Raw genomic sequence first — 144,179 nt, forward strand, 5'->3', positions numbered from 1 at the left:
ATACACACACACACTATACATACACACACACTATACATACACACACATTATACACACTATACATACACACACACTATACATACACACACATTATACACACACACACACACTATACATACACACACACTATACATACACACACATTATACACACACACACTATACATACACACACACAGATGTGTGTGTGGGCAGGTGTGTGTGGGCTGGTGTGTGTGTGTGTGTGTGGGCAGGTGTGTGTGTGTGTGGGCAGGTGTGTGTGTGTGTGATGTCTGTTTGTGTGTGTGTGTGTGGGCAGATGTCATTGTGTGATGTCTGTCTGTATGTATTTTTGTGTTTCAAATGTGTTTATGCATGTCTGTATATGTTTGTGTGTGTGTATGACTGCACGCGGCCTCCTGCTGAGTATAGTTGGCGCCGTGCGGCCTCCTGATGTCTCTGGGGGGGCGCCGTGCAGCCTCCCGCTGTGTATAGATGGCTATGTGCGGCCCCCCGCTGTGTATAGATGGCTACGTGCGGCCCCCCGCTGAGTATAGAAGTCGCCGTGTGGCCTCCTGCTGTGTATAGATGGCTACGTGCGGTCTCCCGCTGAATATAGATGGCGCTGTGCGGCCTCCTGCTGTCTCTGAGGGGAACGCCGTGCGGCATCTATACTCAGCAGGAGGCCGCACGTAGCCATCTATACACATATACTCAGCAGGAGGCCGCACGTAGCCATCTATACGGTGCCATCTATACACAGCGGGAGGCCGCAAGGCGCCATCTATACACAGCGGGAGGCCGCACGGCGCCATCTATACACAGCGGGAGGCCGCACGGCGCCATCTATACACAGCGGGAGGCCGCACTGCTCCATCTATACACTGCGGGAGTCTCAGTGCTTTGCAACAGCAGTCAATAAATTCTGCTTGACTAATTCTGAGCACCATAAAGTCTAGTTCGCTTCTAACCTGCTGTCTTCATTTTCAGCTTGCTGAATTCTAACTCATTTACTGTCATTCGAGACGATGCCTTTGCTGGTCTCTTTCACCTTGAATACCTGTAAGTGCTCCACTTAATGTCATATTTTTGATTCTGTTCTTCTTCATCTTTTGGCATGTGCAATTGTATGAGCAAGTATTCATATGAATTTATGACCTACTTAAACCTTGGAGGACCTTAAATTTTATTCAATCAATTTTTTTTCCAGTTTAAAACTATGGGACATATATGTGCCTTGGTCCTCAAAGGGTTTTTAAAGGGGCTGCAAACATAAATACGAAAAAAATAATTCAATTAGTGCTTTTTGTGTTCATTAAATTTTTATTTGAAGTCCATTTTTTTATATACCTTGAAATTAAGCCCTACCCCATGGAATGAAGCCCTACCTACATGACATCTGAGAGCTACATGGATCCCGCTTGTGAGGTGCCTGTCCGTCACTACTATTCAGTTTTAGGGTCCACTCACTAAGCCATATATTCTCTCATGCAAGAGAATAGGGCCAATTATGCTAAAGACAATCGGCTCAAACTCTGTCAGAGCTTCAACTGAGTGTGATCCGATTCTCTCGCAGCACAGATATGGAGAAGATGGAGAACTTAATTTCTCCATCTTCTCCATAGTCTCTGTGAGTGTTCATCGGACTGCACTTGGATGACATCCGAGTGCAGTTCAATGTTTTACGTGCACCCGTAGACTTGTATGGGTGCACATGGTCCAAATATCGAATGAGATTATTTTCTCACGCCAATAATCGCAGATCTGCACTGTCCCACAGTATAACATAGGGCCGAGTCCTATCCGATAAAACATCACATAGCATTCGGCCGTGTTATACGACAGTGTGAGCGAGCCCTTAGAGTCAAGGAATATTTACATGCAGATGATGATATTACTCTCCAAGTGTATATTTTTTTAGGCGAGTTCATAGTAAATGCTTTGCCTTTTTGACATGTGATCAACTAAAGAACAAGAAAGATTTAGGACCTCCCCTATAGAGAAACTGAAAATAGTTTGGAGGACTTGCATGTCCTTTTTTATTTATTATGAGAAAATCATAAAAGATCCCATTTTTTAACCATGCTGTGACTTTCTGCTGAGGGAGAGGGAGAGAGCTGCCCTATTCAGAGTCTGTAATAAGACCTGCTGACAAAAGTGTTGAAGATACAGTCTAATGTGAATTAACAATGAAAAAAAGTTAATTTCACAAATGGCTTGTATTTTTTTTAATACAAACTTTTTTGTCTTTACAGCTCCTTTAAAGGGAATCTGTCATCAGGTTTTTGCCACCTAATCTGAGAGCAGCATAATGTAGGGTTAGAGGCACTGATTCCAGTAATGTGTCACTTACTGGGCTGCTTAGTGTTGTTTTGATAAAATCATTGATTTGTCAGAAGGTAATTGACTAGTAAGTTCTGTAGGACCCCACCCCCATCACTGATCAGTAGATTTCTGTGTACACTGAGCATGGGCAGAAAGCTGCCAATCAGTGGTGTGGGCGGGGCTATACAGAGCGCAGCATTCAGAGAGCTGCTAGATCTGCAGCAGATAAAACGGTGATTTTCTCAAAATGACAACAAGCAGCTGAAAAAGTGACACATCGCTGGAATCAGGGTATCTGCCCCTATATTGTGCTGCTCTCAGATGGGGCAGCACAATTAATATTGTGCCAAATTAATTTCCCGTGAACTATCACATGATCTATCACAGGGGATCATGTGACATGTCACGTGATAAATCAGGTGTGGGGGGGGCCCGCGCCTTCTAAACTGCCCGGTGCCCTTGCTACTCTTAATCCACCCCTGATGACAGCGACCCCGCCACAGCAGCACAGAGGAGCAGAGCAGCACAGAGTATGACAGCGACCCCGCCACAGCAACACAGAGGAGCAGAGCAGCACAGAGTATGACAGCGACCCCGCCACAGCAGCACAAAGGAGCAGAGGAGCACAGAGTATGTCAGTGACCCCGCCACAGCAGCACAGAGGAGCTGAGCAGCACAGAGTATGTCAGTGACCCCGCAACAGCAGCACAGAGGAGCAGAGCAGCACAGAGTATGACAGCGACCCCGCCACAGCAGCACAGAGGAGCAGAGCAGCACAGAGTATGACAGCGACCCCGCCACAGCAGCACAGAGGAGCAGAGCAGCACAGAGTATGACAGCGACCCCGCCACAGCAGCACAGAAGAGCAGAGCAGCACAGAGTATGACAGCGACCCCGCCACAGCAACACAGAGGAGCAGAGCAGCACAGAGTATGACAGCGACCCCGCCACAGCAGCACAAAGGAGCAGAGCAGCACAGAGTATGTCAGTGACCCCGCCACAGCAGCACAGAGGAGCAGAGCAGCACAGAGTATGTCAGTGACCCCGCCAGAGCAGCACAGAGTAAGTCAGTGACCCCGCCACAGCAGCACCGAGGAGCAGAACAGCACAGAGTATGACAGAGACCCCGCCACATCATCTTTCTGTCTGTCTGTCTGTCTAGCTCTCTATCTTTCTGTCTCTGTCTTTCTATCGCTGTCTGTCTCTATCTCTCTCTGTCTGCCTCTCTCTGTCTTTCTGTCTCTATCTTTCTGTCTCTGTCTTTCTATCTCTGTCTGTCTCTCTCTGTCTTTCTGTCTCTCTCTGTCTTTCTGTTTCTCTTTCTGGTCTTTCTGTCTCTCTGTCTTTCTGTCTCTCTCTCTGTCTTTCTGTTTCTCTTTCTGGTCTTTCTGTCTCTCTGTCTTTCTGTCTCTCTCTGACTTTCTGTTTCTCTTTCTGGTCTTTCTGTCTCTCTCTCTGTCTTTCTGTCACTGTCTTTCTGTTTCTCTTTCTGGTCTTTCTGTCTTTCTGTTTCTCTTTCTGGTCTTTCTGTCTCTCTCTGTCTTTCTGTTTCTCTTTCTGGTATTTCTGTCTCTCTCTGTCTTTCTGTTTCTCTCTCTGTCTTTCTGTTTCTCTTTCTGGTCTTTCTGTCTCTCTCTCTGTCTTTCTGTCTCTCTCTCTGTCTTTCTGTTTCTCTTTCTGGTCTTTCTGTCTCTCTCTCTGTCTTTCTGTCTCTCTCTCTGTCTTTCTGTTTCTCTTTCTGGTCTTTCTGTCTCTCTCTCTGTCTTTCTGTCTCTCTCTCTCTCTGTCTTTCTGTTTCTCTTTCTGGTATTTCTGTCTCTCTCTCTGTCTTTCTGTCTCTCTGTCTTTCTGTTTCTCTTTCTGGTCTTTCTGTCTCTCTCTCTGTCTTTCTGTTTCTCTTTCTGGTCTTTCTGTCTCTCTCTCTCTCTCTGTCTTTCTGTCTCTCTCTCTGTCTTTCTGTTTCTCTTTCTGGTCTTTCTGTCTCGCTCTCTGTCTTTCTGTCTCCCTGTCTTTCTGTTTCTCTTTCTGGTCTTTCTGTCTCTCTCTCTCTGTCTTTCTGTCTCTCTGTTTTTCTGTTTCTCTTTCTGGTCTTTCTGTCTCTCTCTCTGTCTTTCTGTTTCTCTTTCTGGTCTTTCTGTCTCGCTCTCTGTCTTTCTGTCTCTCTGTCTTTCTGTTTCTCTTTCTGGTATTTCTGTCTCTCTCTGACTTTCTGTCTCGCTCTCTGTCTTTCTGTCTCTCTGTCTTTCTGTTTCTCTTTCTGGTCTTTCTGTCTCTCTCTATCTTTCTGTCTCTCTTTCTGTCTATCTTTCTCTGTCTATGAAGATGAACATGCTTGAGCTTTGGGGCGGGCATGTGGGCAGGTCTTTTCTTGGTTTCTCTGGCCTGGAGCTGGGCAGCCACCATGAATTTCAGGGCCCCATACTGGCAAAATATTCGGGCCACTGCTCCGCCTCTACGACAAGTTAGACTCTTCTGGCCAGGCCCTACTCTACTCTAACCTATTAAACATTTCTTAAAATATTCTTTATAGGTATATTTTTCTTTATTTTTCTTTAAAGGAATGTGTCACATACATTTTTTAAAATGACCACTAATATCACATACAAGGAACAAATACTGCCACACCATGACCAGAGAAGAAAGAAAAAAGCGGGGGTAGCGGTATGGTCACCATCCCTATGACAACTCTCACAATGATTACCAGATTACCAGAGTATTCAGCAGGAGAGAATATGAAATATATAGATACAATAAAGTATAGCCTTTAATGATATGTATTCAAAGACAATACCTGAGAATCAATGACACACAAAAAAACTTAAAGTGTACGTGCTTAAATATACAACCAGTGCTCAGGAAAAAAATGGTTGGATCTCACCACATCAATGATTGTTTCCAAGAGCAGGAGACTGGTAAATCAGGAGCCGATAGTACCCATAGTGGGCACATAGAACTGGGAATGTATGCAACACGTCAAACTCCCCTGTTGTGCCCCTGTATTGCTTCTGCCCTAAGAAGGGCAGACCCCAAGTGTGAGCTAGTGTACATTTTATTTTTTCTATGTTGGCCGTTTGTAAAGTTCTTGCTAGGTGTTAGTATCAATTATATTTTATGGCCCAATTCTTGGATATTATTGGTGTATTTATTCAAATGTATAATAGAAACAAGTGCACCAATTGTGCATTTATCACCCACTCCTGAGAAAAAATACTGACCGAATACTGACCAAATACTGATAGTGGGGCTGTGGCCTTACACACTGACTTACCGGTGACGTCTCTAGTTGAAGTCCATCATCTTCGCTTTTCTCCTTCGCTCAGCGCAGACCTCCATCACTTCTTCCAGCCAGTACTTGTCCCTGCATAAAATAACACACAGTTATAGAGCACATTCCCCAACTTCTACACTACACAGATGAATACAGACGTGCACCCACCATTAATATATAATTGGTTGTTATGCAACCCACCATTTCAAATATAAATTGTACTTCACCACTGCGCCCCCACTAACTATAAATGGCTACTTTCCCCACCTAATAAATATATAAATTAATTAGAACCTGTACTCTTTCCCCCAATTCATTACCAGTTACACTCTGTCATCCTCAATGCCCCCCACTCTGTACCTCGCGCTCCCCGGATTCATTATATTTACATGCCCCTTCTGCCCCAATTCATTGTCATGTCCTCTCTCTCCCCCAGCCCCACCCTGTATTGATCATCATTTGCTCCCCCCACTCCCAATTCCTTATTTGCTCCCCCCACTTCCAATTCACCACGTGTTCACCCCACCCCCACTCCCAATTCATCATGTGCTCTCCCCACCCCCACTCTCAATTCATGTGCTTTCCCCACCCCCCACTCCCAGTTCATCATATGCTCTCCCTACCACCCACTCCCAGTTCATGTGCTCTCCTCACCCCCTACTCCCAGTTCATCATGTGCCCTACCCACCCCCCACTCCCAGTTCATCATGTGCTCTCCCCATCCCCAATTCTTCATGTGCTCTCCCCACCCCCCACTCCCAATTCATGTGCTCTCCCCACCCCCCACTCCCAATTCATCATGTGCTCTCCCTACCCCCAGTTCATCATGTGCTCTCCCCACCCCTAGTTAATCATGTGCTCTCCCCACCCCGCACTCCCAAATCATCAGGTGCTCTCCCCATCCCCAGTTCATCATGTGCTCTCCCCACCACCATTCATCATGTGCTCTCCCCACCCCCCACTCGCAGTTCATTATGTGCTCTCCCCACCCCCCAAGACCATTTGATTAATTCTATTAAAAAAAAAAGTTTTCATACTTGCCTCTCATACGATCCCCTGCAGCTCTACTTCTGAACTGGCTTCCTGGCGCTGGTACATGACGGCCGTACGCGATGGCGTCATCTCCAGCACGTCACTGAAGGGGAGGAGGAACTCCCTTGGAGCTGCACGGCAGTTCAGTTTTGACGGCTGTGATAGCTCCAAGGCTCCCTGAGTAGAGGACATGTACACCGCCAGAAGTAGCGCGCCGACACGTGAGAGACCCCGGTGAGCAAAAGCACAAGAGTGGGGGCCCCCGGCCAGGTCCCTGCTCTTTGCTTTGGGTCAACGGGCCCCATACAGCAGTAAGGGTAGTAATGCCCTGGTGGCGGCCCTGACCTAGAGCATCAAGATAAGACCCTGTCCACAGACATGCCCCAAAGCATGAGAATCTCATTGAATGAAAACTTCAAACAAAGATTACACAAGAACCACAAGATGGATTTCTTCATGTCAGATACAATTTTAATCAGTGCAACAGCCCCAACCTGACAATGCCTGTAGCTTACTTAGCAAAATCCTGCTGACAGATTCTCTTTAAGGCTATGTGCCCACGTTGCGGACCTGAAGCATATTTTTTACGCTTCTCCCTGGCGGGAAAATCGCATGCGGATATTACATGCGGTTTTCCCGCCAGGTAGAAGCGTTTGTGAGGCGTCTTTGCATGCATTTCCGCATGCGGGTTATCAAGCACTTCTCCAAGCATCACTTGGAAAAGTGCTTGACAACTTGTTCAGAATGGTAAAAAATAAAAAAATAAACTTTATACTCACCTTCCGATGCATTCTCTGCCCCGTCCGGAGTCTTGAGCGACTCACGCTGTTGTGTGCAGGACCTGCGGTGACGTCATTGAGTCATGTGGTGGGTCACATGACTCAATGACGTGGCAGGTCCTTCAGACAACAGCGCGACGGAGGGAAAACATCAGAAGATAAGTATAAACTTTATTTTATTCTTTTTTTTACAGGTTCTTTGGTACCCAGGTCTGGATGAGAGTCTCCTCTCCTCCAGACTTGGGTACCATCCGCACATTGATTCCGCAGCGCTTCCGCAAAATTAATGAACATGCTGCGGATTTTTGACTGCAGCATATACGCTGCGGAAAAATCCGCAGCATGGGCATTGACATTGCGGAATGCCATTGGGGACCATGGGGTGCGGATCTACATGCGTTTTTCAAGCGTTTACGCTGCGGAAATTCCGCAGCATATACGCTTGAAAAACGCTACGTGAGCACACAGCCTTAGTCCTTCTCCAACCCAATCATACCACACTGGGGACATCCATACATTGCACAAAAAGATTTTGGTAGAAAAGCAAAACCTCTGTTAACATTTTTAGATGCAGAAGTGCTCAATTTTGTGGTTTCTGTAGGAAAGTAATCTTTTAAAGTACTTGTCATTTTGCAAAGCCCTGATATATTTAAAGAATAAAAGTTTCATATTAAAAAAAAGTAAATCCCAGAAATTTTCTTTAAATATTTTCTAAAAGTTCAGTCCTTTCACCAAGACGTACTCGACCTTGTTCAATTCACTTGTATTAAAGCCAAGCATGTCTAGCTGACACATTACCACATGTATACAAATTGCATACTTGCGGTCAAGTGTCCGCCCGCTCTCACTGGCAACACTGGAGAATCCTGAAAGCGTGCAGTGTGCACAATGTAAGGAGTCAGGAGTCTGAACTCACATAGTAACTTTCACCCATTTAAAAATGCAGAAGAATAAAAAAATGATGTGCCATCTGTGTACAGAGATATGGGTGAGACTTTAGATAGATATACTTTAAAAGGAATCTGTCAGTAGGCTTTTGCTTTGTAATCTGAGAGCAGCATAATGTAGAGACAGAGACCCTGATTACAGTGAAGTGTCACTTAGTTTACTGGGTGCAGCAGTAATGATAGAGTCACAGTTTTCTCTGCTACAGATGCACCAGAGCTCAGATGTTGATCTGTGTATAACCCGCCCACACCACAGCTTTCTGTGTACATTGTATAGTGACAGAGCTGCTAATCACTGCTGGGGCGGGGTTGGACTAGGAGGCACAAGGCCAGTTGTCCTGTAGTGATAATCTCCGGCTGATAAAACACTGGTTCTATTGAAGCAGCAAAACACAGTCCAGTAAGTGACATCACTGGAATCAGGGTCTCTGCTCCTACATTATGGTGCTCTAATGAACAGATGAAAATTGGAGAACATCTATTAACAGCCAGGTGTTACCTTATATTACACCACTAACCATAGGGTGCAATCTACTGCTTACTCCACTCTACTAGAGGATACATAGTGGTTGAACACAGAATTTGTTAGGTTAACCCCTCATTGGCATCAGATACAGTTTAAGATTCTTTTTACAGTTTATCTTGTAAACAAGAGACAAAACTACACAAAGAATTAACAGGTTTTCTCCATTACTGGTGCTTAGCTACTTCATGTCATTATACCCTCCAGCAGCATTTATGTACACATGATAATAACAGACAAGAACGTCACATTCGGCATTTTAATGTTAACATTATGCAATTCGTTATCATTTCCATTATTTTATATCATATAATTAGAGATTATTTTGCATATAAAATGTCTAATTTGTAATTATGGTAAATGTATTTTCCTTGTAGCATTTACATCATATAATTAATAATGGCGCATCAAAAAGGTAATATGCGTAATAATGTATCCATTCCTTTAGAATGATTTGCATTCTATTTCTTTGTAGGAAACAAGACATGTTGGTCACAACTGGACTCCATCTTACCAAAATTAGAAAGCTTTTCAATATGTTATTTTAATATATTTATGTAATGTAATAATATACTATGATTAGTTGCAAAATATAATCGCTTTATCTATTTGACATCCACTTGAGTATGGAAATCTGCATTTAGTTGGTGTTTCTTTCTATTCTGAAAATTTTGTTCTGGGCCTCACATCTTGCTCCAAAATAAGAGAGAGATCATTAATAGGGAACCTGTCAAGTCGGATAATGCTATTAACCTGCAGATATAGGGTTAAGCTACAGGTTAATAACTTTATGAAAGTGCAGCAGCCGGGAGAAAATTATCTTTATTCCTCCTGGAAGCCACCGGCTTTCAGTTATTGAGGCGTGGACACAGTCACCGCTCACAGCACTGCCATTTTGACTGACAGCCGGCTCAGCAATGCATCAGTGCACAGTGAGCTGTCAAAGTGGCGAGGAGTGCTTACAGCCGCCACTCACAGTAGTCCAGCACTGTATGACTGAAAGCCAGTGGCTCAAGGGAGAAATAAAGTTAATTTTCTCCCAGGCGCTGCACTTTTAGTACGGCGGATGGCCACCTTTATTACTTTTAAAAAGTAGCATCTTAAGAAAAAAAATTGGTTTGTCTTACCATATTCTGAGACCCATACCTTTTTTTATTTTTATGGTGAGGAATCATTGTCAGGCTTGTGTTTTGCAGAGCAGGTGTAGTTCTTATTGGCACCATTTTGGGTCCATAAGATGTTTTGATTGCTATTTCATTATGTAAGGGTAAGGTGAACAGCAATTCTGACAATTGGACTTTTTTGTTGAAGTTGCAAGATAAATAGTGTAATATTTTAATAGTTCAGAATTTTACAGACATAGAAATACTAATTTTTTTTTTTTCATTTCCAAAGAATTGAAAATGGGTCTTTTTTTATCTTTTAAATTCGTACCACTAAGGCAGGGTTCCCCAACTCCAGTCCTCAAGGCCCATCAACAGGTCATGTTTTCAGGATTTCCTTAGTATTGCTCAGGTGATAACTGCATCACCTGCACAGGTAATAATTACACCACCTGTACAATACTAAGGAAATCCTGAAAACATGACCTGTTGGTGGGCCTTGAGGACCGGAGTTGGGGAACCCTGCTGTAACGGACTTGACGGTGTGATTTGGGGTAAAATACATTCTCTAGCAGGTCATAATAGGAGTAGTAATATGGCAGATAAGAGGGCTTTAGCTAGGATCTGATAAGAACCAATAGTGATCATTTGGTCCTATTCGGTGACAGAGAGCACTTATAGCGTACATACAGTAGTGTTCAAAATAATAGCAGTGTGTTCAAAAACATAAGTTAGGCACAAAATCTTTATATTAGTTTTTATTTCCGTGCATTGGGAACATTGCACACTGTTTTCTAATTCAAAACATGAAGAGAAATGTATATAATTTTTAACTACTTTACAGAAAATAACAAAAAATGAACATTGGGCTGTTCTAAAAAATAGCAGCGTCTGCATTTGTCTTTACAAACTCACAATATGTACTCTATTCTTTTTTTTGAGGATTTAGCATTCCTGTGAATCACTAACCTAATATTTAGTTGTATACCCAGTTTTTTAGAACTGCTTCACATATACAGTGGCGACCAAAAGTTTTGCATTTTTTTTTTAAAGTGTGAATACTTCTGTCTGGTTGTTGTGATGCCATTTTCCTGGTGTTTTTAATAAACCGGAAGCAAATGGCTGTCAGCTATAAAGAAGAAAATTGTGTTTGACATTGTTTTATCCCTTTATGTGTTAGTTTTCAACATTTGCTGGGCCAAATATTTTGCATATTTTGGCATGGGTAGTGTAATTTAGCCTAAAATATATATTTTTTATGTGTGTTTTTAGGTTAAAACATGGCAAAGACAAAGCCAAATTTATCACCAGATGTCAGTGAAGTCAGGCAAAAGCCAAAAAGAGGCAGCTATGGAATTCACCTGTTCTCAGAGTCAAGTGTCACGTATATTAAAGAAAGAAAAGGAAGGTTATGGAACAGCTGATAAACCTAGAAGTGGACGACCACGGAAAACTTCCTCCAGAGTTGATCACATTATTAAGAAAAAGTCAGTATCTGATGTCCATAAGTGCTGTACAGATTTCAAACGAAATGAACGAAGAATATGGGGTCAAAGTGAGTCACCAAACTGTGGTGCTACAGCTAAGAGCAGTAGGGTTGAATGCATGAGCTCCAGTCAAGAAGACTTCCATCTCTGCAAAGAACCACAAGGCCCGACTTGAGTTTGCCAAAGAACTCAGCCAATGGAAAGAGACAGATTGGTCTAAGATGTTGTGGATGAATGAATCCAAGTTCAATCTGTTTGGTAGTGATGGCAAGCACTAAATATACCGCCCAATTGGAAAACGTAATGATGCAAGGTACCACACACCTACAGTGAAACATGGTGGTGGCAATGTCATGGTTTGGGGCTGCTTTTTTGCATCTACCATTGGCCCGCTGCATAGAATTGATGGAAATATGAATACTACCATGTACAAGGATATACTGGAGAATGTAATGATGCCACATGGTAAAACCAAAGTAGGCAGGGGATGAAAATTCCCGCAAGACAATGATCCTAAGCACTCATCCAATTTAGTCAAAAATTAATTAGCAAAGAAAAATGTTCACCTGTTGCAATGGCCAAGCCAATCACCTGATTTACACCCTATAGAGCACCTATGGGATGAGTTAGGGTGACGAGTTGGGGCTCGTACCCATAGCAATAAAGATGAATTGTTTGCAGATTTGCAAATGGAATGGAGCAAGATCCCTCAAGATGTCTTGAATACCCGAGTGGCTTCAATGCCCCGTCGGTGTAGTGCAGTGATTAAAGCAAGAGGTTATGCTACAAAATACTAAGTTATGGCATTGTAAGCAATGCATTACTCTCTATGTTGTGATCAATAAATAGTAGATGCAAAACTTTTGACAGTCAGTTTTCTTTAATTAAATGACCATACCTACTGTATATTCAAAAGCCTTTTGGTTAAAATTCAGGTCTTGCATGATGACAACTTCATGCACTTTCAATTCATCACCAGGGAAATGGCATCACAACAACCAGACAGAAGTAATCACACATTTAACTTTTGGTCACAACTGTATGTTGCATAGAGTCAACCAACTTCTGGCACCTGTCAACTGTTACTCCAGCCCAAGATGCTTTGACTACATCAAACAATTTTTTTGCCATTTGTTGGCTTTGCCTCAGAAACGGCATTTTTGATGTCACCCCACAAGTGTTTTATTGGATTAAGGTCCGGGGATTGGGCTGGCCACTCCATAACCTCAATTTTGTTGGACTGGAACCAAGTCTAGGGCCCTTGGACCCAAAAAGAACAATTTTACTTTCATTATTTTGGACACACCCCCTTTCAATTAATCATTCATATACACAGACTCAAAAACATGCAGATCATGAATGCAGAGTCTGTTGGTTTTCTTAGAATCTACTGCACCAGCTGGTAAATTGTTTGACATGCGGTTAATATAATTTATACCAATAACAGTGATTAATCTGGTTAGTCATATTGGACTGCTATTATTTTGAACACTACTGTATGTCACTTGTTGCAAAGGCATTAAATATTTTTGACAATGACTTATCTTTTCTCTATAGAAGTGTCAGATGGCACAGTGCTGATTGGTCAGAGGCAGCTAATTGGCTGAATTGTAATGTGGTGCGGATTTCAATCTAGGAAAGAAGGAAATAGAGCTGCTTTGTTCAGTGTCTGGTCACTGTACTGTTCCTTGGCTGCTGTTCAGACCACAAGCAATAGTCAGTTTGTGACCTCTTACTGCTTGTGATATAACAGAACCTACACTAACTCCTTCATTTAATGGAATGGTGCAGGCAGGGCCAGCATCAGTACCCGGGCAAGTGCCAGGGCCCTGAGCAGGCATGGGGGGGCCCACTCGCTGTCGGGGACACCAGCGCGCTATGGAGCTTGTGAGCGGGGAAGTCCAGGGCCACCCCGGCACAATACTTACCTCTCCCCGTTCCTCCACAGGTCCTGTCTCTTCCACGTCTTGTGACTGTGACATCTCAGGTCATAGGGCGCAATGATGTCTTTCCAGCACGCCTTCTGCTGAGAAGTCACAGTGCAGAGAGTGGGATGATGGCAACGCGGAGGACTGAGTCTGGAGCAGATCAACAGCCTGTAAGGAGGTATTTGATTTTTTTTTTATGTAAGGAGGCATGGAGCATTATATGGGGCCCATACAGCATGGAGCATTATATGGGGTCCATACAGCATGGAGCATTATATAGGGCCCATACAGCATGTAGCATTATATGGGGTCCATACAGCATGGAGCATTATATGGGGTCCATACAGCATGGAGCATTATATAGGGCCCATACAGCATGGAGCATTATATGGGGTCCATACAGCAGAGCATTTATATGGGGCCCATACAGCATGGGGCATTTATATGGGGTCCATACAGAATGGAGAATTTATATGGGGTCCATACAGCACGGAGCATTTCTATGGGGTCCATACAGAATGGTGCATTTATATGGGGGTCCATACAGCATGGTGCATTTATATGGGGGTCCATACGGCATGGAGCATTTATATGGGGCCCATATAGCATGGAGCATTATATGGGGGCCAGTATCCTGTATGGAACATTATATGGGGGCCAGTATTCTGCATGGAGCATTATATGGGGCCAGTATCCTGTATGGAGCATTATATGGGGGTCAGTATTCTGCATGGAGCATTATATGGGGTCCATTATTCTGTATGGAGCATTATATGGGGTCCATTATTCTGCATGAAGCATTATATGGGGGCCAGTATTCTGCATGGAGCATTATATGGGGGCCAGTATCCTGAATGGAGCATTATATGGGGACCGGTATCCTGTATGGAGCATTATATAGGGGTCAGTATTCTGCATGGAGCATTATATGGGGGCCAGTATTCTGCATGAAGCATTATATGGGGGCCAGTATCCTACATGGAGCATTATATAGGGGCCAGTATTCTGTATGGAGCATTATATGGGGTCCATTATTCTGTATGGAGCATTATATGGGGTCCATTATTCTGCATGAAGCATTATATGGGGGCCAGTATTCTGTATGGAGCATTATATGGGGTCCATTATTCTGTATGAATCATTATATGAGCCCATTCTGTATGGAGCATTATACGAGTTCCATTATTCTGTATGGAGCATTATACGAGGTCCATTATTCTGTATGGAGCATTAAATGAGGTCCATTATTCCGTATGGAGCATTATATGGGCCCTAGTGATGAGTGAGTATGTTCAGTTAACCCTTTCGGTGAGTATGCTCGGGTGAGTATCTTCAGTGTTCTCGGTGATATGTTTGAATCACTCTCATGTGCATGATTTGCGACTGTTTGACAGCTTTAATACATGTGAGGAATGCGAAAGCAACAAGCATTCCTCACATGTATTAAAGCTGTCAAACAGTCACAAATCATGCACACTGGAGTGATTCACACATATCACCGAGTACGCTGAAGATACTTGGTACTCGCACGAGTATACTTGCCGAAAGGGTTAAACGAACATACTCGCTCATCACTAATGGACCCATTATTCTGTATGGAGTATTATATGGGGTCCATTATTCTGCATGGAGCATCATATGGGGCCCATTATTCTGTATGGAGCATTATATAGGGCATTATACGGGCCCATTATTCTATATGGAGCAATATATGGGGTCGATGATATTGTATGGAGGACTATGTGGTGCCCAAAATACTGTATGGAGGACTATGTGGTGCCCATAATACTGTATGGAGGACTATGTGGTGCCCATAATGCTGTATGGAGGACTATGTGGTGCCCATAATACTGTATGGAGGACTAAACTGTCCGGTCTGCACTGCACGCTGCGAGGATTCACCGGTTTCTGAGCTATAGTAGAATTTACTATAGATATCGCTCATGTAATGTAAGAAGTGAAATCTTTGGCATTGAACTATATATATATATTTCGATGCTGTATCTTTCCATCATGAATCGTGGCATGTGTTAAAGGGGCCCACTGAGACTCTTTCGCCCGGGGCACACGAAAACCTGGAGCCGGTCTTGGGTGCAGGTATCATCAGTCCCTCAGGTATGGTGATGATTACGCGATGATGCAATATTAAATCTTCACATTGTAAGGTATTGGAACAAATATAGAGAATCTGTTTAATAATAGTGTGCTGGGATCTGTTGTACCAGACTATGCCATAAGAAAATACTATTGCAAATATTGCACGGGGCTTAAAGAACTTTCCATACATTATAAGAGATTATTCAGTTAGGCAGTTCGTCTACATAATCTGACACCCCATTCAACTTATAATGTATTTATACATTTATTTTGCAGTAGGAGCCAGACAATAACCATCTTCCTAAACATACAATGAGGTTATAAATGGTTATCTGAGAAATGTTCTGCCCCGCTGAATGAACTTGGGCACAGAAATCATCAAGATCCACGGCTGGCAACTACTTTTGCCATTTACAAAATATGATGTCCCTGATGTGCACAATGGGGAGACAAGTCTGGAGACGCTGCCAACCATGGTGACACGTTTAGGCCACACAGGCTGCTCACAGTAGCACAAGCAATATGGGGCCTGGCACTGTCGTGTTGAAAAAGTGATAGCAGCCAACGCTGTGTGAGTGCATGTATATCTGCATGTGCTGTAATGGAATATTGAGTGTTTTTTCTGCACTGCTGATGGAGTTCCACAGGTAGGATCCAGGGCACATGAGAGCTGAAGTAATGCGGTAAAATCAAGATGTTTTGAAAAAATTTTGTCCATTTTTCCATTATTTACACATCACTAACATATTTATCCATTCTGTGATTCCAATGATTGCACAAGTTTTCCTTCTTGGTGTTGCCATGAAGTGTAAAAAGTGATTCTCCAGCTTCCAGCAGCTCTTTCTGACTGTTATATGCAAAAATTGAAAAAAATTCTAAGCACATAAAAGAAAATGCAGCAGACTCGTAGTGGTAACTTTGCTCTATGTAACTTGAGATAGTGCTGTACTACTATGGTGGCAGCATCTGCATCAAATCTATTAGTAATGACTTTAACCCAAAACTACCAAACATGTATATGATATATATGCATTGCTACCTTGTCAATATACTAAAGCTAACTTGTCCTGTAGTATATGTGCAGAAAAGCTTAGAAAAAAATATTTGTATTAGAAATGACTTTTGGATGTTTTTCTTCATGCAGAATAAACTTTAATTTTAATTTTATTGTCACTGAGTTTAGCAATGGTCTGAACTGTACAATATAACTAATGGTCTTCAGATCCAACAATATAGTAAAAAAAGTAAAGTCTGAAGCTATTTTAATTTAGATTTTATTTAAAAGCCACTGCATACAGTATAAAACATAGAAAAGCTAAAACCCTCTTCACTTGCTTATAACAAGAACCGCTAAAATATGAAATATATGATTTTCACAAACTACGGAAGATGTCTACATCATGGGAAGCATAAAATATAACGATACGTCTTTTATCAGGGAGACATTGAAAAATATACACATTCTTACACATGTAACTGTAATTAGGAACTTATGGAAAACCACAATCATTGAACGTTAACTTCACAGGAGGCATTGTTATACCAGAGGAATATAGAAATGGCAGTCTTCCATCTGTGACCTACACACAACGCTCCAGGAAACTTTAGGACCTGACTTTCTTTGTATCCTTCTTTACAGAGTCTGTATCAGCCTTTCTTTTACCCGACTGAAAGAAAAGAGAAACATAACCAATATGACTCCGGCAGGGATTTACAGAAGTGTCTCTTAACGTGTAAATGGTGGCTGCACTTACACTTTGATCTCATTACATAGAAAATGTGATGAATAGACAATTTTCTGATCATTTAATTTAAAAACTCTGTTGTATTACCCCTGAAAAATCACATCACTTCAAACTTCTGGATACTAGGTATCTCCCTCTCTGTCTAACCTGCCTGTTGTCAAGTGCAATCTGTCTCTAGCTGATGAGACACAGAGGTGGATTACATGGTGCAGCGACAGACCTTTGTCTGTCTCCTCTTGCTCTCCTGTCTGTCAGACTGCACACAGCCAGATCAGAGGTGGACTTTCATGTGAGCACCAGCCACTACTTGCTTTCCATGTGTCTTGCTTTTGATTTTTACAAGTGCAGTTTTTTCAGCCAATGCTTAGAAGAGATCGATGCAAATAACATGCATGTTTCTCCATTGTATGAAAGGGAACCTGTCACCACGTAAACTGCTATTTACCTGCAAATATAGGGTTAACTTGGAGATTAATAGCATTACAATGCTACTTGGCCACCTTAGTGAATGTGCCGCTGCTGGGAGAAAATGAACTTTATTCTTCCTGGGAACCACCGGCTTTCAGTCATGGAGGAGTGTACAAAGCGGATGCAGTCATCAGTCACTATACTGTTAGCGTCTGTAAGCACGCCACCACCTCTGCGGAGAATGAGCTGTCAATCAAAGTGCCATGGTGTGTTTACATCCGACGCTCACAGTATAGTGAGCGGTGCCGTGAGCAGCGATGACTGTAACTGCTCCATGACTGAAAGCCGGTGGCTCCAGAGACGAAACAAGTTCATTTCCTCCCAGTAGCCACACTTTCAGTAAGGCGATCTTGCAGCATTGTAACACTATACATCTGCAGGCTAATAGTGTTGTCAGATGTGACAGGTTCCCTTTAACTTCTGTTTGGCTAAAACAAAGCAAGTTTGAATCCAGCCCAAAGACTCAATCACGCACACGCAAGTGTTTCAGGCAGTTTAATGGCAGTTTTTTTTAAGCATTTTTGGTAGTATTTTTTTTATTCAGTGACATTTCGTACATGCCTTTTTTAAGTATGCAGAACAGATAAAAAATGCCATGTCAAGGGCATGCTGCCTTTTTACTTAAAACTTTATTGACCGGCCAAATGCTAAAAAAAAAAAAAAACTAAAGCAATTTGTAGCTAGATTTTTCATCATTTAACTAAAAAATTGAAAGTAGAGTTTGATCATTGCATTCCTGGAGAAAAATGTAAAAAATAAGACCAGGGAAAAAAAACACAGAAACCCAACAGAAATAATCTGTGTTTGAAATCAGCCTTGGGATGGATTTATGCATATAGTTTCCAATGCTTTATTTTTTTGCTTTTTTTCTAAAGCTTAAGCCAGTATTGGATAATGAAGAAAGAAAATGTTGGAAATGTATAAAGGTCAATTGTATATGTTGCCTCTACTTTGCATCCACTCCTGGCTGCGGGTTAAGAAATAAATAGAAAACTGTGACACTACTGAATGTCACTCCTTTCTATAAAAAACCTAATAAGCACGTTTTCTTTCTAAATCATCATCATTTAATGACAATTTTCATTTAGGCGATTAGCTCTCAGGTAGACAATATTTTTCTTTATACTTACCGATTGCTTGGGTGTCTTTTTCTTTTTCTCTGCTCTTTCTTTTTCTTCAATTTCCAGGTTTTCCTTTTCGATCAGTGATATAAGGGTATTGCACCGTCTTTGCAGCTCCTAACAAATGTAATAAAGGAATCAGAAATAGCAGAGATTAATAAAGGATATCGGCAATCTACAGAGAATAAGTGACCTAATGTGGAAATCCATGCTTTACTCTAGGCGCTATTAACTAAAGAGCATTATCTGAGATCTGGGGTTTGCAGCTTTACATCGTCTTGTTAGGAGGACAGTGTGGCACTTTTTTAAATGCCAACACGTGGAGATTAGGCCATAGATAGAAGTAAAAAAAGAAAATATCACCATACACTCAAAGATCACTGACTAGTTTTCCACAACTAAGATAGGCAAATGTTCTTAGTAATTTTCTCCTAGTGCCCAATGTTTAAAGAAGAATTACCATCATGGGGAAAAATGATCAATTGTAAGTACACAGCGCCATATAATATGATGACTGCAATATATTAAGAGGATAAACACTCTGATGGGAGGAGGAGGAGGAGGAGTGCTTCTTTAAGCTGGTGTTTCGATAGCTTGCGGCACAATTACAGGAATTCCAACCGTCTCATGGAGAAAAGCACTACGGTAAAGGTCTTTTTAGGGGCTGATAACCGGGTGAATAAGCGCCTGTTCATCTGCTATTCAATGGCTTAAGTGAACCAAAAATAAATCATGTGTTGGCAGCACATCTCCCCATGTAAATGGGATATGCTTTGAGAATATGCAAACTGTAGGGGTCAGAACAATCGTATTAACAATCGTTTAATCCCCCTACAATTCACACCGACCTTTGTAAAGAAGAGCCTTAACCCCTTCACCCCTGGGCAATTTTCTAATTTTTTTTCGTTCCCCTTCTTCCAAGAGCCCCATTCTTTTTATTTTTTCCATCGATATAGCAATATGAGGGCTTGATTTTTGCAGGACTTATTGTACTTTTTGAGTGACCTCATTTATTTTATCATATCATGTACTGGTATGTGGAATAAAATTCCAACTTTGCTTTTGTCGCCATTTTTGCTTTTCCGAGACAGGTAATGTTTTCATTTTTCGGGATCTGGTGCTGTGTGAGGGCTTATTTTTTGCACCCTAAGCAGACGCTTTTCCTGATACCCTTTTGGGGTAGATATGATGTTTTGATTGCCCTTTATTGCATTTTATTTCAATTTTGCAGCGGCAAAAAAAAATAAATTCTGGCATATTGATTTTTTTCTCGTTTAACGCTGTTTAACGATCAGATTAATTTACTTCATATTTTGATGGATCAAACTTTTACAAAGGCAGCGATACCAAATATAAGTATTCTTTTAATTGTTTTATTTTCAATGGGGCAAAAGGGGGGCGATTTGAGGTTTTGGGGGTTTTTTTTTCATATTTTTAAAAAACTTTTTTGCCACTTTTCATTGTACTTATTAGTCCCCTTAGGGAACTTAAAGCTGTGATCATCCAATTGTTTGTGCTATACATAATAATGCACCAGCACTGCTACTGTATGTATAGTTAAAATCCCGGTCTCCTATGAACGCCTTTCACAGGTGGATCATAATGACAGGCACGGGGGTCATCAGCAGACCCCAGCTGTCATGACAACCCATCGGTATTAAACCCATTGGGATTAAATCAGCCATCATGTGCGGGGAAAGATGCGGGCACAAAGTCAGGGACACGACTTTTGAGGTACAGTACATGTCAGTCAAAAGTCGTGAAGGGGTTAAAGTGTGTGTAGAGACTGTATTACATGAGGTCACTTTCTCAATGTAAGGGCTCATTTAGATGTCCGTTTTTCATAAACGGTCAGTGGTTTTGTTCAGAGTGTAATCAGATTTTCATCAGAGTGTCCTCCAAGTCTCACCCTAGTTTGATCAGTTTTATCAGTTTGTCTCGGATGAGAAACAAAAAAAATTTCTTTACTATCAACTAGCTAGAAATCTGTGAAAAACAGACGCCATCATTTGTGTGACCTTGTCATCCCGGTCCAGCAGAGGACGGTGAATAACTGAGGACTTAGAGGAGATGAAACCTTTCTTCCAGGGCACTGGTATCATTGAGCACCTTATCATTATTATTTATGTACATATTTTGTATGCCTATATGGTGTATGTCTTGAGCTCAGTTTCTTCTTAACCATTGCTAGTGATATTTTAACAATATCTATTAAAAGTGATATTCTCTTGATAATTAAGAGAGATCCTTCTGCTGTATATTTGTATCTGAAAGCTGACGGCACGCTTTCACCGTATATTGCAATAGCTATGTTACTGGGGAAAAATGTCTAAAATCAATACCTCTGTATGAGTTCATATTCTGGTACATTTTGTGAGCGGCTGCCGTCTAATGAAGATAGGCCTTTCATATAAATATGCATGTACGGGTGGTCGCAGAGGGACATAAACCTTTCCTGGTTCTCGTGCCGTGTGGCTGAGCAAGGACAGCGCTGCCCTGCAGGGCTCGGGGAACGCCGATTTTAACTTCTAAAATATGAGTAGGAATGTAACAGACTACACACTAAGGATTCGGAGACTGAGGTGAGCTATGTCCCCGTATTCTGGAAAGGGCACGAGACTAATCAAGATTTAGGATACACTCAGAAATAGGGCAAAGCCCAGCGAGCATTTCTTGCAGGTCTTCTGGATGTGTAGTACACAGATTCTCACCTTGTCGGATGCCATTTCATGCTTGTCAGGTCCCTCAGATCAGTACAACGCCAGACATGGACGGTTACTCCAGAACGGATGGATCAGTTACCTGGTTACCAATTAACCTACTAATCAGCACAGAACAATAGCCTATTGATCCAAGTGCTAATTCTGTAGCTAGAAGTGGAGCCAGTGTGCTACTAAAGCTGAACCATACACTATGTGAGAAAAGATTAATGATTTCTGCCAGGAAATGTTATAAACGTGTCCTCCAGAGATCTCAGCTACTGAATACAGATGATTAATAATGAGTATGCCAAAGCACCGCTGAATCAGATCATGACCCCCTACCCTTGGCACGGCAGAACATGGAAACACACCAAGAGCACGCGTCTATTCCTGAGCCACACTGATATATGTACAAATTGTGAAATAATATGGGACGTGGTGCTTATAATCCAAATATTCGTTACATTAGGTATCAGAAGAAGCAGAGCTGAGTTTGTTATTTAGCACAACTTCCATGTGTATTATCTCCACGTGTAACCAGCGCTCTTACTATAAACCTATTGTACTGTCTTACCCCAGTGCAGTAATGAAGCAGACATTAGCCAGCTAAACAGCAGTTGCACCACTGGGCTTAAAAGCTATAGACACCTTTGACATGGGAAAAAAATATTTTGCATATTTTAGTGGTTACCTGTAGGTAATAAAATTGCACTTAATTTCATATTTTCAAATTTAGGATCATCTCCCAGTAATATAGGCTGGATGTGAGCTCTGTGTGTATCCAGGATGCGACTATCTATTCTTGCTCCCTATTTTCTTTTCATGCTCTTTCCTCCTGCTTTTTGTGCTTTCTGAGATACTCTCTCCCCTGTACAACGCAGATCTGTGTACAATTCTCTCCTCGTTGATGTTCTCTCTAACAATGACAGAGTAGTTGGGAACTACTATGATGGATTTTTAAAGATTATTTAGAAAACTGCTTAAAGAGGACCTGTAACTTGCACCAAAAAAAATGAGTTAAACACCTTGTAAATATCCTTGAGCTCCCCTGATTCTGCCTCTTCTTTCTGTTTTGTGCTCCATTGCAGAGATAGTCCCATTTATTGTTTTTGGAGCATAGTATGTGAAATCTCTGCTTGTAGACCAACTGGAAGTGTCCTCAGGGTCCTGTCTGGGAGTGTGCGCTTTCACAAATCATTCCCAGAAACTTCCAATCAGAGCTAAGCCATAGCTGTGACTGCTAGATCTTCCGCTTGCTCTGATTGGCGGTGCATGAAAGTGCATGTCCCCAAAGAAGACTCTGAAGACACAGAGTGAAGAAATTTCACATACAGCGCTCCAAAAGCAACAAATGTTAATATCTCTGCAATGGATTGACGCAGCACAAAAAAAAAAAAGCAAAACCAAGGGAGCTCATGGATTTTTGCAAGGTATTTAACTACATTTTTTGAGCAAGTAACATGTCATCTTTAAAGGAAACCTGTCAGAATATCCTATCTATGTAAAGGCGTCGCACTCAGCCTGTGAATGTGTTGAAGGGGATGTTAATCAGCTGAACAATGGACATGATTGCAGAACGGCCATGACAGCTCAGCGTGGTGCTCCACCCTGAGGACTGAAGAGGAGTGACATTCTAATGTTTTCTTCTTTCACTGCTGAGTCTTACGTATGACATGGACATGATCTGAAGGCTAATTATAAGTAAAAGCAAGCCCAACCTGTACCTAGATTAGGAATCTGGAACTGATAGGTTCCCTTAAACTTTAAATTTGGTAGAATAAAAAATTCTCTGCAACGTTATGTATATTCTTGAAACAAGGGAGGAAGATCTAGACAGAAAGGTGTGAGACTGCATTACCTTTTGCATTAAACCTGCACAGAACAATGTCTGATGTTATAAAAGAATGTATATTCTATTCTACAATGTCCCCCCTCGTGTGAATGCAGCCAGTAATGGAGGGCATCACTGTAGCTCCCGCACCTACATCAACGAAGAGTATACACAATAGTCCAAGTTCTCCTTTGTAACATACAGACAAGATAGAATTCTCACCAAACGTATCCATGGCAACCAGTGATACAAGTTACTGGAGAGTGATAGTTAGATTACAAAGTGACCTTTTAAACTTTTTGCACATATATAGGACAAGATCCAGTGTCATTAAAGTGTGTATAAACGTCAGAGAAAAAACAGTGCTGTTCCCTTGGTAACTAGGAAAAGCAGACATTTTCCAAGAGAAGGAAGCTGGGGGGGCCACAAACACTGGGGGTCCCGCAGTTATCGCCCCCAGGTGGACTCATTCTTGCTGACAATCTCTAGGCTCTTTGTATCGTAGCTAAGCTTCTTATGATTTCTTACTAATCCTCATTGACGGACAGTCGGGAAATGTTGTGCTATGCAGGCAAGTCTATATTTCTGGTCTGTGCCAACTGCTCCTTATATACCTGCCGAACCCAAATCCACTTTATAACTAAACATGGCACAACTAAATCTACAATTATAATACAAATAAGATAATATCCTAATAATGTGGAAAATAATCCTTCCTGATAATAGAGGTGTACTGCATACTGAATACAAAGCAAGTATGATATAAAATAGATATGTACAAAATATATATCTGGATTTTCTCTATAAAAACATATATTTAGTTATACATATCCACAACTTTTTCTTTGATTCCCTACCCTGGAAAGAAACTGATTTTACTGAGTCTATTCACAGACTGTAGACAAAGACAAAGCCCTGGGTTTTTTACAAGCTGTGTCATGATTTAGTATACAGCGCCCTCTAGTGGCCACCCGGATACATAACGAGAGCAGCAGAATAAAATTGTTCTCATTTACATTATAAAGCCTAGGCTGGAATATTTATTAACACCCTGTATATATTAAGATATGCAGAGGAACTAATCATAATTCTGGCGCATATACAAAGGGACACCTACAGGATGGGAGCCGAAAACCCAAAAGGCGGAAGTAGGAGTAGCCTCCATAATGTCTTCCTCCAGCCAATCTGGGTTTACTATGTCTATAGTAAAGGAATAATGCAGCTAAAAGCAAGAACAAGGAAAGCTCCACGAGCATCACAAAATACATAAAAAAGAGGGAAGAAAGGTTTCTGGATATTCCCAAAACAGAAGACCTTTCACCGGCTAAAGACAAGTAGCTGCTTCTCACTGGCGTATTCCTAAGCTACCGTCCAAGGATGCCCCAGGGCTCAAATACATGGAGGTAGAATGGGTATAAGATGAATAATGCAAGGCCCACATATATCTGCTATATCAGGTGCAGTTTTTTGAGCCAGATCTCGAATGTTGGCAAAAATGCCTCAGCTGTCGTGGTCTGAGGCCGGACCCCAATGTTACATGAAACGTTATCATCAGGCCACCACATCAGCACCTGCAACTATCCAGCACAACAACTGATGCCACAGACATTGATAACAATTGGATGAGTTTCTCCATCAGTTTCTGCCTTGATGAAAATGGAAACACGGTGGCTCAGTGGTTAGCATTGTTGCTTTACAGCCCTGGGGGCCTGGGTTCAAAACCCACTAAGTTCTCCCTGTGTTTTTGTGGGTTTCCTCTGGTTTCCTCCCACACTCCATAGACATACTGATAGGGGATTTAGACTGTGAGCCCCAATGGGGACAGTGATGATAATGTATGTAAAGCGCTGTGGAATATGATGGCGCTATGTAAACAAAACAACATAATAAATAAATAAAGATATTTGTTGACTCAGCTTTATTAAACTAGGTTCTATGTGCCTACCCCCTTATCATAAGGAGAGGCTTCTCATAAGAGCACTGCATGTAAAAAGATCTTTGTGACACACAATGTGAACAGGCAGTGAACGAAAAGAATAAATCAAATGCTGCACTAAACTGATCGACATTACAAAGAGTTTAGCCTAGAACCCCGGCTAACACAGAGACGCGTGTGCTAGAATAACAGTGCATTCTGCCCTTCCGTGATCTCCAATTCTTTATGCCATAAATGTATATCATGGATGTAAAATCCCTCGTATTTTCCGTTATTTTCTGGTGCTTTGTGTTGCGCAGGACAAGTCCGTGCGATCAGCACTGCACAACATCTGGCTCTGTGCTGTCACCTCAACCCTCATTCTCCATGCCTACAGTGCATTGTGACACGTTCTCTTCCAGATTTCGGTGCCAGAAGCAGATGTGCTCTCAGACTGAGGGGCGGACAGGATACGCATGTAATACTATTAGCATACACCAGCCATTCGGATAACTGATGCATTTGCCATTTTCAGCTCTCTAAAGAACAGGGAAATGCAGCCGCGATATCAGACGGGCATTTTCATCCAGTAATTTCATTGTTCCTATTTGATTTTTAGGTAGAAAACACTCAGCCTCTCAGTAATGCATTAGTCTAAAACATAGAAAATTAAATTTTTCTGGATTTCTAAAACCTAATTCATACAATACGGCCCCAATTACATCAGCTAAATGCAGACCACTATCCATTATCTATCCTAGGCGCAAAGGCGCCGTTCTCTTAGATATAATTGTATTCTCTGCTCATCTTGGCCAATTTTTTTTTCTTTTAAGTTTTACTGCATTTACATAAGAAATAGGGTTATTCAAAATGTCTGTGGCCCCAAATAAGAAAGAAACTTCATATCAATTGGTTACTTTTAGACAAGATTTCTCAGCGCACATCTTATTATGGAAATTGAGAAAAACGTATGTAAAATTGTAAGAAATGGTTGGATGCAATTACCTCCACTGAATGTGGTGCAACCAGTTATTAAAAGGGGCATGTTGAAGAAGCACTCCTCCTCCTCCTCCTCCTCCCATCAAAGTTTTTATCCTCTTAATATATTACAATCATCATATTATATAGCGCTGTGTACTTACAATTGCTCATTTTGCCTTTCTACCCCGCTAATTCTTCTCTTTTCCATTAGGTCTATGACATCACGGTGACATATCACACGTTTTGATTGTGTAATTTTTTGTTCAAATTTTTATATGCACTTCTCAAAGTATGTTTTCTTTGACTCGCCACAATGTTTCAGAGTAAAAGAGACACTGCTGCAATATCGTAGGGCTCAGTGTAAAAGCTTTAAAGGCAACCTCTCGTGTGCGACAAACCTATTAACCTGTAGATATAGGGTTAATCTGTAGGCTAACAGCATTTAAAAGGTGCTTGGCCGTCCAACTGAAAGTGCGCATCCGGAACATAATGAACTTTATGCATCTCGGGAGCTGCCGGTTTTCAGTCATGCAGGTGTGTACGGAGCGGCTACAGTCACCACACAATATACTGAGCAGGGGCTGTATGCACGCCCTGGCACTCTGACAGCTTGCTCAGCAATGCATCAGTGTGGAGTTGGCTGTCAGTCAGTACTGGGGTGTGCTGGTGACAGTAGCGGCTCCCTGCATGACTGAAAGCCAGCGGTTCCCGGAAGGGATAAAATAAATTTTCTTCCGAGTGGTGCACTTTCAGTACAGCGGCTGGGCTCCTTTAATATGTTATTAACTTGCAAATTAACCCTATATCAGCAGGTTAATAGCATTATCAGACCGGACTGGTTCCCCTTAATCAGATCATTACTTCATAGACTAGAATTATATACTATATGAATCGAAGCATTCCTTGGTGTACTTACATGTAGTTTGACTATACAGATCTATATAAGTTAAGCCCCCTTCACACGTCCTGGTGATTCCTGTACAGGGAAAACCAGTACTGGTGAGATCCATGGTCCATGTCCGTGCGCCATCCGTATGTACGTATGTGACATCCGTGTATCAGTGTGTCCATGTGACACATCCGTGTGGCGTCTGAGTCACACATACCGGTGCCTGGGAAAAGCAGTATAGTTTGCGCTGATCCCAAGCTCCGGCTGCTGGAGGCAGCTCTCATCATTGCCGCTTGGTCTCCCTGAGATCAGCATTCTCAGATCAGATTGTCATGGTGCTAGCGGTGATCTCACTGAGGTGACCGCAGTTCATGGGCTGCTCGCAGCAGCTCATTCTCCCCTGGTTTCCAACATGAACAGTCGCATCATGCCACCGTTTATTTTGAAAACCACATGTCGCACAGATGGATTACAGCATGGGACAGTATGGTGTATCTTCACGTCGGACAAGTGACAGATATGGTTGTTTAATTTTTTTGTTTTTTACAGGGGACATTGGTTTCAGTGGATTAGGTGTAAAGGTGAGTATAATTGTGTTTTTTATTTTTTAATAAATGTGTAAAACAGGGTGTTGACTTTTCTTTCAAATAAAGGATTTTATTTTTCCTGCGTTTTTATTTAAAAACGTACTATCGGGTTAATAATGGGGGCGTCTTATAAACGGCTCTCCATTACTAATCCCTGGGCTTGATGTTAGCTGGCAATACAAAGTTGACATCAACCCCCACCCCATTATCCCACTTGCCACCGCATCAGGGCAAGTGGGAAGAGTGAGGCCAAGTACCAAAATTTGTGCATTTTATTGATGCGCCATTTCTGGCGCCACTGAAGGCTAATCATATTAGCCTCAGAAGGGGACCAATATCCATGGCTCCTTCCCTGGCTATTAATATCAGCCCACAACTGTCAGTTTAGCCTTAGCTGGTTAGAATTTTTAGGGGGACCCTATGTCAATTTTTTTCTGGGGTCCCCCTGTAAACTATCCAGTAAACGCTAATCAAACAGCTGTGAGCGCTTATTAATAGCCAGGGAACATTTTTAGCTAATGGCTCCTTTCCCTGGCTAGTAATATGAGCCCCCAGCGGGCGGATTTTCCTCTGCTGGTTATGAATAATCGGCAGAAGCCCACGCCATTTTTTTAATTTAATTATTCATTTTACACATGATGTACACAGCCGGTGCTGAATACAACTCCTATCATTGTCTCCTGGTTGCGCTGATCAGCATGAACTGTACCACTTTTCCCAGGTGCCAGTACGTGTCACGCTGATGACACACGGATATCATCCGTGTGTCATCAGTGTGCACGTGTGTGCCACTCATTTTGTCCGTGCTGCGCAAAAAAAAAAAGACTTGTCTGCAGGTTTTTTACATGGACACACGGTCAGTATGAAAAACCTGACGTGTGAGCACATCCATTGTATTCATGGTCCATAAAAAAAAACGGACCGCATACGGACATAAAAAACAGACGTGTGAAGGTGCCTTAATATGTCTTAATACTTCCCAGACATGGTACTATTGTTCACTAATACATTTTATGGTCCAGTAATTAACTTCTGCACTCCTGTAGCCACAGTACGCAGTAGATGTTATAACATTAGTTGTCCTAAGCATTTAGTGTGTTTCTGATCTTAATCTGTATAAGGCACTTTCTTGCATGCATTAATATTGTAAGGTGATTGCAGTACACATACCATTGCAGTCCTCGACTTGATGAACCAATCGAACCTAAACTGAGGGGCATTTCTGACACACTGGCGCAGCTCTTCATACACATTTTCCTTATCAAAGCCCATTTTATGGAGCATGCATATCAGGAACCGATCTTCTTCCTCTGTGTAGTTTTTGCCTTTATTGGTCCCATATTGTATCCGCAGCTGATGAAATGGAGCTTTGTACCTTGCAATCTGAATAAAGCAGAAACATTAGCTGACCAAGCATTCATTCCTTAGTCCCTTTTACTTATTATTTGCTTTAAAATAATATGATCTAAGTTTAGGATTCTTCCACTTTCCGGATTAAGTTTACACTTGCCCTGTCATCCTTATTTATTATAACACCAGATGGTGGCCCGATTCCAACGCATCGGGTATTCTAGAATATGTGTGCGGCCAACCGGGCACAATCAGCAGAGCGGTGTTTAAATTTGGCGCCAATATCGCTGATTGGTCGCGGCCGGCGGGAGATGACCGGCTGCTCGCAGCAGAAGTATCCCGACCGGCGGCGCCGCTCCCTGGTCCTCCCTTCACACTTGCCGCCAGGAGATCAGCGGCCCCAGCGAACCGTTAGTGAGGACCGGAGAGCGTGTTTAAATTTGGCGCCAAAATCAGCAAAGCGGTGTTTAAATTTGGCCCCAATATCTAGCGCCGGTCATCTCCCGGCTGCATCGCCGCTGACATCTGTGCAGAGCGGTGTTTAAATTTGGCGCCAATATCGCTGATTGGTCACGGCCGGCGGCCACGACCAATCAGCAGAGTGGTGTTTAAATTTGGCGCTAATATCGGCGAACCGTGTTAGTGAGGACCGGAGAGCGACCAATCAGCAGAGCGGTGTTTAAATTTGGAGCCAAGACCAATCAGTGAATCGTATTAGTGAGGACCGCGGAGCGGCGCTGCCTGTGCGGGTACTTCCGCTGCGAGCAGCCAGGAGATGACCGGCTGCTCGCAGCAGAGTATCCCGACCGGCGGCGACGCTCCCCGGTCCTTCCTTCACACTTGCCGTCGGGAGATCAGCGGCCCTAGCCGCTGATCTCCCGACGGTAGCCGCATGGAGGTCAGCGGCGCTGCCAGTCGGGCTAGTTCTGCTGCGAGCAGCCAGGAGATGACCGGCTAGCGCCGGTCATCTTCCGGCTGCATCGCTGCTGACCTAAGTGCGGCAGATGAGCCGCTAACGGACGCCATCTTTTTCTGAAATCCCGCGTCGCTGATTGGCCGCGGCCGGACCAATCAGCGACGCGGGATTTCCTGGACAGGAGGACAGACAGACAGATGGGATAAGGCGATTATATATATTAGATTCTGCACAATTAAAGTGGTTGTCCAAGACTGTGATATTGGAGACCAAATTGGTGGAAGGCAGACCCCCGCACCAGCAACGATCAGCTCCCTTGGCAATTGTATACCCGGGGCTCCATACATTGTGTAGTGGTCAATCTCAGGTACTGCAGCACAGATCCTAGACATAAACAGGAGCCGGTCTGCAGTACCCAGAAACAAACACTACACAGTGTATGGCGCTGTGCTGTCTCTGTACACTGTGTACCAGAAATGGTAACAGATGATCGGTGGGAGCACTGGGTGTTGGACCCCCACCGATCTCATATCCTAAGGCTAGGTCCTGGAAAATCTCACTTACGTGAGATGGTTCTACATTTTTTGTCTGCTTCTTAATATTACATCTTTCCCTTCTACAACTATCCCGAGAAACACTAGTTGTCCCCGTGGAGTTTCAGAAGCTGGACCTCTAGTGGTCGACTTGATTTGAATCCAATTTTTCTTGATAAATCGCAACATTTTAATATATATTCTGTACACAAATCGTGAAATGCCCCATATGTTTCCTGGCAGTACTTGTATATAACATGACTTCCTACTGGCAGTCTACATACATGAAAAACACTTGAATACCTTGACATCCAAGGCTTTCTTGATGCTGATCCTCCTCTGAATGCGCGCTTCACCTCGTTCAATTTGAGCCATGATTTTTTCGATATCTTGTAACTCATTGCAACGTTCCCAGAACACAGCTGAAAGCAGACATGTAACGTGTGACTGTGTGCACTTATACAAGGAAAACACTACAAGCACGGCATGGCGGGAGTTGCACTACTGCTAATGATCAATTGTCCCATCTACCAGACTGCGGGTTGTCACGTCTCAATAACAGATGACATATACGGGACATTAACATTATAAGCCTGGGAGTGACTTATGGGGCTTAGGCACTGACAAACCTGAGTATTCAATGACCTCTTCTGGAGTCTTCCCCTCCACTTCTCGAGCAATATCATCAATATCGTCACGGCCGTATTTCTCATTAGCTTTAATAAACTGGTTGAAGTCCCGTTTATTCCAATTTGTGAAACCCTATTGGTCAATGTAAGACAAAAATTTTAATATTTTATTTAAAAAAATGTTGTAAAATGAAAATACAAATCATTGTACAACAATGTTCTGAATGTGCATATATATATATATATATATATATATATATATATATATATATATATATATATATATATATATATATATTTTTTTTTTTTTTTGCTTTCCCCTGGATTTTGCGTCATGGAGCTCCAGACCCCCTTGCATGTAAATAGATTTAAAAGGATTGTCCAAACCCATTAACATTGACAAAAGCCATGATAGTGACCTTATTATCCCCCTGTGCATACAGAGATAATGGCTGCTGACAGATCCTTGCAGCTTGATTTATAGCCGATGGCTGGACTATTGTACCAGTCAAGCTCTACTATTTGTGCCACCCACCTTTATAGACTGTAAGCTCTGGAGACCAGGCCCTCACTCCTATTGTGTGAACTACTGATTACTTTGCCACTATGTAATATCTGAAAACTATTTTTTTATTACTCTGTAAAACGGAAATGTTTCCTTCCCACTGGTCGACTGACTCTACCTGGCAAAAACAGTGGGTCTTTATTAATTAGTTTATACCAGTGTTTCGACATAAACTGCGCCTTCAAAGGTGTGTAACAGAAAAACAAAAAGGCAATGTTTCCCAACTTTCAATGATTAAAAGGGCTGTCCGGGCAAATAGAAAACGTCTGCAGGGGATTAGATCTGTAAAAAATAGCAAGTTACCGATACTCACCTACCAGTGTTCACCTGGATCCAGCGCAGGCCGCTCCGTGGGTCTATGCTGACAAATTTAGAGGAGACGTCACTGTTCCAACAGCAGCAGGACCACTGCGGTCTGTGTTTGGCTACAGCGATCGGGTACATTTTCTTTTGCCCGGACAACGCCTTTAACAAACTTTGCATACATCAATAATAAAGGTGAACATAAGAAACTTTGCAATACATCTATCATATAAATATCTTTCTTTCAACAATTTTTAGCTACTTTTTTCCTTTAAACCTGTTTCTGAACTCATTATTAACTACTAACACTTGGTCAAAAGAAGACAGGCTACCACAGAACTATCAGATGAGACTGGGGAAGGAGCCAGGAGAGGCACAGACATACAGATCATGCTTCAACTTCTAGCAAGTAATGTTATGTCACTTCAGTGCAGGATTCACAGCTACACTGCTCAGTACTGCTGTATGATGCCCTTCATGCTGCTGTGTAATGTCTTCCTGATGCTGTTTTTAAACATGTGCTATGTAGCAACAGAAGAGCATAAATTCCTCATGTCTCTGTGTACTGTGTATTGGGGACATTCTAGTAGCTCAGAGACAACTGAAATTTAGTGATATAGCTTGCAGAGGGAAAAAAAATAAGAAAAGTCATATAATGCACAGAAATTGTGCCATTTCTCATGTACACGAATATGGCAGCTGTTTCTGAAAAGTCCCCCAAAATAACAGGTACGCTATAAAAAGGTCAGCGAAAACTGACTCTAAGAGCAGAGGGTGATGCTGGGAAAGGAGCCAGGAGAGGCACTGACAAAGGCACCGAGATACACATCATGATGCAACTTCTAGCAAGTAATGTTATGTCACTTCAGTGCAGGATTCACAGCTACACTGCTCAGTACTGCTGTATGATGCCCTTCATGCTGCTGTGTAATGTCTTCCTGATGCTGCTTTTAAACATGTGCTATGTAGTGACAGAAGAGCAGAAATTCCTCATGTCCCTGTGTACTGGGAAAATTCCACTAGCTCAGAGACAACAGAAAATTAGAGATACAGCTTGCAGAGGGGAAAAATGTAACAAAAAAGTAATATAATGAAGAGAAATATTGCTATTCCTCATGCATACAAACATGACAGCTGATTATGAAAAGTCACCCAAGATGGCAGGTATACTATAAAAAGGTCAGAGAAAACTGGATGGGGTTTCCAAATATTATTCTTCCCTAGAAAATGGATGCCCATTGGGTCACAGAAATAATGTTTTCTGTTGGGATCGCTATGTAGGACACAACAGAATCCAGAAAAATATTGTAAATGTTGCCTTTTTTCATGTTGTGAAATCTAGACTTTTAAGTTCCCAGTTATATGCATTGAAACACAAATTATCCCTCTCTAAAATGCACATTACAGAAAGTGTTATTATTATTATTATGTACGTGTCCTATTTAAGTGTTCTGTGAAATTAGGGTGAATCTTTTCATCTTAATACTGGAGTGAAATTAAAAAGGAAGTTCATCTTTATTAACATGCAGTTCTGAATGGTGATTGTCTTCAATCAGCAAATGCAATTTCTTGCTTCATTTTTTGATTAAAAAACAAACTTGAAATAGACTGGTCCTAAAGTTCAGCTCATAATTTGCAGATTTTTTTTAAAGCATTTGCTACACTGTTTCATAATGCTACTTTAGTTTGATATATTGTAAAAACAGATAATAATTGACATCATTATTACTGCATACAAAAAGCTTTAACAGCACAAATTATATTCCTTTACACATCTGCACGAATTGAAAAAAATAATAAATCTCTGTAGTAGTGTACATCATTACCTTAAAGGGAATCTGTCAGCAGGTTTTTTGCTATGAAATCTGAGAGCAGGATAATGTAGGAAAGGAGACCCTGATTCAAATGATGTGTCACTTAGTTTACTGGGTGCAGCAGTTGTGACAGAATCAATTCTCTCCGTTCGGAATGCTGAGCTGTGTATAGCCCCGCCCACACCACTGATTGGCAGCTCTGTGTACGCTGTATATTGACAGAAAGCCACAAATCAGTGCTGGTGGGTGTGGTTGGACCAGGAGACAGGAGACACCTAGTCCTTTAGTGATAATCTCATGCTGATAAAACACTGATTTTAATAAAACGGCAACACATAGCCTAGTAAGTTACACATCGCTGCAATCAGGGTCTCTGCCCCTACATCATGCAGCTCTCAGATTGTATAGTAATAAACTACTGACAGATTCCCTTTAACCATACTGATGCAAAAACCACGATGCTTGAGTGTAATTTTTACTGCTTTCAGTCTTTTCACTCATTCCTCTGCAATATTGGTCTCTTCTCTTCCTGTGGTTGGGAATATCTATCATCTACTGTACGTCATATCAATTTAGAATCTACTTCATTTCTATCTATCATCTACTGTACCTCATTTCTTCTAGATCTAAAATCAACTTTATCTATACCTATCATTCTATCACTAACTATCGATCTATCTATCTATCTATCTATCTATCTCATATCAGTCTAGAATCTACTTCATATCTTAATAGATTCAAGAGGTGCAAGGCCTCTTAGACACATACCCTACTGATCTAGTTCAACACAATAAAAAAATAATATATTAAGAAGATAAAAAATAAGTATAATTTCTGCTGCAGTTTTCTGGCCACAGTCTGCAGAAAAACAAGCATCAAAAAAGCTATGTGTGAAAATACCCTAAAAAAAAAGGTAGAAAATATTGCTTAAAAGTTATTGAAGAAGTTGTCCCCTACTTTGACATTGATGCCCTATCCATGGGATAGGGCATCAATGTATGATCGGCTGCAGTCTCGCACGTGGCACCCCCGCCGATCAGCTGTTATCTGTGCCGGCGGCCAGAGGTCATTACCTGCACTGCTTGGCCGTCAAGTTCCAGTGGGCACCGGCACCGGTAACAGCTGATTGGAGGGGGTGCCGCACGCGGGACCCCGGACGATCATACATTGATGCCCCACCCTACGGATAGGACATTAATATCAAAGTAGTGGACAACCCCTTTAACTAGCTAAAGTATGCTCACTGAGAGCCTGACTTCTGGGAACCCAACCGAACCTGATAAGGAGTGTTCACAAGGCTGTGGAGTCAGTAAGCTAAACCTCCGACTGGGACTCCTCAATTTCCCTGACACTGACTCCAATTCCGACTCCGTGACTCCGACTCCCTCATACATGGCTCATGTTTAAGTGATAAATTTACTGTAGCACAGATTCATCTCAGCTAAAAGTCTAGACCCTTAGATCAGGAATAGGACAGACATTTATAGGACATTTCATAACTTTCCCAAATTCTTATGAAAAAATATTCCCCACAAACTGCATTGAACTACTGTACCCAATTTATTATATATTTTAGGAGTTGGTCCATTTTATACCGACTCCACCAAAATGGACACCGACTCCGACTCCACAACGCTGAGTGTTAGTAGCGATATTTTGAAGCTTCATTTCTTTTACTATGTACCCAGCACATTGACGCCCCATGACTACAGGGAACTGCAGAAAGGTGGCCAAATTCGCTGCTGTGCAGGGAAAACTTAGAAGGGGATGCATAGCTAAATCATCTCTGCATCTATTTCATTCTCCGAAGTCGGGGTCTTAGAATTAGGACTCCCGAGGTCCTTAAAGCGATGGCATTTTCTAATGATACAGGATGGGAATAATATTTTAACTAACCAGCGAGATAATGTGCATATGTACACCTGCATTATGGCTAGCCAGCGTCCTTTTATCAGGAAGGTCAGTAAGAGCCGTTACGGGGAGATGAGATGTAGACATGTTTTGTATACCTGGGTAAGGAGTGTCTCCTTTTCTTCTGACTCTGCAGCACCAAGTGGCTCGGACTCATCAATCTTCCTCTGTTCTTCTTTTTGTACCTGAGATGCATTTGGGAGGTCTGAGTTCCTGGGGACCTGAAATCAGAAGTCAAGATGAGAATAAGCTGTGCGGCAACAATGTTATTATACATTCACACTCATATCAATCTTACTTTACAACACACGCTACAGAAATTGAGCCGGGTAAAACCGATAAGAGGATTGATGGACTTCAGCGCGCAGCATTTGTCACGCGGAATAACACTGCAGCCCTTCTAATAACTGGGCATTAGAAATAAGCACATTTTGGAACGGTAGCACTTTTGTCCCAGCATTGCTTACACATGGACTAGCCATAAATTACAAAATGTAACTCGGTGCGGGCAAAATCGTCAGTATGTTTTAGTCGTGGTAATTAATAGATAATGCAAGATATGGATATAGGCAGATACAAAACATGATAAAAAATTATAAAAGAAACAATATCTAGATAAAAATTGGATTAATGCAAATATAAACACAGGAAATAAAGAAGATTAAAGCATAAAGAGAAAGAGGTTCTGACATCACCCAATTCCTTCTCATAGTAAATTAATTTTTTTGTCAAATATTCATCTTTTCATTTCGGAGCCCAGCAGCCATGTTTTCCTTACCGGCTTTGTGCGGTATGAATAAATGAGAGATGCCGCAGAAGGAGTCCTCGTGGTGGAGGGAGCAGCGAGTACTACCTCTGCCTAGGTCGAGGCGTTACTGCTTTTCCTAATTGGGTGCCTACTACATTACACAGACACGGTGCTCCGCTGGCTGTCATGTTCTTTTTCTTTCACAGGTAATAGGAAAAACTATCCAATTACACGGGGAAAGTGTAACTTAATGTAGAGTTATACTTTTACAAAATGGTAATTTGTCATAGGTGGTAAAATATTACCTAGTTCTATAATGACTAGACTTCTATCAAGGTGAATTATTATACATGATCAGTCTGGGGAAATAGTACAATTCATTATTCAGCTTTTATTTTTTCCTTCTCCTTATTCCTTTTTCCTTATTCCGTCTTCATTTGTGCGTTATCACGACCCTATGGGGGTTTGTTTATTATGGGACGAGACGTCGTTTTGAAGGACAGCGTTCACGTTACCATATAATGTACTGAAAAATTAGAAAAAAAATTCCAAGTTCGATGAAATGGTGAAAAAAAAAACACAATTCTGCCATTGTTTATTGGGGTTCATTTTTATAGCAATTATTGCGTAATTTGAACTTGTATCACTTTTTTTAAAATATTATTTGATAGTTAAGAAAAATGTAAAATAAAAAAAATTGGCAAATAAAGAAAGATTTGGATTGTGTCACTGTTATCAGAGACCTGCAACTTTATTATTTTTCCATCAATGCAGCTGTATGAGGGCTCGGGCCTTTTGTATGAGGAGCTGATGTCTTTATTGATTCATGGGGTACATGTGATGTTTTGAGCCCTTTTTATTGTATTGTAAAACCAAAAAAAAAAAATCAGACGGCATTAGGACCAATGTTATTCAACGGGGCAGTGCAGATGAGTCATTTTTTTCAGTGACCGAATCTGCGCGTGGAAAAAAAAATATTATAAATTAATACCAAAAATAAAAGCCTGGTTTTAATGGAGGTTCGTGTTATCCCTCCAGTACTAAGATGTAGAATTAAGCTTTCACAGGCTAGAAGTGTTTGCTCCTCTCGGAGCGGTTTATTTAGCAAGTCTCCGCCATAAAACCAGTATATCAATATAAAACTGGAATCCTCACCTGTGCGTCTATCACAGAGAATATTGTTTTTTTGTGAGAGCTCCATAGAAAAAAGATCAGGTTTACTATTACAGAATAATATCTTTTATGGTACTTTATGTAAGATTAGCCGCCTTTATTAAATGTGTTCCCTCTAAAGGGAAAGGGCAAATAAAAATGTTATAACAAGTATATATATAAATGACTGCTACAATGTTGGGAGCGACGATACATCTGGGATTTGTAGAGATGAAACCTAATTACAAGCCTCACATCCTAAAAAAAAAAAGTCACTGCGTGTGTACAATCTACGTGAGTGAATAAATATATACCGCTTAACCCCTTGATGACGTACCCTAGTTTGGTGCCTAATGACGCAGCTTTTCTTTTAAAAGCCAGAACTGCTTTCATTTTCCTGACAATGCAGCCGCATCAGAGCTTGTTTTTTGCAGGATGAATTGTAGTTTTAATGGAAATATTCTGATTGACATGACCGACATGACTATACAGATCGCATAATAAAAAATTATCGTTGTGTTTATTATTTTTTTTAGAAAAAAAAATTGTCAAAGTAATATTACCGTATATACTCGAGAATAAGCCAACCCGAATATGAGCCGAAGCACCTAATTTTACCACATAAAACTGTAAAAACTTATTGACTCGAGTATAAGTCTAGGGAGGGAAATGCAGCAGCTACTGGTAAATTTCCCCATCCTGGTAAGAATGGCCCCCGCATCACTAATCCTGGTATGCATGGCCCCTCATCCCCCAATCCTGGTATGTACGGCCCTTCATCCCCCAATCCTGATATACATGGCCCCCTCATTCCCCAATCCCGGTATGCATGGCCCCCTCATCCCCCAATCCTGATATGCATGGCCCCATCATCCCCCAATCCTTGTATGTATGGCCCCTTCATCACCAATCCTGGTATGCATGGACCTCTCATCCCTGATCCTGGTATGCATGGCCCCTTCATCACCAGTTCTGGTATGCATGGCCCCCTCATCCCCCAATCCTGGTATGCATGGCCCCTTCATCCCCAATCCTGGTATGCATGGCCCCCTCATCCCCAATCCTGGTATGCATGGCCCCTTCCTCCCCAATCCTGGTATACATGGCCCCTTCATCCACAATCCTGGTATGCATGGACCCCTCATCCCCGATCCTGGTATGCATGGCCCCCTCATCCCCAATCCTGGTATGCATGGCCCCTTCATCCCCAATCCTGGTATGCATGGCTCCCTTCTCCCCAATCCTGGTATGCATGGACCCTTCATCGCAAATCCTGGTATGTATGGACCCTTCATCCCCAATCCTGGCATGCATGGCCCCTTCATCCCCAATCCTGGTATGTATGGCCTCCTCATCCCCAATCCTGGTATGAATGGCCCCTTCATCCCCAATCCTGGTATGTAAGGACCCTTCATCCCCAATCCTGGTATGTAAGGACCCTTCATCCCCAATCCTGGTATGTATGGCCTCCTCATCCCCAATCCTGGCATGAACGGCCCCTTCATCCCCAATCCTGGTATGTATGGCCCCTTCATCATCAATCCTGGTATGTATGGCCTCCTCATCCCCAATCCTGGTATGCATCCCCCCCCCATTCACAATCCTGGTATGCATGCCCCCTCATCCCCATTCCTGGTGTACAGTGCCACCCCCGCATCCCCAATCCTGGTATGCATGGAACCTCTCATCCCCAATCCTGGTATGCATGGCCCCCTCATCCCCAATCCTGGTATGCATGGAACCTCTCATCCCCAATCCTGGTATGCATGCCCCCCATTCCCAATCGTGGTATGCATGGCCCCCTCATCCCCAATCATGGTGTACAGGGCCTCCCCCCCCATTCCCAATCCTAGTATGCATGGCACCCCTCATCCCCAATCCTGGTATACATGGCCCCATCATCCCCAATCCTGGTATACATGGCCCCATCATCCACAATCCTGGTATGCATGGCCCCCTCACCCCAATCCTGGTATGTACGCCCCCCCCATTCCCAATCCTGGCATGCATGGCACCCCTCATCCCCAATCCTGGTATGCAGGGAATGGAGAAGAGTGAATATGCATTCTCTTTAGTAGCCGGCACAGAGGATCGCTGAGCTGCAGCGGGAGCTGCGGCGTTGCTGACACTGTGCGCACGCTATTAAAGCCCATGGGCGTGGAGAAGGATGAATATGCATTTCCCTTAAGCAGCGGGCACACCTGGTTGCTGCAGCAGCGGCTACTGCATGCGCCCCGCTCCACCGCAACCCCCCCTTCCCACCGGTATATACTGCATATATTATATATATACATATATAAATATATATACATATATATATATATATATATATATATATATATATATATATATTATATACCCGAGTATAAGCCGAGGGGGGCCTTTTCAGCCTAAAAAATGAGCTGAAAAAGTCAGCTTATACTCGAGTATATACGATAATAAATATTTATTTGTGTGGGTCACTGCATTTTAGATTCCATTACTTTTTTTGTCCCATCAAAAGAGTATTATGGGAGATATTACACACTTAATAATTAATCCATTTATATACAGTACTGTGAAAAAAGTTAGTGAACGAACCAAAGAGAAAAGTAAATCAAGCAATATTTGGTGTGACCGCGCTTTGCCTTCAAAACAGCATCAATTCTTCTAGATAGACTTGCACACTGTTTTAAAGGAACTCGGCAGGAAGATTGCTCCAAACATCTTGGAGAACTAACCAGGACCCTAATATATTTCTTTTGGGACTTTCTCCTCAGATGATATATTAATCTATTCATATGATGTGGACTTTCCTTTCAAACATGTTTTATAGATGGATTATTAATGGAATAAAGTTTGCATTTTCTTGAAGCGCTGGATCAACCTCCCCTTTTTTTGTGGACTGCCTTATCTTGGAGAACTAACCACAGATCTTCTGTGGAAATAAGCTTGTGCAAATCCTCCTGTCTCTTTGTATAATCCCAGGCATAGTAACATAGTAACATAGTTTTTAAGGTTTAAGGAAGACTAAGTCCATCTAGTTCAACCCATAGCCTAACATGTTGATCCAGAGGAAGGCAAAAAAAACCATGTGGCAAACACTAAGCTCCACATTGGGGAAAAAAATTCCTTCCCGACTCCATACGACAATCAGACTAGTTCCCTTGATCAACGCCCTATCAAGGAATCTAGTATATATAACCTGTAATATTATACTTTTCTAGAAAGGCATCCATGCCCTTCTTAAATTTTAACAGTGAATCACTCATTACAACATCATGCGGCAGAGAGTTCCATAGTCTCACTGCTCTTACAGTAAAGAATCCCCGTCTGTGATTATGATTAAACCTTCTTTCCTCCAGACGTAGAAGATGCCCCCTTGTCCCCGTCTCAGGCCTCAGGGTAAAAGGAGAAAGGTCTTTGTACTGTCCCCTCATATACTTGTACATAGTAATAAGATCACCCCTAAGCCTTCTTTTCTCCACAGAAAATAACCCCAAGTGTAATAACCTGTCTTGGTATTGCAGACCCCCCAGTCCTCTAATAACCTTGGTCGCTCTTCTCTGCACCCGCTCTAGTTCAGCTATGTCTTTCTTATACACCGGAGACCAGAACTGCACACAGTATTCTAAGTGTGGTCGCACTAATGACTTGTATAGAGGTAAATTATGGTCTCCTCATGAGCATGTATGCCTCTTTTAATGCATCCCATTATTTTATTTGCCTTTGCAGCAGCTGCCTGACACTGGCCACTAAACGTGAGCTTGTCGTCCACCAATACACCCAGGTCTTTTTCAGTTACAGTTTTGCCCAGTGTTTTACAATTAAGTATATAATTATACATTTTATTTCCTCTGCCCAAGTGCATTACCTTACATTTATCCCCATTAAAGCTCATTTGCCATTTATCAGCTCAAGCTTCTAGTTTACATAGATCCTCCTGTAATATAAAATTGTCCTCCTCTGTATTGATTACCCTGCAGAGTTTAGTGTCATCTGCAAATATTGAAATATTACTCTGTATGCTCCCTACAAGGTCATTAGTAAATATGTTAAAAAGAAGGGGGCCCAATACTGACCCCTGTGGTACCCCACTGTTAACTGAGACCCAGTCTGAGTGTTTTCCATTAATAACCACCCTTTGTTTCCTATCACTGAGCCAATTCTTAACCCACATACATATATTTTCCCCTATCCCCATTGTTCTTATTTTATGTATCAACCTTTTGTGTGGAACCGTATCAAAAGCTTTTGAAAAGTCCATATACACAACATCCACTGCATTTCCTTGGTCCAGTCCAGAACTTGCCTCCTCATAAAAACTGATCAGATTAGTTTGACAGGAAAGATCCCTCGTAAACCCATGTTGATATTGGGTCATGAGGTTATTCTTCTTCAGAGACTCTATCATAGCATCTCTTAGGAAACCCTCCAGGATTTTACCCACAGTAGAGGTTAAGCTTAGCGGCCTATAATTTCCAAGTTCAGTTTTTGTACCCTTTTTGAATATTAGCACCACATTTGCTATACGCCAGTCCTGTGGTACAGACCCTGTTATTATGGGATCTTTAAAGATTAAAAATAATGGTCTATCTATGACGTTACTTAATTCCTACAGTACTCGCGTGTGTATCCCACCCGGGCCCGGGATTTGTCAACTTTAGTGATTTTTAGACGCCGCCGTACTTCCTGCTGGGTTAAGCAAGTGACATTTAATGGAAAATTTTTGTTATCACTAATCATGTTTTCTGTCAGGCGATTTTCTATACGGTTGAAAAAAAATCATTTAGCATATTGGCTTTTTCCTCATCCTCATCCACCATTTCACCCAGACTATTTTTAAGGGGGCCAACACTATAATTTTTTACTATTTATGTAGTTAAAGAATATTTTGGGGTTATTTTTACTTTCTCTGGCAATGATTCTCTCTGCCTCAATCTTTGCTGCCTTGATTTGTTTTTTACATAATTTATTTAATTTTCTATATTTATTTAATGCCTCATCACTACCTACTTGCTTTAGTTCTCTAAATGCTTTCTTTTTGTCACTTATTGCGCCCCTTACAGCTCTATTTAGCCATAGTGGTTTCCTCCTATTTCTAGCATGTTTATTCCCAAGGGGTATATACAGTTATATGAAAAAGTTTGGGCACCCCTATTAATCTTAAGCTTAATGTTTTATAAAAATTGGTGTTTTTGCAACAGCTATTTCAGTTTGATATATGTAATAACTGTTGGACACAGTAATGTTTCTGCCTTGAAATGAGGTTTATTGTACTAACAGAAAATGTGCAATCTGCATTCAAACAAAATTTGACAGGTGCATAAGTATGGGCACCTCACCAGAAAAGTGACATTAATATTTAGTAGATCCTCCTTTTGCAAAAATAACAGCCTCTAGTCGCTTCCAGTAGCTTTTAATGACTTCCTGGATCTTGGATGAAGGTATTTTTGACCATTCCTCTTTACAAAACAATTCCAGTTCAGTTAAGTTTGATGGTCGCCAAGCATGGACAGCCCTCTTCAAATGATCCCACAGATGTTCAATGATATTCAGGTCTGGGGACTGGGATGGCCATTGCAGAACATTGTAATTGTTCCTCTGCATGAATTCCTGAGTACATTTGGAGCGGTGTTTTGGATCATTGTCTTGCTGAAAGATCCATCCCCTGCGTAACTTTAACTTTATCACTGATTCTTGAACATTATTGTCAAGAATCTGCTGATACTGAGTGGAATCCATGCGTCTGTTAGAACCTTGCTCTTAGGTCTTTTTTCCTTTGCTGGTCACATGACCTTGTTGGCCTATTTAATCCTGCTCCGCCCTTCTGGCTTTGCTGGACTTCATTGTATATCTACTTTCTAGCTAGCCTGTGCTCTGTGTCTTGCTCTGTTAGTTTGCTTGGTCTACTGACCTCTATGTTCTATGTATTTTGTTTGTTCGTCTGTCTGCTACTATTTCTGTTAGGAGGTGTCCCATATTCCTCCCAGTCCTTAGTACTTGTAGGGATTCCTTCCCCACATCTATAGGTCTCCGTACAGACTAGCTTAGGACTTTAGCAGGTCTGATCGCAGGATCAGGTCCCCTGTTACATCGTAGGGATTAAGCTGAGTTCTATCGTAGGGACAGATCTCCTCTCTTTCCTTAGCTCTGGTAGCAGAACATAACAGTAAGTCCAGCCAGCAAATTCTCTAAGGAAAGATTTTTCTGTTCCATCATGGTGTCGGTTCAGGATTTGGTTCATCGCCTGCAGGGACTCTCTCTGGAGGTGGCCGAGCTCCGTCAGCACGTGAGTAACTGTCCTGGAGCACATTTCTTGGAGCCTAAGGTATGTTTGCCGGATTTATTTTTTGGTGAACACCGAGAATTTTTTTCATTTAAAAATGCTTGCTTATTGTATTTTCGTTTGAGACCTAAGTCCTCTGGGGATGAATCTCAGCGCGTAGGGTTCATAATGTCACTTTTGCGCAAAGAGCCTCAGGAGTGGGCCTTTTCTTTGCAACCTAGTGATTCATGCTTCAGATCAGTGGATAGTTTTTTTTCTGCTTTGGGACTATTATATGATGATCCTGACCGTGTCGCATCAGCTGAGACTGAGTTGAGACGTTTAAAACAAGGATCAGGTAATGTGGAAAAATATTGTACTCATTTCCGTCGTTGGTCTACTCAAACAGGGTGGAACGATTCTGCTCTGAAAAGTCTATTTCTTGCTGGGCTCAGTGAAAGGGTTAAAGACCTGCTAATTGCTTATCCTACACCTGAAGATTTGCAACAGGCTATGCAATTAGCTATACGGGTGGATAGAAGACTGCGTGCAAGGGTTAATGAGAGCAAATCCTCTGCTATGTCAGTTTCTGGTTATGAGAATGTGTGTACTAACAGTGGTGAACCGATGGAGATTGGATCGGTGGCACCTCGCTCTCAAGAAAAAGATCGTCGATTTTCTGAAGGCTTGTGTTTCTATTGCGGAAAATCTGGTCATTTGATTAAAGGCTGTGAGCTTCGTATGAAGAAAGAAAAAAAAATGGTCAGTCACGCCCGTATTGCCTGTTTAAATTCCAAGGGTATATTTTTAGCTGCTTCCACGATTGCTCAGAAAAAATTAATGGAATTTCGGGTGTTTGTTGATTGCGGGTCTACTCTGAATGTAATTGATGGGGGATTCGTGGAAAGACTCAATTTAAAACCTGAACCTTTATCATCCCCCATTGCTGTGGTTTCTGTGGATGGTTCCCCTTTGAAGAATATTACTCTCAAGGTCTGTGAATTTCCTCTCACTATTAATGGTGTTCACCATGAGAAATTGGATTTGGTAGTGTTGAATAACTTGCCTTCTCCAGTAATATTGGGATTGCCCTGGTTAAAATTTCACAATCCTGTACTGGATTGGTCTACCAGTGAAATTAAATCCTGGAGCCATAAATGTTATGACAAGTGTTGTAACGGGCGTATTGCAGCTTTGGATAGGGGAGAATTGCCTGTTCCTATTCAGGATTTTTGGAGAGTTTTTTCTGAGAAGGAATCGCAGGTTTTGCCTACCCATAGAGACTATGATTGTTCTATTGAATTTGTCCCTGGAGCGACTCTTCCTAAAAGTCGTTTATTTAACCTTACTATTCCTGAGAGGAAGGCTTTGGAGGAATACATACAGACAAGTTTGGCCGCCGGTCACATTAGGCCCTCTAAGTCTCCTGTGGCGGTTGGATTTTTTTTTTGTAAAAAAAAAAAAAGGACGGCGGTTTACGTCCTTGTCTGGATTTTCGTGAGATTAACAAAATTACTGTACGCAATCCTTACCCACTGCCATTGATTCCTGATCTGTTTAACCAGTTAATGGGGGCCAAGTGGTTCTCTAAAATTGACCTTAAGGGGGCATACAATCTGTTGCGCATGAAGGAGGGTGATGAATGGAAGACTGCTTTTAACACTCCTGTGGGTCATTTTGAGAATCTGGTTATGCCTTTTGGTCTTACTAATGCTCCTGCATTTTTTCAGAATCTGATTAATGACATCCTTAGACCTTTGATCGGTAAAAATGTGGTTGTGTATTTGGATGACATTTTGATTTATTCGCCATATCTGGAGTCTCATTGGCGGAGCATACGTGAGGTATTACAGTTATTAATGGACAATTCGCTTTTTGCTAAGCTGGAGAAATGTGAGTTCGCTGTACAGAGAATTAGTTTTTTGGGTTACATTATCTCCAGCAAAGGTTTTGAGATGGATCCGGTTAAGGTTCAGGCTGTGCAGGAATGGCCTAGGCCTATTGGTTTGAAATCGATACAGAGGTTTTTGGGTTTCGCCAATTACTACAGAAAATTCATAAAAAAAATTTCTAGTATTGTCAAACCTCTGACTGATCTCACCAGGAAAGGTGCTGATGCGGTTCAGTGGTCTTCTGAGGCCATTGAAGCTTTTGTGTATCTCAAGGAGAGGTTCACCTCTGCTCCCATCCTTATGCAGCCTGATGTTACTAGGCCGTTTTTGGTTGAGGTTGATGCTTCCTCTGTGGGGGTTGGCGCAGTATTGTCTCAGGATAACGGGGATGGATTACATCCCTGTGCCTTTTTTTCAAAAAAATTTTCGGAGACTGAACTGAATTACGATATTGGTAATCGGGAATTATTGGCTATTAAACTCGCATTTGAACACTGGCGCCACTTCTTGGAAGGTGCGGAATTTCCCGTTCAGGTTCTTACGGATCATAAAAATCTGATATATCTTGATGCTGCCAAGCGCCTGAATGCCCGTCAGGCTAGGTGGGCACTGTTTTTCTCGCGGTTTAATTTCTCCGTTACTTACATCCCTGGTACTAAGAATGTTAAGGCGGATGCCTTGTCTCGCAGTTTTTCTCCCATAGTCGGTGCTGAGAAAGAGGAGAACATTTTACAAGAAGGTATTGTGATAGCTGCTTTGGACTCCGTTTTGGAAAATGAGATTCTTAAAGCACAGGAGAATGCCCCTTCTAACACTCCTCATGGGAGGTTGTTTGTGCCTGGGACCCTTAGGAGAGATTTGTTTGTTGAGTGTCACGAATCTCGGTTGGCAAGTCATCCCGGAATCTCTGAGACCAAGAGACTGGTGGGTCTTAGTTTTTGGTGGCCTGGATGGCAGAAGGAAGTCATTAAGTGGGTGCGTCAATGTACTATATGTGCTAGATCTAAGTCCTCACATACTCCTGCTGCGGGGTTGCTTTGTCCTTTGGAGGTTCCCAGTGCTCCTTGGACACATTTGGCTATGGACTTTATAACTGACCTTCCCCCCTCTGAGGGTTTTACTGTCATCTGGGTGGTCGTGGACCGTTTTAGCAAGATGTGTCACTTGGTTCCTTTCGTCAAACTGCCCTAAAACTCTCGCTAAGGCCTTTGTCAAGGAAATTGTCAGACTTCATGGCGTTCCTACTGACATTGTTTCTGATAGGGGTCCTCAGTTCGTGGCTCGTTTTTGGCGTGCCTTTTGTGATAGGTTGGGAGTTCATTTGTCGTTCTCGTCCGGATATCATCCTGAATCTAATGGCCAGACAGAAAGGAAAAACCAGGATGTTGAGCAGTTCTTGCGTTGTTTTGTGGCAGACAATCAAGAGGGGTGGTCTGAGTTTCTGCCACTTGCTGAATTTGCTCTGAACAATCATACATCTTCTTCTGCTGGTTGTTCGCCATTTTTTTGTTGTTCTGGGAGACATCCGTCGTTTGGGTCGTTCTCCAAGTTGGGATCTGCCGTGCCTGAGGAGGAGAATTTTTCCGGTGATTTGGAGAGAGTTTGGACGGATGTGCGTGGTAATCTTCAGGAGGCCAACAGAAAATCTAAAGACTACTTTGATAGGAAACGACAGGAGGTTTTGTTCGCTGTTGGTGACATGGTTTGGTTGTCCTCTAGGAATCTGCGGCTGAGGATTCCTTCAAAGAAATTGGGTCCCAAGTTTGTAGGGCCCTTTAAGGTGCTTCAGGTTGTCAACCAATCTGCTGTTAGGTTGGAGGTTCCTACCTCCTGGAGAATTAATCCGGTATTTCATGTCTCTCTGTTGAAAAAAGCTGTTGTATCGGATTGTGACGCCTCTGCCTCTGTTCCTCCGGTGGTGGAGGACGGGGAATATGAAATTTCTCGCATCCTTAACTCTAGACGGTATAGAGGTAGTTTGCAGTATCTTGTGGCCTGGAAAGGTTTCGGTCCCGAGGATAACTCTTGGGTGAGGTCGGATGATGTTTCCGCGTCCAGACTTATCAGAGCGTTTCACAGGAGATTTCCTGATAAGCCTGGTCCTACGGGATCCGGAGGATCCTCTTAGAAGGGGGGGTACTGTTAGAACCTTGCTCTTAGGTCTTTTTTCCTTTGCTGGTCACATGACCTTGTTGGCCTATTTAATCCTGCTCCGCCCTTCTGGCTTTGCTGGACTTCATTGTATATCTACTTTCTAGCTAGCCTGTGCTCTGTGTCTTGCTCTGTTAGTTTGCTTGGTCTACTGACCTCTATGTTCTATGTATTTTGTTTGTTCGTCTGTCTGCTACTATTTCTGTTAGGAGGTGTCCCATATTCCTCCCAGTCCTTAGTACTTGTAGGGATTCCTTCCCCACATCTATAGGTCTCCGTACAGACTAGCTTAGGACTTTAGCAGGTCTGATCGCAGGATCAGGTCCCCTGTTACATCGTAGGGATTAAGCTGAGTTCTATCGTAGGGACAGATCTCCTCTCTTTCCTTAGCTCTGGTAGCAGAACATAACAGCGTCCCTCAACTTTAACAAGATTCCCGGTGCCGGCATTGGCCACACAGCCTCAAAGCATGATGGAACCTCCACCAAATTTTACTGTGGGTAGCAAGTGTTTTTCTTGGAATGCTGTGTTTTTTTGCCGCCATGCATAACGCCTTTTTGTATGACCAAACAACTCAATCTTGGTGTCATCAGTCCACAGGACCTTCTTCCAAAAAGAAATTGGCTTCCCCAAATGTGCTTTTGCATACCTCAGCCGACTCTGTTTGTGGCGTGCTTGCAGAACCGGCTTCTTTAGCATCACTCTCCCATACAGCTTCTCCTTGTGCAAAGTGCGTTGTATAGTTGACCGATGCACAGTGACACCATCTGCAGCAAGTTGATGCTGCAGCTCTCTGGAGGTGGTCTGAGGATTGTCCTTGACTGATCTCACCATTCTTCTTCTCTGCCTTTCTGATGTTTTCCTTGGCCTGCCACTTCTGGCCTTAACAAGAACTGTCCCTGTGTTCTTCCATTTCCTTACTATGTTCCTCACAGTGGAAACTGACAGGTTAAATCTCTGAGACAGCTTTTTGTATCCTTCCCCTGAACAACTATGTTGAATAATCTTTGTTTTCAGATCATTTGACAGTTGTTTTGAGGAGCCCATGATGCCACTCTTCAGAGGAGATTCAAACAGGAGAACAACTTGCAAGTGGCCACTTTAAGTAGCTTTTCTCATGATTGCATACACCTGGCTATGAAGTTCAAAGCTCAATGAGGTTACAAAACCAAAAAAAGTGCTTTAGTGAGTCAGTAAAAAGTAGGTAGGAATATTTAAAACAAGAAAATGATAAGGGTGCCCATACTTATGCACCTGACAAATTTTGTTTGAATGCAGATTGCACATTTTCTGTTAGTACAATAAACCTCATTTCAAGGCAGAAACATTACTGTGTCCAACAGTTATTACATATATCAAACTGAAATAGCTGTTGCAAAAACACCAATTTTTATAAAACATTAAGCTTAAGATTAATAGGGGTGCCAAACTTTTTCATTTGACTGTGTATATATATATAGATATATATATATATATATATATTTATATATATATATATTTATATATATATATATATATATATATATACACACACACACACACACACACATATACATACATACATACTGTGGTAGATTGCTCACTCAGCTGCACACAGAGGTAGACTCAGGTACACTGTCTCTTTAAAACTTTTGTTGGTTTATTATAGTGTGGCTAAACCAACAGTTAGTCCATGAAAATGAACACAGCCCACTGGGCAAAACAGAAAGAGCAAAGCAAAAATGAGAGTTCAGCAACTCCATATGGTTCAGAAAGACAAACACAAGCTCCCTTGTGGAGCTACCTTTCCCAGACATTGAACTCTGAATGCCTCAGCTGGCAGAGTATTTAAACTCCCCTAGACCACACCCTGAGACGGAGATATGGTGAATGGCCTCCCACCATTCACAATGGTCATTCACAAAAAACACTCCCTTTTACTATATACTTAACCCCTCTCAACAAATTAAATGCTGGAGGAAATGTAATGGTTTTAGTTCACTGACGCCAACAGCCTCAGGGAAACATAGCTCCCCTTCAGCACTTTACCAGTGACTTTGTCACAATACATGCATATATATTATATATATATCTAGATCTATCTATCTATATTATCCATATATACAGCTCTGGCAAAAATTAAGAGACCACAGCACAGTTTTCTCTACATGTCTGACAGTCATTCCATTCCAGTGTCAGTTGAATTCCAACCAAAGTCCACCTCATTCTACTTAATGTGCTTCTGATTAGGTGATCACCTGAACCAAATCTTATGTAACGAGGGAAAGTGTAAAAAACACTGCTGTGGTCATCACAATCCTCTTGCAATAGGACAAGCTGGATGGCAAAACAAGTGCTAGGAATAGCCCAAAAGTAATTTGAATGAAAAAATAACTTTTAACCATGCCAAAGGAGTTGAAAAGAAAAGTCATGAGTGAGGAAAAGAAGGGCTCAATTCTGGCTTCACTAGCAGAGGGATAAAGTGAGCGTCATGTTGCCTCCATCCTTAAAATTTCGAAGACGGCAGTCTATTACAACAAGGTCAAGCAGCAGACATTGGGGACAGCAAAGCTACAGACCATAAGAGGGCGAAAGTGACTCTCCACTGACCGGGATGACCGTCATCTTATTCGAATGTCACTCAGCAACCGCAGGATGACATCAAGTGACCTACAAAAGGAATGGCAAATGGCAGCTGGGGTGAAGTGCACGGGAAGAACAGTTGGTACCAGGCTCCTAGAGGCAGGCCTCAAGTCATGTAAAGCTAGAAAAAAGCTTCAATGAGAAGCAAAGGAGAGCCAGGCTGAAGTTTGCCAAAGACCATAAGGATTGGACCATAGAGGACTGGAGTAAGGTAATCTTCTCTGATGAGTCTAATTTTCAGCTTTGCCCAACACCTGGTCATCTAATGGTTAGATGGAGACCTGGAGAGGCATACAAGCCACAGTGTCTTGCACCCACTGTGAAATTTGGTGGAGGATAGGTGATGATCTGGGGATGCTTCAGGCTGGAATTGGGCAGGTTAATCTTTGCGAAGGACGTATGAATCAAGCCGCATACAAGGTTATCCTAGAAAAACACTTGCTTCCTTCTGCTCAGGCAATGTTCCCCAACTCTGAGGACTGTTTTTTCCAGCAGGACAATGCCCCATGCCTCACAGCTAGGTCAATCAATGTGTGGATGAAGGAGCACCACATCAAGACCCTGTCATGGCCAGCCCAGTCTCCAGACCTGAACTCCATTGAAAACCTCTGGAATGTAATCAAGAGGAAGATGGATAGTCACAAGCCATCAAACAAAGAAGAACTGCTTAAATGTTTGTGCCAGGAGTGGCATAAGGTCACCCAAAAGCAGTGTGAAAGACTGGTGGAAAGCAGCCAAGACGCATGAAAGCTGTGATTAAAAATCATGGTTATTCCACCAAATATTGATTTCTGAACTCTTCTTGAGTTAAAACATGAGTATGGTTGTTTCTAAATTAATAAGAACTTGTTTTCTTTGCAGTATTTGAGGTCTGAAAGCACGGCTTCTGTTTTATTATTTTGACGATTTCTTATTTGCTGCAAATAAATACAAAAATGTTTAGATTTGAATTTTGGAGACATGTTGTCAGTAGTTTATAGAATAAAACAATAATGTACATTTTACTCAAAAATATACCTATAAAGAGAAAAATCAGAGAAAATGAACATTTTGCAGTGGTCTCTTATTTTTTGCCAGAGCTGTATATATGCATATGTATTACCTTTCATTGTAATCTCACCTGTGATAGTGATAATGATAATGAGACACTGAAAAGTCTTGTGTACAGAACACGCGGTACGAGTCTAATATCACTCCTAGTGGCCAGTGTGAAAATTGCAAAATTTCCGATTTTTTATATAATGATATAGAAATGTCAAAACACTAGCAAAAAAAAAGTTTTAAAAAATACAAACCTGATGTAAACAACAATTTGTAATGACACTTTCTTTTTAACGATCCCTAGGATGCTGTTTGCGCAGACCTTTACGCCCATAGCCAGGCTAGGTTTTGCCTGTATTACATTTATGTGAAACATTCATCAGTTTACAGACAGTAAAGTGGGTGAAATCCTCGGCAAAATCTTCTAAGTAAAAGATGTACAAGAGAATGGTCATATTCACCTTTGTCATATATGCATGTCATAAAACACAGGTTAGTTGCTCTGGGTCCCCCTTCTATGAGCTACAACGAGGAGCCGCTCTCTACAAGGGACTCGTTCTGATGGCCTTGTATTACAATGATGGCCATTCATTCATTTGTGTGGCTACTGTGTAATTTGCATGGCTGCAGTGAAAACATCTGGCTGGCCACAAGCTTCCCCAATACATAATCTTGCCATTACCTTATATCCAATAGTCTTTCTGTAATAAAGTATCTCTTTCTCCAGCAACTCAAACAATCTTGGAGGGAAAAACTGAAAATCTTGAATGTTGGGTTGTTTTGGTGGCCGTGGTGCCTGAATAAAAAAAAAATACATATATTTTAACACTGCTGTTCATATTAATCTACTGCAAAAGGAAACAATAATTATTCTCAATGTCAATATACATTCTTGCATTCATCACTGCTAGTGAGGAGGTGTACTTAATGTAAAAGTCTTGAAACAAAACAGACTTGTGTACATTGGCGGTATATGAAGCAATCACCTAATCTATTACTAATGGTGGGAACAATATAATCCAATACTGACACTTAGAAACCAGAGCTTCAATAACCTATTAAGGACCACCTATTAAGGACCACCTATTAAGGACCACCTGTCTAGCCTGAGCCTTTGTTTTTTCTTTTCCGCTTTGTATTTTGTAATAGCACACATCATTTATTGTTTTAGGAAATATATTACTTTCACACGTGCCCCTCAGAAAATGCATTCACTCCAATAAAGCAAATAGGAGTCCAAAACAGGAAACTTTGTACTCCACTTGACCTGTTTTTCAGCGGAGTCCACTTTATTACAGGACAAAGTGTCTCATGTTTTTGACTCGGTTTCTCTCACTAAAGTGAATAAATACAAGGTATGAATTGCACTAGACAAGAGAGGACAGAATGACAATCTCTCCATGTGGGTGGACCACATACACAATCTCTTCATATAGTAGGACCTTTAGACGGAAAGATGAAGGTCCTGGGTGTGGAATCCCTTCTCCTGGTGAAGGTTTACATACATGGATCGGGGGAAAACTGGACGCCACCTGGCACAAGACTGAGGTCATATGGGGGCAATAGTGGCCTGCTTGGATGAAACAGGTACACGACACTTTAGAAAAGGGTCTTGATATTGGACTAAGAGAATTAGGAATCTATCAGCTGTTTTTGCTATGTAATTTGAGAGCAACATGATGTAGGAGCAGAGACCCTGATTACAGTGATATGGCACTTATTGGGCTGTGTTTTGCTGTTACACATTGTAACATAGTAACGTAGGTTGAATAAAGACCTAAGTCCACCCAGTTCAACCTTTCTCCCCCAATTGTACCCCCTAAACTAACACTACACTAACTTACTAGGACTAGGCCTCACAAATGTATTATTACCATTTTTATTATTGCTGCACTATTACAATTAAAATACAATTATAATACAATCATCTGTTTATCAGCAGGAGATTATCACTACAGGACAACTGGCCTTGTGCCTCCTAGTCCAACCATGTCCCCAGCACTGATTAGCAGCTCTCTGTCACTATATATTATATACAGAAAGCTGTGGTGTGACCAGGGTTATACACAACTCAAATACTGAGCTCTGCAGCAGAGAAAACTGTGATTGTATCACAACTGCTGCACCCAGTAAACTAAGTGATACATCGCTGGAATCAGGGTCTCTATCCCTACATCATGCTGCTGTCATATTACATAGGAAACATCTGCTGACAGATTCACTTTAAAGCCATCTAAAAAGAGATACAAGGCAGAGATCTGACAATTTAGAGAACTAAAAGCAAGGCCATACTGGAGAAAAAAAGGGATAGTTGGGAGTAAAAAGACCAAGGGAGAGACCTGATTTTTCTCCCACCACCAAAAATAAGTCATCCAAGTACATTTGGAGATATAGGAGGGGCTGGCTTCCTAGCCATGATTGTCCGCCTTTGGGGGCATTTTTTTTACTTAAATATTTCTATTTTGGACTAAAAAGTAATTTACAAATTTTGCACTGTTAAGCCCTTATGGGCTCTCTTTTTCTCTGCACATTCAACTTTAAAGGAAACTTTATTCCCCTAGCAGTGTTTGGCTTCCAGTCATAGGGGTGGTGCCGGTACGGTTTCAGTCACCGCTCGGTGGGTAGAGAGTGGCAGCTGTAACCGCGCCTCGGCACTGACTGACAGTCAGTCTACATGATCTGGTCAGAAATCAACTGGCTTTTGAAAAGTCGGCTTGAACAGCCATGCCATTGAACTGTTCCACTTGATGAGAATGGCTTTCCGGAGAGGTCTGGAATTGCACTGGTAGAAATGGACTGCCTCCACTAATAGGCAGTGTAAACTTAGATTAGACAGTCTAAAGATGCACCAAATCTATCATCCAGTATAAGTCACTGTGAGCAAATCTGGTGAATTTTAAGACAGTCTAATCTAACTTAAACTGTCTAAAAAAGTTTTAATTAATGTGTTCCATTTTGTCTGTCTTTGGGCTCTTTATGGGAGTTTGCCGCCACAAAAGGGAATGTGACAACCTCTAAGTGGCAGCGGACTACACTGAAGTGTCCCCTCCTTGCATAATTGAGAAACACAAGTTGTCTCCATGTTGTATCAGATTTGCACTAGGCACTAGGTCATCACAATCCTGGATAAAGTTGGCACTTGCCACGGACTAGATTTATTGTCTTAGTCGCACTTAGTCATTATTTTGGCACAAAATGTTGGAGTAAAGTAAACAGCAGGGAGGTGGTGTAAAAAAATAGACAAGTGTCATAAATGTATAGAGTGATGATCCAAATGCCATTTCTAGTTTTATCCTGTGGAAATATAAGCCAGTATTCATACATCTCGCCCGTCATGTTATACCTAGTGCGGGACCTGAGGGGAGTTGCACGACTTTTATCTTTGGTGTTCTTTAAATCACTCGCTCCTCACCGTAACATAATGTATGTGTCCTTATAGAAGAACAGTTATGGCTGGATTTACAGAAGCGTTCTTGTGCGCTGTCTTTTTGTATAAAAAGAAAGAGATGAATAACCTTATTGAGTGCACAGCCATATTCAGAGACAGTAACCTTACATAAAGGGAACATGGGTATTAAGGGGGTTGCAAGCTTTAGACTGAGAAAATGTAAGTAATACTTTACCTTTGGTGCCCTTGGTTCACTAACACGCAGGGCATCTCTGAAATACGCATCCACAGCATAGTTGGCTTTGCGCTCCCGTTTGGGGGGCTCTATCCACTCCAACATGCTTAGCTAAATGTACAACCAAGAAAAAAAGCACTTTAGAAAAGTATCCACTTTATGGGAAATTACAAATCAACATGATGGCTGTAAGTGGCCAATTAGGATTGCATAGCAAGAAATTACATTAAGTTTCCTTCAAAACAATTACTTGATGACTCAGCTACAGCCAAGTAAGGAAACTTTCACTACCAATCCAGCATCTTCACAAAGTAGAGAAAGAGCAAGGTGCCAAAGCGTGTCCGTTGTTTTAACAGCACTAGGATGGAAATTATATACTTATATTTTAATATACATTTTGAAATGTTTTTTTATAGCTGCTAAACATGTTGCAGATTGTAGAAACATGTAAAAGGTTCCAATGTCTCAGTGAAAACATAGTTTGAAGAGCCGGCCGCCTTCTCCCTACTCCACTCTAGGTAACTGACAGGTCTTTCCCTGTGTACACACATAGTAGAGACCTGTCAATCACCAGGAGCTGGGCGGAGAGAAGCCAGCCAGGGTCCGTGCAGGTCTAGTCTTGTCTCTCCCTATAGTCTCCAACTGGCTCTTTAAATTATATTTTTTTCTGAAACACAGGAGCGATTCGTGCAGCCAGGCTGCGATCCATGCTGCCTCCGATTCAGGCAGAGTGAATCGACAGGTTCCCTTTAAAATTATAGGTGCACTTGAAGAAATTACAAAACATGCACCACTCATTGCCAGCAGCTATGGAGCTGCTATTTCTCTGCAATATGACATATTCCAAGTCCTATAAGAGATTTGTCAGCAAAATCACAGGCCAAAACAGTGAGCATGATTGGAAGTACAGACATGACAGATCAGTGCTGCGCCCCTGCACAGATGGCTAGAAAACAGCAGGTGTAGCCTGGACATCAATAAAACACAGTTTTAACAGCAGATTATCACTAAAAGACTTATAAACCTGCTGCCATGTAGTCCTCCATATTCATGAGCTCTGTATAACCGTGCCCCCCACCACTGATTGGCACGTTTATGCCTATGCACACAGAAATCTGCCAATCACTGCTGTGGGCGGGTTATACAGAGCTTAGCATTCAGAGAACTGCAAGATCTGCAGCAGAGAAAACAGGGATTGTATCAAAACTGCAGCAATCAGGGGTCTCTGCCCCTACATCATGCTGTAGCAAAACCTGGTGAAATTTTCCCTTTAATATGCACATTTCAGCAAATATTGGACTTCGGACTCACAGTCCGTAGACCTATAGCTAAGCAGTGGTTGACAGTGTACGTCGTGTTCTGATTAAAGCGGCCTGGTAAGTTCTATATAAACCACACAAGGGAATCAGGGCTGCTTGTGACCCATCTACAGTGAAATCATATATTGGCATAGCGGAGCTTAATTTGTCTCTTAATTCTCTCTTCGGTTTGACATAGTAACTTTTTGATGCAAGGTTAGATAGTTGGTACATATGTAGTAAGACGTAATAAATAGGTGATTTATAAAGCACGTGAAATGTTACCTTTTGTTTTTCTCGATAATCCTCTCCTTCAAAGTTATATAAACTTGTTTCTGACTCCATTGAGAAGTTTCTGAGCGAGCTTTCCCCCATGTTCTCCATGCGCTCGGCCATTTCAGCAGTCTGAAAAGAAGAGGTTTCCTTAGCTACAGCAGTAAGGCTGAAAGGGAGCTTTTAAAGATGGGTATAATGAATAATTCTACATCTGATCCACCCATATGAATGTGTAGGATTCCTGTATGTTCACCTTCTCTGCATAGCGGGAGACAGTATAGTTAATAAGTGCGCTTAATAATGGTGGGAGTACTGGTGATGGCTGGCACAAATGAATGGAACTGACAAATAAGCAGCAATTCTACCTTCTTCTCCCCTCTTTCCAAAATTGTAGTAATGTCCTCATCTGTCAGTTCACTGTCCTTTGATGCGAACACGTGGGTGGCTCCGTGGCGAATCATCTGAAGCATTTCATCCTTCCCAAGTTTGTTTGATTGCTGATCGATAAGTCGTCCTAAAGTTAGAAAGATTACATGGTTTTACCTATATAATATCCCTATTATCATTTCTTAGCGTGGAAAGCCCCTCTTACATAATAGGGTTTTGTTTTTTTTGTAATGTAAATGTGTTTTGTATGTATGTCAGCATTTTCTGAAACTATAAAGTAAACCATCGGATTATGAGAGTGAAAACAGGGATTTATATTGCTAATTTCCTCTCAATCTTTGCTTCTGTCTAACAGCTGAGACTTAGTGTCACGCAGGGTGTGGGAAAGACTTGGTGCAACACAGAGGGAAGAGGGAAAGGGAGCCCAGACTCTAGGGAAAGGGGGAAGTGGAGACCTCCTAGTCTGGTCTAGTGTCACCAATCGCAGTACGCGTGCCTCGCCCTGACTTTCCCTGGCATATGGCTAAGGTTAGGGAAGGAAGGAGATGAGCACTAGTCGATCTCCATTAAACTCTATAGACAACAAGGGTAGACAAACAGGGGGAGAATGCTTAGCTTTAGACGACTCCAGACAAATGTGCACACGGCCTCAAGCTCCAGAGAGGACGAAGTACTGCTCTTCCTAAAGCCTCACAAGTAGTAATGAATATGGCCGGCACCTCCCTCTCAGATACACCAGGTATATATACACCCAGGCCAGGGAGCTAATTAGCCAGAGGGAGGTAGCTGCTGGGTCCTAAACATAGCCTCTCATCTAAGATGATGTCTGTAATGCCAAACGCAGAGATCTGCTGCAACCAACTGCAGGGCGACTGTCACCTCTGATTCATAAGTTCCCACTATGAGTTTTTGGTGCATTTTTGACACTGTGTATTTTCAAAAACTCAGCGTCTTACAGTTCCAGCAGAGTGGATGGGATATATACAAATCTCCTGCCCACTGTGCTTCTTTTTACTCAGTGTAAACTGACCTGTGGTGTGATTTTGAAATACGCAACATGTCAATTTCTCTTGCGGGTACGCAGAGTTTTATGTGCAGATTTTCCACATAAAATTGCATTAGATGCGGAAAACCCACAGATAAAAAAGTATATACGTTTTAGTGCGCTTCCACTGCAGAAACTAACTAAAAACACATGTAATCTGCACATGACTATATCAATAAAGTTTTGTCAAAGTCAAATACCGGGAAGTATCAAAAACAAAGAAACTTTGTTTAAAGCATGTGTGAGGCAGTGACCAGGATTGCATACGAGGGACATTATATATCCCCCAGAATGTGTACAGAGACCTATTAAATCCATTGGAGTGCATTGCAGTCACAGACACAGCTGCGGCTGCAATGCAGGAATGAAGGTGAGCAATCACCTGGTCAGACTACCTGGCTAAGGCAGCTTAAGTAAAACCCGGCAGGGCCTTCATTTCTTGGGGGAGGCTACAGGAAGGCAGTGGGGCGGCCTCCTCCCTCCAACCCGGGTTTTCCAGTGGCTCTTGCCACAGGTCCTTTAAAAACCCTGCACTAAGGTTTAGTGTTGTTCAGTGTTGGGACCTGCTAGGAGGATAGCAGTAAAACTCGGCAGGGCTGTGAATAGCTGAACCCACGCCTGAGCGACCCGGCGCGGCCGTTGCCCACGGCAACCATTGTGTATGGACTTTCTGTTAACCCGTGAGTTGCTGAATAAAGCTGTTTATGTTGGACTTGCTTGGGTCACTGCCTCAGTTACTGCACGGTGTGAACACCGCCGCCTTACACATGAAACACCAAAAAAAAACAGCAGCGACAAAAACACGATAAAAAAGCATGGAAAAAAACGCAAAAAAAATACCACATGTAACCTCATTTACCTAATAGGTGCAAAAATGCTGCAAGAAATCTCCAACATCAAAAACTCACCATATATACATTGTGGAAACCGCCTTAGTCTATGTTCACATGGAGGTTTTTTGCTTAGCTTTCAGGGTAAAAATTGGCCGTGTAAATAAATGTGCACACTGAGTGTTTTTGGTAGTTTTTGGAGCAGAAACTAGGCAAAAAAGTAAGTGGAAACTCTCAAATCTTCCTCCAACTGTCAAAAGTTGTCAAAAACTTGATTCCGCTCAGATTCCTCTAAAAAAACTCACCTCGGACATACTCAATTGATTTACTCCACCACCATTGGCATGCTAACTGATTGATGATGGTGGGGTAATAAGTCGATGACACATGTCTGATCTCAGACTGCCGATCGGACTGTTCTCCCAGACATAAGCCGCAGGGATCAGCGGTTTTCTCATAGAGAACACAGGAGCACTCAGCCTAATGAGTGCTCCTGTTTCTGGAACAGTTGGCTGATATGGCTGACAGCTGAAGCATCACTTGGCCGACAGCCATCTAATGTGTAAAGTGGGCTCTAAACTTGTTTGGTCTCCAGCATGCTGCCCCTAGGCTGCAGACAGGATAGCCTAAGACCTTATTCACACAACACTTCTTCTAATCCATATGCTGCCTGTTTTAAAAATGGACAGCACACAAAACACAAAAAAATCAAGAGGGATATCCATATATTTGTTAATTTAAAGTGGTATTCCCATCTCAGGCTTTCTTTCCTGAAACAGGAATAACTGCTTTATGATCCCGGCCACCAATGGAGGGGTAAGGAAGAAAACATATATATATGAACTCTAGAGACTAAATTTCTCCAGGGCAATAAGAAAATCTCTCCAGGGCAATAGCTAATACTGGTAGGTACCTTGCTGGATGACTATAGAATCCAGTCGCAGTTTTAGCTCTGCTCTCTCCACGATCCTTTCTTCTACTGTATTGTCGGTAATGAGCCGAAATACCCGAACAGTCTTCGTCTGGCCTATGCGATGGGCTCGATCCTGTTGCAAATATAAACTTAATAAATGTATTGTGCAGAAACTTGATAACACTCCAAAGTTATGTACCGGAAATGCACAGATGCTGGACTGACTGAGGGGAGCTGAGGGGGTCTTTCTGGGAAGAATCAATTTCTAAAAAACCCATGGGGTGACATCTACTTATATCTTGGGGTGAAAAAATAAAAGAGAGAAAAATAACAACCATAAAAGCCCAAATCGATCAGAACCAGTGAATCAATTAGTATTTTATTGACAATCAGATGATAACAAAAAATGGATAACAAACCAATAACCATAAAAACAAGGGGCACACACCCAGGAAGATAAAAAACAATCTCCAGGTCCTCCTGCCGAAGGTGATAACCGAAACATGCGTCGGGGTGGAAATCTGTACTTTTATTTAAAAGTGTTACTTATATTTGCACATTATGTCAACGTGATGCTAATCACCGTATTAAACAGTAAATGGTTTTCCATATAGCTATATATATAATATGACAGCTTCATGATCTTGATTGGTATTGAATAAGTTTGTTGTTTGCATATATGTGACAGGAGCTAGTTACCCCATTCGCAGATGTCCAATCTTCTTCTGCAGGCCCCTGACATGGAAAGGCTTCTCTTACACTGGGATATCTAAAATATGACTATCGCACAGTGTCTCCAAGATGAACTTAACTTTTATTCTCACAAGCAGGTTTTATAGAGAATCACACAGGCTATTTTTAGCACCCATTGTTCTCACCAAATAATACCCACAGTAGGCTCCCAGACAGCAGTTATGCAACAACCCATTAATCAGCACATTGTCTGTTTGCCACTGCTAAGTGAGCACAGGAAGGTGGGGGCCAGGAGTGCTTCGGTCACATCACAGCATGTCCAACAATATGCGATCCACAATATTCACCCCACTTTATAACATTATGTCCCATTAGCTGCATAGGCGCTACGACAACCCCCATGTGGCAAAATCCTGGAGTAAGGGGTTGATCCATCACAATATACATGTGTGAAAATGTATAGTCACCATCATGATGTTATATGGTAGATTCAACCATGCACACTATCTAAGGCTATATTTGTGACTCTGCACTAGCACTTTATATAAATCCTGTATTCACATAGGATATCTGCGTGTCTATGCACTAGCACTTTAAATAGGTCTCAAACCTATATATAGGAGGAAATATTCCTGAAAATGCCCCGGTAATTATGTCTATTTAAATTACTCTGCAAGATGTGACTATGCACTGCCACTTTACTTTGATTTACATACAGAAGAACAACTGGACAATATTCTGGTATTCGTGTACTTAGTGTATATTTAATTAACTGCATATAATTTATTTACTCCCTTTCTACATTGTTTTTAATCTTCCTGGGTGTGCGCCCCTTGTTTTTATAGTTATTAGTTTGTTATCCATTTTTTGTTATCACATGATTGCTAATAAAATACAATTCTGATTCACAAGTTCTGATCGATTTGGGCTTTTATGATCGTTTTTTTTCTCTTTTCTTTTCTGCCAATTTCACCAACTACAGCTTCTTATATGGTCCGGGTTTTGGCATGTGGAGTAATTATATATACTAAATAAACAGCAAAATCAGGACTATACATAAAACCGACAACCAAATATTTTTCCCTTGCTCTACTTCTTATATCTCTTGGTGTAGTTTGTCTGCAGTTTACCCTATTAGTTACTGGGTGCTATACTGTCATCTGCTCAGACCTAAAATTGGTGATTTTTCCGCAGCATCTGACCCTAATTGTGGACAATAATGTCACACTAGTCACATGATTCGCCAGCAATTCTTATATATCGAATCTAATATCCAGGATATAAAGTATTCCCATTGTTAGATATTTATGAAATATTTTACTGAAATATAAAACAGAAAACAAAATGAAGCAACAAGTAAAACGACAAGCACAGAAGTTTATATTCCTAACCATTGCTTGTAAATCGACTTGAGGGTTCCAGTCTGAGTCGTATAAAATCACCACATCAGCAGTTGCCAAATTTATTCCTAGGCCTCCGGCGCGGGTACTCAGCATGAAGATGAATTTGCTGCTGTTAGGAGCATTAAATCTTTCTATGGCTATCTGGAGATTGGAGAAGTTATTACAGACAGGTTAGTTCTCATACACAGAACAAATAATCGACTACTGTACAACACAAGCCTCGCACACATGATGCCAAATCAACGTACCCCCACTATGATCCATACATTGAAGAAGCACTCCAGCTTTTTTGCACAAATAATTTTCATCTATACATTTCTCCACCTTCATTATAGGACGTTGGGTCACGTGATCACTAGTGTGACAACCAGCCCCCTACATGCGGTACTGTGTAGTCAGGAGGTTACTCTCTGACATTCTGTGACCCACAAATTCAGATCATTGTCACTCACATCCCTCCTGGCGGCTCTCGGACGCCTCCGTACATGTCAGGGGACAGCACCTCTAGGATGCTGATCTATTACTGCTGCCATTGGATGGGGGCAAGAGCAATGGGATGAGATTCTGGCATCATGGGAAATGTAGTCTGCATTATTGGACCCATATCAGATGGCAAGCATTAACCCCTTAAACAACTAATCACAGATATACTCATCCTGGAGGAGCAGGTCGGATTGTGTGGAGCAGGCTAGGGAGCTAAGCCCACTCCAACCGGGGATGATGCCGGCTGTGTTAAATAAAAAACAATTATCTTTTACATCGGTAGCAGGACCCAACAGAGGGTTAATCTGCAGGTTAATAGCATGCTGAAGCCGTGCCCAGAAACCTAAAGGAAATGAACTTTAATCCTCCCACCAGCCTCCGGCTTTCAGTCATGGAGGTTCACCTGGCGCTGCTTCAGTCACCGCTCAGTACATAGTGGCGGCTGTAAGCAGACCCCGGAACTGACTGACAGCCAGCTCAGCAGTACATCAGTACAGAGCTGGCTGTCAGTCAGCGTGGGGGCACGGATACAGCCACCACTATGTACTGAGCGGTGACTGAAGCAGCGCCTCTACAACTGAAGGCCAGAGGAATAAAGTCCATTTCCTTCAGGTAGCTGAGCTTTCAGTGCAGCAGCTACACTGCTTTAGAACACTATTATCCTGCAGATTAACTCCATATCTGCAGGTTTATAGTATTTGGGGACATGACAGGTTCCCTTTAAATAGTTGTAGGGGAAAAAATAAATTGTGTAAAAAAAAATAAAAAAAAAATCAGGACAGCAAAGATTTGAGACATAGAGACTCAATGCCAAAGACAGTAAACATAATCCAAAAATATTATTCAACTACATAAACAGTAAGAAACTCAAAAATAATAGTGTTGGCCCCTTCAAAAATAATCTGGGTGAAATGGTGGAAGAGAAAATCCCATGACAGATGACAAGATCAGGGGCACCAGAACTTCTAAAAAAAAATCACTAAAGTAGAGAAATCACCGGGCCCAGATGGCATACAGGCCCCATCAAAAACACAGGCAAAAAGAAGGCAAAGAACGCTTAAAAAAAGTATGCAATTTTCGCAATGTTTTTCCTGCCAACAGATCAGTATTTGTGTCAGATTTTTTTTGCTACACATACTGAACATTTGTACATATCCTCATTGCTATCAGCATCCTATATCTTCACATTACAATTACCCGGTGCACATTTGTTTCCCCTTCTACTCAATTGAAACCTATCTTATTGTGTTAAAGTGTATGTTCTCATTATTTGTTACTTGTTATTCATGTAGAAACTTCAATAAAAATTACAGCTTTTTTATAAAAAAAAAAAAAAAAAAAAAAAACAATCCCCCGATGCACATCATCTATTCTTATTTGTAATGGAAGACTGTGACTAGGGAGCAGGAGATGTGCTAGCTCTGGAGGTGGGTGCGGTTGTAGATGCCTTTATCTTGTGCTGCAGGTTTGGGTGCACCCTGATGGCAGCAATCACACTGCACCGACGTGATTTTTGCTGTGTTTTCCCGGTATATCATATTACTTTATATTTTGTCATACGGCGGCCTCAGAGTATTATGGGTTATGTACAGTGTACGCTTCTCCTGGATAATTAGTTATTTCCAGATATGTACTGTCCTCTGCATCGCCAGATCTGGTAAACAAGATGTTGTGTGGGAGAACATACGGCAGCACCGACGGCAGCCATTATACTAACAGTTCCAGGAAACATCCTTAGCTCTGATTGTAAAGAGAAGCGCTGGGGTTTACTGCATGTCTGTCACTTTCCAGATCTCTTTATTGAATGGAATAATAAAAGTAGCCATGAATACCCCATGCAAAGCTCGCAGAAATGTATACCGGTAATAGAAGCCTGAGAATGGAGCGTGATCACTTTATACTGTTCATCTAGATGCTAATGGACGCTGGGGCAGGGAAACGGATACAGGCCTACACTCCTGTGGATGAGGAGCAGTTCTCGTTCGTGAACACCACCTCCTATGTATTTTGGAAACAGATTATCCCTCTACGTAGCATGGGGTATTTTTTGCAGTAGCCATAAAGGAAAGAGCAGTCTGCTATGTTTTCCTATACAGTTAAATATATGGTGTGCAGATGCAGACAGACAGAAGCCCAAAACACACTCTTCTGTCCTCTGTCCAGTGAATGATGGTCTAATGCTGAAGTATACAGTGGGAGACACAGTGTGAACACAGCCCTTCTCTAAGGCCGGCTTCACTCATCTAACATTCTTGGATCGTGAACGAGCCATAATGTCAGGACTGGCCGGGGGTCTCCTGACCCAAACTTGACGGTCTCATATATGCCAATGAGACTGCCGAGTTCAGATCGGAAGGCCCGCAGCCACTCCGTACTCAGACCTAAGGCCCCTCCATAGACATTGGATTAACGTCGGTCAAACTAGCCAATAACGATGAGTTCGGCCGACAATCTAATGTGTATGGGAGCCTCAAACAGATGATTGGTAGGGGGTTTAAGGATGTCTGACAGCGTCTCGCTCACAGAGAACACAGACGTGCTTAGTAAAGTGACAGCTCCTGTGAGAGACAGTCAAAAGCCTGAACGAACGATTATCCGAAAGCCATAATAGCTTAACTCACTCATGGTTGTTGGCTATACTTGAAAACAACCACTTCCCATTATGATTGACCATGTGGTTAATCGGCTACAGAATGATTAAATAAAGGCTGTTCCATCTAAATGTCAGAGACAGCCATTCTGTTAACTAATGGGGGCTTCCTAAATCCTTATAGAATAGAGCACATTTTAATCAATAGATATTACAATAATTGGATATGTTAATAAAAATGTTGCTGTGCTGAAATAATCTTATAAATGTGCCGACCATGAACTGGAGCAGCTCTGTACGGTCAGACACAGCCATTACACAGTACACAGCAGGGGCACAATTATAACTTAGCACAGGAACATTTTTTTAACACATCCAATTGTGTAACATATTACTATGCCAAGATGTATTAATTAAAATGTACTTTGTGGGACAACCCCAAGTGAATTAAAAGAAGGCATAAAAAACAGTGCATAAAGAGTGGGATTTTGCTGGGCAAAGTTTGGCATTATTGAATATAAACTTGGTTATACGCATTTCTATTTCTAAGTAAGATCTAATAAAGAAATCTCCGCATCTTGGAAGCCTAGCTTTGCTGATAAGCAGGTCCATTAGGCCTCATGACCTACAAAGTCCTCAGCGGGAAGGATCCAGGACTGTAAAATCCTTCCAGTGAGCCCTGCATGTCTGCAGATGAAAGCGATCTGACATTACCTCTCTCTGTTCATGTGGTGTCTGTCCATCAAGGCGACAGTACTCATAGCCGCGCCACATGCAGTAATCTTCCAGAATGTCGAGAAGCCGGGTCATCTGACTGAATATCAGCACCCTAGATCCTACAGAAAGAAGGTATATTCACGGCTACAATCGTGCACTGTTCATCAGCATACAGAGTACATAAATACCAGGCAAGCTTTCTGCTCACAGAAGAAATCACATTACTGGATTCTGGTGTTAATGTATGCTTTATTCTCTAGAACATGATGGCATTGTTAAATGTAACATCAGACAAGAAATGCCTTCTTATATATTCTGTAATGTATAGAATAAATCAGCCTAACACGTGACACAGGCTGGAAGTCATTGTATCACCGCAAAATTCTCGAACAGATTGTGCTGCCACATCGCCACCTAGTGGAACTAAAATATCTAGCATTACAAAATCCTCTCATTTAGTTTTCGGAGGGTTTTTTCCACTTTGTTTTTTTCTTTTGCAAGTTAAAAAACCCAGCAGCAAGTAACTAGTAATTTTTGAATTCCATTTTCACATAATTTTATTTAACAATGTGATTTCGAGGACCTGCTGTGCTTTTATCATCAGCAGAGCACATCCTAAGCATTTTTGTGTTGTATTTCATTAAAGAGCAGAGTAGGAATAGCAGCCAGAACAGCTTTATTACAGAAATCACACACACACGTATACGGCCCCAGCAAATCCACATGTACTGCAGGAACAGGCCGCTGCTCTGTGATAATGGGGCTATTAAGGAATCCTGGGGCTTTATTCTCTCCTCCACACCACATAAGAACCTGTACAGTCATGGCCAAAAGTATTGAGAATGAGACAAATAGTAATTTTTCCAAAGTTTACTGCTTCATTTTTTGTAATGGCAATTTGCATATACTCCTGAATGTCAAAGAGTGATCAGCTTAACAGCAATTACTGTACTTGTAAAGTCAATATTTGCCCAAAAAATGAACTTTAACCCCCAAAACACATTTCAACATCATTGCAGTCCTGCCTTAAAAGGAGCAGCTAACATCGTTTTAGTGATTGATCCATTAACACAGGTGTGGGTGTTGATGAGGACAGGGCTGGCGATCAATCAGTCATGATTAAGTAAGAATGACATCACTGGACACTTTAAAAGGAGGCTGGTTCTTGGTATCATTGTTTCTCTTCAGTTAACCATGGTTATCTCTAAAGAAACACGTGCAGCCATCATTGCACTGCACAAAAATGGCCTAACAGGGAAGAGTATCGCAGCTACAAAGATTGCACCTCAGTCAACAATCTATCGCATCATCAAGAACTTCAAGGAGAGAGCTTCCATTGTTGTCAAAAAGGCTCCAGGGCGCCCAAGAAAGACCAGCAAGCGCCAGGACTGTATCTTAAAACTGTTTCAGCTGCGGGATCGGACTACCAGCAGTGCCGAGCTTGCTCAGGAATGGCAGCAGGCTGGTGTGAGTGCTTCTGCACGCACTGTGAGGCGGAGACTCTTTGAGCAAGGGCTGGTTTCAAGGAGGGCAGCAAAGAAGCCACTTCTCTCCAGAAAAAACATCAGGGACCGACTGATATTCTGCAAAAGGTACAGGGAGTGGACTGCTGAGGACTGGGGAAAAGTCATTTTCTCTGATGAATCCCCTTTTCGATTGTTTGGGACATCTGGAAAACAGCTTATTCGGAGAAGAAGAGGTGAGCGCTACCACCAGTCTTGTCTCATGCCAACTGTAAAGCATCCTGAAACATTCATGTGTGGGGTTGCTTCTCAGCCAAGGGAATCGGCTCACTCACAGTCTTGCCTAAAAACACAGCCATGAATAAAGAATGGTACCAGAATGTCCTCCAAGAGCAACTTCTCCCAACCGTCCAAGAGCAGTTTGGCGCCCAACAATGCCTTTTTCAGCATGATGGAGCACCTTGCTATAAAGCAAAGGTGATAACTAAATGGCTCATGGAACAAAACATAGAGATTTTGGGTCCATGGCCTGGAAACTCCCCAGATCTTAATCCGATTGAGAACTTGTGGTCAATCATCAAGAGATGGGTGGACAAACAAAAACCAACAAATTCTGGCAAAATGCAAGGATTGATTATGCAAGAATGGACTGCTATCAGTCAGGATTTGGTCCAAAAGTTGATTGAGAGCATGCCAGGGAGAATTACAGAGGTCTTGAAGAAGAAGGGGCAACACTGCAAATATTGACTTGCTGCATTAACTCATACTAACTGTCAATATAACCTATTGGTACTCATAATATGATTGCAATTATATTTCTGTATGTGATATAAACATCAGACAAACACTAATAAAAACCAGAGGCCAGCAGGTCATGTGAAAATATAATTTTGGTGTCATTCTCAAAACTTTTGGCCATGACTGTACTTTACACATCTTATTGTGTCGTTCTGCTTCAGCTTTTGCACAATTGAATCCATTTTTACAAAAACCTCTTAAGTCTAAAGAGCAAAAGTGCAACAAACTGTGAATCAGCTCTAGATTTCATTATCAATCATTCGATCCCGAGGAAGGCATCGAAGCGGCACGCTGCCTGATGTATCCCGCACACATTCTCTATTTCCCATACAGAGAGAGGCGGACATGTTGTCTCTGCCAGCAATAAAGACCACCTTTATGTGAAGATAATAGTGCATCCTACGATATTGGATCACTTCTAAGCAAGCTGGGAATTGGCACTACCTATACTGGTAATACACTGACGCCATGGGTTTATCCATGACTCTAAGGGTATGTGCACACCGTCAGGAATGGTAGCGCCTGGAACGCAGCATACTTGATGCTGCGTTCAAAGCGCTGCACGCAGGTGAAGCCGCATGTGTTTATTGAACACATGCGGCTTCACCGCATCCTATCCATTGCACTGGTAGAATTTCTCTTGCGGAGACGGGAGTCTCCGCAGCGTTTACTGATCGTCTGCCCATACCCTAACTGGTAGTGCCCGGTAACATGTAAAAGGTACTACAGCAGACCTGGGCACACTGCAGTCCTCAAGCAACATCCGGCCCTTTGGCCGATGGACAGGGCAAGCAAAAAGATGGAAACATTAGCCCACGGGCCACATCAGAGGAGGAGAGAGCCATTGCATCCCTTTTTCTCTGCTCCTCTTGTGCAGTGGATATTCAGTGCAGCAGATGCAATCACGTTATTACTGTAGATCATGCCAGTTGTGCCCAGCCTCAGTCTGCACAGACAGAGTTCAGAGCAGCAAAGGGGGAGGTAGGGCGCGAGATGAGGATTATTTGTTTTTGTTTCAATTATCATTGACTTATGGGAGAAACATGTGAGCTTCATCATACTGTGTGGGGACTATGCAGTCCATCATACTGAGTGGGGCGCTGTGGGGTCCATCATACTGTGTGGGGGGATGTGGGGTCCATCATACTGTGTGGGGGGCTGTGCGGTCCATCACACTGTGTGGGGGGATGTGGGGTCCATCATACTGTGTGGGGGGATGTGGGGTCCATCATACTGTGTGGGGGGATGTGGGGTCCATCATACTGTGTGGGGGGCTGTGCGGTCCATCATACTGTGTGGGGGGCTGTGTGGTCCATCATACTGTGTGGGGGGCTGTGGGGTCCATCATACTGAGTGGGGCGCTGTGGGGTCCATCATACTGTGTGGGGGGATGTGGGGTCCATCATACTGTGTGGGGGGCTGTGCGGTCCATCACACTGTGTGGGGGGCTGTGTGGTCCATCATACTGTGTGGGGGGATGTGGGGTCCATCATACTGTGTGGGGGGATGTGGGGTCCATCATACTGTGTGGGGGGCTGTGCGGTCCATCATACTGTGTGGGGGGCTGTGCGGTCCATCATACTGTGTGGGGGGCTGTGCGGTCCATCGTACTGTGTGGGGGGCTAAGGAGTCCATCATACTGTGTGGGGGGCTGTGCGGTCCATCATACTGTGTGGGGGGCTGTGGGGTCCATCATACTGTGTGGGGGACTGTGGGGTCCATCATACTGTGTGGGGGGCTGTGGGGTCCATCATACTGTGTGGGGGGCTGTGGGGTCCATCATACTGTGTGGGGGGCTGTGGGGTCCATCATACTGTGTGGGGGGCTGTGGGGTCCATCATACTGTGTGGGGGGCTGTGCGGTCCATCATACTGTGTGGGGGGCTGTGGGGTCCATCATACTGTGTGGGGGACTGTGGGGTCCATCATACTGTGTGGGGGGCTGTGGGGTCCATCATACTGTGTGGGGGGCTGTGGGGTCCATCATACTGTGTGGGGGGCTGTGGGGTCCATCACACTGTGTGGGGGGCTGTGGGGTCCATCATACTGTGTGAGGGGCTGTGTGGTCCATCATATTGTGTGGGGGGCTGTGCGGTCCATCATACTGTGTGGGGGGCTGTGGGGTCCATCATACTGTGTGGGGGGCTGTGGGGTCCATCATACTGTGTGGGGGGCTGTAGGGTCCATCATACTGTGTGGGGGCTGTGGGGTCCATCATACTGTGTGGATGTAATGTGGGGATATCTTACTGTTTGAGGGACTAAGGACACATCATACTATTTGGGTGATCACACAGTGTGGGGACTCTGCGGTCCATCATACTGTGTGGGGGCTGTGGGGTCCATCATCCTGTGTGGAAAGATTTTGGGATCATACACTGGGAGATTGTACATCATATAATGTGGGAAGCTAAGGGGGGGTTATCATACTGCGTGGAGGGACTGTGTTGGGAGCAGTAGAGGACACCATAAATACCTTGTGTGGAGGATTGCCAGTTCCATCATACTGTGTGGGGGGCTGTGGGGGCATCATACTGTGTGGTGTTGATCAATGTACAATGGCTGAATAACAAGAGCAGTATGATTTATAAACTTTATATCGTGTTGATTTGCTGCTACAGATAAGAATTCATGTTACAATAAGCCCTATCATAACATGTATTAGCGGTAGCAGTGAGTCAACATACTTAACTGTGCTCAATATTAAGCCTTAATATTAATCTACTATATAATCGGCTTATCCCGTCTGTCCGTCCAGGAAATCCCGCGTCGCTGATTGGTCCGGCCGCGGCCAATCAGCGACGCGGGATTTCAGATCAAGATGGTGGCCGTTAGCAGCTCATCTGCCGCACGGAGGTCAGCGGCGATGCAGCCGGGAGATGACCGGTGCTAGCCGGTCATCTCCCGGCTGCTCGCAGCAGAAGTACCCGGACCGGCGGCCTCGCTCCCCGGTCCTCCCTTCACACTTGCCGTCGGTAGATCAGCAGCCCTAGCCGCTGATCTCCCGACGGTAGCCGCATGGAGGTCAGCGGCGATGCAGCCAGATGACCGGCGCTAGCCGGTCATCTCCCGGCTGCTCGCAGCGGAAGTACCCGCACAGGCAGCGCCGCTCCCCAGTCCGCACTAACACGGTTCGCTATTTGTGGCTGCAGCCAAGAGGTCTCCTGTTTCGCGTTCCACGGTGAGTGATGGGCTGTGGGCGGGGTTATCCCCCATCCCGTCACACCCGGCATCCACCGCACGCGCATTCATTGACAGAGCGCGGGTTGGATGCTGGGTGTGACACGATGGGGGATAACCCCGCCCACAGCACGTCATTCACCGTGGTACGCGGAACAGGAGACCCCTGGCTGCAGCCGCAAATAGTCGTGATGTAAGCGGAAGCAAGAGCCAGCTGCAGCCGGGGGAATTACGTGCTGGCTGTGCGTGGTCAGCGATGTTGTCACAAGCAGTATTGACAACATGACGTAATTACAAAATTCATTAGGGGCCCCGGGGGGATACATTGGGGGGTTAATTTAAAGTAGTGCACAACCCATTTAAACACTGCTTCGCTGATTAGTCGCGCCCGGTCGGCCGCATTCATATTCTAGAATACCCGATGCGTTGGAATCGGGCCACCATCTAGTATAAAATAATATGCTAATATTAATATTGAGTAGGATTAATTTCAATCTATTGGTTCAGTCTTTCAAAACTGTTTCTCATGTGGTCCCTCAGGAATATTACCGTATTTTTCAGACTGTAAGACGCACCGGACCATAAGACCCACCCCATGGGGGTCTGTCTTATAGTCTGAATATGTATTTTACCTGGTGGGGACGGTGGAGAGGGAGTCACAGGAGGCAGGGTCCTTCAGTGGAGGAATGCTGTGGACCCTGGATGCGAGAAGCCGGTTCTCGAGCAGCGGGGAGTTGTGGTGGTGGTGGAGCAGGATCGCAGGGCCCTCCGTACGCTCCCTCAGGAACCCGGCGGCTGCAGCAGAAGAGGTGAGATGATGCAGGGCCGGTGCCTGGGACTGGGAGCCTGGTGCTGAGGGTCTGGGGCCTGCTGCTTGGGGGCCTGGAGCTTGGGGGCTGGGGGCCTGGTACCGGGGCCGGTGTCTTGCTGTAAGCGGCGTGAGCGGCTTCCGGTGCCCGCAGCCATCTTTCTGAAGCTGTGATCTACAGGAAAATGGCCGCCGCGGCGTGGCAGAGAGCATGTGCCGGTTCTGGCGGCCACTTTCCTGTAGATCACAGCTTCAGGAACATGGCCGCGAGCACTGGAAAGCCGCTCACAGCAAGACACCGGCCCCGGTACCTGGCCAGATACCGTCTTGCCTCACTTTTTCTCCTGCTGTTGCCGCCTTCCTGATGGAGGGATGGAACGGAGGGTCTTGCGATCCCGCTCCACCACAAACGGTAATTTACGTTTGGACCATAAGACGAACGCCCCATTTTCCTCCCAAATTTGGGGGAAAAAAACTGCGTCTTATGGTCCGAAAAATAAGGTAATTGTGCACCCCTGCACTAGAGTAATCCAAAAGTTACTCCTCTCCCCATAGCAAAGCAAATACATTACAACAATAAAGGTGCATTTATAAGTGAGGTGTGTTTGCAATACATACTTTTCTATGGTATTAACCATCCTTTGCATCTCAGTTTAGGATTGTACTCACATCTATAAGTGATATCCTGGTGAATACATACACTATGTACTATATAGGTAACAGCATCTATAATATAACCAGGGATGTGTCCTTCTGTTCGAAGCCTCTATAGGCGCCTGCGCAGTCTTGCCGCAGACAGAACGAAGCATCCACATCCCAGACAGGGATGAGAGTGTGGCACCGGAGATCGCAGTATGCATAGGCACTGAGCGCATACCGCGATCTACTGTGCCATAAGCACATACCTGCCAGGGGAGGAGTGCGGCGCCTCTGTTCAGGCCAGAGGCCGAGGAAGATGTGTGGCACTGGAATCTGCACCTGCACATAGCGTGATATCGGGCGGCATTTTAGTGAACACAAATGTGCAGAATGTCTTCAACAAAATGGCGCAGTACAGCGCGGTATGCGCATACGCGTATTCCGCCACTGTTTTGTTGAATACACTCTGCACATTTGTCTTCAATAAAATGGGGCCGGATATGGCGCTATGCAGGCGTGGATTCTGGCATCATTTTAGTAAAATAATCCAGATGAAGTGCTGCAGGGGAGCAATGGAAAGGTGAGTAGGAGTGTTTTTTGTTTATTATTTATGGATGGATGCATATACCAGGATGGGGGAGCATACAACAGAATCAGGGAGCAGGATGGGGGAGCATATACCAGCATGGGGGAGCACATAACAGGATGGGGGAGCACATAAAGGATGGGGGAGCATATACAAGGATAGGGGACCAGGATGGGGGAGCATACACTAGGATCAGGGACCAGGATGGGGGGCGCAAATACCAGGATGGGGGAGCACATAACAGGATAGGGGAGCACATAATAGGATGGGGGAGCATATACCAGGATGGGGGACCACGATGGTAGAGCATAGACCAGGATGGGGAAGCTTACACCAGAATGGGGGGCCAAGATGGGGGAGCATATACCAGGATGTGGGACAAGGATGGGGGAGTATAGACCTGGACGGGGGAGCAGAGACCAGGATGGGGGACCAGGATGGGAGAGCATATACTAGGATGGGGGAGCATAGACCAGGATGGGGGACCAGGATGTGGGAGCAAATACCAGGATGGGGGAGCATATACCAGGATGGGGGAGCACATAACATGATGAGGAAGCATATACCAGGATGGGGCGCAAATATCAGTCCCCATGGGGTACTTGAAACTGCAATCGCCTCACGGTTTATACAATTCTGTACAGTTGTATTGTAGTCTATTGTGAAATTTCCAATCTCTTATGAAGCTCAGCCACAGGCAGTGCTTCACAATCGTACAAACATGGCAGACACAGGGGCCTTTGGTAGGTTCTGCTATAACAATGCCAACAGCCTCTTGCGATTATTGTCATGGCAGTTGGCCGCTTCTAAGAGATTAAACAGAGCTGGCTCCAATGGCAACAGATAGTCACAAGTGCTGAAGATGTAACTCAGCTGGTACTTGCACGGTACAGAGCAGACTCAGCTACTGAGCCTGTTCCATACTGCGATAGTGACCATCTGCTGTATATGTACAACAGATGTCACCATGGGGTTAAAAATTTATCCTTTTCACTGTGCACTGAGCTTGCTTTATATTAAAGGTGCATTCCCTACACATAAAGTGACAGTACATAATTACCAAGGTTGGGTAATTTTATATGATTCTCCTACAGATTTATTGGGCTTTTCCATTTTGTTGCAGCAGCAGTACTTCACATGAAACAAATCATATCTAACAACTGGTGATCACTGGGGTAACGGGTGTGAGACCTCCCACCAATCTGATATTGATGACCTATTCTCAGGGCAGGTGAAGACTGCAGTATTATTGGTCAGAGTGTGATCTGAAACCACAATGGATCACAGCCTGACCAATGTTAGTCTATGTCCAATTTTTTACTTAAGAGTCTGAGCAAGGAAAAAAATCACTGCATGCCCGATTTACATCAAATATTTGGATTGCACTCAGCCACGTCACATGACTGCAGTCCGATTTTCAAGCACCGACACAATGGAGAAGATGGAGAAATTTTGTTCTCCATCTTCTCCTCAGTGTGCTCCGATTCGCTCATCCGAATCGGATCACACTATGCTGAAACTCTGATCAGGGTTTGATCAGTGTCATTTGCATAATAGGTCCAATTCTCTTGGATGTGAGAATCTATGGCCATCCGCATGAGCCCTAAGGATAGGTGATCAATGTTACATGGCCAGACAACCCCTTTAATAAGATGATCCAAGGACCATACTGGGTTTGTATCTGTGTGCTGAAGACTCCTATTTTCTAAAGAGTTAATGCCAAAGTTATTCTCTAGCAGTGCTTTGTGAATCTGCATTCTGTGTGACGCTGTACCAGCCTGATAGGTAAACCGTACAACAGAGCGGGTAATTACCTACCTTGTTCTTTGAGCTTTCGAAGCAGTTTATCCAAAGCCACCATCTTTCCACTGTTGAAGACAAGATGAGTGTCGGTGGTGTACGGGGGACCTGGCTCAGCCCCATCAAACAGGTAAGGATGGTTGCAACATTTGCGCAGCTGCATCAGTATGTTTAGCAGACGCATCTTGTCCATTTTCCCAGCAGAATTCAAAATGTCGATATCTTTCATTAAAATTTTTGTGTACCTAAAGAGTTGTAAAAATTCAGATTAGCACTTAAAGCACAAACAGCACAACAGTACAATCAGAATTTCTCTTAATAACCCACATAGGAGTTCAGTGTACTCTGGGCTGGTACCAGCTCCCCTCACCTGTAGGCATAAGGTACAGAGAACCAACTGCTGTGAAGCTAGTTAATGATGGCTTAATAGTAAAGCATTCCCAAATATTGTAATTCACAAATATATAACGTTAGGGGGCATTTGTTCATGAAAGTTTAGTGTTTGCTGTTTATTGTGGGCTTTTTGTATGTTTTTTTATTATTAATAATTTTAAGAAAAAACTGCATTTCATAAAAAGCAGCAAAAATCTTCCTCAATGATAACCCTGGGGACTGCTCCTAGTACTACAAGCACTGTTTATGGCAGCCTGTACCCTGAGCGCTATACTGCACAAGTTGTAATGCCCCTTAGCACAGCAGAAGTGTCAGCACTGTACGGGAAGAGGATAATGTTCTCAGCACCAACATTATCCTTAATGTCTGACTAAACACCAATGTGTGATCGGTAAGGTTCTGGCATGACAACAGTGTGTGATCGATAAGGGTTTGACATGACATCAATATGTGATAGGTATCAGTAAAGGTCTGACCCAATAGTAATGTGTGACGGGTAAGGGTCAGACCCAATACCAATGTGTGATGGTTAAGGGTCTGACCCAATACCAATGTGTGATGGCTAGGGGTCTGACCTGATAGCAATGTGTGACGGGTAAGGGGCTGACCCAATACCAATGTGTGATGGCTAAGGGTCTGACCCAATACCAATGTGTGATGGTTAAGGGTCTGACCTGATAGCAATGTGTGACGGGTAAGGGTCTGACCCGATACCAATGTGTGATGGTTAAGGGTCTGACCCAATACCAATGTGTGATGGTTAAGGGTCTGACCCAATACCAATTTGTGATGGGCAAGGGGCTGACCCGATACCAATGTGTGACGGGTAAGGGGCTGACCCGATACCAATGTGTGACGGGTAAGGGTCTGACTCGATACGAATGTGTGACGGGCAAGGGTCTGACCCGTTACCAATGTGTGACGGGAAAGGGTCTGACCCGATACCAATGTGTGACGGGTAAGGGTCTGACCCGATACCAATGTGTGACGGGTAAGGGGCTGACCCGATACCAATGTGTGACGGGTAAGGGGCTGACCCGATACCAATGTGTGACGGGTAAGGGTCTGACCCGATACCAATGTGTGACGGGTAAGGGGCTGACCCGATACCAATGTGTGACGGGTAAGGGGCTGACCCAATACCAATGTGTGACGGGTAAGGGTCTGACTCGATACGAATGTGTGACGGGTAAGGGTCTGACCCGTTACCAATGTGTGACGGGTAAGGGTCTGACCCGATACCAATGTGTGACGGGTAAGGGTCTGACCCGATACCAATGTGTGACGGATAAGGAGCTGACCCGATACCAATGTGTGATGGGTAAGGGGCTGACCCGATACCAATGTGTGATGGGTAAGGGGCTGACCCGATACCATACCTCTCCTGATCTGTAGAACAAAGACCCCTGCACTTGCTGGAGCTCTATAGCGTCTCCACTGTGGTGCTACTCCCAGATGTATTTCATATTATAGATTAGTGGCTTATCCTAAAGATATCAATGCTGGGAACCTCCAAGATCCATTACCATAAAAGTATCAAAGACCTTATCAAGTGGAAAACGTGCCGAACTGTCAGGGGCATCTTGACAAAGGCATGTAGCCAAAATACTACATCTACTGGAATCAAGACCCCAGGATTTTTGCATCTACTACATGAGAAAATGTGCAGCCATGAACAATAGGTAAGCCATCAGTAAGTAATATCTCATAATGCAGTGGCAAATGCTGCTGTGATATTTAGGAAGCATTTTATATATATATATATATAGTACAGACCAAAAGTTTGGACACACCTTCCCATTTAAAGATTTTTCTGTATTTTCTTGACTATGAAAATTGTACATTCACACTGAAGGCATCAAAACTATCAATTAACACATGTGGAATTATATACTTAACAAAAAAGTGTGAAACAGCTGAAAATATGTCTTATATTCTAGGTTCTTCAAAGTAGCCACCTTTTGCTTTGATGACTGCTTTGCACACTCTTGGCATTCTCTTGATGAGCTTCAAGAGGTAGTCACCGGAAATGGTCTTCCAACAATCTTGAAGGAGTTCCCAGAGATGCTTAGCACTTGTTGGCCCTTTTGCCTTCACTCTGCGGTCCAGCTCACCCCAAACCATCTCGATTGGGTTCAGGTCTGGTGACTGTGGAGGCCAGGTCATCTGGCGTAGCACCCCGTCACTCTCCTTCTTGGTCAAATAGCCCTTACACAGCCTGGAGGTGTGTTTGGGGTCATTGTCCTGTTGAAAAATAAATGATGGTCCAACTAAACGCAAACCGGATGGAATAGCATGCCGCTGCAAGATGCTGTGGTAGCCATGCTGGTTCAGTATGCCTTCAATTTTGAATAAATCCCCAACAGTGTCACCAGCAAAGCACCCCCACACCATCACACCTTCTCCTCCATGCTTCATGGTGGGAACCAGGCATGTAGAGTCCATCCGTTCACCTTTTCTGCGTCACACAAAGACACGGTGGTTGGAACCCAAGATCTCAAATTTGGACTCATCAGACCAAAGCACAGATTTCCACTGGTCTAATGTCCATTCCTTGTGTTCTTTAGCCCAAACAAGTCTCTTCTGCTTGTTGCCTGTCCTTAGCAGTGGTTTCCTAGCAGCTATTTTACCATGAAGGCCTGCTGCACAAAGTCTCCTCTTAACAGTTGTTGAAGAGATGTGTCTGCTGCTAGCACTCTGTCACGTCTGGAGATGCCGTGGAGAGCGATCTGCTGCCTGCAACATCCTTCAGCATGACCGGTTTGGCAGTAGATCAGTAATGGTGTGAGGTGGCATTTCTTTGTAGGGCCGCACAGCCCTCCATGTGCTCGCCAGAGGTAGCCTGACTGCCATTAGGTACCGAGATGAGATCCTCAGACCCCTTGTGAGACCATATGCTGGTTCGGTTGGCCCTGGGTTCCTCCTAATGCAGGACAATGCCAGACCTCATGTGGCTGGAGTGTGTCATCAGTCCCTGCAAGATGAAGGCATTGAAGCTATGGACTGGCCCGCCCGTTCCCCAGACCTGAATCCGATTGAGCACATCTGGGACATCATGTCGCTCCATCCACCAACCATCCATTGCACCACAGACTGTCCAGGAGTTGGCGGATGCTTTAGTCCAGGTCTTGGAGGAGATCTCACAGGAGACCATCCACAACCTCATCAGGAGCATGCCCAGGCGTTGTAGGGAGGTCATACAGGCACGTGGAGGCCACACACAATACTGAGACTCATTTTGACTTGTTTTAAGGACATCACATCAAAGTTGGATCAGCCTGTAGTGTGTTTTTCCACTTTAATTTTGGGGGTAACTCCAAATCAAGGCCTCCATTGGTTAATAAATTTGATTTCCATTGATGATTTTTGTGTGATTTTGTTGTCAGCACATTCAACTTTGTACAGAACAAAGTATTCAATGAGAATATTTCATTCATTCAGATCTAGGATGTGTTATCTCAGTGTTCCCTTTATTTTTTTGAGCAGTGTGTATATATATATATATATATATATATATATATATATATATATATATATATATATACTGAGCTCTATGTGTGACCACAGCCTCATTCATGAAAGCCTAGGAGCAGAGATAAGGTCCACCATCAATCATTATCCCATTTACACCTCCAAAACCATATTTGCTTGTAATCTGAAGGCAATACAGGGTCTTCAATAGGGCCATAGAGGGACTTCGATGGGGCCATACAAGGTCTTCAATGGGGCCATACATGGTGACAAGGAATGACTCCTGCTTCCTTTAATCTGCTGGACAAGGCTCCTGATGGACACGTGTCCAAAATGTTATCTAAACTCACATAATGAAGACGGACTGACAGATTCTATAAAATCCTGTTTCTATAAACTGCCTGGTGCGCAGACTTCACCATTAACAAGCAAATCCTCAGAGCAAGGTCTGTGCAGCTCTGCAGCGCTGTGAATGTCGCTCTGGATTATGAACAGGCTGTAAACCAGGATTATACAAGTACAGCAATGCATCTAAAAATGTACTCAACTTAAAAGTACTTCTAAAGTAATATCCAGAACTGATGATTCAGATTCCTGCCCTACATGAAGGCACCAGCAGAGCACTACACATAATGGCATTAATGGAGTGAAGCACACATGGCTCTCACCATTCTCTCTGCATCTTACTGAGCCCCAGATAAATTTTGACTTCCTTCTTTGGGGGGAGGCTTTTTTCAACTTCAGCTTTTATACGACGCAAAAGAAATGGCTTTAAAACCTGGTAAAATACAAAGAGACGGAGTTAAAATTATGTTCAAAATCAAGAAATAAAGTTGCCAGTTACAGCTAAAACCGTGCTTACTGCATGAAGTCTTTCCACAAGCTTCTGATCTCCAAGACAATTGTTGGTGTCAAACCAAGAGTCAAAATCCTGTAAAGTAAAATGCATCCCAATAAATGATGTGGACAGATATGACATAACATATGTAGCAACAAAAGGCATAAAGAAAATGTGATTTACAATAGCATTCATTGTACAGTGAAATATCGGTAAATTTCGGACATTCCCCTGGTGCTATCAGAGGAAAGCCTGACGTCATAGGCACTATACAGGGGAGGAGGTTGCAGTTGTACAAGGGGTCCATTAATTTGAGACCATCAGAGAGGTCCATTTGCCCCATACAATGACTGTAGTAATATAAATCACTGGTGTTAGCTGAGGGCGATGTTATAGATCTTACATGAAGGCCCCGTTATGTCTCTATAGTTAGACCTATATTTGCAAACTATTGGGAGAACATTTTGCAATGTATTTTGGGCCGGCACTGAATAGTTGCTGTGATTGTCTATACAGCAGCTGTACATTGTTGTGACTGGTGAGGATTGTATGATAGTAAGATATGACCACTTACATCTGCAGAGTTGAACACATCAGGTAGAAGGAAGTTGAGTAATGCCCACAATTCATGGAGGTTATTCTGAAGTGGCGTGCCCGTCAGCAGCAAACGGTTGGTGGTCTTGAACTCTCGGACAATCTCAGAAAGCTAAAGAACAGACCAAACAAACAGATATGACCAGACTGAGAGGTGGATCCTGGAGCCTTCATTATTATTTGCACTTTTATAGTACGAGATGCACAAATAAACCAATGTCCTGTGGCAGAGATTCACTCACGATCCAATGCTACATTCATCCTTTAGTTGTGTTTTAATTCCCTTGCTGGAATCCACAGATTCAAAAATACGGATAACACAATTTGTACTTACCAAGAAATATACATATCTACAAAACGATAAGAGAGACCTCCTCAGATATCTAGCTCTGTGAGTAATGTACAAATTCTACTGTCTGCTGATTTACTCACTTGCAGTAAGCACACACTATACCAACACTGGGAGGGAGTAGGAAGAGTCTAATTACTGCAGCCCTTTACTTCCTCCCTGCTGTCTAAGAGTCTGCAGAGAACTTGCTACATAATAAAGTCCTATTTTTACTATAGCATGGCATTGATTCAAGCAGTTTTTCCCTCTCTGCTAACCGATAGAGGGGGAAAGTGTGTGGAGAGTAAAGTACCGGTGACTGCAGCGCCAATATATCTGTAACATTGCATACAATGATAAAACATGTATGCTACTGAATTACGAAGAAGGAGAGGTCTGCAGCACAAAGAGTTACAATTAAAAGGGTGTTCTCAGGTTTGAAAGTTCATTCCTATCCCAAAGATAGGGAATAACTTTCTGATCGCTGGGGGTCAAACTGCTGTGGCCCTTACTGATCCTGAGAACCGGGAGTCTGAAGAGCACCTGCTGAATACAGCAAAGGTTGATCATAAGCACTGCTGGTCCATTCATTCTAATGGGAGTGTTGAAGATCAGCAGAGCGCTGCGCTCACTAATCTCTGCCACTCCCATTATAAATGAATGGAGCGGTGGTGTGCTCGATCGATCTCTGCTCCATTCACTTGAGATCGATGGGGACCGGAAAGTTATCCCTTAAGCATACCCTTTTAAAGGACACTTCTAGACAGTTACTGGAGGTACATTATAACTACATTGTGTGTATCACGAAACTGACCTTAGATTTTTCATTCTTTATTCTGTGAGCCTCATCAATAACAAGGTATCTCCAGTTGAACTTCTTAAAAACAGATTTTTCCCTTATGACCATTTCGTAGGAGGTAACACAAACATCCCACTCTCCCGGCATCATGACATCTCGTATGAAAGCCGCCTGGTTTACATATGAAATAAGAACACATTAAAAATGAACTGAGGAAACAACATGTTACAACAAAAAATATGCCTATTTAGGGATTTACTGTTATAATGAATCTGTCACCAGTGAAAGTACAGTACATACAGTGGGGAAAAAAAGTATTTGGTCAGCCACCAATTGTGCAAGTTCCCCCACTTAAAAAGATGAGAGAGGCTTGAAATTGACATCATAGGTAGACCTAGTTTGAGGTTGCGGACAGGTGTCTTTTATACTGATAACAAGTTCAAACAGGTGCCAGTACTACAGGTAATGAGTGCAGGACAGAGGAGCCTCTTAAAAAAGAAGTTACAGGTCTGTGAGAGCCAGAAATCCTGCTTGTTTGTAGGTGAACAAATACTTATTTTCCACCAAAATTTGAAAAAAATTTCTTTCCAAATCAGACAATGTGATTTCAGGATTTGTTTTCTCATTTTGTCTCTCATAGTTGAGGTCTACCTATGATGTCAATTACAGGCCTCTCTCATCTTTTTAAGTGGGAGAACTTTCACAATTGGTGGCTGAATAAATACTTTTTTCCCCACTGTATAGTGTGTAATCCACTGTCCATTAAAATAAAAACAAAGTGAGAAAGAGTAAAATGTTGCTTTAACCCCATTAGCGATGGCTGCCGTACATAGTGCAAGCTCAAGAGGGACCAGCACCCGAGAGTAACGACTGCGATCCAAGTTGGTACCAATCACATCAATTTAACTTTTTAAATGCTGCAGCCAAGTATACAGTATAGCAGTGTATTGTAGAGGCAAACAAGAGATCACAGATACAAGTCCACTTAGGGAACTAATAAAAAATGGAGAAAACATTACAAGGAGCCTGTTGGCGACAGCTGAGTAGAACACTATCACAGTCAGTCCCATAGACAGTCCTATCAGTCGGTTTCCCACCGATCTGCAAATTATTAATCAAGTGTGTAGGTGATAACGTTACATGATGACAATAACAATTTAACGGAGTCACAGGTCTGATTACATGAACATACCGGCAGCACGACACGACCGCCAACTGGAAACCTTTTCCCAATCGGCGGTCATTTAAATGGCTGTTTACACAAACAGACGATGCGCTCTGAGCAATCTACAGTGCTGGCCAAAAGTATTGGCACTCCTGCAATTCTGTCAGATAATACTCAGTTTCTTCCTGAAAATGATTGCAATCACAAATTCTTTGGTATTATTATCTTCATTTAATTTGCCTTCAATGAAAAAACACAAAAAGAATTGTCCTAAAGCCAAATTGGATATAATTCCACACCAAACCAAAAAAGGGGGTGGACAGAAGTATTGGCATTGTTTGAAAAATCATGTGATGCTTCTCTAATTCATATAATCAACAGCACCTGTAACTTACCTGTGGCACCTAACAGGTGTTGGCAATAACTAAATCACACTTGCAGCCAGTTAACATGGATTAAAGTTGACTCAACCTCTGTCCTGTGTGCTTGTGTGTACCACATTGAGCATTGAGAAAAGAAAGAAGACCAAGGAACTGTCTGAGGACTTGAGAAACCAAATTGTGAGGAAGCATGAGCAATCTCAAGGCTACAAGTCCATCTCCAAAGACCTGAATGTTCCTGTGTCTTCCGTGCGCAGTGTCATCAAGAAGTTTAAAGCCCATGGCACTGTGGCTAACCTCCCTAGATGTGGACGGAAAAGAAAAATTGACGAGAGATTTCAACGCAAGATTGCGCGGATGGTGGATAAAGAACCTCGACTAACATCCAAGTAAGTTCAAGCTGCCCTGCAGTCCGAGGGTACAACAGTGTCAACCCGTACTATCCGTCAGCGTCTGAATGAAAAGGGACTGTAAGGTAGGATACCCAGGAAGACCCCACTTCTTACCCCGAGACATAAAAAAGCCAGGCTGGAGTTTGCCAAAACTTACCTGAGAAAGCCTAAAACGTTTTGGAAGAATGTTCTCTGGTCAGATGAGACAAAAGTATCAACATAGAGTGTACAGAAAAAAAAAAGAGGCATTCAAAGAAAAGAACATGGTCCCTACAGTCAAACATGGCGGAGGTTCCCTGATGTTTTGGGGTTGCTTTGCTGCCTCTGGCACTGGACTGCTTGACCGTGTGCATGGCATTATGAAGTCTGAAGACTATCAACAAATTTTGCAGCATAATGTAGGGCCCAGTGTGAGAAAGCTGGATCTCCCTCAGAGGTCATGGGTCTTCCAGCAGGACAATGACCCAAAACACACTTCCAAAAGCACTATAAAATGGTTTGAGAGAAAGCACTGGAGACTTCTAAGGTGGCCAGCAATGAGTCCAGACCTGAATCCCATAGAACACCTGTGGAGAGATCTCAAAATGGCAGTTTGGAGAAGGCACCTTTCAAATATCAGGGACCTGGAGCAGTTTGCCAAAGAAGAATGGTCTACAATTCCAGCAGAGCATTGTAAGAAACTCATTGATGGTTACCAGAAGCGGTTGTTCACAGTTATTTTGGCTAAAGGTTGTGCAACCAAGCATTAGGCTGAGGGTGCCAATACTTTTGTCTGGCCCATTTTTGGAGTTTTGTGTGAAATGATCAATGATTTGATTTTTGCTTCATTCTGTTTTGTGTTTTTTCCTTGCAAGCAAATTAAATGAAGAGAATAAGACCAAAGAATTTGTGATTGCAATCATTTTCAGGAAGAAACTGAGTATTATCTGACAGAATTGCAGGGGTGCCAATACTTTTGGCCAGCACTGTATATTAGATCACTCTGCACATAGACTGTAATTTTTCTCGGCAGTGTGAGTGCTAATTATACAGGACGATGCACTGCCAAGGATGGTGATCTTTTGCGCTGCACCAAAGATCATTTCACCCAATGAACGAGCGTTTTGCTCATTCATCGGGTGATCGACAGCCTGTTTACATGGCAAGGTAATTGTGAAACAAGCATCTCTTAGCAACACTTGTTCACGATTATCTTGCAGTGTAAATGCCCCTTTACACATTTGTATAAAGTCTATGTGTGATTACCTGCTCTTACAATAGCAATTCTTACCCGTGCATCTTTGTCTCCAATAAGACAGACAGCACAAAGTGACGGGACCCATCGTTTAAATTCATTCATCCAGTTGTGTAGAGTGGATTTTGGTACCAACACCATGTGTGGACCTGGAGTGTTCCTGTAGTGCTTAAGGTAGCCCAACAAAGCAATTGTTTGCAATGTCTTGCCTAATCCCTAAAAATAAAGATAAAAATGCATGCAAGATAATACAGATTCTGCTCTGCAAATACATAACTATCAGTTATAAATAAATCGACTGCTAAATTGTAACGTAGCTCCTCGGACATCCAATAAATTGCCCCAATAACCACCGGAATACAATCTTCTATTATAAATGAAGTCGTCGTGGGAAATGTTCATATAGACAACTAAGTCATACAGTACGTCTAATCCTAAAGGCAATATAAGTGCATAGATCTATTTTATATATATATAAGATTTTTCTGTATTTTCATGACTATGAAAATTGTACATTCACACTGAAGGCATCAAAACTATGAATTAACACATGTGGAATTATATAGTTAACAAAAAAGTGTGAAACAACTGAAAATATGTCTTATATTCTAGGTTCTTCAAAGTAGCCACCTTTTGCTTTGATGACTGCTTTGCACACTCTTGGCATTCTCTTGATGAGCTTCAAGAGGTAGTCACCGGAAATGGTCTTCCAACAATCTTGAAGGAGTTCCCAGAGATGCTTAGCACTTGTTGACCCTTTTGCCTTCACTCTGCGGTCCAGCTCACCCCAAACCATCTCGATTGGGTTCAGGTCTGGTGACTGTGGAGGCCAGGTCATCTGGCGTAGCACCCCATCACTCTCCTTCTTGGTCAAATAGCCCTTACACAACCTGGAGGAGTGTTTGGGGTCATTGTCCTGTTGAAAAATAAATGATGGTCCAACTAAACGCAAACCGGATGGAATAGCATGCCGCTGCAAGATGCTATGGTAGCCATGCTGGTTCAGTATGCCTTCAATTTTGAATAAATCCCCAACAGTGTCACGAGCAAAGCACCCCCACACCATCACACCTCCTCCTCCATGCTTCACGGTGGGAACCAGGCATGTAGAGTCCATCCGTTCACCTTTTCTGCGTCACACAAAGACACGGTGGTTGGAACCAAAGATCTCAAATTTGGACTCATCAGACCAAAGCACAGATTTCCACTGGTCTAATGTCCATTCCTTGTGTTCTTTAGCCCAAACAAGTCTCTTCTGCTTGCTGCCTGTCCTTAGCAGTGGTTTCCTAGCAGCCATTTTACCATGAAGGCCTGCTGCACAAAGTCTCCTCTTAACAGTTGTTGTAGAGATGTGTCTGCTGCTAGAACTCTGTGTGGCATTGACCTGGTCTCTAATCTGAGCTGCTGTTAACCTGCGATTTCTGAGGCTGGTGACTCGGATAAACTTATCCTCAGAAGCAGAGGTGACTCTTGGTCTTCCTTTCCTGGGCGGTCCTCATGTGAGCCAGTTTCTTTGTAGCGCTTGATGGTTTTTTCAACTGCACTTGGGGACACATTCAAAGTTTTCCCAATTTTTCAGACTGACTGACCTTCATTTCTTAAAGTAATGATGGCCACTCGTTTTTCTTTACTTAGAATTTGTATTATGGCAAGAAAAAAGCAGCTAACAGTCTATTTAGTAGGACTATCAGCTGTGTATCCACCAGACTTCTGCACAACACAACTGATGGTCCCAACCCCATTTATAAGGCAAGAAATCCCACTTATTAAACCTGACAGGGCACACCTGTGAAGTGAAAACCATTTCCGGTGACTACCTCTTGAAGCTCATCAAGAGAATGCCAAGAGTGTGCAAAGCAGTCATCAAAGCAAAAGGTGGCTACTTTGAAGAACCTAGAATATAAGAGATATTTTCAGTTGTTTCACACTTTTTTGTTAAGTATATAATTCCACATGTGATAATTCATAGTTTTGATGCCTTCAGTGTGAATGTACAATTTTCATAGTCATGAAAATACAGAAAAATCTTTAAAAGAGGTGTGTCCAAACTTTTGGTCTATACTGTATGTATACACATATACATGTGTGTGTGTGTGTTTCTACATGTCTATAGTTGTTTCTAATGGGTACTTATGCAAAACAGAATAAATATCCTTTACCATTTCATCTGCCAATATTCCATTAATGCCATTTTCATACAAAGAGATCATCCAGTTGAGGCCTCGGACTTGATAATCGCGCAATTTTCCTGATTTCACATCTGCAAGACAAATATTTAAAAATTAGATATGATTAAAACCTAAAAAAGATACCGATGTAACAAGTGTTTTCCCATACAAAACCCATCTTTATAGCAGAAAGATTACAAAGGGGAGAATTGTGAACCCTTTTCTTCCACTGAGTTTTCCCTAATAAGATGCTGCAATTTTCTTTCCAATTGAACAAAGTAACCATCATATGTGTGATTTAATGGAAAACCATTGCTAACTTTATCTAAAAGGGGTTATCCAGGACAATATTGCAACAATATGAAATGGATTCCCATAATCCTTGCTGTTCATCTGACACAAGGTGTCCCAAGCACCGTATCCCCCCCACTAAGTACAAGGCTGTACTTCTGGTAGTGGCTGTGCCGAGTGCTGAAGGTTACAGCAGCTCAGTTCCATTAAGGTGCCTGTAAATAAATGAAGGGGACAGAGCAGGGGTCCCTTGGTCAGCTGATCTACAGGAGTAGGCATCATTGTGGTAGGATCAATATCCCAAGTATGTATCTAACACAAAGCTCATCCAACACTATAGGTCTCAGGCAGCCCACTCCAACAAATATAAGTTGCCGTTCATCCATGCGTTGGTTTGTGTATTAGCAGATTTATTGCTGAACATTTATTATGCAATTGAAGTCGATTAAAATAAAATATCCAATCTGAATAAAATAAAGATTAGTCTTAAAAGAATGTTGTCCCTTGAAAAACAATGGCCACCACCAAACAGCCAAATCTACCTGCTACACTAAGATCTGGTTCTGGAAATGAGGAGAACTGGGTGAAAAGTCACACAAGTACATATTAAGGCTTCATTCAGACGTTCGTGGGTCACATATGGCCTCTAACAGTGGTTTTCAAGAAGAGAACACGTACCCATTATAGTATAAGGGGCTGTTTAAATGTCAGTGTTTTTTTGTGGCCTGTGTCTATATAAAAAATCATGGCAATATGTCCATTTTTGATGTGAGTCACAGATCAAAATTCCAGACAGCACATGGGTGGTATCATTGTACAGTATGTGTGCTGTCCATTATTAAAGGGGCAGTCCGGTCTTCTGCTAAGAGTGTGCCTTCACTTTATGTGAAGTAATTATCCCCCTCTACTCCTCCTTGATCAGACCTCATCTGGAATACAGTGTCCAGTTCTGGGCACCACATCTTAAAAAAAGACATTGAAAAACTGGAGCAAGTTCAGAGAAGAGAGACCAGGATGGCGACCAGACTGCAAACTTTGTCCTACGAGGAAAGGTTAAAGGATCTGGGAATGTTTAGCTTGCAAAACAGAAGACTGAGAGGAGACTTAATAGCTGTCTACAAATATCTGAAGGGCTGTCACACTGTAGAGGGATCGTCCTTATTCTCATTTGCACATGGAAACACGAGAAGCAATGGGATGAAACTGAAAGGGAGGAGACACAGATTAGATATTGGAAAAAACTTTTTGACAGTGAGGGTGATCAATGAGTGGAACAGGCGGCCACAAGAGGTGGTGATTAGTGATGAGCGAGCGTGCTTGTTTGACCCTTTAAACGAGCACGCTCTGGCGCTCGCCGAGTATTTTCGGCGTGCTCAGCATCTAGGTTTGATGTGCCGCGGCTGCATGTGTTGCTGGACATGCAGCCGCGGCGGATCAAACCTAGATACTGAGCACGCCGAAAATACTCGGCGAGCGCCAGAGCGTGCTCGTTTAAAGGGTCAAACGAGCACGCTCGCTCATCACTAGTGGTGAGTTCTCCTTCAATGGAAGTCTTCAAACAGAGGCTGGACAGACATCTGTCTGAGATAGTTTAGTGAATCTGGCATTGAGCAGGGGGTTGGACACTATGACCCTGGAGGTCTCTTCCAACTCTAACATTCTATGATTCTATGAATGCTTACAGCACTCGCACTGCATGCTGTAGGGAATCACCAGTTTTGCCATATTTCAGAGCTGCAACATTACTGGAGTATCAAAAAGCACAAGGTGTGCGATACTCAGGGACATGGCCAAGGTAAGGAAGGCTGAAAAACGACCACCTCTGAACAAGAAGCATAAGAAAAAAAGTCAAGAATGGGCCAAGAAATATCTTAAGACTGATTTTTCAAAGGTTTTATTGACTGATGAAATGAGCGTGACTCTTGATGGGCCAGATGTATGGGCCAGAGGCTGGATCAGTAAAGGGCAGAGAGCTCCACTCCGACTCAGACGCCAGCAAGGTGGAGGTGGGGTACTGGTATGGGCTGGCATCATCAAAGATGAACTTGTGGGACCTTTTCGGGTTGAGGATGGAGTGAAGCTCAACTCCCAGACCTACTGCCAGTTTCTGGAAGACAACTTCTTCAAGCAGTGGTACAGGAAGAAGTTGGTATCGTTCAAGAAAAACATGATTTTCATGCAGGACAATGCTCCATCACATGCATCCAGCTACTCCACAGCGTGGCTGGCCAGTAAAGGTCTAAAAGAAGAAAAAATAATGACATGGCCCCCTTGTTCACCTGATCTGAACCCCATAGAGAACCTGTGGTCCATCATAAAATGTGAGATCTACAGGGAGGGAAAACAGTACACCTCTGGGAACAGTGTCTGGGAGGCTGTGGTGGCTGCTGTACGCAATGTTGATGGAAAACAGATCAAGCAACTGACAGAATCTATGGATGGAAGCTGCTGAGTGTCATCTTAAAGAAAGGTGGCTATATTGATCACTAATTTTGGAGGTTTTTGTTTTTGCATGTCAGAAATGTTTATTTCTAAATTTTGTGCACTGATATTGGTTTACCTGGTGAAAATAAACAAGTGAGATGGGATTATATTTGGTTTTTTATTAAGTTGCCTAATAATTCTGCACAGTAATAGTTACCTGCACAAACAGATATCCTCCTAAGATAGCCAAATCTAAAAAAAAACACTCCAACTTCCAAAAATATTAAGCTTGGATATTTATGAGTCTTTTGGGTTGATTGAGAACATAGTTGTTGATCAATAATAAAAAAATAATCCTCTAAAATACAACTTGCCTAATAATTCTGCACACAGTGTAGTTGGAACATGGAAAGAAGTATGTAATGCCGGAAAATCCTGACAGCGCAAAGTGCGAGTGCTGTAAGGATTCAGAAATCTGCAGTCACATAAAGAGGCTGCGGACTTTAGCAAAAGACCAGACAACCCATTTAACATTGTAATGGATAGGAGAACCTTTGTCATTTATTTATTTTTTATGATGAAATGCTGATGATAAAAACTGACACACTGACCAAACACTGATGAAAATCAGATGAAAAACATTGCTGAGTCCTATGTCTGATACCAGGTAACAGAGTGGCAAAGCTTGGTATGCTGCTGTTGCATTTCCTAATTTAGAAGTCTTGCTGGTGGAATTAAAGTGTATCCATTATTGGAAAAAATGATCACAATCCCTCCTAATGGGTCCTTACGTGTGCATGAGATGTAGCACAGATGAAAATGCAGAATGTCCACAATTTGGGTCTTCTGCTTGCTTTCTGTACATTTTCTTTCCTGGTGGGATGGCTTGTCCTATAACGCTGCATTCTTGGCCAACCTTACCTCTCTTCTGTCTCACACACAGTCACACGCAGCGCTGCGTCACACTCCACCCTATCTAGTATTTTACATAGACTGATTAATGAGTGTAAGGATGATGCTACATGTGTGATGGGGGAATCTCTAGAATGATTAACTTTCTGCCATAAGTCGATAGTATTAAAAAAATTAAAAAAAATTAGTATTGCTTACCCTCCCCAGATCTAGCACTTACTCTTCACCACTGCTGCGGTGTCTGTTCCAGACCTGCAGCCAATCACTGAGCTCAGCGGCTTGTACCATCTATATGGCTGGAGAGACACCAAGCTCCATGATTGGCTGCAGCGCTGTCAACGTGACATCAATGCTGACCTGAAATTTTTAGGTCTAAGAGATCTATTTATGCAGCTTCTATTGTGAACTCTGGTGACAGATCTGCTATAGGTTCTGGATACAAAAGAAGTGCTCCATCTGGCTTCTATGCAGAATGCAGAGGAAAACACTATTATAAGAGAAATTTTGGAATTGCTTGGGATCAAATTCTGATATGTTCTAAATTCCCATCAGACGTCACATTCAGGCTTCAGTCACTCATCCGTTTTCTTTCTCATCTGTTTAAAGCTGAAGCAATAGACTGAGCTTTTATTTATCCATTGACTCTTAAAAATGGATCACTTTAAAACAGATGAAACTCTGAAGTAGAAAGGATGTCTTCTATTTTTCATCTGTGTGTAAAGGATCCCCAAAAACTTTAATAATGGACGAGTCTGATATACAGAACGGATGAGAACAGGACCGGATCCGACTATCACGGGCAGGAGACACAAATCATTTTTTTTAATGTATAGGTGTATGAGTCAATGCGACTCTATGGGTCAGTGCAAGAAAAAACACCAAGAACACGGACGTCTACAAAGGATGTTTAAACTCAGCTATCATCGTATAAGGTATAACACGGGCATGTTACACAGTACATTAAAAGAACATTAGTGTAGCTTAACCTAAGTACATGATAAGTGAATCATTTAGAAGATAAAAGACAACATACAAGATGGTGATTCTTCGAATCGCACGCAGACATTGGAAGTTTTGCGGCTTTCAGACAGTAACTCTTCATCTTCTTCTTGCTCTGTCCGTCGGTGTCGATTGCTTCATTAAAAAAAAACATACAAAGAATACCTTTATCATTAATGATGCCAATCTGTGCCCCCGCATGCAGTGCATATAACCATACACACTGAATACCTAATATTGTGTTGTTATTCTTTCTGGAAATGTATGAAAAAAGTAACAAGAGGGTGTGTGCGACAACAGCGTGACATTGTCAACGATTCTGAAAGGTGAAAGTGATGACAAGAGGAATGGTAACATTTCCTAGAGGAATAACAGAGGGATTCAGATCTGTCAGAAATCACTGACAGATGGGAAAACCTCCTGGCACTACTGCCAAGACTGCAAGTCTGACCTGAAGCTCTGTGTCTGAAACAGTGTCAACATGTCCACGAAGAGTATAACTAGTGGGGACTTACTTAACCCTAGAACGCATGACCATAAAAATCTACTTTCACATACCTGGGGCCTTTTAGGCCCGTGTGCAAATAATAAATAAATGACCAACTGGAAATGAGAAACAACTATATACCTGAGGAATACCTAGAGTTTTAAAATTCTAACTAAAGTAATCTTGCAGAAAATAGAAAACAATTAACAGGGCGGGCCTGCGAGACCCCAGGTATGCGTTCTAGGGTTAAAAAGTATGCAAAAGAAAGGCTTCCTCCTTCCCTGTGACAATACATTTACCCCTGAAGCAATGCTTCAATGTCACGCCATTAATAAACAGCACTGATATTTGGGTTTTAAATTAGAAAATTGAGCACAGCCTGTTTAATTGCATTTGTGAAATGTGAAGGAGGCGAGAAGCGATTTACATACTCTCCAGCCGACAACAAACTTTGCTTTTCATCTTTCTTTATCCTGGGGCGTCCTAATTTCACTTTGAGAGGAGACGTTGGAGACTTTTGGGAAGCGGGCTGAATAAAATGTGCAAACAGCTCGGTCTGCTTCAGGAGAAACTCAAATCTTTTCGAACGATCTGTTTTCTGGAATAAGAAAAGAATACAAATGCATCAAAGTAACGCTCGTCCCCAACGTATGTACTTCTACATCTAGTGAACTACAGGCAGCTGCTGCTGCCCAATGTTCACATTATATATATGTATAGATAGAATTTAGCAGCTTTTTTTTTTTTTTTAAAGATCTTTCTTGAGACGATCCTGTTATTCCTCCTGGATATTTCTAAATAAATTGACAATCGGATGTTGCTTATCCATGAGCTGTGTCCATTATATCAGCAACAACTGAATGGACAGTCAGATTGTGCTGGGACGACCACCCACCCCCAATTGGTAACAGAACATTGCAGGGCCCTAAGAAAACATGGCCTAGAATTGTCATAGGACAAAGGATACAAGGATTTACTAAACTGGACAAGTCAGGAGAGATGAGAGATGTTTACACTGCATTTATGGTGTCCGCTTCACTGTGTGTTGGAAAACACTCCAAGTATACGAGTGGTGGATGTCTCCTAAGTGCACTACATGTCTTTTTTCGATCCATACAATGACCCCTATAAGAAAGAATACAGTAGAACGAATTGTCCTTGATGCAATGTCATTAGGACCAACTTTTGGGGGGCGTTGCCCCTTTGTTCGAGACATTGTTGAGGGTCCCCACCAGTTATATATTGATGACATATCTGCTAAACATGCCATCAATGCATAGAATTATGCAGGGTTTTTCGATCTACTTTTTGGAAGTTTTGCTTTGTACCACCAGAAGGCAGTACACACTACAGGTCGTCTCACCTGCTACAGAGTACGAGCATTGTTCCCCTTGTATTGGATTATAATGTAGTCCCCTTATTAGATGGCCATTATATACGGCGCTGGAGATCTGACTTTTAATCACCTTAATATGTTATTATTAATTATTATTATTATTATGCTTGCTTATACATAGCAGTGTAGTCAAAAACATCAGCTGTAGAAATCTACCTGATCTTAGACTCGGAAGTGATTTTTTTTTTCTAAATTTAGGTCCCATGTGGACATGTCCCTTTTGGCTCGTGTCATGAAGTCCAATTGCTGATCTATCACTCTCAGGCTGTGTTCACATGTTGCAGCCACAGTGCATCTTTTTGCCACGATTTGCAAATAATGGTTTTACAGCGATTGTGGCAAAAAAAAAAATGTTGTGGCTGCAAGGTGTGAACGCAGCCTTAGGTCTGTGGAGCTTTAAGTTATGGTAAACCAGATGTATACTTATTGGAAAGTTCCACTAAGCTCTACACGGGGGGGGTGTCCTAAGTTTTTGCTCTTTCTTAGGCCTCATTCACACGTCAGTATTTGTGTGCCTCGCCCCGGAGTGTCTCCAAAACACAGAACAGCTGTCAATCTTTCAATTATAGTTTTTCTCTGTAAGTTCCACTCCTGGTTTTGGAATAAAAACACTGATGCAGAATACTGAGGTGTGAATAAGGCCTTAAGCGTATGACCGGGGTGAGGAGGTTGAATGGTGCAGTGGTAGGACATGTGTATGGCCATAAAAAGTCACTGAAACTGAGGGTTCTCGTTGGAATACTTAGGATCCCTGGTAGAGGGATCAGGGGGGGCTCTTCAGGACCTTCTATAGGTACATTAGTACATGCACTTCATAAGAAAACTCACTTAAATGAAACCTGTCATGTAAAATAACGCTGTTAATCTGCAGGTTAATAGCATTCTGACATGGTGCGGCCGCCACAATGGGAAACCCACTGCCGGTAGGGCATGAACATCAGTCCAGTGTTTCAGTCACAGGGGTGGCACCGGCACGAGTTGAGTCCCCGCGCGGTGCATAAAGAGCAGCGGCTGTAACCGAGCCCCCAGCACTGACTGACAGCCAGGTCTAATGCTGAGCTGCTGTCAGTCAGTACCAGGGGAGTAGTTACAGACGCCGCTCTCTATGTACGGAGCGGTGACTGAAGCCGTGCCGGTGCCACCCCTGTGACTGACAGACTGGGCCTGCTGGGAGAATCAAGTGCACATCCTCCCGGCAGAGGGGCTCTCAGTCCGGAAATCACACGGTGTCAGAATGCTATTAACCTGCAGATTTTACATGACAGGTTCCCTTTAAGTAAAAGTAAGAAAAAAATAAGTAAAAATGAAAATAAACTAAAAGATGAATGATGGCCAAGCTTGCTGATTTTGGTAAGACAGATCAAATAACTAATGTGTCAGGAAAAAAAGGGGGTCACTGATATTTTTGTGCTTAAAAAGGTTGTTTGGTTGGAGCAACTTTTATACTTCTAAGGATCCGATCACTGAAACCCCCAACAGACGGCAGAACAGGACACTTTTATCCCTGTTATCATGGAGTGGCAGTGCACCTGCTCGACCGCCACTGCATTCATTCTCTATGGGGCTGACAGGCTGTACTCCGCTTTCTCCAGCAGTCCTCATAGAGAAAGAATGGAGGAGCGAGTGAGCATGGGCACTGCCACTCCATGATAATAGGGATAAAAGTGTCCTGTTGTCTGGATTTCTGGGGTCTCAGTGGTGGAACTCACACGGATCTAAAACTTATCACCCATCTGTTGGCTAGGGATAATAAAAGTGTTCCAGGTTAGTGATTTGTGAGGTCTCAGTGGTCGAACCCACACAGATACAGACTTTATCCTTAGGATATGTGAGAGCTTCTTCCAACCAGGATACCCCTGTGAGACAAGAAGCTGATAGAGGGGCCTGGCAGCGGCTTAGGGTGCTTTCACACTGCACCCCGGCACCCGTTCAGTGGCCCCACTGGGGCTTAAGTCTGGACCCCCCGCGAAACGGGATCTGGACATGCCATAGACTATAATGGTGCCGGCAGAGCGAACGTGCGCTGCCGTGCATCATTTTCAGGTGTATACGCCAACCTGAGGCGGACACTCAGACGCACTCTACTACTATTGAGGACATATACACGCAGTGGAGCTGAGCTTGTACGTATATTGGAGGGATCAGAAAGAAATGGCCGCAACAAGCTGCACCGAAGATACACAAAACCTCCATATCACCCTTCCCCCAGGATATCTGATTGACCCCAGATATCATAAATGAACCTAAAAACAATGAATGATTTTGAATGTTCATATTGTTGTTACAAGCAGTTGTCAGCTACAAAATTCTCTGCCCCAGAAAAGCAGGAAATAAAGTGTAAACTGTCTGAATATAGAAGCCAGCTTACATCATTGTCTACTAAAATCCTGACCCCTCATATGGACAAATAAAGATTACTGTAGGATTAAACCGTTCATTTATCATATGGGGAAATATTCAATGTTTTCCCTTCTGGTCAAACCTGACCTGCATTACTCATCATCTGACGAATGTCACTAACGGCTCTGACGTGTGTTATACCATAGAGCATTAATGGGACCTGTTTTTACATATTGAAGTAGTGTTATGACAGTGTAGGTTTTTATAACTATTTTGTAGAGATCCGACGTGCCAGTAATGAGAAATCTAGTGTGGAAGTCACATGCAGATCAGGCTGGAAGTGCACTAAGGGCGTGTCAACAAAAATGGAAGAAGCCGTCCCAGCGCACTGACACGCCCCCAGTGCACTTCTAGTCTGATTTGCATGTGGTTCCTAAGCTACATTTCTCATCACGGATACATCGAATCTCTACAAAACTGGTATAATTTTTATTAGGAAACAAGCGTCTATAGAGCCATACTACTTCTTCTATACGTAAAAATAGGTTCCCTTTAGTGACTGACACAGTCATTGAAGCATTGGTTACAATTTTGCATCTACTTTTAAGCCAAATCCAGGAGTGGCTCCTAAACAAGGAAAGTACAATGGAAACATTAATAATCTCTTCATTGGATCCATCCCTTATTTTGGCTCAAAAAAAAAAACACAATATAAAATACTGATCAAATCTGCAAGACATACATAGGAATGTGGAAGCCCAGTGGCTGAGTAGTTGGCACTGCCGTCATGGATCTCTGAGATTGAAACAAATACAAAACACTGACAAGTTTGTCATAGAAAGTTATTTAGGCTAAGATTGTGAGCTCCATTTATAGGACAGTGACTGATGCAAGTGAGGACAATCCCTGTACAGCGCTAAGGAGTATGTGAGCACTATATAAGCAGCAGGTGAGAACTAAACCAAAGAAGGCACATAGGCAGATTGGGGATCTGAGATTCTGAATACTATTGTATAGAGCAGAACTATGTAGGGTTCACCGGATGCAACACATGGAGGAGCCTAGGGGGCAGGATAAAGGGTGAGTAATGGCACCCAGTACAGCGCGGGGCAATACGGCTCCATATTACAGATCACACGTACAAGATATTAATCTGCCCTTTATGCATCTTTGTCCTGTGCTTTGGCAGCAATCATTCACTTGGTGTAAAAGTAGAATAACGTAAAATATATTGTGGGGTACGAGATCATTTTTAAACAGAAAGATAGAGTGATAAAGTATTTAAATTTGGGTTCTGTGTTTCTGTATGGTCATTTTTGTCACCAACAGCCGTGATTCACATCTGTACATCTGTATAGGACAAAACCATTAAGATCATATGCAAGTATACGACAAACTACTGAATTTCAAGTCATCAGAAACCTACTTCCAGATATTCTTTTTATTATTCTTTTCTGAATTAGCTTTTAATGGTACAAACAGGAAAACATGTTTTAGTTGTACTCAAGGGTACTACCATACGCTTCAGTCACCCACTAAGAATAATGGGAGAAAACCATGTACGTCTTACATACACTTTTTTGGGAACCAAAACAACCTAATATGATGTAAACCGGACAAAACATAGAAGAACTTTTGTTACATTTTGCCCCATTTTAGTCTATGGATACACTGCCATTCCCACAATGAGGATTTGGTGTTTTTGATGTTGCAGATTTTCTGGAGCATTTGTGGAACTATTACACACGTTCAGTATTTGACATCAGTATTTGTAAGCCAGGAGTGGAACAGAGGAAAAGTATAATAGAGACACGTCACCACTTCAGTATTTGTACACCAAAACCAGGAGTGGGTGATAAATACAGATGTAAAATACTGACCAAATACTGAACGTGTGAATGTGGCCTTAGGTAAATTAGGTTACTCGTGTTTTTGTCACTTGTTGGTGTGTCATGTTTTAAATAAAGCTGCTTTGTTTTTGATAATTCCTGTTATTTGGCTTTGATAAAACTATTGGTAGTCATGTGCGGATTCCATGTGCTTTTTAACCTGCAGACTTTCCACATCTTCCTGCTTCCAAGTCAACACAAAAGGTCCCTGGAAGGCCACGTCTTTATTCACATTTATCACCGTGAGATATTGATGCCAATGGAAGCAAATAGGAAGCATGCGGACATGTCACAGATGTGTGAATGCAGTCTTAGGTGTCTGTTTTTTTAAAGGTTTTTTAACTCTTACATGGAAAAAAAAATGGACTGATTTCCATTAGTGTGTTGGATCAGAACTTCTTGAGCTGATGGAAAATTAGGCACCATAGACAAAATTCTTCCCAATCGTTTTATTAAAGGAGTCGTCCACTACTCAGCCAACCCCTTCTGGATCCCTGTTTCCCCCAGTAAAATAATAGCACCTATACTCCCCTCTGGTGTCAGCACTGGCTCTACCAGAGCTTGTGAGACAATGTGACATGAGCTGTGATAGAGGCAGTTCTGCCAATGGAGGTGAGAACAGGTGCTATTATTTTACACCCCTGCAGCCAATCAGCGCTGCCTTCACTCTGTCCTCCTTGACATCTGGAGGAAACGAGCGCAGCATCAGCTCTCACTTCCTCTATGTCTGATTTGTCCAAAGGAAGAGACAGTGAAGTCAGCGCTGATTGTCACGCGATCCCTGCTGCCAATGTGACACGAGCCCCAGGAGAGCAAGTGCCGACACCGCTGGAACAGCACCGGCGATGGGTATAGGTGTTATTATTGTACTGGGGAGGAAACATAGGGATTCAGAAGGGGCAGTGGACAGGCCCTCTAATGTAGGAAAAGCATCAGTAAGGAAACAACTTATTATTTATCAATGGTCAGGAGGTTACTGCACAGTAGACGCAGTATTGGAGAGGAACTATGAATATCTGATTGTTGGAGACATCACAGATGTTACTGGAGCAAGGACTAAAAGATTTGGGTCTGTTTGGGGAAAGTCTGGAGCCATACAAAAGTGTTACCATACTAGAAGAGTGCGTGATAGTATATTACAGGAGTAGTCCTGGGTTATGCATTTCCCTTACACCACCCCCCACTCCCTCTCATTTTGGGACCTTCACTTGTAGAGAAACCAGGGCACTAAGAATTTGTTTGCCTATGGTCATGATATTTTCCCCCACACTTCACTGGAGAGATGGCTACACTTCTTGCTTGGTTCTTTTATACTTTCCTTTAAAGTCTATGATGTATTGTTAATCTTGGAAGGTAAAGGGGTTTTCCCAAGAACAAAAGTTCATTTTAATAATTGTCTGTGTCTGACTGTGTACGGAACATACCACATCTCCTGGGCATGGGAGGAAGCAAAAGAGTATACAGACTTCACAGCAGGGGATCGCAGAGGATTCATTTTCTGAGGTAAAATATTTCACTGCCTGTTTTTAAACAATATTTTACCTCACAAAATGAATCCTCTGCGATCCCCTGCCGTCCTGTCTGTATACTCTTTTGCTTCCTCCCCTGCCCAGGAGATGTGGTATGTTCCGTACACGGTCAGACACAGACAATTTTTAAAATGAACTTTTGTTCGTGGGAAAACCCCTTTAACCTCTCTCCCTGGGAAAGTAGAACTTCCCGATCGCCGAGGGACCTAGCGCTGGGACCCCCACCAATCCAAAGAACTGAGGCTCTGAATAGCCCAGTGTGTATTGAGCGGTGGTCGATCATGCACAATGCTGCTCCATTCATTCTTATGGAAGTGTCAAAAATCAGCTGAGTGCAGCACTTGCCCATCTCCAGTAGTTCCCCTAAAAATGAATAGAGTGGCAGTGCACATGATCGGACACCACTCAATACACACAATGCACACACGCTCAGGATCAGTTGCAATCCCAGCAGTCGGACCCCTAGTGATAAGGGATAACCTCCAAACTTAAAGAGTACCTGTCAGCAGGATTGTGCTTAGTGAACCACATACACTGTCAAGTGGGCGACATTACACTGAGTAAATGATACCTTTGTTGATGAAATCCGTCCAGTGGTTCTTTTATAATCTTTATTTTCAGTTCTGCACTAATGAGATGCTCGTGCTCTGGGGCGGGAGTTTAGGGAGGGGCTGTAGCTGGTGCTCTCATTATGTATGCCTATCTCTGGCTATTCTACTGCAAATGTGTGGGTGGCAGCAGCCCTTTTGGAGCATGTAAATTTCACTTTGGCACAGAAATTACAAAGGCAGTATTTAAAATAGTAGGCAGGTCACTGAAAGCACAGTGACCTGTCAGAGGCCAGAGATAGGCATACATAATGAGAGCACCAGCTACAGCCCCTCCCTAAAGTCCCTCCCCGAGACACAAGCATCTCATTATGGCAGAACTGAAAATAAATATTATAAAAGAACCACAAGATGGATTTCATCAACAAAGGTATCATTTACTCAGTGTAATGTCGCCCACCTGACAGTGTATGTGGCTTACTAAGCACAATCCTGCTGACAGGTGCGATTTAAGACTACCAGTTTAAAAGAGAGCTGCATGCAAGAGTGGCTACCTCACATCTCCAACTATGAGTATAGAGAACGCAGAGGAAAATGCCAACAGGGGTGGGGGGCAATGGACCCCTCTTCTCCTGCTAACTAAGTGCCCTAGAAATGTCTTAGATGAGGATTCTCATTTTTACTTAGAATACCAAGAAGGCGCCCTTTATATGTGTTGGCACGGACCACTTGGATCAGGGAAGATTTATCAATAATATGCTTAGATAGCCTTAACATTCAACAGATTTATCAGTGGTGCATGCTGTTTGATAAATCTAGTGTATTTCTAGTCTAAGCATACACCACCTGTTAGTTGGTTCACTTTGTGCCAAAAATTTGGGTCACAATCTTGGTACATGGTTTGGTGCAGTGTCATCTGTTAGGCCACTCCCCCATTTGGCTAAACCACTCCCTCTTACAGTGAGGACACACCCCCTCAGTGGGAAAGCATAAAATTGTCTAAAACACATAAGTATGCTGCACGTCAGGAACACTTTTCTTTTTCTTCCCCAATAAGTGAATATTGGCCACATATGATACCGACCAGCATATAAAAATAACACCATAGTAATAAAAGTGAGGACACACAGCGTTACAACAGCTTTATTTATACATAGGGCAACATTTTGGGGGGTTTCAAGCCCTTCATCCCAATAGTAAATGTCATCTGGATTGTCACACATTTAATATAAATGCACAAATGGAGAAAGTGACTGAACCAAATGTATAATATATAGCAATACACAACAACCGACCAGTTAGCACAATACAAGACACCGGCGCTTTGTACACAGCACTATTGAGCTTGGTCTAGTTTCAGGGTGATCCGTGTCATGCCTTCCTCCACGACGCCGTGCCACATTCTGCTCCGTGCATTACAGCATCTCGAATTAATGTTCTTCATTAACCTATAACCCCCCCAAGTCGCTCGACTCCCCCTCAAGCTTTAGCTCCCTGTTACAAGTCTACTTTTCCTATGTAACAACCCGCTTCCTACATCACAGTTGACTATAGTCTATGTAGGGTGTGGTGTGATTTACTGCTATTAGTATGGTATGCTGGGGTACTGGTGTCAGTCTTCAGACAAGATTGGCTTCTTTCTTAACGCTCTCCTCTAATATTCTTCACAATATTACCGGCCCAACATGTACCCTACAGACATGGTAGGAGGAGGGCCAGCCTGCACATGGAGGAGATGAGAAGCAGCAGGCACTGACAACCCCCTCACCCACTTTCCTGGTTACATCCTGCCAGTAAATGTGGCACTTCCTGCTATTGTGTGACTTTAGGCCTTTACTCAGCGGCGCACTACACGTCTGTCATCCTGGCAGCGCACTGCTTACCATCTTTTCTTCATACTCTGGATCCACTTCCTTTTCAGGACGCTGAGCCTTTGGAGGAAGCTTCAGTTGAAATGGAGGATCATTTTTCTAGGACAGAATAAATGGGACAAGTAATTACACACATCATGGTTACAATGCACTAAGACAAAACATTTCCCTATAAAGCGGGCCATGATGGAGTGGTGGATAGAAGAAACTAATTCTGATTCTGCATAATATCCCAAAATTCAGTGGTACCATACCTACCTGCCAGCCATGCACAGGCCAACACAACGTCATAAGCACCTCTCACAGTCTGACACAGCCATCTATTACAGGAGGCTGCAGGCGTCTGATTCAGTAGTGATCTCACCATACTGAAGAGAAGGCGTCCATACAAAGTACCGAATGTCCTGAAGTGCGGTATCTGTCCTCTGATAAATAGAGCAGGTCCCAAGAGGAGAACCTACCTCTGTAGCACCCAAGTTGCCCTTAAATGCATTCAATAAAGCTGTAGTTAAAACGTGTTAATACCAAGATAGTAAGTTATCTCCTATCCACAGTATGGGGGATAATTTTACTCATTGTTGGGGTCCAATCATTGGGACCCCCTGTGATCCTGAGAATGGGGATCTGGAGGTAGGTAATGGAGAGAATGTGCACATACTTGACTTTTATGCCATTCAATGTAGATGAAACTGCTAAAACTAGCCAAGTGCTGTAATCAGCCATCCCATACACACAGAATGGAGGGGAGGATGAGCATATGCGCAACTGCTCTACTCACGGCACAGCTGCTGAGGATCCCAGCGGTCAGACCCCCACTGATCAGCAAGTTATTCTCTAACTTTTTTTTTTTTCTTGGGAATAACCCAAGGGGTGAAAAACTATTTCCAGGACAAGGGCCACTGTCAGAGTCAACCTCAGGGGTTGCACGGTGTATGACCATCAGGGACAATTAGCATAATGTCCAAAGTCTATGCCATAAATGTGGATCGTGTACTGGATCCTCTACCTTTTCCAGTTTGAGGCAGGCTTGGCACTAGGAGAGGTAAATTTAAGGATCAAAGAAAGATTTAGGAAGTCTCTTTAATGGTATGAGCCTACGGCCCAGACGCTGTGGAACGGAAGTGCCGTCGGCAGACATGCAAATGAGTGGCATTTCATTTATTCCCCCCCCCCGCTCACCTGCGGACTTTCCCCATAGAGGTTAGGTCTATGGGGAAAGCCCGCATGCGGACCCGCAAGAGAAATTGACATGCTGCGGTCTGGGAAGACTTGCCACATGTCGGTTTCCGCGGGTGAGCCGCAGACACATAGTGGACATGGGATTTCTACAAATCCCACCCACTATGCTGTAACATCTGGCCGCTGTGGGTTTGACGCTGCGTAAGTCCACAGCGTCAAACCTGCAGCGGCTCCGGATAGTCTGCACACACACTTAGGCACCAGTGTGCGTTTTTGCAAGGTTCCAAACCAGCAACTGAACAGGACAGTCTTGGTGGTGCAAGTGCTAACAAAACGTATAGGCAATCATGAAGACAAGTAGAACAGTAGGACTCACCATATCTTTTTGGCTAAAAGTCCTTTATTTCATATAAACTTGGACATCCAATACAGCGGTAATCTGTAAAAGCAGGGGAGACATGCGTAAGGACACGAAACGGTCATCGTTCACCCACCTCTCCCCGCATGTCTCCCCTGCTTTTACAGATTACCGCTGTATTGGATGTCCAAGTTTATATGAAATAAAGGACTTTTAGCCAAAAGGATATGGGGAGTCCTACTGTTCTACTTGTCTTCATGATTGTAAATTAAAGGATTTTAGGCCGAACCATGTGGTACACTCTCATGGCTGGACGGCTTTTATGCTTTTCAATAAAAAAAAAAAAAATTATCGGCGTACATTAGGTTTGTATGTGAAGCAATAGTGAAATCCATTAATCACAGTGTGCTGACATGTAGTGTGTATACTGTATTTCTCCGAAAATAAGACCGGGTCTTATATTAATGTTTGCTCCAAAAGATATGTCGGGGCTTATTTTCAGGGGATGTCACCAAATGTCCTTAAACAGTCAACCTCAGAACAGAAATGATGGGAGGCCCTAAGAGTGGGAGCCCTGAGAAATTGCCCAGTGTGCCCCCCTCCCTCCACCTAACACTAGCCCTACATACCAGCCCGTCTCCTCTTTAGTTCCTGTAGACTCCTTCAGTTGAAGGACTTTTGGTGACATCTGGTCACATGACCGTCCCACCACACCCCCAGACCTAAGACTGCAGACACAGATATTAACAGGGGGCTGGTGTGACAGGAGCTGCTCCTCGCTGCTCACCCCTCCTTCTGGTACATAACAGCATGGAGCTGCACACTGCTGTAATCAGTCAGTCTCCTGATAATAGCTGTTTCTTTGTAGAGAACAGGGGTCATGGCCACAACCCCTCTCTTCTCAGGCTGGCTGTTACAGGGAGGAGCTGCACACTGATGTGTGTTGTAATGTCCTAGACAGGTGGGGGGGAGCAGTGAGGAGCAGCTCCTGTCGCACGGAATTACAAGTGTTCTAAAGATAATAAAACTGAACTGGACAGCTCATCTTATAGTTTATGCTGGCATGGACAGTACAATTTTTTTTTTAATCTCTCTGGAGTACTCCTTTAAGCAGTTTTAATCTCAGAATAGAAATGTTGGGAGACCCTATGAGAGTAGGGCCCCTGGGCAATTGAGCACTATTCCCAACCCCCTACACACCCACCCCTAACAACAGTCCTTACTATAACTAGGGCTTATTTTTGGAATAGGACTTCCAGCACATGAAATAAGTATTAAACATGTCACTAATTTTCTAAGTAAATATACACTGCTCAAAAAAATAAAGGGAACACTCAAATAACACATCCTAGATCTGAATGAATGAAATATTCTCATTGAATACTTTGTTCTGTACAAAATTGAATGTGCTGACAACAAAATCACACAGAAATCATCAATGGAAATCAAATTTATTAACCAATGGAGGCCTGGATTTGGAGTCACCCCCAAAATTAAAGTGGAAAAACACACTACAGGCTGATCCAACTTTGATGTGATGTCCTTAAAACAAGTCAAAATGAGGCTCAGTATTGTGTGTGGCCTCCACGTGCCTGTATGACCTCCCTACAACGCCTGGGCATGCTCCTGATGAGGTTGCGGATGGTCTCCTGTGGGATCTCCTCCCAGACCTGGACTAAAGCATCCGCCAACTCCTGGACAGTCTGTGGTGCAACGTGACATTGGTGGATGGAGCGAGACATGATGTCCCAGATGTGCTCAATCGGATTCAGGTCTGGGGAACGGGCGGGCCAGTCCATAGCTTCAATGCCTTCATTTTGCAGGAACTGCTGACACACTCCAGCCACATGAGGTCTGGCATTGTCCTGCATTAGGAGGAACCCAGGGCCAACCGCACTAGCATATGGTCTCACAAGGGGTCTGAGGATCTCATCTCGGTACCTAATGGCAGTCAGGCTACCTCTGGCGAGCATATGGAGGGCTGTGCGGCCCTCCAAAGAAATGCCACCCCACACCATTACTGACCCACTGCCAAACCGGTCATCGGTCATGCTGAAGAATGTTGCAGGCAGCAGATCACTCTCCACGGCGTCTCCAGACTCTGTCACGTCTGTCACATGTGCTCAGTGTGAACCTGCTTTCATCTGTGAAGAGCACAGGGCACCAGTGGCGACTTTGCCAATCCTGGTGTTCTGTGGCAAATGCCAAGCGTCCTGCACTGTGTTGGGCTGTAAGCACAACCCCCATCTGTGGACATCGGGCCCTCATACCACCCTCATGGAGTCGTTTCTAACAGTTTGTGCAGACACATGCACATTTGTGGCCTGCTGGAGGTCATTTTGCAGGGCTCTGGTAGTGCTCCTCCTGTTCCTCCGTGCACAAAGGCGGAGGTAGCTGTCCTGCTGCGGGGTTGTTGCCCTCCTACGGCCCCCTCCACGTCTACTGGTGTACTGGCCTGTTTCCTGGTAGCGCCTCCAGCCTCTGAACACTACGCTGACAGACACAGCAAACCTTCTTGCCACAGCTTGCATTGATGTGCCATCCTGGATGAGCTGCACTACCTGAGGAACTTCTGTGGGATGTAGAGTCCATCTCATGCTACCACGAGTGTGAAAGCACAACCAACATTCAAAAGAGACCAAATCATAGTTACATAGTTACATAGTTTATAAGGCCGAAAAAAGACAAGCGTCCATCCAGTTCAGCCTATTTCTTGTGCACTGCAGCTATTCCGCAGCGTTGATCCAGGGGAAGGCAACAAAAAACCATGAGGTATAGGCCAATTTACATCACTGAGGAAAAATTCACTTCCCGACACCAATCTGGCAGTAAGATTAAATCCCTGGATTAATTAACTAAGCATAAGATGTAATTTTATTGTTCTCAAGAAAGGCGTCCAAGCCTCTCTTGAACTCTTTAAGTGAGTTGGACATCACCACTTCCTCTCCCAGAGAGTTCCAGAGTCTCACGGCTCTGACCGTAAAGAATCCCCTTCTATGCTGGTGCAGGAACCTCCTTTCCTCCAGACGCATAGTGTGCCCCCTCGTCTTTGTCACCATCCTTGGTATAAACAGGTCATGGGAGAGATCTCTGTACTGCCCCCTGATGTATTTATACATGTTTATGAGGTCTCCCCTAAGCCTTCTCTTTTCCAATGTAAATAGGCCTAATTTTGACAACCTCTCTGGGTATTCTAGTCCCTCCATTCCCTTTATTACCTTAGTCGCCCTCCTTTGTACCCTCTCTAGCTCCAATGTCTTTCCTGAGCACCGGAGCCCAGAACTGTGCACAATATTCTAAGTGCGGCCTTACCAGCGCTTTATACAGAGGAAGAACAATGTTCTCATCATATGCCCCTATTCCTCTTCTGATGCATGCCATGACTCTATTTGCCTTCGCAGCTGCTGCCTGACACTGGGCACTCCAATTTAATTTGCTGTTAACCAAGACGCCCAGGTCCTTCTCCATGTCAGATTTCCCCAACGGTTTCCCATTTAATATGTATGGGTGACTGCTGTTTTTCTTTCCCATGTGCATGACCTTACATTTATCGGCATTGAACCCCATTTGCCATTTTTTGGCCCAACTCCCCAATTTATCTAAATCCTCCTGTAGCTGTGCCCTGTCCTCATCTGTATTAACTACTTTACAAAGTTTAGTATCATCTGCAAATATTGCTATTTTACTATGCAACCCTTCCACTAAATCATTAATAAATATATTAAATAATATAGGGCCCAAGACAGACCCTTGAGGCACCCCGCTAGTAACCCTGACACACCCTGAGCTTACTTCATTGATAACCACCCTCTGCTTTCTATCACTCAGCCAGCTATTTACCCACTTGCACACATTATCCCCCAGACCAAGCATTCTCATTTTATATACCAACCTTTTGTGTGGCACGGTATCAAACGCTTTGGAGAAGTCAAGGTATACAACATCCACTGACTCTCGCCGGTCCAGCTGTGAGCTCACCTCCTCGTAGAAGGCGATCAGGTTTGTTTGGCAGGAGCGATCCCTCATGAATCCATGTTGATATGGAGTTAGACAGTTATTATCATTAAGATATTCTACAATAGCATCTCTAAGAAATCCTTCAAACAATTTACCCACAACAGACGTTAAGCTGACTGGTCTATAGTTCCCAGGGTCACTTTTAGACCCCTCTTTGAATATTGGTACCACATTTGCTTGGCGCCAGTCTAGTGGGACAGTCCCTGTCCATAAAGAGTGCTTGAATATAAGATACAGCGGTCTGTCTATCACATTACTTAATTCTTTTAGTACCCGGGGGTGTATGCCATCTGGGCCTGGTGACTTGTCTATTTTGATATTATTTAGGCGTTTCTGAACTTCCTCCTGGGTTAGGTGGGTGATATTTAGCGGAGGGTTTACTTTATCACTCTGCATTTCCTCCGATAAATTGTTTTCTTTTGTGAAAACAGTGGAGAAGAAGCTATTGAGTAGGTTTGCTTTACCCTCATCACCCTCTATGATTTTACCCAGGTTATTTTTCAATGGGCCAACGCCATCAGTTTTAATCCTTTTACTGTTTATATAGTTAAAGAACAGTTTGAGATTCGTTTTACTTTCCTTGGCAATTAGTCTCTCTGTCTCCTCTTTTGCTATTCTTATTTGTTTCTTACAGATTTTGTTTTTTTCCCTATAAGATATTAGCGCTTCCTCGCTGCCTTCTTGTTTAAGTTTACCGAAAGCCCTTTTTTTGTTTTTCATTGCCCTCTTGACTTCCTTATTTAGCCACATTGGCTTCCTCCTATTCCTAGCCCTTTTATTCCCATAAGGTATGTACCTTCTACAGTGACTATGTAGGACTGTTTTGAAAATGTCCCATTTTCTATCCGTGCTCCTATTACTAAAGATACTATCCCAGTCATCAGCCAGAAAGCATTGGTACTGAGATGTGGTATGTGGTCCCCACCTGCAGAACCACTCCTTTATTGAGGGTGTCTTGATAATTGCCAATAATTTCCATCTATTGTCTTTTCCATTTGCACAACAGCATGTGAAATTGATTGTCAATCAGTGTTGCTTCCTAAGTGGACAGTTTGATTTCACAGAAGTTTGATTTGCTTGGAGTTATATTCTGTTGTTTAAGTGTTCCCTTTATTTTTTTGAGCAGTGTATATTGTGATACGGTGCAATTATGAGCTATATGCATATTCTGATGATTTGTGCACAGGATAGTATTAGGATGTTTGCATGACTGTATCAGTGGGTTGTTGGTGTTACAATAGTGTACTGGGATAAGGTGCAATTACACACAGTGGGACTAAGTGCAATATTTTTGTGTTCATTATATGAAGTCCTTCAACCCCACATGATGTGTAATTGGGTATAAAAACACATGGTGATTTTCTCGATGTGTTCACATTGTATTAACCCAATTTTGTCTTAATTTATTGCTGAACATACTTTTTTTGACAATTTACATCTGGATGAGTATGTGCACAAACACATGATGCACTGTTATATGGGATGGGGTATGCTGCTGACACTGGTATTGGGGTAATGTCCTCAATTCTGTTAATATCCCCCAATCCTGGTATGCATGGCACCCCTTGATTCCCCCCAATCCTGGTATGCATGGCACCCCTTGATTCCCCCAATCCTGGTATGCATGGCACCCCTTGATTCCCCCAATCCTGGTATGCATGGCACCCCTTGATTCCCCCAATCCTGGTATGCATGGCACCCCTTGATTCCCCCAATCCTGGTATGCATGGCACCCCTTGATCCCTGCCATGCGCCCTCAGACAGTGAAGTGCTGTGCCGGAATAGTCACTGCTCTCCACGCCGGGACTGTGTGCGTGGGAAGCAGGGACCATTCACTCTTCAATAGCGCGCACACTTTGTGCAACCCATGGAGTGGGTTGTAGCAAATATTCATGAGCTTTAATAGCGGGCACACAGACTGCTGGCCACAACAGGAGTCGCACTGCAGCTACAATGTGCACACTATTAAGGAAAATGAATATTCCCTGCTCCCCACGCCCATGGGCGTGGGGAGCAGTGAATATTCATTTTCTTTAGCAGCAGGCACAGCACAGGCTGCAGCAGGCAGATGCTACCTCCTGTGCTCTGCTCATCCTCTGCTGCTGCTCCCCTCCAGCCCACCCACCACCCACAGAACATATGTTCGGTCTGTAAGACGCGCCCCCCCACTTTCCTCAAATTTTGGAGGAAAAAAAGTGTGTCTTATAGTCCAAAAAATACAGTATATATTTTTTCTTGTACTTGTTGTTGCTCTTTTTTTCTGACCTTTCCTCCCTTTACAGGCAGGGCTGTGGAGTCGTGATTGGAGCCCATTTTGGTGGAGTCTGTATAAAATGGACAGACTCCAACTCCTAAAATATATAATAAATTGAGTACAGTAGTTCAATGCAGTTTGTGGGGAATATTTTTTCATAGGAATTTGGGAAAGTTATGAAATGTCCTATAAATGTCTGTCCTATTCCTGATCTAAGGGTCTAGACTTTTAGCTGAGATGAATCTGTGCTACAGTAAATTTATCACTTAAACATGAGCATTGTATGAGGGAGTCGGTGTCATGGAAATTGAGGAGTCGGAGGTATGGCTTACCGACTCAACAGCAGGGCCAGACAGGGAGAGTCGACGTTCAAGAGGGGGCACCATCGCACAGGTGTAGGGTGCCAACCTCTGAGGCAAGATAGGGTCACATTACACTCACCCTACAATTAGTGTGTACCTTCTATACTGTCATTTAGATGAGCGACTACTATTTGGTCATAATAATATATTGGTGCTATTTAAAAAAAAAAAAATTCTCTAATAAAAGTAATGTTTTATTTAAGTACTAGATGGTGACCCGATTCTAACGCATCGGGTATTCTAGAATATGTATGCGGCCAACCGGGCGCAATCAGCAGAGCGGTGTTCAAATTTGGCGCCAAAATCGCTGATTGGTCGCGGCCGGCAACCGCGACCAATCAGCAAAGTGGTGTTTAAGTTTGGCGGCAATATCGGTGATTGGTCGCGGCCGCCGTGAACCGTGTTAGAGAGGACTGGAGAGCGTGTTTAAATTTGGCGACAAAATCACTTATTAGTCGCGACCAATCAGCAGAGCGGTGTTTAAATTTGGTGCCAATACTGCTGATTGGTCGCGGCCGGCGGCCACGACCAGTCAGCGAGTCTTATTAGTGAGGACCGGGGAGCGGCGCTGCCTGTGCGGGTACTTCCGCTGCGAGCAGCCGGGAGATGAGCGGCTGCTCGCAGCAGAAGTATCCCGACCGGCGGCGCCGCTCCCCGGTCCTCCCTTCACACTTGCCGTCGGGAGATCAGCAGCCCTAGGCGCTGATCTCCTGACGGTAGCCGCATGGAGGGCAGCGGCGCCGCCGGTCGGGGTCCTTCTGCTGCTAGCAGCCGGGAGATGACCGGCTGGCGCTGCTCATCTCCCAGCTGCATCGCCGCTGACCTCCGTGCAGCAGATGAGCCGCTAACGGCCGCCATCTTTTTCTGAAATCCAGCGTCGCTGATTAGCCCGGCCGGACCAATCAGCGACTCGGGATTTCCTGGACAGGACAGACGGGATAAGACAATTATATATATTAGATTTGTGATATGTGATATTCAACTAAAATTTTTTCTAAAATGTAAACCCAGATTTCGAAAATAAAGGTCAGGATGTTATCAGCGTTACAGTGCCCTCACATGGATGGTAGTATTGTGGAATTCAAAAACCTGATGACAAGTTCCATTTAAAGAAAAAAAAAAAAAATTGCATTAAAGGGGATGTCCGGCTATAGGTCTGCAGTGGCTCTATGCGACTACAGACTTGTGAATCCTCGCAGTGCGCACACTGCTCGCTATCGTAGCGAAATGAGGAGGGCACCACTATCAAACCATGAAAGGATCAACCCACCACATACAGTTACAATTAATAACCAGAAAAAGAGAGAAAAGACTGTATGCAATGGCAGGGATCACTATGACTCAATATTAGACACAAAACATACAAACAACCCCACAATGTATTAAAAACATGAATGCTTCAATATCAAAAACCAAATCAAGTCATGATATGGCCAACCCTCATATGTGCAAGCCAAAAGAGTATGGAGTCCGTTATAACGACGACACCCTAAATTTACATATGTAGACAAAGGTAAGACAGCATGAAAAAACCTACATGAAGGTGTTAGTAAATGGTATAGAGCTAAGCTGCTGACACAAAAAAAAAAAAAATTTTAGAGCATTAGTGGTAGCTGGTCAGAAGATAATATGACTGAGCCAAAAGGTGAGCCATAAACGATACCTGAGAGGGTAAAAAAAGCAGCCCAAAACTCGCTGTGCTTTGCATACATGTGGTTAAGTGCAACTAGACGTGCGCAGCCTCACCCAATACAAGGGTACAAGCGTATTAAGCGAGGCCGGACACGTCTAGTCGTACTGTGGCCATGAGCTTACATATCGCCTACGTACGGTCACATGACCACCCGCTCCCTGAGAATTCGCACAGTGCGCATGATGTTAGTATTCAAAAGTCTACAGTCACATATGTAACTGCAGACTCGTAGCCGGAGGCCGTCAGAAGGCCCGGAGCCTGTGTGTTACCAGCAGCAGTGCACATTGACACTACAGGCGTAAGGTGCATAGTGTTGTGTGCAGCAGCCAATCACATCGCAGCTCTCAGTTTCCGGCGCTTGATAGGAAATGAAAGCCGACCTGTGATTGGTTGCTGCAGGCCATCGCCGGCCTCTGATTGTCAGGAGGTCGCAGTAGTCGGGACTTCAGCTTGTGCTATGGGCGTCGCTCCTGGTTCTTTTGCCGCCATTTTCTGTCACCGCAGGTCCGCGCCATTACGAAAATCGCGGCAAATTAGTCCAGAAATTGAGACCTCCCTCCCGCCGGGTCCCGTACCTCGTCGGCAGTGGTGTCTGCGTCCTCCCGAGATGTGGAGGGCACCTCCTCGTCAGTAAGCCCTTCCATCACTGCTCGCCGGCCAGTCGCTTTATTTTCCCGGGATGATAATCTATAAAAACGCCATAAAGTAAAACCGATAGCGTCACATCAGGTGGCGGGAAACACACCCCCTGCCGTGCGGTACCGACCGCCCAGACAGTGGCAGGCAGAGGGCGGGCATGTACACGGGGGCGCGCTTCTGAGCCCAACACTGCGCAGCACCAGACAGAGCCGCGCTGTACGGAAGCTGAGGAGGGACAGTGCAATGCGCGGCCCGCGTCTGGTCACGTGGTATGAGTAATGTGCTTCTATTGCCTAACTGTACGCTGAATGAGTGAGTGTGCGAGAGAGAGAGAGTGTGTGTGTGCTGTGCTGCAGTGTGTGTGCTGTGCTGCAGTGTGTGTGCTGTGCTGCAGTGAGTGTGCTGGAGAGAGAGTGTGTGTGCTGTGCTGCAGTGTGTGTGCTGGAGAGAGAGAGTGTGTGCTGTGCTGCAGTGAGTGTGCTGGAGAGAGAGAGTGTGTGTGCTGTGCTGCAGTGTGTGCTGTGCTGCAGTGTGTGTGCTGGAGAGAGAATGTGTGTGCTGGAGAGAGAGTGTGTGTGCTGTGCTGCAGTGAGTGTGCTGGAGAGAGAGAGAGAGTGTGTGTGTGTGCTGTGCTGCAGTGTGTGTGCTGTGCTGCAGTGAGTGTGCTGGAGAGAGAGAGAGAGTGTGTGTGCTGTGCTGCAGTATGTGTGCTGTGCTGCAGTGAGTGTGCTGGAGAGAGAGTGTTGTGTTGCAGTGAGTGTGCTGGAGAGAGAGTGTGTGTGTGCTGTGCTGCAGTGAGTGTGCTGGAGAGAGAGTGTGTGTGTGCTGTGCTGCAGTGAGTGTGCTGGAGAGAGAGTGTGTGTGTGCTGTGCTGCAGTGAGTGTGCTGGAGAGAGAGTGTGTGTGTGCTGTGCTGCAGTGAGTGTGCTGGAGAGAGAGTGTGTGTGCTGTGCTGCAGTGAGTGTGCTGGAGAGAGAGTGTGTGTGCTGTGCTGCAGTGAGTGTGCTGGAGAGAGAGTGTGTGTGCTGTGCTGCAGTGAGTGTGCTGGAGAGAGAGTGTGTGTGTGCTGTGCTGGAGAGTGTATGTGTGCTGTGCTGCAGTGAGTGTGCTGGAGAGTGTATGTGTGTGCTGTGCTGCAGTGAGTGTGCTGGAGAGAGAGTGTGTGTGCTGTGCTGCAGTGAGTGTGCTGGAGAGTGTGTGCTGTGCTGCAGTGAGTGTGCTGGAGAGTGTGTGCTGTGCTGCAGTGAGTGTGCTGGAGAGTGTGTGCTGTGCTGCAGTGAGTGTGCTGGAGAGTGTGTGCTGTGCTGCAGTGAGTGTGCTGGAGAGTGTGTGCTGTGCTGCAGTGAGTGTGCTGGAGAGTGTGCTGTGCTGCAGTGAGTGTGCTGGAGAGTGTGTGCTGTGCTGCAGTGAGTGTGCTGGAGAGTGTGTGCTGTGCTGCAGTGAGTGTGCTGGAGAGAGAGTGTGTGTGTGCTGTGCTGCAGTGAGTGTGCTGGAGAGAGAGAGTGTGTGTGTGCTGTGCTGCAGTGAGTGTGCTGGAGAGAGAGTGTGTGTGTGTGCTGGAGAGAGAGTGTGTGTGCTGTGCTGCAGTGTGTGTGCTGTGCTGCAGTGTGTGTGCTGTGCTGGAGAGAGTGTGCTGTGCTGGAGAGAGTGTGCTGTGCTGGAGAGAGTGTGTGTGCTGGAGAGAGTGTGTGTGCTGGAGAGAGTGTGTGTGCTGGAGAGAGTGTGTGTGCTGGAGAGAGTGTGTGTGCTGGAGAGAGTGTGTGTGCTGGAGAGAGTGTGTGTGCTGGAGAGAGTGTGTGTGCTGGAGAGAGTGTGTGTGCTGGAGAGAGTGTGTGTGCTGGAGAGAGTGTGTGTGCTGGAGAGAGTGTGTGCTGGAGAGAGTGTGTGTGCTGGAGAGAGTGTGTGTGCTGGAGAGAGTGTGTGTGCTGGAGAGAGTGTGTGCTGGAGAGAGTGTGTGTGCTGGAGAGAGTGTGTGTGCTGGAGAGAGTGTGTGTGCTGGAGAGAGTGTGTGTGCTGGAGAGAGTGTGTGTGCTGGAGAGAGTGTGTGTGCTGGAGAGAGTGTGTGTGCTGGAGAGAGTGTGTGTGCTGGAGAGAGTGTGTGTGCTGGAGAGAGAGAGTGTGCTGGAGAGAGAGAGTGTGCTGGAGAGAGAGAGTGTGCTGGAGAGAGAGAGTGTGCTGGAGAGAGAGAGTGTGCTGGAGAGAGAGAGTGTGCTGGAGAGAGAGAGTGTGCTGGAGAGAGAGAGTGTGCTGGAGAGAGAGAGTGTGCTGGAGAGAGAGAGTGTGTGTGTGCTGGAGAGAGAGAGTGTGCTGGAGAGAGAGAGTGTGCTGGAGAGAGTGTGTGTGCTGGAGAGAGTGTGTGTGCTGGAGAGAGTGTGTGTGCTGGAGAGAGTGTGTGTGCTGGAGAGAGTGTGTGTGCTGGAGAGAGTGTGTGTGCTGGAGAGAGTGTGTGTGCTGGAGAGAGTGTGTGTGCTGGAGAGAGTGTGTGTGCTGGAGAGAGTGTGTGTGCTGGAGAGAGTGTGTGTGCTGGAGAGAGTGTGTGTGCTGGAGAGAGTGTGTGTGCTGGAGAGAGTGTGTGTGCTGGAGAGAGTGTGTGTGCTGGAGAGAGTGTGTGTGCTGGAGAGAGTGTGTGTGCTGGAGAGAGTGTGTGTGCTGGAGAGAGTGTGTGTGCTGGAGAGAGTGTGTGTGCTGGAGAGAGAGAGTGTGCTGGAGAGAGAGAGTGTGTGTGTGCTGGAGAGAGTGTGTGTGCTGGAGTGTGTGTGTGCTGGAGAGAGTGTGTGTGCTGTGCTGCAGTGTGTGTGCTGGAGAGAGAGTGTGTGTGTGCTGGAGAGAGTGTGTGTGCTGGAGTGTGTGTGTGCTGGAGAGAGTGTGTGTGCTGTGCTGCAGTGTGTGTGCTGGAGAGAGAGAGTGTGTGTGTGCTGGAGAGAGTGTGTGTGCTGGAGTGTGTGTGTGCTGGAGAGAGTGTGTGTGCTGTGCTGCAGTGTGTGTGCTGGAGAGAGTGTGTGTGCTGTGCTGCAGTGTGTGTGCTGGAGAGTGTGTGTGTGCTGTGCTGCAGTGTGTGTGCTGGAGAGAGTGTGTGTGCTGGAGAGTGTGTGTGCTGGAGAGTGTGTGTGCTGGAGAGAGTGTGTGTGTGTGCTGGAGAGAGAGTGTGTGTGTGTGCTGGAGAGAGAGTGTGTGTGTGCTGGAGAGAGAGTGTGTGTGTGCTGGAGAGAGAGTGTGTGTGTGTGCTGGAGAGAGAGTGTGTGTGTGCTGGAGAGAGAGTGTGTGTGTGCTGGAGAGAGAGTGTGTGTGTGCTGGAGAGAGAGTGTGTGTGTGCTGGAGAGAGAGTGTGTGTGTGCTGGAGAGAGAGTGTGTGTGTGCTGGAGAGAGAGTGTGTGTGCTGTGCTGCAGTGTGTGTGTGCTGTGCTGCAGTGTGTGTGCTGGAGAGAGAGTGTGTGTGCTGTGCTGCAGTGAGTGTGCTGGAGAGAGAGTGTGTGTGCTGTGCTGCAGTGAGGGTGCTGTGCTGCAGTGAGTGTGCTGGAGAGAGAGTGTGTGTGTGTGTGCTGTGCTGCAGTGAGGGTGCTGGAGAGAGAGTGTGTGCTGCGCGCTGCATAGTGCTGCAGTGAGTGTGCTGCACGCTGCATAGTGCTGCAGTGAGTGTGCTGCGCGCTGCATAGTGCTGGAGAGCAAGTGTGCAACTCCCAGGCATCATTCAGCTTCTCTGTCTGTATAATGGACTCTTGTGCTCACAGCAAACTGACCTGCAGAGTAATCCACAGTTCAGATGTTGGTCCAGCGATGCTGCAGATTGAGCCATTGCTTTGTTTTTGCAGTGTTCACTCAAGTGTCTGCTCATCAGGACGATCACCGTCAGGCCACATCTATATAATTTAGGTCAGAGCTTAAAAGCTGAATGAAAAAATTCGGATTGTGCCACCATTTTTTTTAGATTCAAAACTCTACTGTTCCGTCAATCAAGGTTTTTTTTCGGCTTTTCTTTGTGGGATGAGCTGTAGTTTTTCGGCTTTTCTTTGTGGGATGAGCTGTAGTTTTTCGGCTTTTCTTTGTGGGATGAGCTGTAGTTTTTTGGCTTTTCTTTGTGGGATGAGCTGTAGTTTTTTGGCTTTTCTTTGTGGGATGAGCTGTAGTTTTTTGGCTTTTCTTTGTGGGATGAGCTGTAGTTTTTTGGCTTTTCTTTGTGGGATGAGCTGTAGTTTTTTGGCTTTTCTTTGTGGGATGAGCTGTAGTTTTTTGGCTTTTCTTTGTGGGATGAGCTGTAGTTTTTTGGCTTTTCTTTGTGGGATGAGCTGTAGTTTTTTGGCTTTTCTTTGTGGGATGAGCTGTAGTTTTTTGGCTTTTCTTTGTGGGATGAGCTGTAGTTTTTTGGCTTTTCTTTGTGGGATGAGCTGTAGTTTTTCGGCTTTTCTTTGTGGGATGAGCTGTAGTTTTTCGGCTTTTCTTTGTGGGATGAGCTGTAGTTTTTCGGCTTTTCTTTGTGGGATGAGCTGTAGTTTTTCGGCTTTTCTTTGTGGGATGAGCTGTAGTTTTTTGGCTTTTCTTTGTGGGATGAGCTGTATTTTTTCTTGCTGCTGTATTGGGAGGGACGTGTGAGATTTTAATGGCTTTTTGCGCTTATTTTGTGTGGCAGGTTAAATGACAGATGAATAGTGGTTCTGGTGATTATTTGTACATATTTATGTATTTCACCATGTGTGATACAGAACGTTGATTGTTAAAGGTTTTTCGGGATGTGGTGGTTGCCTGATATATAGTCTTTTTATGTGAAGAATTGGACAAGAGGTCCTCCCAAGCAGACTGATACTTCTGTATTGTGAATCTAGTGCTCTGTGAAGCCCGGCCCGGCCCAGCAATTTCCAGACAATGACATCCCAGATGTGTATGATTGGAAACAAGTCCAGAGACGCTGTAGGCCATGGTAGTACACTTACGCCATTCAGGCTGCTCACAGTAGCGCGGGCAATATGAGGCTTTGCCATGTTGACACTTTGGAGAAATGGCTGTACCGCGGTGACCCAGGAGCCGTTTTTCAACACAATGACAGGCCTTATGTTGCTTTATGCTACTGTGAGCATTCTACATGGTCTAAACCAGAGGTCTCAAACACGTGGGCCACATGCGGCCCCTCAGGCACCACAGACCCCTTGACGATCCCAACCTGGTCCAGGAGGAGCCCCCGACAGCAGTACTGCATTGCCGCGCAGAGACAGTCTCCCAACATAGCAATACCAGTATTAGCCAGCAGCTGACATCTGCGTCCCGGCGCAGCGGCGTATGACGTCACTTACATGTGCAGATGTCAGCTGCTGGCCTCTGATTGGCCGGCTGCTGGCATTGGTAATGCTGTGCTAGGAGACTGTCTCTGTGCGGCAATGCAGCGCTGATGTCGGTGGCTCCTCCTGGACCAGGCCGGGATCGTCAAGGACTCTGTGGTGCCTGCGGGCCACGTATGCACAAAGGACGCCGAGGGAACGGAGGACAGGTGAGAAGAATCTTTTTTTCTCTTTTATGTGTGTGTGAAGAACAGCACACTATGGGGACCTGGATGGGGCACATTACTCCCTGGATGGGGACCAGGATGGGGCACATTACTCCCTGGATGGGGCACATTACTCCCTGGATGGGGACCAGGATGGGGCACATTACTCCCTGGATGGGGACCAGGATGGGGCACATTACTCCCAAGATGTTTGCCAGAATTACCATATGGTGCTAATTGTAAGGCAATATTACTATATGTGGCCAACTGGGGTAAACAAAAACGTAAAACTTAAAAATAAGTAAAGCATGAGAAAAAATTTTGACACTAAAAATACTGTTTTATAAATAAACTAAAGTAAACACAAAAAAGTGCACGTTTATTATCGCCACATCCATAATGACCCAAGCTATAAAAAAATAAACACGGCAAAAATGTTCAAAGGGTGTATAGAAAAAAATGGTATCACTAAAAATGTCACTTTGACCTGCAACGAATGCGGCCCCCCAAATTCAATTTTATTCTGTGTGCGGCCCATATACCCATCTGTGTTTGAGGCCCCTGGTCTAAACACTCTACCATGGCCTGCAGAGTCTCTAGATTTTTCTTCCATCAAGCACATCTGGGATGTCATTGATCGGCAAAGGGAGCTGGCAGAAGCAGATCTTGATGATTTTCCCAAGTGATTATTCAGCATGGTGGAACGTGCCTAAGACAACCATTAATAACCTCATTGATAGCAGCCAAGGTGTGTAGGTGCAGGGATTTCTGTACTGATATTGAATTAATCAAGATATTTTGAAAATTTTGTTTCCAGTTTTTCATTATTTGCATATACCTGACCTGTCTATCTTGTGAATTCCATAATTCCTCGACTTTTTTTTTTCTGTGTGAATATACATATATTATTATTTTTATTTTTTGTCTTCCTGGCAAGTGAAAAAATACTGAATCCTCCATAGTGTTTGTTTATAATTACTCATTTCTAATAATTTTATATCTCTAATTCTACTTAGTGATTAGGGTAATGAACCATTTCATTGTCAGTGAAGTATATAATTATATTGACCATAAATTTGAGCTATTAAATATTTAGGAATTTCCCATCATGGTATTTGCCTGGTATCACATGTAAGGGTCTTGGTCACACATATACTTTCCCACTCTTCTAAACAGAACATTTGTTAACTCCTTACCCTGTATGTTTCCTGCATTAGTGATATTTGGATTCATATACTGTAGACATCAGAAATATGTACCGGGAAATGTTTTTAACTTTTATTTCCAGGTGCTTTGCTTGGTTCAGACTAATGGGCAAAAAATGTTCATTCTTAGATATTTTTTACAAAACCTTAAAACCCGTGAAAAGTTGGAGCCTATTGGTAGTCTAAAGTGCAGAATTTCTGCTAGGACCTGCATGACTATGTGGTGTGCAAATAGCCTCTGCAGAAAGAAAGAGGACAGTAACTGTACTGCCACCTATTGGATGTAGAAATTCTACAAGTTAATATCAATCCCCTGAATATGCGATTTAATTTAACTTTATTTTTATTTAAAAGTTTTGTTCTTGTGAAAACTTTCATGTCATGGCTCACCTGGTGATTCTGATCCTCTAAACTGTTGGTCTTGATGAGCACCATGAACCGGAGGCATTGGCGTAGCATTGAATATCCAAGCTAAATTTTGCTAAACAGCAGCTGGGGCTGCAAGGAATAGCAGAGCTGTATAAGTTGGATGGTACTTTAATGTGCAAACAGTGCGATGGATGTGGAATGGCAGAGCTGAGTATACGAGCCGGCACCATTGGAATAGCTGCATCGGGTATGTGGGCTGGCACTTTTGGAACAGCAGCGCTGGCTAGGCGGGCTGGCACCTTTTGGAGCAGCAGCAGAAGAGGGTATGCAGGCTGGCACCTTTTGGAACTGCAGCAGAAGAGGGTATGCAGGCTGGCACCTTTGGAACTGCAGCAGAAGAGGGTATGCAGGCTGGCACCTTTGGAACTGCAGCAGAAGAGGGTATGCAGGCTGGCACCTTTGGAACTGCAGCAGAAGAGGGTATGCAGGCTGGCACCTTTGGAATAGCAGAGATAAGTTTGTAATGAGAATCACTTTTAGGTATATGCAGCAGAGCCAGGTTTGACATGTTACAAACAGCAGAGTCCAGGAACGATAGTGGCAAGCATGCTGAACTACCTGAATACTAAAGCTGCACCCCCTATAACAAATAAGCATGGGACATAAGGGGTGCGTGCTAAATGAATTCTGATGCACAACAGCATTGTAGGATAAACAACCTAGAGTAAGAAAAACTATTAAATCATGGACTATTTATATATCGCAGAACATACTGCAAAAATGCATAAGATGGCGATGTTTCATGCACTTTCACATTCTTAAATGTGACATGAAGCAATAACGGCTCACTGTGAGTTGTGTAAAAAAAAAAAAAACGTGGTTTTTCCATGGGTTTTGCTATTCAAAATCAATGTCGTTATACAGTACCAGCAAAGTAGATGAGATCATGGCGTATAGAATTTCTATGCAGAAATTGCCATGTAGTGTGGACTTTTAAATCCACAGTGTGTTTATTTTTTTTTCTGTGGATTTGCACAGTAAATTTCACTACAGTTAAGTGGGAAAATTGGTGGCAAAATCTACCTATTAAACATGCACATATTGTGCTGTGTAGGTGGCTTTAAGGTCCATTCATATGGACTGATCTGTTTAAGTGACCGCAGATTGGTCATTTAATCTATTTACACAGGCAGACCAAGGTAAACGATTCTCACTGAGCGATCTGTAGTAAATCACTCAGTGCACATAGGCTGCCATTGTTCCCGGCTGTGAGATTTCTGTTTACACAGGATGGTGTACTGCCCAGAACGACCATCTTTTGCTCCTTCATCTGGTGATCAGCAGCCTGTTTACATTGAAAGAGCTTTCTTAAGAACACTTGTGTACAATAATCTTTCAGTGTAAATGCACCCTTAGGGTATACACTATAGAATATATCCAAATGGGCAGCCATGTAGAATATTTTGGCAGGTTATCAAAATACTGTATAAATCTATGTACCTGAATTTTTCTAATAAAGTGTATTGTATAATGAAAAAATACTATCTTTGCAGCAGATCTGGTCTCTACAGCAGCTCTCCAATCTGGCTAATAGGTGCCCTCAAACATTAATACAACATAGGTTGTCTGGTTTTGAAAAGTCTACTTGAGATACAGTGGGTACGGAAAGTATTCAGACCCCTTTACATTTTTCACTCTTTGTTTCATTGCAGCCATTTGGTAAATTCTAAAAAGTTCATTTATTTTTCTCATTAAAGTACACTCTGCACCCCATCTTGACTGAAAAAAAAAACAAATGTAGAAATTTTTGCAAATTTATTAAGAGAACAACTGCAATATCATGTGGTTATAAGTATTCAGACCCTTTGCTCAGACACTCATATTTAAGTCACATGCTGTCCATTTCCTTGTGATCCTCCTTGAGATGGTTCTACTCTTTCATTGGAGTCCAACAGTGTTTAATTAAACTGATAGGACTTGATTTGGAAAGGCACACACCTGTCTATATAAGACCTCACAGCTCACAGTGCATGTCAGACCAAATGAGAATCATAAGCTCAAAGGAACTGCCCAAGGAGGTCAGAGACAGAATTGTTGCAAGGCACAGATCTCGCCAAGGTTATAAAAGAATTTCTGCATTACTCAAGGTTCCTAAGAGCACAGTGGCCTCCATAATACTTAAACGGAAGAAGTTTGGGACCACCAGAAGTCTTCCTAGAACTGGCCGTCCAGCCAAACTGAGCAATCGTGGAAGAAGAGCCTTGGTGAGAAAGGTAAAGAAGAACCCCAAGATCACTATGGCTGAGCTCCAGAGATGCAGTAGGGAGATGGGAGAAAGTTCCACAAAGTCAGTTATCACTGCAGCCCTCCACCAGTCGGGCCTTTATGGCAGAGTGGCCCAACGGAAGCCTCTCCTTAGTGCAAGACATATGAAAGCCCACATAGTTTGCCCAAAAACACATGAAGGACTCCCAGACTATGAGAAATAAGATTCTCTGGTCTGATGAGATGAAGACAGAACTTTTTGGTGATTCTAAGCGGTATGTGTGGAGAAAACCAGGCACTGCTCATCACCTGCCCAATACAATCCCAACAGTGAAACGTAGTGGCAGCATCCTGCTATGGGGGTGTTTTTCAGCAGCAGGTACAGGATGACTGGTTGCAATTGAAGGAAACATGAATGCGGCCAAGTACAGAGATATTCTGGATGAAAACCTCTTCCAGATTGCTCTGGACCTCAGACTTGGCCAAAAGTTCACCTTCCAACAAGACAATGACCCTAAGCACACAGCTAAAATAACAAAGGAGTGGCTTGAGAACAACTCTGTGGCCATTCTTGACTGGCCCAGCCAGAGCCCTGACCTAAACCCAATTGAGCATTTCTGGAGAGACCTGAAAATGGCTGTCCACCAACGTTCACCATCCAACCTGACGGAACTGGAGAGGATCCCCAAATCCAGGTGTGAAAAACTTGTTGCATCATTCCCAAGAAGACTCATGGCTATACTGGCTCAAAAGGGTGCTTCTACTCAATACTGAGCAAAGGGTCTGAATGCTTATGACCATGTGATATTTCAATTCTTCTTTTTTAATAAATTTGCAAACATTTCTACATTTCAGTTTTTTTCAGTCAAGATGGGGTGCAGAGTGTACTTTAATGAGAAAAAAAAATGTGCTTTTTAGATTTTACCAAATGGCTGAAATGAAACAAAGAGTGAAAAATTTAAAGGGGTCTGAATACTTTCTGTACCCATTATATATATATATATATATATATATATATATATATATATATATATATATATTATAATTAGTAGAGACCAAAAGTTTGGACATACCTCATTTAAAGATTTTTCTGTATTTTCATGACTATGAAAATTGTACATTCACACTGAAGGCATCAAAACTATGAATTAACACATGTGGAATTATATACTTAACAAAAAAGTGTGAAACAACTGAAAATATGTCTTATATTCTAGGTTCTTCAAAGTAGCCACCTTTTGCTTTGATGACTGCTTTGCACACTCTTGGCATTCTGTTGATGAGCTTCAAGAGGTAGTCACCGGAAATGGTTTTCACTTCACAGATGTGCCCTGTCAGGTTTAATAAGTGGGATTTCTTGCCTTATAAATGGCGTTGGGACCATCAGTTGTGTTCTGCAGAAGTCTGGTGGATACACAGCTGATAGTCCTACTGAATAGACTGTTAGCTGCTTTTTTTCTTGCCATAATACAAATTCTAAGTAAAGAAAAACGAGTGGCCATCATTACTTTAAGAAATGAAGGTCAGTCAGTCCGAAAAATTGGGCAAACTTTGAAAGTGTGCCCAAGTGCAGTTACAGAAACCATCAAGCGCTACAAAGAAACTGGCTCACATGAGGACCGCCCCAGGAAAGGAAGACCAAGAGTCACCTCTGCTTCTGAGGATAAGTTTATCCGAGTCACCACCCTCAGAAATCGCAGGTTAACAACAGCTCAGATTAGAGACCAGGTCAACGCCACACAGAGTTCTAGCAGCAGACACAACTGTTAAGAGGAGACTTTGTGCAGCAGGCCTTCATGGTAAAATAGCTGCTAGGAAACCACTGCTAAGGACAGGCAACAAGCAGAAGAGACTTGTTTGGGCTAAAGAACACAAGGAATGGACATTAGACCAGTGGAAATCTGTGCTTTGGTCTGATGAGTCCAAATTTGAGATCTTTGGTTCCAACCACCGTGTCTTTGTGCGACGCAGAAAAGGTGAACGGATGGACTCTACATGCCTGGTTCCCACCGTGAAGCATGGAGGAGGAGGTGTGGGGGTGCTTTGCTGGTGACACTGTTGGGGATTTATTCAAAATTGAAGGCATACTGAACCAGCATGGCTACCACAGCATCATGCAGCGGCATGCTATTCCATCCGGTTTGTGTTCAGTTGGACCATCATTTATTTTTCAACAAGACAATGACCCCAAACACACCTCCAGGCTGTGTAAGGGCTATTTGCCCAAGAAGGAGAGTGATGGGGTGCTACGCCAGATTGTTTCGGTTCTGGGTGGTGGAACATCTGTGCTGTGGTGCAAGGAGGGACCCAGAGGGGCGTGACTAAGTATCAACCCGGACCGACCCTGGTCGTACGGCGGCTAACGACTCCATGACTAGGGAGGAACCGAGCAGAGGGACCAGGTGCTACTCTGGGGACGACCTTGTAAGAGAGCAGGTGACTCCCACGGGTCAGATGGATGGGCACAGCAAGCAGGCAGAAGTCTCTGGGTTAGCTGACAGGTGGTCACGGCACGTGACGGCAGAGCAGGCTGAAGTCTCTAGGTTAGCAGACAGGTGGTCACGGCAAGTGACAGCAGAGCCTCCAGGTAGGCTAGCAGGTAACGGGCAGGTAACAGGCGAGTGCTCCCAGGTGAGCAGGCACGGCAGGTAGCAGGCAGGTAACTGGCAGGTGCTTCCAGATAAGCAGGCGGGCTTGCCCATAGACAGACTGTCGGGCTGGAGAGTAGTCAGGCTGGCGGACTGGAACAGTAGTCAGGCTGGCAACTGGACCTGAGGGCAGAAGCAGAGGTAAGAATACTTGTGCAACAACTATTGCTGGGCACCTCCATTTTGGAGGAGGTGCCTTATATATGGGAGGTCCTCCGGCTATTGGCCGGGGACTCCTTAGGACGGCGCGCGCGCCCCTTTAAGAGAGAGGAAGCGCGCGCCCTAAGCACAGTGCCCTGGAAGCTGCGCGCGCCGACAGCAGCAGGAAGAAGAGCGCGGGAGGATGCCGCGCGGGGAGGTGAGAGGTACGGCGTCTCTGCCTGACGGGGCAGAGACGCCGATGCTACAGTACCCCCCCCCCTTTACGCCCCCTCTTTTTTAGGCCACACAAAAAAATTTCTAGGAGAAGCGGGGCATGTATGTTCTCCCTGGGTTCCCAAGTTCTCTCCTCTGGGCCAAACCCCTTCCAATCCACCAGAGAAAAGGTTTTCCCTCTTACCCTTTTGGTGGCCAGAATATTCTCTACCTCAAAAATGTCCTCAGCTGAAACCGGAGCAGGGGAGGAACCTGGATTGTTGGAAAAAGAATTAAAGACAACAGGTTTGAGGAGAGATACGTGGAAGGAGTTGGGAATCCGTAAGGTGGCTGGGAGTTTTAGCTTGTAGGCCACTGGATTGATCTGTTGAAGGACTTCAAAAGGACCGATGAACCGAGGGCCCAACTTGTAGGAAGGTATTTTGAGCCGAGCGTGTTTGGAGGAGAGCCAAACCTTGTCTCCCGGACGGAATTGAGGCTTATCCAGACATCTCTTGTCAACATGTCTCTTCATCCGCTCGGAGGACCGAAGAAGTGCGGACCTAGCACTCTCCCAAATGGTGGAAAACTCGCTGACCAGAGACTCCGCAGCAGGGTTGTCCACAGAGGCGGAGACGGAAAACTGAATCCGGGGATGTTGACCATAGACTATAAAGAACGGAGATTTGGAAGATGATTCGCTCTCATGGTTATTGTAGGAGAACTCGGCCCATGGCAAGAGATCCACCCAATCAGTATGGTGAGCGTTAACAAAGTGCCGGAGGTAGCTGGTAAGGATCTGATTGATCCGCTCCACTTGACCGTTGGACTGTGGATGGTAAGCGGAGGAGAAATCCAGGGTGACATCCAGCAGCTTACACATAGCTCTCCAGAAACGTGAGGTGAACTGAACCCCTCGATCTGACACGATGTGGAGGGGTAGGCCTTGGAGACGGAAGATATGAAGGAAGAAGTCCTTAGCTACCTCTGATGCAGACGGGAGACCAGGCAGAGGAATGAAGTGGGCCATTTTAGAAAAGCGGTCAGTGACCACCCAAATGACTGTACAACCGGCAGAGACAGGGAGATCCGTAATAAAGTCTATAGCAATGTGTTGCCATGGGGCATCAGGTACGGGAAGAGGCAAGAGGTGACCGGCAGATAGATGTCTGGGAACTTTCTTGCGGACTCAGGACGAACAGGCTGAGACTAAGTCTACCACATCCTTGCGCAGGGTAGGCCACCAGTAATGCCGGGTGATATGCAGGAAGGTCTTCATTTGGCCGGCTAGTTTAGATGAATGACCCCAGCGAAGAACCTTCTCACGATCTGGTACTTCTACAAACGTCTTACCGGGTGGAAGACGCGTAAGATCCAAGGGGGCCACCTTCATCACCTTGGAGGGGTCGATGATGTGCATAGGCTCCTCCTCTTGATCGGAGGACAGGAAGGATCGGAACAAGGCATCGGCTTTGACATTCTTGTCTGCCGGGAGGAAATGTAGGATGAAGTCGAACCGGGCGAAGAACAAAGACCACCGGGCCTGACGCGGATTGAGTCTTTGGGCATTTTGGAGATATGCCAGATTTTTGTGATCCGTATAGATGATCACCGGGTATAGAGCCCCTTCCAGCAGGTAGCGCCATTCCTACAGTGCCAATTTAACGGCTAACAATTCTCGGTCTCCAATGGAGTAGTTGCGCTCAGAGAAGAGTTTGGAGAAGAAGCCGCAGGTTACCATTCTCCTGGATGAAGACTTTTGGGTGAGCACCGCTCCGGCTCCGGAGGAGGAAGCATCAACCTCCAGGTAGAATTGTTTGTTGCATTCCGGACGGTGCAGTACTGGGACGGAGGAGAAGGCTTGCTTTAAGGAGAGGAAGGCCTCCTCAGCTTCGGGCGACCATACCTTAGGATTTGCTCCCTTATGGGTGAGCGCAGATATGGGAGCAGTCCGGGAAGAGAAGTGCGGAATGAAGAGATGATAGTTGGTGAAGCCCAGGAATCGCTGAATCGCCTTCGTCCGGACGGGGCCACTTTAGGACCACAGAGAGCTTCTCAGGATCCATTCGTAAGCCTGTCTGGGAGATAACGTAGCCTAGGAATGGAAGAGAGGTCTGCTCGAACAGGCACTTCTTGTATTTAGCATAGAGGTGGTTCTGCCTAAGCAGGACCTGACGAACATCCCTCCGGTGTGTGGGAAGATCCGGAGAGAAGACCAAGATATCGTCCAGGTATACCACCACGCAGGAGTAAAGAAGATCACGGAAGATGTCGTTGACCAATTCTTGGAAGACAGCGGGAGCATTGCAGAGACCGAAGGGCATCACACGGTATTCATAGTGACCATCCAGGGTATTGAATGCCGTCTTCCACTCGTCTCCTTGACGGATTCGGACCAGGTTATACGCTCCACGTAGATCCAGCTTGGAAAAGATCCTGGCGCCCTTAAGGCGATCAAACAACTCGGAGATGAGCGGTAGGGGATATTTGTTTTTTACCGTGATCAGATTGAGTCCTCTATAATCAATACAGGGGCGTAGCGAGCCATCCTCCTTTTTGACAAAGAAGAATCCGGCTCCAGCCGGGGAGGTAGACTTCCGGATGAATCCCCTAGCCAGATTCTCTTCAATGTACTCAGACATGGCCCGGGTTTCGGCCGCCGACAACGGGTAAATACGCCCACGGGGTGGAGTGGCGCCAGGTACCAGGTCGATCGGGCAATCATATGGCCTATGAGGTGGCAATGTCTCTGCTTCCTTTTTACCGAAGACATCCGAGTAGGACCATTAATGAGCCTGTAGACCTGGTAAATTAGCTGGGGTAGGTGGTGGTCGAGTCGGGCGAACCGGAACCAGGCAAGTTCTATGGCAGTCCTGACCCCACCAGAGTACTTCACCGGATTGCCAGTTCAGCACAGGTTCATGTATCTGGAGCCAGGGTAGACCTAGCAATAGGGAGTGAGAGAGTCCGGGTAGCACATGGAAGGAGATTTTCTCAGAGTGCAGCATTCCCACGTGCAGGGTTATGGGTTCAGTGACTAGCAGGATGGTCACCGGAAGGAGTCTTCCATCCACGGAGGCGACTGACAATGGTTCAGCCAGAGGTTTGGTGGGAATTCGGTATCTCTCTACCAGGGACTGGGAAATGAGGTTTCCAGCAGCTCCAGAATCCAGGTGAGCGATTTCAAACTGATGGTTCTCTCCCCAGAAGATAGAGACAGACAAAGTCAGGGATGGAGAGGGCTTACTTTTGCCTAGGACGACCTCTCCGAGCGGTCCTAGACACTGGAGTTTCCTGGCTTCTCCGGGCAGGAACGGATCAGGTGCTCCTTACTGCCACAATAGAAACAACTCCCCTCAGCTCGGCGTAACTCTTGGCGAGATTTGACCATCTTGGTCTGGTCTATCTGCATTGGTTTGGGCGAGTGCTGCGGGGTAGTGACTGGTTGAGAGGCTGGTCTCTGGAAAGTGGGAGCAAGGCGGGAAAACTTTCTCTCCCTGGTGGTCTCTTTGGTGCGTTCTTGGAACCGGATGTCAATCCGGGTAGCTAGTGACACCAGGTCATCCAGGGTGGTAGGAATGTCCCGACCAGCTAGCTCGTCCTTTATCCGACCGGAAAGGCCCTCCCAGGAGACGGACACCAGGGCCTCGTTATCCCAGGCAAGCTCAGAAGCGAGGGTACGGAACCGTATGCCATATTGGCCGACGGTGAGATTCTCTTGGCGGAGATGTAGCAGAGAGGAGGCTGAAGAGGTTTTCCGCCCTGGTTCATCGAAGACTTTCTGGAAAGCAGCAAGGAAAGACAACAGGTCGGACACCAGGGGATCCCCTCTCTCCCACAGGGGATTTAGCCATGCCAGTGCCTCCCCAGTGAGATGGGACATGATGAATGCCACTTCGGCCCGGTCGGAGATGAACTGATGTGCCAAGAGTTCAAAGTGCAGGGTGCACTGGTTTATGAAACCTCGAGCTAAGGCGGGGTTGCCACCAAAATGAGGAGGTGCAGAAAGCCGGGGACCGGGGCTGGATGCCATGGTATTGGTGGGCAGCGGCGCTGCCGGAGCGGAAGTCGTACGACTCGAGGTGGACGCAGGAGGAACAGGTAGTGTGTCCAGGCGGGAGTTGACACTCCGCAGATAGTTCAGGATGGTTTCCTGTTGGGATCTCTGACGGGACACCTCCTGGTATAGGTCAGAGAGCGAGGGAGCTTGGGTGCCACTGGGTTCCATGGCCCGAGCAAATTGTTAGGGTTCCGGGTGGTGTAACCTCTGTGCTGTGGTGCAAGGAGGAACCCAGAGGGGCGTGACTAAGTATCAACCCGGACCGACCCTGGTCGTACGGCGGCTAACGACTCCATGACTAGGGAGGAACCGAGCAGAGGGACCAGGTGCTACTCTGGGGACGACCTTGTAAGAGAGCAGGTGACTCTCACGGGTCAGATGACTGGGACTGACCGGTATAGTGGATGGGCACAGCAAGCAGGCAGAAGTCTCTGGGTTAGCTGACAGGTGGTCACGGCACGTGACGGCAGAGCAGGCTGAAGTCTCTAGGTTAGCAGACAGGTGGTCACGGCAAGTGACGGCAGGAGCCTCCAGGTAGGCTAGCGGGTGATCACGGCAAGTGACGGCAGAGCCTCCAGGTAGGCTAGCGGGTGGTCACTGCAAGTGGCGGGAGAGCCTCCAGGTAGGCTAGCAGGTAACAGGCGAGTGCTCCCAGGTGAGCAGGCTAGCAGGCACGGCAGGTAGCAGGCAGGTAACTGGCAGGTGCTTCCAGATAAGCAGGCGGGCTTGCACATAGACAGACTGTCGGGCTGGAGAGTAGTCAGGCTGGCGGACTGGAACAGTAGTCAGGCTGGCAACTGGACCTGAGGGCTGAATCAGAGGTAAGAATACTTGTGCAACAACTATTGCTCGGGCACCTCCATTTTGGAGGAGGTGCCTTATATACGGGAGGTCCTCCGGCTATTGGCCGGGGACTCCTTAGGACGGCGCGTGTGACCTCTTTAAGAGAGAGGGAACGCGCGCGCCCTAAGCACAGTGCCCGGAAAGCTGCGCGCGCCGGCAGCAGCAGGAAGAGGAGCGCGGGAGGATGCCGCGCGGGGATCGGGGAGGTGAGAGGGACGGCGTCTCTGCCTGGCAGGGGGCAGAGACGCCGATGCTACACAGATGACCTGGCCTCCACAGTCACCAGACCTGAACCCAATCGAGATGGTTTGGGGTGAGCTGGACCGCAGAGTGAAGGCAAAAGGGCCAACAAGTGCTAAGCATCTCTGGGAACTCCTTCAAGCTTGTTGGAAGACCATTTCCGGTGACTACCTCTTGAAGCTCATCAAGAGAATGCCAAGAGTGTGCACAGCAGTCATCAAAGCAAAAGGTGGTGTAGCATCGGCGTCTCTGCGTCCTGCCAGGAAGAGACGCCATCCCTCTCACCTCCCCGCGCGGCGTCCTCCAGCGCTCCTCTTCCTGCGGCTGCCCGCGCGCGCTCCTTTCCGGGCCCTGTGCTTAGGGCGCGCGCGCTCCCTCTCTCTTAAAGGGGCCACGCGCGCCGTCCTAAGGAGTCCCCGGCCAATTGCCGGAGGACCTCCAATATATAAGGCACCTCCTCCAAAATGAAGGTACCCGAGCAAAAGTTGTTGCACAGTATCCTTACCTCTGCTTCAGCCCTCAGGTCCTGTTGCCAGCCTGACTACCAGTCCTGTCTGCCAGCTTGTCTACTCTCCAGCCCGACAGTCTGTCTCCGGTCACCCGCCAGTCTGTTTATGGGCAAGTCCACCTGCTTACCAGGAAGCACCTGCCTGCTACCTGCCGTGCCTGCTAACCCGCTCACATGGGAGCGCTTGCCTGTTACCCGCCTGTTACCTGCTAGCCTACCTGGAGTCTCTGCCGTCACTTGCCGTGACCACCCGCCTGCTAGCCTAGAGACATCAGCCTGCTTGGCCGTCACTTGCCGTGACCACCTGATAGCCTACCTGGAGGCTCCTGCTGTCACTTGCTGTGACCTCCTGCCTGGTAATCTAGAGACTCCTACCTGCTCTGCTGTCACGTACCGTGACCACCCGTCAGCTAATCCAGAGACTTCTGCCTGCTTGCTGTGTCCATCCGTCATACCGGTCAGTCCCAGCCATCTGACCCGTGGGAGCCACCTGCTCTCTTACAAGGTCGTCCCCAGAGTAGCACCTGGTCCCTCTGCTCGGATCCTCCCTGGTCACAGAGTCGTTAGCCGCCGTCCTACCAGGGTCGGTTCGGGTAGATACTTAGTTACGCCCCTCTAGGTCCCTCCTTGCACCGCAGCACAGAGGTTCCACCACCCAGACCCGTAACAGTTTGCTCGGGCCATGGAACCAGGTGGTTCCTAGATCTCCGATCTGCATCAGGAAGTCTTACGTCAGAGAGCCCAACAGGAAACGGTGCTGTCCTTTCTACGGTCTGTTAACTCTCACCTAGGCGCGTTGTCTGACTCGTCTGTGTCTGTCTCCAGTCCAGGGGTGCCTGTTCCTGCGGCTCCGCAATCCAATCCAATTATGGCACCCGGCTATGGACCTCGGTTCCTGGCACCTCCACGTTTTGCTGGTGACCCCGCTTTAGCCCAGAGTTTCATAAACCAGTGCACTCTGCACATTGAACTCTTGGCATACCAGTTCATCTCCGACCGGGCCAAGGTGGTTCATCATGTCCGATCTCACTGGGGAGGCACTGGCATGGCTAAATCCCCTGTGGGAGAGAGGGGATCCCCTGGTGTCTGACCTGTCGTCTTTCCTCGCTGCTTTCCGGAAAGTCTTCGATGAACCAGGGCGGAAAACCTCTTCTGCCTCCTCTCTGCTACATCTCCGCCAAGAGAGTCTCACTGTGGGCCAATATGCCATACGGTTCCATACTCTCGCTTCTGAGCTTACCTGGGGGAACGAGGTTCTGGTGTCTGTCTTCTGGGAGGGTCTTTCCGGTCGGATTAAGGACGAGTTAGCTGGTTGGGACATTCCTACCACCCTGGATGACCTGGTGTCACTAACTACCCGGATCGACATCCGGTTTCAAGAAATTTCCAAAGAGACTACTCGGGAAAGAAAGTTTTCCCGCCTTGCTCCTACTTTCCAGCGACCTGCCTCTCTACCAGTCACTCCCCGGGCGCACTCGCCCGAACCTATGCAGATCGACCAGACCAAGATGGTCAAATCTCGCCAGGAGTCACGCCGAGCCGAGGGAGGCTGTTTCTATTGTGGCAGTAAGGAGCATTTCATCCGTTCCTGCCCGGAGAAGCCGGAAAACGCCAGTGTCTAGGACCTCTCAGAGAGGTCGTCCTAGGCAAAAGTAAGCCCTCTCCAACCCTGATTTTGTCCATCTCTATCTCCTGGGGTGAAAACCGTCACTTTGAAATTGCTCACCTGGATTCTGGAGCTGCTGGAAACCTCATCTCCCAGTCCCTGGTTGAGAAATACCGTATTACCACCAAATCTCTGGCTGAACCATTGTCAGTCGCCTCCGTGGATGGAAGACTCCTTCCGGTGACCATCCTGCTCGTCACGGAACCCATAACCCTGCAGGTGGGAATGCTGCACTCTGAGAAAATCTCCTTCCATGTGCTTCCCGGACTCTCTCACTCCCTATTGCTAGGCCTACCTTGGCTCCAGACACATGAACCCGTGTTGAACTGGAAATCCGGTGAAGTACACCGGTGGGGGCCGGACTGCCATAAGACCTGCCTGGTTCCGGTTCGTCCACCACCTATCCCAGCTAATTTACCCGGTCTTCCGGCTCCTTACTGGCCCTCTGCAGACATGTTCGGTAAAAAGGAAGCAGAGACGTTGCCACCTCATAGGCCATATGATTGCCCGATCGACCTGGTACCTGGCGCCACTCCACCCCGTGGGCGTATTTACCCGTTGTCGGCGGCCGAAACCCGGGCCATGTCTGAGTACATTGAAGAAAATCTGGCTAGGGGATTCATCCGGAAGTCTACCTCCCCGGCTGGAGCCGGATTCTTCTTTGTCAAAAAAAAGGACGGCTCGCTATGCCCCTGTATTGACTATAGAGGACTCAATCAGATCACTTTAAAAAATAAATACCCCCTGCCACTCATCTCCGAGTTGTTTGATCGCATTAAAGGCGCCAGGATCTTCTCCAAGCTGGATCTACGTGGAGCATATAACCTGGTCCGTATCCGTCAAGGAGACGAGTGGAAGACTGCATTCAATAACCGGGATGGTCACTATGAGTACCGTGTGATGCCATTCGGTCTCTGCAATGCTCCCGCCGTCTTCCAAGAACTGGTCAACGACATCTTCCGTGATCTTCTTTACTCCTGCGTGGTGGTATACCTGGACGATATCTTGGTCTTCTCTCCGGATCTTCCCACACACCGGAGGGATGTTCGTCAGGTCCTGCTTAGGCTCAGGCAGAACCACCTCTACGCTAAATACGAGAAGTGCCTCTTTGAGCAGATCTCTCTGCCATTTCTGGGCTATGTTATCTTCCAGACAGGCTTGCGGATGGATCCCGAGAAACTCTCTGCTGTCCTAAAGTGGCCCCGTCCGGAGGGGTTGAAGGCGATACAGCGATTCCTGGGCTTCGCCAATTACTATCGTCTCTTCATTCCACATTTCTCGTCACGGACTGCTCCCATATCTGCGCTCACCCGTAAGGGGGCAAATCCCAAGGTATGGTCGCCTGAAGCCGAGGAGGCCTTCCTTTCCTTAAAGCAAGCCTTCTCCTCTGCCCCAGTACTGCACCGTCCGGACTGCAATAAACAATTCTACCTGGAGGTTGATGCTTCCTCCTCCGGAGCGGTGCTCACCCAAAAATCTTCTTCCGGGAGAATGGTAACCTGCGGCTTCTTCTCCAAAATCTTCTCCTCATCTGAGCGCAACTACTCCATAGGAGACCGAGAATTGCTAGCCGTCACATTGGCACTGGAGGAGTGGCGCTACCTGCTTGAAGGGGCTCTATAACCGGTGATCATCTATACGGATCACAAAAATCTGGCATTTCTCCAGAACGCCCAGAGACTGAATCCGCGTCAGGCCCGGTGGTCTTTGTTCTTTGCCCACTTCAACTTCATCCTACATTTCCGGCCGGCGGACAAGAATGTCAAAGCCGATGCCTTGTCCCGATCCTTCCTGTCCTCCGATCAAGAGGAGGAGCCTATGCACATCATCGACCCCTCCAAGGTGATGAATGTGGCCCCCTTGGATGTGACTCGTCTTTCACCCGGTAAGACGTTTGTAGCGGTTCCAGACTGTGAGAAGGTTCTTCGCTGGGGTCATTTTTCTAAACTAGCTGGCCATGCTGGCCAAAAGACCTTCCTGCTCATTACCCGGCATTACTGGTGGCCTACCCTGCGTAAGGATGTGGTAGACTTCGTCTCAGCCTGTTCATCTTGTGCCCGCAACAAAGTTCCCAGACATTTACCAGCTGGTCATCTCCTACCTCTTCCCGTACCTGCGGCCCCCTGGCAACACATTGCTATGGACTTTATTACCGATCTCCCTGTTTCTGCCGGTTGTACAGTCATTTGGGTGGTCGCGGACCGCTTTTCTAAAATGGCCCACTTTATTCCTCTGCCTGGTCTCCCGTCTGCATCAGAGCTAGCTAAGGACTTCTTCACCATATCTTTCGTTTCCATGGCCTACCCCTCCACATCGTGTCGGATCGAGGGGTTCAGTTCACCTCACGCTTCTAGAGAGCTACCTGTAAACTGCTGGATGTCACCCTGAATTTCTCCACAGTCCAATGGTCAAGTAGAGCGGATCAACCAGATCCTTACCAGCTAACTCCGGCACTTTGTCAATGCCCACCATACTGATTGGGTGGACCTCCTACCATGGGCCGAATTCTCTTATAACAATCATGAGAGCGCATCCACTTCCAGGTCCCCGTTCTTTATAGTCTATGGCCAACACCCCTGGATTCCGTTTCCCGTCTCCGCTTCTGTGGACAACCCTGCTGCGGAGTCCCTGGTCAGTGATTTTTTCACCGTTTGGGAGAATACTAGGTCCGCACTTCTTCAGTCTTCCAAGCGGATGAAGAGATTTGCTGACAAAAGACGTCTGGATCCGCCTCAATTCCGTCCGGGAGACAAGGTTTGGCTCTCCTCCAAACATGTGCGGCTCAATATACCCTCCTACAAGCTGGGCCCTCGGTTCATCGGTCCATTTCAGGTCCTTAAACAGATCAATCCAGTGGCCTACAAGTTGAAGCTTCCACCCACCTTACGCATTCCCAACTCCTTCCACGTATCTCTCCTCAAACCTGCTGTCTTTAACTCTTTCTCCAATAATTCAGGTACTCCTCCTGCTCCGGTTTCTGCTGAGGACCTTTTTGAGGTAGAGAATATTCTGGCCACCAAGAGGGTAAGAGGGAGAACCTTTTTTCTGGGGGATTGGAAGGGGTTTGGTCCAGAGGAGAGAACTTGGGAACCCAGGGAGAACATCCACGCCCCGCTTCTCCTTGAAAAATTTCTTGCCAGCCCAAAAAAGAGGGGGCGTAAAGGGGGGGGGGGTACTGTAGCATCGGCGTCTGCCTCCTGCCAGGCAGAGACGCCGTCCCTCTCACCTCCCCGCGCGGCTTCCTCCAGCGCTCCTCTTCCTGCGGCTATCGGCGCGCGCTCCTTCCCGGGCCCTGTGCTTAGGGCACACGCGCGCTCCCTCTCTCTTAAAGGGGTCGCACGCGCCGTCCTGAGGAGTCCCCGGCCAATTGCCGGAGGACCTCCCATATATAAGGCACCTCCTCCAAAATGGAGGTGCCCGAGCAAAAGTTGTTGCACAGTATGCTTACCTCTGCTTCAGCCCTCCGGTCCCGTTGCCAGCCTGACTACCAGTCCTGTCTGCCAGCTTGTCTACTCTCCAGCCCGACAGTCTGTCTCCGGTCACCCGCCAGTCTGTCTATGGGCAAGTCCACCTGCTTACCAGGAAGCACCTGCCAGTTACCTGCCTGCTACCTGCCGTGCCTGCTAACCCGCTCACATGGGAGCGCTTGCCTGTTACCCGCCTGTTACCTGCTAGCCTACCTGGAGGCTCTGCCGTCACTTGCCGTGACCACCCGCCTGCTAGCCTAGAGACTTCAGCCTGCTTGGCCGTCACTTGCCGTGACCACCTGATAGCCTACCTGGAGGCTCCTGCTATCACTTGCTGTGACCTCCTGCCTGGTAATCTAGACTCCTACCTGCTCTGCTGTCACGTACCGTGACCACCCTTCAGCTAATCCAGAGACTTCTGCCTGCTTGCTGTGTCCATCCGTCATACTGGTCAGTCCCAGCCATCTGACCCGTGGGAGCCACCTGCTCTCTTACAAGGTTGTCCCCAGAGTAGCACCTGGTCCCTCTGCTCGGATCCTCCCTGGTCACGGAGTCTTTAGCCGCCGTCCTACCAGGGTCGGTTCGGGTAGATACTTAGTTACGCCCCTCTGGGTCCCTCCTTGCACCGCGGCACAGAGGTTCCACCACCCGGACCCGTAACAGGTGGCTACTTTGAAGAACCTAGAATACAAGACATATTTTCAGTTGTTTCACACTTTTTTGTTAAATATATAATTCCACATGTGTTAATTCATAGTTTTGATGCCTTCAGTGTGAATGTACAATTTTCATAGTCATGAAAATACAGAAAAATCTTTAAATGAGAAGGTGTGTGCAAACTTTTGGTCTGTACTGTACTACGACCTTGCGCTGCAGGAATCTAAGGAGTACGACACTAGATGCAAAAATGGCTGCAATCTGAGACTTGCTCTCTGGCACACATGGTGGAAAGAGTGGTAGTGGACCGATCTATTCACTCACTATCTAAATCTGTCCAAAGTTTGGTTGCCCAAGGAGATCCCCCGGAATGCTGATGACCTCGTGAGCCTTGTGGAAAGATAAATTAGATGTGGAGAACACTCTGAGCAATTGGGGGAGCCTGAGGTCACTTTACTGGAATACGCAACAAAAGGGGCCCAAGACCACGTCTGAGGGGGACCTAAAGACCCAGGAGGCGTCCAAAGCTGGGTTCAAGTGGTATATCTTGTACCATTGTTTGTTGGAGGTGTTATTTATATATATATATATATATATATATATATATATATATATATATATATATATATATATATATATATATATATAAATCTAATCGGCCCACTGACCGTTGGTCTCAGAACAAATGGTCTGCTCCGTAGGCCAACTCTTCTCATTTTTTGCACAGCCCTAGTGAAGTGCCATACCTCACCCTGGTGAGGAATCTGTCACGCTGTCTCTGTGTACTGGAGGTAGGGGGCCTAAGCTGACCCTAAGCTGGGGCCCTGACTAATCCCTCTACCTGGAGGTACTGTTAAAGGTACAGAGGTCCAGGCCGCCAGCGTAACCCCTACCTCCTGAGGATCCCTGCACCTAAGTAATCTAGTCCTGAGAAGGACCCCTGATCACAACAAAAGGGGACAGGTAATAATATGCCCACACTCAGTACTTAGACGAACGAGACAATACAAGCGTAAAACCAAAACCACCTTGCATACAAAAACTACACAACTACAACAGAGGGAACACCAACGGGAAAGGAGATAAATGATAAAGCGAGGAAGGGAAAAAACACTCCAAATGCACTTAGCTCTGAAACTCCAAATACCACGATCCGCTCTGTTAGTCTGCATGAAATGCTTTCACCGACACTTCCCTAACAGACCGGCAAGCATTTGAAGGAGTCCCACTACAGCAGCATTGATTGCAGCTGGGCGAGGCTGGACCTCGTCTAGCACAGAGAGAGAGAGAGAGTTAACTCCCTCACTGCCGAAAAACACAAAGCACCAAAAACTCAGCTGCGAGAAGTCAGGCTGTGTAATCGTGACGATCTTCGTGGCGACACACCCGTGACAGAATCTCAGTCAGTTGTGACAGTGAACAGTATGACTGGACTCAGGAAGTTTGATGATCCTGGTCAGGGCCACACTTCCGCATGTGCTAGTCCCTGGAAAGAGGGTGGGAGTAAGGTGTATCCATGGAGACGCCAAGAACTATTCCATGGCCCGGGTCAACATACACAGATTGTGCTTCCATGTCCCACCAAGTAGGAATTGTCGAAGACTTATTGCATGCTATAAGTGTCAGACTTGACTTTCAGTTGCTCTGGGACTTGCGGGCTAAAGCTGAAGTACCTAGTAGTCCAGTATGCCGCCAGGAGTCCGCTATGGTAACTGGGTCACATGATGTGAACAGTGAATTTCCTTTCACTGTATTGGCTAGAAAGGAGGATGAGGAAGCATCCTCTGAAGCCAAATTCCCTGACCTGGAGGAGTCCCAGGACAACTTTGGGACTGCCTTTCTCAGGGACTTAATGGTAAAAGATACTCTGGAAATTGTAAGTGTATTAAATAGTTTTCCCTGGGAGCCGATAATTGTTTTCCACAATTGGCCAAGAATAGTGATCTGTTATTTTGAGAGACCAAAGTGAAGGGCCAGTTATAAAGAGTTCCTCCTCAAGGCCCAAGAGGCAAACTCGAGGGGGTATAACCAGTCGGTTTAAGTGAGACCATTTAGGCCTGGGGATGGGGTACCTGTGTTTAGTGCACACAGTGAAGAGCCAATTCCTTACCAAGTGGCAGGGACCTTATTAGGTGGTGGAAAAGATGAGAGAGGTCAACTATAAAGTATACCTACCAAGAAAAAGGAAGGACTTTTCCATATATTATGGCAACCTGCTAAAACCTTGGAAGGATAGGGACTCGCTTGAAACCCCTTGCTTGATGGCCCAGTGGGACCTCCACTGCTCAGCAAGTTATCACTGATCCCACCCATAGATGATAACTTATTTTCACCGCTTTAACACTGTAAATAATTTTCTTACCATAGTTCAAGTGTTTATATACTAGAATTTGACTACAAAGAGCATTTAATATTCTCATTAGTGATGTGTAACAACTTACAGAAATGTATTGTTCTAGAAGATATAACAGATACCCACATCCTTAAGAAAAGGGCCATTTCTTTTCAAGTCAGTGGTTTTCATCAAGTGTGAAGGATTTGTTTTGTGAAGGCTAAGTGTAAGTATACTGAGCCTAATTCTGAGAAGTAGTAACACCTTTTACCACCCGAAATGTCGCCATTTATATAAATGTGCTCATAGGCTTAGTGGTTCTCCAAGACGTAAAGCGAATATAAAAAGTTATTGTATATTTGTAAGCATCTCAATAAAATGTATAATCTACCAGACTTTGAGTAAATCTACTGCATTAGGACTTGTGCACACAGTGCTTTTTTGTTGCAGTGTATATATAGCATTTAAAGAGCTTGGATGTTAGATATTTCCCACTACTTTCATATTGATGACCTGTCCTTAGGTCCGACGCGAAGCATCCCTACCAGTCAGCTAATATCTGCTAGAGCAGTGGCCACATGTAGGCAGTGTATGAAGCGGTGCACCACAGGTCTGTATGGCCAATGCCGAGTACTGAAGAGAATAGGTTCTGATCTGCAGTACCGGCAGCTGCCACTACACAATGTGACAGAGCTGCCAAAGCTTGCAATATCTGGTCATTGGGATGCCAGGTGTCAGACCTCCACCGATCTTACATTAATGACCTACCCAATGGTAGGTGGTGCAGGGTTCACCTCTATCTATATAACTTACTATACAGCTCTAACAAAACAAAAAAAATTTAGCCGGAGAATTTGTTGATATAAGTGCAATGCATAGGTGTTCATTCCCACTGTGGCCATTTAACAGACAAAATCTAAGATAAAAACAAAATGAGCAAATACCCTGTAATATGTAAATAGTAATTAGTACATGTAAATAACATAGGGTACTTGTTTAACACTATTTTGTTTAAAAAAAAAAAAAAAGCATAAAAGCCATCCCACCACGACAAGGTGACCAATCGGGACAGTACCTAACTCTTGTACTTCACCTCACTGTGTCAGCAGACATCCAAATAACTGAGGGCAGAGCAGGACAGAGTCCCATCTGTGCGGCCACCCATCCGTGGAAAGCTATATAAACAAAATGGATGACCCTGAACTGGGGACCATGCCCCTATCTGTACAAAATGCTGCTCTGCCCTTATCTAGGGTATTGGTATTTGTAATTTGTATCCAATGGAGCGCACCAAAAGTTATCTTTACAGAGTCCAATAGAAAAGCTAGCCGTATGTTTGTCTTTGAAATCAGAGATACATAAGCGTTCAAAATACTCCAAAACTATATAGATGCCTTATCACTGGCTGAGGGATCTCATGAGCAGAAGCTCAGGTCCCTCTGTACTCCAGAAATGGTACCACAGTGACCCTGTACTGACCTATTTGGCCCGGTACTGGCTGTCCTAACCTGAAGAAGATCTATTTTCTTAAAGGGAACCTGTCACATCATTTTCAGCAACTAAACTGTCCCAATGCATTGTTGACACCCATGCACTGTGTGTGATGCTCCGAGGAGTGCCAACGTCACGGGAATCCGCTCCAAAATCCAGCGCTTGCGCAGAGTGGAGCGGCTCCCCACGCTTGCGCACTGAATCTGGATGTACGTACCCAGCTTCATTGACTGTGTGGGCAGACGCTCTTCACTGCGAAATCACGGGGAGCTGCTCATTACTGCGCATGCGCGAGGCGCCACTCAACAATGCGCAAGAGCAGGATTTTGGAGCGGATTCCCGTGACGTCGGCGCTCCCTGGAACATCACTCACAGTGCATGGGCGTCGACAATGTGACGAGTCCGTGACCGAAAGAAAATGAAACCCACCCCTTTGACTGAATGAGAAGGTACTATATAACTATACAAAGTTATTTTTTGAGAATGATTACGGCGCCGTTTTGATTAAAACCAAGATGTTAGTGATGCACATTGCATCGCTAACAATGCACTGTGGACAGTTTAGTTGCTAAAAATGATGTGACAGATTCCCTTTAAAATCGCCCAACTTGGCCAATTTAGTAAATCTATTTGTTAGTCTCTAAGTGGACACCTTTTTAAAGGTTGCCATTAGTGTTGAGCGAGTATGTTCTATTAACCCTTTCGGCGAGTACGCTCGAGCCGAGCTCCGAGTATTTATAGCTGCTCGGTGATATGGTTGAATCACTCCCGTGTGCATGATTTGTAACTGTTTGACAGCTTTATTACATGTGAGGAATGTCTATTTCTTACACATTCCTCACATGTAATAAAACTGTCAAACAGTTGCAAATCATGCACACGGGAGCGATTCAACCTTATCACCGAGCAGCTGTAAATACTCGGAGCTCGGCCCGAGCATACTCGGACAGAACATACTCGCTCAACACTAGTTGCCATACACCTTAGGCCATGTTCCCACATGGCGTAAATGTAGCTTGTTTTTATGCAGAACATTGGGTTTGTATTGTATAGTTAAAATGTTTGTTTTTCTCTGTGTGTGATATCTTAAGTAGATCTGCCAACAAAATGTACAGTATAAATTGCATATATGTATATATTAGCTAAGTTTCTTATATAGAGTTATATTTTAGTTTCATTTTGTTTAATAAATATTTGAGCAACAATAGTAGGAAAAAAACAAGTAATTGAATATAATAATGTTAAATACAAATAAAATAAAAAATGGCACACCTCTCCCCGCAATAATTTTTTTCTCTTGTCATTCCTACCCTAATTCCATATGTTATTGGATCTACAAAGCATGACCCACAAATTCTAAGAGGAGCTATTGAATTTCTTCAGTTCAGACATGATGGATTCTTGGGGGAACGGTTCCCAATGAAAATCTGTAAGGTAGAATATAGTCCTGTGGTGAGGATTTGCTATTGGTTTTCGCTGCAGATTTCACTATTTTCAAAGCACAGGATCGGTCTATCATGTAACCCGTGTCTTTGGCTGGACTCTAGCGAAGTGTGAAATCCTCCTGTGGAGCCTTACTCCACTCAGGGTCCTAGAGATGGACCTTCCTCTATGTCTGTTTTCGTTTGTGTCACTTCATCTACCCGGACGGTGGCATAATGTTGGAGTCACCATTACTACGGGACACTTGTAGAAATCCTTGGATTGGTTCAAGACTTGGTCCTGCATGTGACAATGCTTTTCCTGAACCTCTAAAATCTTCTAGTGCTTGCTGATCAGGTATGTGGTGAGTCTCATGACTACTTTCTATCTTGATTTTTCTTGACTTCAGGTTGCGTGTGCTTACTCTAGCCTGACTTTTTAACCTTGCCTGTTTCTGACCAGGATTTGTGCTTACCACGTCTTAAGCCAACTATCTAATGGGGACTATCCTGGGGCTGCAACTTGGGTATCTGACTGGTAAAGTCCACATGCCTTTGGGGAAGTTGAGTGTGCAGAACAAATAATACCTTGGACCAGTGTTTCCCAATTCCAGTCCTCAAGGCCGACCTACAGGTCAAGTTTTCAGGATTTACTTACTATTGCCCAGGCGATAACTCCATTACCTGCACAGGCAAGAATTCCATCACCTGAGCAATACTAAGGAAATCCTGAAAACATGACCTGTTGGTGGCTCTTGAGGACTGGAGTTGGGTAAACACTGCCTTAGACTGTATACCTGAGTGTAGTGTGCAATAACCGAATAATTGTCTCCTGGTGATTCCTGGACCCATCTTCTTTCTCGAAGATGTCCATCAGCTTCACACTGTGCATAGGGTGGTCTTAGAAGATGGCAGCTAAATTAGGTGCAAGATGAGGGGCCTGGTAAAAGGCAATATGATAGGCTAAAGAAGGCCATCAGGTGCCCTTACTATGAGGGTCGCCTTAAACTACAACATTACAAGAGAACAATTGTTATATATTGGCATTGTGTGATTGGCGTGCAGTTTTATCCTTCTGTGCAGCAATCCTTTCAGTAACGTCATGCACTATATATAGGCTCTGACAGTTACAGAACATGGATCTTTTGATGGTTTGCTGAAGCTGATCTCATATTCTGGTAAGGAGGGTGAAACATTCTTCTGAACAGATAACATTCTGAAGTGGGTATAAGAAACAGCTGGACTATATCTGCTCCAACAGGATCACATTTTCATGCTGTGGGAATGAAACAATAATGTAGTAAGAATTACATCTGTTATTATAGTAACATTCATTCCTTACATAGTTTATTACAGTGGGGTCAAGTCTATTGCTCAACATTTTTGGGAATTTTGGCAATAAGTTGCACAGCTTCTTCGTAAAAATAATTTAAAAAAATGGGTGTATGCATATATGGCCACTTTATAAGGGACACCTGCACTATCACTATTGGAGCTTCCTTTTAATCTAAATTAGGCACTTGAGAAGGTGCACCAAATACATTAAGTGGCATATTCCAACGAGCCTTTGATTTAGTCTTCGGCGTACAACACCAGTCCTATTAAATCGGCCCCATAAGCCCCCATTCATCCATCGGAACAAGCTATTTTCTTGACTGTCTTGATGAGGGTCTGTGGTGGAGTCAGACAATCCTGATAGATGAAGAGGTGCACGTTTCTTCATAAATCAGGAGCGTCTGAAGAGTGATGTGCACCTTGCCAGAAAACTTATACCAGTCCTCAACTGGTGTAGGATTTCTGGCATAAGTAACACCTGAGGTCGTCATAACTCAGACAAGCTGTTGCATCAAGTCCTCGTCACTTCCCAGCTGCACCCAAAGTCAATAGCTGCAAAACTTTTGCACAACTGAGTTGCGCCAACATTTTGCCACTTTTTAACGCAATTTACACCAGAATTCTGGTAAAATTGCTTTGAATTGGGACCATGTTTTTTTCTCTACGCTAGTCCAACTTCATAGCAATACCGTTTGGTATGGTGGCTGTCACGCCAGTAGTCCCCTTATACTTGTTATGAAGTCTATTCGTAAGAATAGAGAAAAATGAGACATCCCCTTTAAGGCTAATTTATATCACCACTCCGGTATTTGCTTTTTTTAGCACTGGAGTGGCGCTTTAAATGTAAGCCCCCTGCCTCCTTTCTTATACTTACCTTCTAGTGGCTTCACCTTTTACCGATGCAGCTCCGGTCCTGTGGCGCCAACTTGCGGCCTTAATTTCTGGCTGGCCAGAAGTCCGACGCTACGTCACAAGAGCTCAATGCAAGTCTGAGAGCCAAAACGCGGCGGCCCTCTTAGAGATGTATTGAAACGTGACCTCTGCTCTGCTCCATGAAACACTGGAGCTGTGAGCAGGTCACTTTTCACCGGAGACCGACGGGAGCGACGCTGGAAAAGGGTTAAGGCGGCAGGTGAGTATCAGACACTGGGCGGCAGAATTACATTTAAAGCGCCACTCCAGCAGTGCAATAGAAAAATGCTGGAGTGGTGCTTTAATTATTTAAAAAGAATACCTAAAGCCAAGCTGTGCAGAGAGTATAATTATACATCTTTCAGAAGTCTGTAAGGGTATGTGCCAGGGCTGTGGAGTCGGTAAGCCAAACCTCCGACTCCTCAATTTCCCTTAGACCGACTCAGACTCCCACATATATTGCTTATATTTAAATGGATAGATGGAGGAATAGATAGATTAATAGAGGGAGAGATGGATAGATACAGGGATGGAGGAATAAATATATGGATAGATAATGATAGCCATATGGATGGATAGATGGAGGGATAGATGAAAGGATGGATAGATAGATAAGATAGATAAAGTCATAGATGGAGGGATGGATAGATAGATGGAGGGATGGATAGATAGTGGGATAGATGGAGGAATAGATTAATAGAGGGATGGATAGGTAAATAGAGGGATGGAGGGATAGATAGACACAGGGATGGATGGAAAAATATATGGATAGATAGATGATAGCCATATGGATGGATAGCTGGAGGGATGGATAGATAGGGATAAATGAAAGGATAGATGAACGAAATAGATGGAGGGATGGATAGATGAATAC

General features: G+C 44.4%; 1 protein-coding gene across 3 annotated transcripts; it reads right to left on the reverse strand.

Moving 5' to 3' along the window:
• Positions 1 to 16,725: 16,725 nt before the first annotated feature.
• On the reverse strand, positions 16,726 to 112,288 carry SMARCA1 (SNF2 related chromatin remodeling ATPase 1). 3 transcript variants are annotated; one of them, XM_073641094.1, is made up of 24 exons: positions 111,997 to 112,288; positions 101,571 to 101,657; positions 92,417 to 92,583; positions 91,533 to 91,633; positions 86,864 to 86,964; positions 84,741 to 84,920; positions 81,549 to 81,704; positions 80,387 to 80,518; positions 79,837 to 79,905; positions 79,643 to 79,752; positions 75,129 to 75,355; positions 65,836 to 65,957; positions 62,037 to 62,189; positions 59,953 to 60,085; positions 57,143 to 57,291; positions 56,787 to 56,906; positions 55,204 to 55,314; positions 52,263 to 52,376; positions 35,826 to 35,948; positions 31,135 to 31,267; positions 30,809 to 30,927; positions 28,877 to 29,089; positions 18,811 to 18,918; positions 16,726 to 17,134 (listed from the first exon to the last, which is right to left on the reverse strand). In XM_073641094.1, the coding sequence occupies exons 1-24, from the start codon at positions 112,063 to 112,065 to the stop codon at positions 17,072 to 17,074; spliced, it is 3,060 nt and encodes a 1,019-aa protein (XP_073497195.1). In that variant the 5' UTR covers positions 112,066 to 112,288; the 3' UTR covers positions 16,726 to 17,071. The 3 variants fall into 3 exon arrangements, with proteins under 3 accessions (XP_073497195.1, XP_073497196.1, XP_073497197.1); XM_073641095.1 differs by lacking the exon at positions 111,997 to 112,288 and adding an exon at positions 111,802 to 111,942; XM_073641096.1 differs by lacking the exon at positions 111,997 to 112,288 and adding an exon at positions 103,114 to 103,154.
• Between the last annotated feature and the right edge of the window lie 31,891 nt (positions 112,289 to 144,179).

The sequence above is a fragment of the Phyllobates terribilis genome, unplaced genomic scaffold, assembly GCF_046119375.1.
Source record: "Phyllobates terribilis strain yellow unplaced genomic scaffold, ASM4611937v1 Scaffold_7__3_contigs__length_470593459, whole genome shotgun sequence".
NCBI lineage: Eukaryota > Metazoa > Chordata > Amphibia > Anura > Dendrobatidae > Phyllobates > Phyllobates terribilis.

Coding starts and splice junctions, on each gene's coding strand:
- SMARCA1 (XM_073641094.1), bottom strand. CDS start 112,065: ATGGAAGGGCTTACTGACGAGGAGGTGCCCTCCACATCTCGGGAGGAC. Junction 84,921..86,863: donor GAATATTGGCAGATGAAATG/GTAAAGGATATT, acceptor CTTTATTTTTAG/GGATTAGGCAAGACATTGCA. Junction 81,705..84,740: donor TTGGAGACAAAGATGCACGG/GTAAGAATTGCT, acceptor TATGTAAACCAG/GCGGCTTTCATACGAGATGT.